The sequence below is a fragment of the Canis lupus genome, chromosome 27, assembly GCF_003254725.2.
Source record: "Canis lupus dingo isolate Sandy chromosome 27, ASM325472v2, whole genome shotgun sequence".
In the NCBI taxonomy this organism is placed as follows: Eukaryota; Metazoa; Chordata; class Mammalia; order Carnivora; family Canidae; genus Canis; species Canis lupus.
In genome coordinates, this window is record NC_064269.1 from 26,323,370 (window position 1) to 26,466,029 (window position 142,660).

Sequence of the window (142,660 nt, forward strand, 5' to 3'; positions counted from 1 at the left end):
GTCAAATTCATAGAGACAAAGTAGAATGGTGGATGCCAGGGGCTTCAGGGAGGCAAAAAATGGGGAACAACTGTTTAATGGGTACAGAGTTTCAGCTGAGGAAGATGAACAATTTCTGGAGATGGATGATGGTGATGGTCGCACAACAGAGTGAAGATGAGGCTGGGTTGGTTGGCCCATTTTAAAATCTTGACACCCAGGGATCCCTGGGTGGCGCAGCGGTTTGGCGCCTGCCTTTGGCCCAGGGCGCGATCCTGGAGACCCGGGATCAAATCCCACGTCGGGCTCCCGGTGCTTGGAGCCTGCTTCTCCCTCTGCCTATGTCTCTGCCTCTCTCTCTCTCTCTGTGACTATCATAAATAATAAATAAAAGAAAAATAAAATAAAAATAAAATCTTGACACCCATTCTGAGCACATCCTAACCTTTTCTTGATTTCCATTTCTCTGCATCACTGACTGAAAATCCAACACAATATGTATTCTTTTTTAAAAAAACATTTTATTTATTTATTCATAGAGACACAGAGAGAGAGAGGTAGAGACACAGGCAGAGGGAGAAGCAGGCTCCACGCAGGGAGCCTGCCGCGGGACTCGATCCCAGGTCTTTTTTCTATCTTTGGGTATGAGACTCAGCCACAGTGTTCATGACTTCCAGGACAAAAGACAATGGTGGGGCAGGCTGGGAAAGCAAGAGAGCCGGCAATGTTGTGGGTGGATTGTTAGACTTGACAGATACTCTTCTAGGCAACATAAGAAGGAACTTCTGTTTTAGAGTTTGGAAGGATCTCAGAAACAGAGAAATACAGGGAAGAAGGCGGGGGGTACCAGAGCCATTATGGAATTCATACAAACTGGCTTTATGTTCCCTAGGCCCTGTCTACATTTCTTCTTCTTTTTTTTAATTTTTCTTTTTCTTTTTTTAATAAATTTATTTTTTATTGGTGTTCAATTTACCAACATATAGAATAACACCCAGTGCTCATCCCGTCAAGTGCCCACCTCAGTGCCCATCACCCAGTCACCCCCACCCCCCGCCCACCACCCCTTCCACCTGTCTACATTTCTTTAAGCACATCCCCTGAGCAAGCACCTGCTTTGGGAGATACTGTTTCCTAATTAAACAGATTCACAGACCCAGGGCCCTTATTAGGAAATGTCTTCAGGAAATGCTCTTGAAATACATGATGGTACATATTCTAATCTCATATTTATACCTCTGTTTGGCCCTTTTCTCAAACAACCCTTCTTCTGGAATCTCAAGATATAGTAGTCAATCAATACATCTATATATTCATTTTCTCTGTCCTGAATTCCTTTTTTTGGTTGTTTGGTACAATTATGAGCAGATCTTGTCTCGTGTAGTGAGTTTTGGAGATGGGAGTGTGGAATCCAGAATTAGGAAGTGTACAGATCCTGGCCCAGCCCTCTGGAAGATTTTAAACTATAAAGGAATTTAAGTAAGACACCCAGGATATGAGCTGACAGACAGGGAAAATTGGTTTCAGCTGACCATCAGGATGGGATGTAAGTGCTGGTAGTAAGTAGAAGAAGGTTGGAGATGGGGATCAGTCAGAAAGGCTTTGGAAAAGCTTCCTGGTATGAGGAGGAATGTTGTAGAATAAGGTTGAGAAGAACTAGAGGACCAAGTGTGGACAGAAAGGAGTGAGGAGGGCATCCTTGGCAGGGCAGGTATTACCCAGACCAAAGGCTCATCCCTGAAAGTGAAGTCAGTATGTGAGGAGCTGAGTTAGAAAGAAGGTGCTGGGCCTGAGGGTAGGGGGAGAATTAGGGCTGAGATCTGACAGCTGCGTCAGAGGGTCTGGAATAATCACAGAATATTGCACAAGAAAGGACATTTCTGAACATGGCATTTGAGGACGAGATTTCTCTGTGTTGTTAGGAGCTAGATTTTTGGTAGACTCTTTCAGGATTCCCAATCATGTATTTGCTTCTATTCTGCAAATTTACTTATTCATTTGATTGTTCTGAGTGCTTCTGTTGGAGTCATAAAATATGATTATTTCATTCCCAGATATTTTGTTCTTTAGGTTGCTTCTCTGGTATCTTCATACTTTCTGTAGGTCCACTTTCCCTCATCTTCAGTAAAAGTGGGAATAGTGCACAGACCACCCTGCACAACACAGTTGAGGGAAACAAATTATCAAAATTACCGCTCTCCGACTTTTCCATTCAGATGGCCCTCCTCTGGGATTCCTGCTCAGGGTCCATGGATGGACTTCAGAATGTATGACATTTCTTAAAGGTGAATAATGGCAGAGGAGTTTGTGATTTAAAAGATGTGAAGAAAAAAAAAAAGATGTGAAGAACCACTGTTGAGTTTTTGTTGGGAGGAAGGTGGCTGGGGATGGTTCCCCAAAGAAAGAAACATGGTACAAGCATCAGTAGTGTCAACTACAGGAGCCTTCAAGGACACTGGAAGGAGCTGAAGGAGAAAGAGGAATTAGGAAAAGGGAAGTGGGTTCAGAGGAAACTAGTAGGAGGGGTGCCCCATCTTCCCTTGTTCTTCACTCTCTTTCTGGTGGGTATTCCTTTGTATTCTCCATACCCGTGACAATTACAGGATTCTGACTCCACTTTCAATTTAGATATACTGAGTGCCTGCCACTTATCAGGCTCTATGCCAGGTCTTCTCACAACATCATCTCCTGCAATTCCTGTGTGGAGCCTGCAGTGCACAGAGTGGAGTCAGTCTCTCTCTCTATTGTGGCATGTTTGCATCATCACTTCCTGTCAGGCCCCTTTCAGTGCATTTTATTTCCTCCCTTCATCCTTATTTCTAGTGTCATTTCCCCTCCTCACTGGAGGCACTTGCTTTAGTGTATTTAACAAATGCTCTTCAAGTTCATGCTCTACATGTGTATTTAGATACATTCATCCACTCAACAAATACAGTGCTGACTCTCTCAGGCACAGATGTAGGTGCAGGAGTAGAGCCAGGAGCAAAACAATTTAAAAAGTCCCGCTTTCATGGAGCTTACATTCTTATGGAGTAAGGACAAACCATAATCAAATAAATAACTGAAACATGAAGTACAGTAAATAGTGACAAGTGCTATGGGAGAAAGAAAAGCAGGGCATTCAAGTCTGTGGTTAGGAGTAAGTTGCAGTTGTATATGGGATGAATCAGGAAGGCTGTGTTACAAATGTGCTGTTTCACCAAATGCAGCGAAGGGAGCAACCAGGTGGATATGTGGGCTAGAAGTGGTGCAGTCATAGGGCATAGCCTGTGCAAAGGTCCTGAGGGTCTGGCCTGATATGTCGGAAGACCAGAATGTTTAGGAGGCCAGTTGCTAGAGAGAAATGAGTGAGAAGGGATAGAAACAGAAGGTGAGAGGTAGCTGGTTCAATGACAAATGCTTTAGGACTCTGTAGGTCAGTGTAAATGAAGACTTTGGTTTTAATCTAAATGAAAAGGGAAACCAGTAGAAGTTTGTGAGCAGAGGAATGTCTGACATTTTTAATATATATATATGTGTATCCTTGACAAATATACAATAGTTTTTGGCTGTTTTTTAAAAGGTACATAAGTACCATTGTGCTGACACATCATCCTGCTTTTTCTTTTGATATAACATTGTTTCTGAGAGCTACCCAACTTGTTGTCTATAAACCTACTTTATTATCTCTGACTGCTTTGTTATATTTCACTGCGCACACACACAGTTTACTTGTATATTCCTCTAGGAACAGACACTGGCACAGCCCCCACTTCCTGCCACCACAAACAGTCCTGTGATGAATGTGCTCACATGGGCTCCTTATGAACTCAGGAGACAGCTTCCTAGGAATGTGCACATTGGAGAGAGATTTTGGGATGTGAGGCTGTGTGTATTCTTTTTTAAAAAATATTATTTATTTATTTATTTATGTATTTATTTATTTATGAGAGAGAGAGAGAGAGAGAGAGGAAGAGACACAGGCAGAGGGAGAAGCAGGCTCCATGCAGGGAACCCAATGTGGGACTCGATCCTGGGTCTCCAGGATCAGGCGCTGGGCTGAAGGCGGCACTAAACCTCTGAGCCACCCGGGCTGCCCAGCTGTGTGCATTCTTAATTCTACTGGAATTGAGCTTCAGGGTGATGATCCCTGTGACACTCCACCAGTGGTACATGATGGTTTGGATCTTCTCACTGAATTCTCATGCTGATCCAGTGATGGAGATCAGGTGAGGTCCCTTGTGGACGAGAAGACTGAGGTTTAGAGAGAGTGAGCAAATTACCCAAATTCATGTGGTCACTCAGAAGCACCATGGCTCATATCCAGCATTTCTGACATAATGGTCTTTGCTCTTACCGCCACAGTACCCAGCACTGCCTCTTCCAGAAATAAGATGAGGCATTCCCACAGAAAGATATTATTGTTACTGTTATTATTATTATTATTATATCTGAGCCTTGCATTTCTTGATGGCCCGTATAACTCAGTGAGCATAGGACCCCAAAGTTTTAGCACCATCATGTATGAGAGTGTCTAGTTAGAGCCCCTAGAGTTTAAAGGTGAATTATGTGGAATAAAACTATTTTCATTGTCTCATGAGGGCTAGGTAGCAGGCTTGAGTTGCAGGGGATGATTTCAAGGCTTGTCATTTGTAAAGACTAAGTCATTTTTAATGGACTTTGGATCAGATTTCAGGATTAAATATTAGGTAGATGATATTAAGTCCATACTGTTTGCTAGGTTCTGAGCTACATACTTTCTAGGCATCATTTCACTTACTCCTCACAGGCTACAATAGGAAGGATTTGCTTTTACTCTCACTTGGCTGTTGAGGAAACTAAATCCCAGAAAGGAACTAATTTGTCCAGAGGCACTGGGTGTGAGGTTGAGTTGTGATTTTTTTAATAATAAATTTATTTTTATTGGTGTTCAATTTGCCAACATACAGAATAACACCCAGTCTTGAGTTGTGATTTGAACCTGAACAATCTCCCTGCAGAGCCTCACTCCTAACTACTCAGCTGTGCTGCCTTCTTTTGAAGGAAGCTTTCAGAATTTCTTTCCCTAGAACTTGAAGACAATGTCTTGTCAGTTGGGATGGTTTAGAGCAGTCATGGGAAGTACAGGGCTAGTGGACAAGAATCTCCAGAAGGAGAAGATGTGAAGTTTGAAAATATTCCCCAGGTGTCTTCATTAGGCCTCCCTCTGTCCTCCAAAGTGAGAACCTCTGCCTTAGGACATCCCATATAGATTACAGGTCCTGAGCATGATGCCTTCAAAAAAAGTAGGAATTCTCTAACTGGTCGTGGGTGGGTTGTTGCCTATTAACTCCAGGCAGCCTGATATAATTTTAAAACAAGTTTACTCCAAGACAAACAATCCTTTATCACCTCATGTGGCTCATACCTGCCATGAATGATGGGCAGCTAAGGTTTTTTCCCTCCACGTTTTTCATTTTGCTTGCCTTCTGCAAGGAAGGTAATACCATTTATATCTTTACCTGATCTGGGTTTATAAAGGTTGCCTGCCTAAAAGTATGTATCTCAAAGTTAATTAGATAGGAATTCTGTATTATGTGTTCTTTCAGGTCTGTCTTCTCAGTGTGTCATTTGTTCAACAAATATTTATTGAGCATCTACCTCATAGTCTGATGGAGGACACAGGCAGCTGACCTGGAATTTGGATACATTAGGATCAATGGCACATGAGGGAAGCCTGGCTGCTATGAGAGCACATAGGAAGGACAGCGTAAGGATCAGGGAGGCTTCCTGGGGAAGCACCTTCTGATCTGGGAATGGAAAGAGAAGTGGGGATTAGCTAAGTGAAGGGGCCAAGAGGCCATTAGAGGGAAGGGAACAGGATGAATGTGGAATTTCACAGCTGGGGAAGGAACTGGGCAGAGAATGAAGCTTAAGGAATCAGTATAGGTCAGATTATGAAGGAAGGAAGTATATTAAGGAAGCGTAGTGGGAACCATGGAAGGGTTTGAAGCCTGGGGGTGTGTGGGGCACTCCTCAGTCACAATTTATAGTGTAGAAAGATTCCATGACCCTCCTTATATATCTTGGGTGCTTGTTAGTAAGCTATAACATTGGAACTGGTGAGTGGCAAATAAGAAGTCTAGATGAATTTGTAGACAGAAGGTCTGGCATATAACCCAAAGGTTCCTTTTAATCATCTATAGAGAAGACATTTCAATTTTCACATAATCTAGGTGCTGCATAACTTTGTTTTTTTTTTTCTGTTGATTAGCACTCATTTCTAGGGTATTGCTGTGAATTGTTTTAACCAAAGGTATGCTCTCCCTCAGTAGGGGTCCATTTGAATAGCAGTAGGGTAGGAAGAAGGAGGAACCCCAGGCAAGATTCCTTCATTAAGAAAAATATTGGACCATGATTTGAGAGAGTTAAAAATAACTTCTTATAAAAAATTAATTGGGAGTCACAAGTGAGTGGCATTTTAAAAGATTTATTTATTAACTTGAGAAGGAGAGCAACTGTGCATGGGTGGGGGCATAAGAGGCAGAGGGAGAGACAGAATCTCAAGCAGACTCCCCACAGAGCTCAGAGCCAGACCCAGGGCTGAATCTCAAGGCCCTGAGATTATGACCTGAGCCAAAATCAAGAGTGAGATATTTACTCTACTGAGCCATCCAGGCACACTACAGGTGAATGTTTTAATATAAGCTCACAGAGCAGGGCAGATTCTCCAGGCTCCTGGCAGCTGACACTACAGATGATGCAGTGTGTGTAGAGAGCACAGTGTGGCCAGTGAGGAGACTGCAGAAATGAGCTCATCTCATCTCCTGGAGCCCAAAGACAAAGGACACAGAAAGTTGTGAGCTACTGAGCTACTGAGCTACTGAGCTACTGAGCTAGTTCACTTATTTCTTTTCTCCCTACCCATAATACTGCCATAACTGTGGATATGAAAACTGGTGAATTTTGCCTGGTTGTTTTGGGTGAGGTAGATTAAATGTCAGAATTCACAAAACACCTTCCTGGCTCCTCTCCCTTCTCAGCCCTGGACCCTGGGTCAGCTGCTGCCCCCATTTCTCCAGGGTTTCCTTCCCAGGGAGCCTTGTCCTCTCCTTCTTGCTGGTAGTTATGAAGGTCCTGCCACTTTCTCCCTCCTCCTCTCTGTTCACATCACCCCTGTGGGCCTAGGTGGGTAAAGGAAAGGAATGGACTGTACATTCTTGGCCATCAGTACAACTGGATGGATAATGCAGAATGAGGAGAAAGGGGGCCAAAGTGCCATCTGACCTTGGCTAGCTGATGTAGGGGCTAAGAGTTTAAGATTGAGGTAGCCAATATGTATATTATAGCCTAAGATAATATTTTTAAAATAGGTCTGTAATTGTAAAGAGACCTACTGGTCCATGAGTTAATGTGTCATAACTCATGCTCAAGCACCATGCATGTACCCCACATGTGAATTATTGCACAATACATTCATGCCCTGCTGTGTCTTTCAGTTTAATTAGTACATGATACTACATGAGTTAGATGAACCCAAGTAGGATTATGTCATGTGGTATGTAAAAAAGGAGAATGTTGTATTTGGCCCTTTTTTCTAGAGGAAAAGCCAGTTGATTTTTTCTATGATGTCTTTTGGTGTCAGCTTCTGTGACATTTGTGCTGCAACAGGTGACATGGGACATCTGGGCTTTGGTTGGTTGTTTGAACACCATTGTGCAGTAAATATTTCTTGTTTACTTAGGTATGTTGGAGGAACAGCATATAGCAGAAGAAATATGAAGCAGCAACTCTGAATCCTGAGCAACAGACCTCAGCAAGCCCCAAAGGAACTCGGTTTAATTCAGCCTCACCAAACCAGATCCAAAACTCTTGTCTTCCTGGAGTTGCTACAGCTCTCTGATTCTAGAATTTTCTTTAATTCCAGCTGGAATGCTGTATGAGGCACTTTGCAGATTTGGTCGAAAACTGGTACACAAACGTCCACTGGATCAAGAAATATATGAGTTCCAATTTGGCAAATGTATGAGCACTCTGGATTTAGTGGCCCTGGGTGTCGGCCGCACAGTGGGTGCAGGTATATATATCCTGGCTGGCGATGTCGCTAGAGATAAAGCAGGACCAGCCACTGTGATCTGCTTTTTAGTGGCTGGTGTAACTTCTGTGTTGGCTGGGCTCTGCTATGCAGAGTTTGGTGCCCGGGTTCCCCACTCTGGCTCTGCATATCTCTACACCTATATCACTATAGGAGAAGTCTGGGCTTTCATCACTGGCTGGAACCTCATCCTCTCCCTTGTTGCTGATGCAGTCATTGTTATCCAGACCTGGACGTTAATTTTTGACAACCTGTATAGGAACTGGATCTCTCAAACCCTGCATGAGAGCATCTCACAGCATGTTCCTCAGGTTTTTGCAGATAATGTAGGCTTCTTGGCTGTGATCCTTGTATTTTTGCTCATAGAATTTAACAATATGATGATTCGTCCATTCTTCATAGTTTTCAAAGTGTTCACTTTGGTGAAAGTTTTGGTTCTCAGTTTTGTCATCATCTCTGGCTTCATGAAGGGGGACCTGCACAACTGGAAGCTCACAGAAGAGGACCACATAAAGCCTGGACTCAATGATACCTCTAGCTTGGGCCTTCTGGGCTCTGGAGGATTCGTGCCATTTGGCTTCCAGGGGATTCTCCATGGATCAGCTACATGCTTCTATTTACTTATAGGTTTCAGCATTATTGTTACCAGAGTCAAAGAGACACAGAATCACAAGCGTTCCATCCCCATGGGCATTGTGATTTCACTGCTCATCTGCTTTTTGTTGTATTTTGGTGTCTCTGTGGCACTTACGCTTATGGTGCCTTACTATAAGCTCCGACCTGGGAGCACCTTGCCTGAGGTATTTCTCCATATTGGCTGGGCCCCTGCCTACTATGCTGTAACTATTGCATTTATCTGTAGTATTTCTGTCATCTTCTGGGGTATTATGTACTTCATCCATCAGGTGATACACATGATGGCAAACGATGGCCTCCTGTACCCTGTCCTTGCCAGGATCCATACCGGCACATATGCCCCCATCATAGCCAATGTGATCTTTGGCATTATTGCAGCAATCATGCTATTTTTTAGACTCACTGATCTTGTTAACCTCAGGTCAGTTGGGGCCCTGCTAGCTTACTCCCTGGTAGCTTTTTCTGTTCTCATCCTCAGATATCAGCCTGAGAAGAAGAATGGGGGAAATGAAGCACAGGTGCAAGAGGAGGACAGACCTGCAGCAGAGAAGCTGGCTCTACAAACACTATTTTTTCCAGGCAGCCCCACCCCCACTCCACTCTCTGGCCATATTGCCTCTGTTTGCTCCTCACTGCTTGCTCTCCTGCTGACTCTTCTCTGTCTAGTGCTGGCCCGGTGGCCAAGTCTGCTTTCTGGAGACCCAGTGTGGATCACAGTGGTTGTGCTGCTCCTGGTGCTTATCATTGGGATCACCGGAATAATCTGGAGACAGCCACAGAGCCCCCCTCCCCTTCACTTTCAGGTACCTGCTCTGCCTCTCCTCCCACTCCTGAGCATCTTTCTGAATGTTTACCTTATGATGCAGATGATAGCTGGCACCTGGTCTCTATTTGGTGTCTGGATGCTGATTGGGTTTGCTATCTACTTCAGCTATGGGATCCAGCACAGCCTGACTCCTTAACCCCACTTCACTTAGGGCCAAGACTGTAGATCTTGAACTCAGCAGTGCCAGTACATATTTGGTCTGACATAATCATACATGAATGCAGTGTGATCCCCTGCACAATAATGTGGAATACTCTTGAGCACATGAAAAGCTAAGTCCCTATGGGATGTTGAGGTAGGAACACCAATAGAGCTCCATATTTATTGTGGAGTGAAGCCTGAGTCTTTGCTCTTTCTCCTTTTTTTTTTTCAGTCTACTTTTCAATTGTGTCTATAGCTGCTCACCAGCTTTAAAAAAAAATGAGCACTGGGTGTTATACATGTGTTGGCAAATCGAACTTCAATAAAAAATGAAAAAAATAAAAATTATTAAAAGAAATTTGAAAAATCGTTTTCCTTTTCTCTAGTCAAATATCCACTAGTAGAGGGGGTCCTGGCTAGCTCTGTCAGTAAAGCATGCAACTCTCCTTCTCAGGGTGATGAGTTTGAGCCCTGTGTTGGCTGTAGAAATTACTTAAGAAAATATCCAGTAGCAGAATTCAGAATTACTGAGTCATATGGTAGCTCTTTTTTAAAGTTTTTGAGGAACATCCATACTATTTTCCATAGTGGCTATATCAATTTACATACCCACTAACAATGCACAAAGGTTCTTTTTTTCCCCACATCTTTGACAAAACTTGTTTTTCTAGTCTTTTTTATTTTAGCTAACCTGACAGGTATAAAGTGATATCTGATTACAGTTTCAATTTGTATTTCCCTGATGATTGTGATGCTGAGCATCTTTTCATTAGCCTATTGGGCATCTGTATGTCTTCTGTGGAAAATGTCTATTCAGGTCCCCTGCCCATTTTTTAATTGGATTATTTGGGGTTTTCTGTTATGTGTGTGTGTGTGTATGTGTGTGTGTGTGTGTGTGTGTGTGTGTTGAGTTGTGTAAGTTCTTTTTTTAAAAGATTTTATTTACTTATTCGTGAGAGACACAAAGAGAGAGGCAGAGACATAGGCAGAGGGAAAAGCAGGTTCCCTATAGGGAGCCTAATGTGGGACTCAATCCCAGGACCCAGGATCACACCCTGAACCAAAGGCAGATGCTCAACCACTGAGCCACCCAGGCATCCCTGAGTTGTATAAGTTCTTTATGTGTTTTGGGTATTAACCCCTTATTGGATATAGAATATGCAAATAACTTCTCCCAGTCAGTAAGTTGCCTTTTTGTTTTGTTGATGGTTTCCTTTATTATGCATAGCTTTTTAGTTACATCAATTTGAAAAAAAAATATGTACCCCATGTTCATTGCAGCATTATTTACAATAGCCAGGATATGGAAGCAACACAAGTGTCCATCAGTAGATGAATAGATAAAGAAAATGTGGTTTATGTATATACAATGAACTATTAGTAATAAGGAACAATGGAATCTTGTCATTTGTAACAACATGGATGGACTGGGTGGCTTTAGTGCTATTTGAAACATGTCAGTCTGAAAAAGATAAAATCTCATATGCTTTTAGTCTTATATGGAATTTAAGAAATAAAACAAATGAAAAAAAAAGGAAAAAAGAGACAAACACAACCCTCCTTCCAAAATACAGAGAAAAAGAGGTGCTGCCAAAGGAGAATTGGGTAGAGGGATGGGTATTTAGAAAAAGGGAATTAAGAATACACTTTCTTGATGAGCATTGAGATATGTGTGGAATTATTGAATCATTATGTTGTATACTTGAGAGTAATATAACAACACTGTATGTTAATTATGACTCATTAAAAAAATGAAAGAAACTAGAAAAAGTCAAAAAGAGAGAGAGAAAGATGAAATATGGCGCCCATCCTTAAAGAGCTTATATATTCTAATCCAATGGGTAAAGCATAGCTATAACACCAAGTAGAAAGTGTTGTCATAAGTAATATACAAATAAAGCCTCTTGGAAATTCAAAGTAGAGGATGTACATTTGTGGCTCACACAGGGATGAGGGTTGAATAGTGAAATCAGAGAAGACTTTGTAGAGGAATGGCATTGGAGTTGGCTCTCTCTAGGGAAAGATAGGGTTTTGACACATGTAGGCAGCAGGGAGAGACTGTAGGCAGAGAGAACAAGACTAGGAAAACACGGAAAATGAAGCAGGTGTCAGAGCACACTGGGCAGGCTGTGTAGCCTGAGCCATTGCTGTGTGAGAGGGCAACAGAGCATGCACAGGTGGATTGGAGTAGAGCTTTCCTTTGTGAGCACAGAGCACTTTGGCTTTGAACCCACTGCCCATGCTGAAAATCCCTGGGGCTGGTTCTTCTAATTGGCAACATCTGTATTCTTGGACTTAGTTTCTCTGCTGAGGTCTGCTTTGATCCACCTGCTCAGAAAGTGTACAACTGAGAGCCAGATGTCCTGGGTACTGGTCTGGTTTCTACCACTAACCAGCAATGTAACCTTGGGCAAACCCCTCAGTGCCTTTCATGCTCTGCTTATTTATCTGTAACAGGAGAGGTCACAACCAATCATTTGTAAAGTTCTGTGTAGTTAACAAATTCTCGAATTACCTCTGGTTCTTCTGTCCTATTCTCTCAACTAGGTCTCTCTACTGCCCATGATCTGTACCTGTGTCCTGCCCACTTCTCACTACAATCTATTGTTAGAGCCATAGAGGTAGAATAAATAATACCCCACGTCCCCCTCCTATGTTTGAAACCAGTTGATAATCAAGATATAAAGACATGATTAAACCATTAACTGTAGATCTGCAGCCTAATTGGTTTGCTAATCCCACATCGCTAAATTAGACAGACTTACTCCTCATCACAAGTAGTGCTGAGCACCCCACGACTCTCCACCACAGGAAAGAGCCTTTTGTTAGATTTTCTCCTATGTAAGTAGGTTGGAATGCATGTGTCTTTGTGGTCAGGGTGGTTCTGGATACAAAAAGAAAACCAACAAAAAATTGCAAGGGGTTGAGCTGGGCATGCTCACTGCTGTCTCTTCAACTCAGTAATCAATGTCACAGTGAGAGAGGGGGATTGAGGGAGGCCACGAATAGTACTCTGCTCAGTGATGCTCAAACTTCAGCAGTTGTCACCTCACCTGAAGGGCTTCTGAAAATAGATTGCCCCTCTCTCCAGGGTTTGGAACTCAGTAGGTCTGGGTGGGGCCCAGAACTTCTACTTCTCACATGGTATAAGGAGATGCTGATACTGCTGGTTCAGGGACCACACTTTGAAAACCAAACCTCCAGCTGAAGCCTTTTCACATGTAAAGATGAAGCAAGAGAAACATAGATGCTAGATAGTAATAGCTACGATTTGCTGAGTACTATACCCTATACTTTGTTCAAACACTTTACATAATCACTTATTTAAGACAAAAGTTGTATGAGATGAGTACTTTTTAAAGATTTTTATTTATTTATTCATGAGATATTGAGAGAGGCAGAGACATAGGCAGAGGGAGAAGCAGGCTCCCTGCAGGGGGCCCAATACAGGACTTGATCCCAGGATCCCAGAATCATGACCTGAGCCAAAGGCAGACGCTCAACCACTGAGCCACCCAGGTGTCTGAGATGAGTATTTTTATGCTTAATTTACAAAAGTTGAAAGTAAGGCTCAGAGAGGTTAAGTCATTTGTGTAAAGTAAGTAGTGAAGCTCAGATTTGTACCAAGATTGAGCAAAGTTGATGCCTCTAACCCCTGAGCTATACTCTGCAAGGAATAGCCAGTCAGTAAGGAATAGATGGTGATTGAAACTTGATGGCATACAGGTAACTGAAGAGCAGCGGATAATATCATATGGTGAATAATGAAAAACAATTTCTATGTGTTTCGTAGCTATAATCAGAGACACACTTAGTGACACATGCAGCTCATACTCAGACACTGTCTCCTTCACTCTCACTGTGCCCTGCTCTGCAGTCAGGAGCTTGGAATGGGGGTGTGGCTGGGTGCATAGGTTGATAAAGCACCTCATTGAAAGTCATGTGTGTGTGTCTACTATATGGACATATGTGTTTGAATTTGAGTGGAAATATGCACCAAGGAGTGGGTTATGATTATCTTGGTAGGTCTGTAAACATGGGCATATTTGTTATGCTCCCCTTTGGGTGGATGGTGTGTGTGTGTGTGTGTGTGTGTGTGTGTGTGTGTGTACAAATCCTGAAGGAGTTCAACCAGCTATAAGGAACCAGCTGCCTTCCAGCCCCGGCCCTGTTTGGTGTGTTTGTAGCAAACCTTGATATTTTTTTCACCTCTTCCCAAGGGAACCTCAATGAGTTTTCTTTATGGGAGGTTCATGGCCAACGTGCTAGACTGCTGTGGAGCCCTTATGAATCTGCTACAATAAAACAGGTTTGCAGTGGCCACAAGGTAATTGGCTCCTGACTTTTACATTCTAGTCTAATACACAGCCAGCCTTGTGTGCATTCTACCCAGGTAACCACCTCTATTATCCTAGAATCTCCTCATGGAAGGTCTAGGAGAAGCCATTTTATTTGTTTCTTTGCTTTCATGTGTGACTCTCTATTTGAGCCATCCCAGAAAGAGAAGAACTGAAAATTACACCAGTGAAGCAATCTAGAATTTAGACTGTGAGAAACTGGTCATTTGTGGAACTAACTTATTAAAAATGTGATGAGCTCTAACAGAAGCAAGGATGATAAGAGGAGTTGAATGTCTCTGTTACTTCTTTAGAAAACAGGAAGCAAAGCTCCTAGAAGCAGGAGGCAGGAGGACCTGCAGGTGGTTTGAAGGCAGACACAGGGCAGGAATCCTCTGCTCCACCTTCCAACGCCAGTGGGAAGGCTGTTTTATGAGTGATTTTTACGACAAACTTTAATTCACATGTGACATTTCACAGCATCTCTTACCCAAAGAAGGAGGAAATATGAATATTTGTGGACATATAATGTCAGAAATTAGAGGAAAATTGAGTATGGAGATGGAAGGAGGAGAGGTTTCTCCCTTTTCCCAGGTATGCAAATTACCTAACTTTATTTGCGTAATATGTGCTTCTCTGTGCTTTGTGCTCTTCTCAAAATCCTTTCATTGTTAATAAAAAAACTCAATGCGGGGAGAGAGGAGATGAGAGACATATAGATGGAAGCATAATGGGTACCCTCTTCCATTTGAAACATACATCCCTCCAATAAGATCAGGTGTAAGAGCAGTGGGGATAAATAGACCCTGAGCTGGGACCTAGGTCCTGGCTCCTGTCTTCTGTATTCAAAGCCTCCAGCTTCTGCAGTTGTAACTTGAATTTCACTGGTCCCTCACTCTCTCATAATGAACAGAAGTTCAATATCAAATGATGCCCAAAGTCAAGAAATCCTTCCAGTGGTCATGCCTATATTTGGAATTCCACAAATTAATCTCTATTAAAGAGATTTGCCCAGTCAGTTAAGTGTTCAACTCTTGATTCCAGCTCAGGTCATGATCTTAGGGTCCTAGTATTGAGCCTCACAGTGGGCTCTGTGCTCAGACTTGTCCCTCTCCTTCACACGCTTGTGCTCTTAAATAAATAAATAAATAAATAAATAAATAAATAAATAAATAAAATCTTTAAAATAAAATCCTACACAATCATCACAGTCCAGTTTAAAAGTTAACTTCCACTCACGCCTTCCTGGATAATCTCCATCAGAAGCAATTTATCTCCTCTGACCTTCTCTAGTCCTTTTTGCCAGTCTCACCATAGCTGTCACTCCTGCACACGGTGTTCAGGTATAGTTACCCTGTATCTTACCTCTCTATCTCACTCAACTATACACTCTGGAATGGACAGACTGTGCCTTGTATATTTTATATTCCCTCCACAGTACTTAACACAGAGCTAAAGATTTGTTTAAAAAACTTTCATGCATGGTATACAGTTGGGGCAATTAATTAATTAAGATATAGAACTAGATGAATTATGAACACTGATGAAAGATATTCTTGTTAATGTAAGTGTGGACATGATACTTTCAGGTATAGATCATATTATTAGGGAATGTTTATCCCTAACTAATAGATTTACTTCCATATAATGTATTTATTCATCATTCATTTTTTTCTTTATTCAAATATAGAGTTTTTTAGTGGGAAACAGACAATAAGGCAAGAAAACAAATGTTCAAATAATTAGAGAATGTTGAGGAACACCAGGAGGAAATAAACAGGATCTTATGGTAAAGAATAATGGGAAATTTTCTTTAGATAGGTGTGTTTGGAAAGGCCTTTTTGGTCACTGTAACATACTTATCCTATTATGATTATGAGTTAATTGCATTGCTAAACTGAAGTGCAATAATAATAAACTCCGTAGAAGAATGAGAATAACAGCCTTCTCACCAGGGAGCAGGTTTATCAACCCAACCTTAGGATTTGGTTCCTTTTTTGGTCCATGGTCCCCAACTACCCTCTGCCTTGGGGAGAGGGGAAGTCAGGGCCCACTCTTTGCCTCAGGATGGACCCCGCCCTTTCTTCTCCAGCTTAGGAATTGGCAAACAAAACCAGCGTTAAGAACTTTGATCTTGCTAGAGACTTGGTGACAGATCAAGGCAGAGGGCTCTGAAGTCATGCCCCAGGATGGGAGGAGATGGAGACAGAATTTCCCAAAGAGAGAGGCTAATTGCTGTCAGAGACTCCCTCTCACCTCCCACTTCAGTCTTAGCAGGATCTGGATTCTGTACTCCTTGGGGGAGCTGCTCAGGATTTGCAGCTTTTGTAGGGGGTAGATATCCCCTGAGTGACTTTAGAAACAATGCCACCACCACCAACCCTCATGATTCCTGGATCCCTGTTCCAAGGCTGAAGACAACCCACGCTGTGAGGATCAGGCAGTCTGCCACTATCCCAGCAGCCTCAGCCAGCTCTGTCATTACCAGGGTCTTTCTTTGTCTACTTTCCTGCTCCCTCCTCCTGGCACAGTTTGATAGCATAAGCTTCTGTCTTTTGCAGAGCAGTGGTCCCATAAGGAAAGGCTTGGGGGTGGGTAAGAGGAATCTGAGACTAGGACCTGGAGTTTTTACACCCATAACCCTTACCCCAGCTCGCTTCCTATTGGGCTAACACATTCGGGTTGCTAGCTCAAGAGTAATGGTTCCCCCTCTCACAAAGGCCCTGCCCTTCTTGGTCACACTGAGAGATACCTCAGATTGTTGACAAGGGCTTATGTAGGACACCATAAGTTCCTCTAACTGATGTTGTAGCCCTCACTGTCTTCAGCTTTCCCTCGCCCCACTGAGACCAGCTTCTCTGCAAGTGATGACCTGCACATGGATACAGGCTGTACTTCTGCTTCAGGAGGAACCCTACCTCTCTGCTCCATAGTCCAGAATGGTGCTGTCTAGAGGGCTCACTCTGCTTTATTTAGAGAGACACCTGTTGGAAAAGGAAGAACTTTCTTCTTGCTGCTCAGGGCACACACAAGACATACTTCTTATCCTCAGAGATGGACAGGCACTTTGGAGGAGTGGTATCTACAGAGCCCTTGTGGTCAGACAGCCAGGTTCTTGTCCCAGCTGGTCCACTTGCTGTCCTGAAGTAGGAAGTATATCTTCTAACATCTGCCCTAGTGACAGCACCTGGGATGAGGTGAAATGGGATTTAGATCTGACCAGGGACTGCATATTCTGGGTGCAGGGAAGTGAAGTGGAAAAAAAGGAACACTGCTTGTCAGAGGAAAAGGAAGAGTGAGGCCAGAAGACATATGGAGGCAGGGCAGTGGTGAAGCCGACTCCTGAATCCAGGGAGCCCAGATTTATATCCAAGGCAGAGTTCATAATCTGTAAGCTGCACTAATACACTAGTTCCTAGCTGAAGGCCCTTTCTGGAGTCTCTCCCTCAGTGGACAGGAGCAACTGGCTCCCTTCTGAGGCAGAAAGGATAGGGTATGTGGATCAGGACAGGCCAAGGCAGGTTTGGTGTCAGAGATGATATGGATGTGGGTGAATATGGGCAGATTTTCCCAAGGAGCTTTGTTCGAAAGATGGAGGAGAGAGGATGGGACATAGAGGAAGGAAGATGGTACAATTATCTCTCTGGGTTCACTGGATTAAGGGTGAGAGAGAAGGGGAACTTTAGTCAGAATCATGGTTTCCATTAACTGCCTTGCTTCCCTACTTTATTCCCTTTCAACCACAATTTAAGAGATTGAAAACAGAAAGTAGATTGCTAATGACTTCCCTGATCCTCCATTCCACATCACATGAGTTTATTCTGTCCTGTCTCCCCGGAGCAGACACTCCTGTGACTCATCTGTTTCAGGGAAATGGTTTTCAGTCTCCAGTCCCTTCCAGAACAGGCTCTGCCACAGCAGAGCAGCGTGTGTTCTGGGGATTTCTCCCTCACACGTGAACTCCTGTTGTTTACCTACAGAAAACCTGTCTGCCTCCCTCCCCATTCCTCTCCCTTCGTCCTCTTTTCCCTCCTCACCAGGCCAATTTCTTCTATAACTCCCCACCTAAGTTGGGGATAATGTTCTGTAGGTTTCACTCCTTCTACTCTTGATTCTTCAGTCTTTTGATTCTCCCCCTGCAACCTCTCCCTCCCTACCTCCTTCCCATCCTTGTCACTTCTCTCCACTCCCTGCCTGCTCGGTTCTTCCTGCCTTCTTTCTGGGTCAGTTCAGTTCCTTTTTCCTCTCAACCTTCTTCATCTATGACTCTGATTTTGAAGAGATTGGAAGATGAGGTTTAAGGGCAGCGTCTGTGAGGGAGTGGACTTTGGACTCAGAAAGGAACATGATGGTCAGACATCAGGAAGAACCTGATAGGCACTGACAAAGTGGCCTAAGTGCCTCTTGAATCATCTTCCCTAAGAGATGGAGCTGAGGTGCAAGTTACAGAGACTTAAATAAAAAGGGTTAGATTAAATGGACTAGAAGATCTCTTTACCTGATATCTAGACTTAAAAATATCCTAATTATAAGGATCACGGGCAAATGGGAGAAGACTCATCTGGGGATATGGGCATCCCCAAGTGCATCCTGTATACAATCATGAGGAAAGTGGGGCCACCCACTCTTCTACAAGTCCACAGGTAACCCCATGGAGTGGGATGCACTCAGGCTTTTAAGGAGCAATTTTGTATCTTAGCCACAGAACAGTTCAAAGTGATAGTTGAATTAAATAATTGTTGGGGAGTCCATTCTATTGTTCCATTGTTCAAGTAATCATATATCTATGGGGTCCTGTTATTATCCCCACAGCGTGTCAAGCATGAAAATTGTTAATACATGAGCTATTGCGTCAATTTGTCTGGTTGCAATTGTGTAGCTAGGCAAAAGCAAACATTACAGACAATCAGAATTAGGATTTAACATCCACAAAGGTGTGTTACTGAAACATAATTTTTCTTTCTGAAATCGTCATTATTTCCAAAGACATTCAATCAAGACTAATTCATTGAAAAAGCGAGTGCCATTTCAACAAAGTTGGCCTAAATATTTACATAAGCTCAGCAAGAATAGTGATTGACTTTACAGAGGTCTTTCTTTTTTTAATTTTTATTTTTTTATTGGAGTTCAAATTGCCAACATATAGCATAACACCCAGTGCTCATCCTGCCAAGTGCCCCCCTCAGTGCCCATCATCCAGTCACCCCAATCCCCTGCCCACCTTCCTTTCCACTACCCCTTGTTCTTTTCCCAGAGCTCTCATGTTTTGTCACCTTCACTGATATTTTCACTCATCTTCTCTCCTTTACCCTTTATTCCCTTTCACAAATTTTTATATACCCCAAATGAATGAGACCATATGATGTTTGTCCTTCTCCGATTGACTTATTTCACTCAGCGTAATACCCTCCAGTTCCATCCACTTTGAAGCAAGTGGTGGGTATTTGTCTTTTCTAATGGCTGAGTAATATTCCATTGTATACATGGACCACATCTTCTTTATACATTCATCCTTTGATGGAACCGAAGCTTCCATAGTGTCCACATTGTTCCACAATGGACACTGCTGCTATAAACATTGGGGTGCAGGTGTCCCAGCGTTTCACTGCATCTGTATCTTTGGGGTAAATCCCCAGCAGTGCAATTGCTGGGTCGTAGGGCAGATCTATTTTTAGCTCTTTGAGGAACCTCCACACAGTTTTCCAGAGTGGCTGCACCAGTTCACATTCCCACCAACAATGCAAGAGGGTCCCCCTTTCTCCACATCCTCTCCAACATTTGTTGTTTCCTGTCTTGTTAATTTTCCCCATTCTCACTGGTGTGATGTGGTCTCTCACTGTGGTTTTATTTTTATTTCTCTGATGGCCAGTCATGCAGAGCATTTTCTCATGTGCTTGTTGGCCATGTCTGTCTTGCTCTGTGAAATTTCTGTTCATGTCCTTTGCCCATTTCATGACTGGATTGTTTGTTTCTTTCCTGTTGAGTTTAATAAGTTCCTTATAGATCTTGGATACTAGTCCTTTATCTGATACGTCATTTGCAAATATCTTCTCCCATTCTGTAGGTTGTCTATTAGTTTTGTTGACTGTTTCTTCTGCTGTGCAGAAGCTTTTAATCTGGATGAAGTCCCAATAATTCATTTTTTCTTTTGTTTCCCTTGCCTTTATGGATATATCTTGCAAGAAGTTACTGTGGCCAAGTTCAAAAAGGGTATTGCCTGTGTTATCCTCTAGGATTTGGATGGATTCTTGTCTCACATTTAGATCTTTCATCCATTTTGAGTTTATCTTTCTGTATGATGTAAAAGAATGGTCCAGTTTCATTCTTCTGCATGTGGCTATCCAATTTTCCCAGCACCATTTATTGAAGAGACTCTTTTTTCCAGTGGATAGTTTTTCCTGCTTTGTCAAATATTAGTTGATCATAGAGTTGAGGGTCCACTTCTGGATTCTGTTCCATTGATCTATGTGTCTGTTTTTGTGCCAGTACCACACTGTCTTGATGACCACAGCTTTGTAGTACAACCTGAAATCTGGCATTGTGATGCCCCCAGCTATGATTTTCTTTTTAAAAATTCTCCTGGCTAATCGAGGTCTTTTCTGATTCCACACAAATCTTAAGATGTTTTGTTCCAACTTGCTGAAGAAAGTCCATGGTATTTTGATAGGGATTGCATTAAACGTGTAAATTGCCCTGGGTAGCATTGACATTTTCACAATATTAATTCTTCCAATCCATGAGCATGGAATATTTTTCCATCTCTTTGTGTCTTCCTCAATTTCATTCAGAAGTGTTCTGTAGTTTTTAGGACATAGATTATTTACCTCTTTGCTTAGATTTATTCCTAGGTGTCTTGTGCTTTTGGGTGCAATTGTAAATGGGATTGACTCCTTCATTTCTCTTTCTTCAGTCTAATTGTTAGTGTATAGAAATGCCACTGACTTCTGGGCATTGATTTTGTATCCTGCCACACTGCCAAATTGCTGTATGAGTTCTAGCATCTTGGGGTGGAGGCTTTTGGGTTTTCTATGTACAGCATCATGTCATCTGCAAAGAGGGAGAGTTTGACTTCTTCTTTGGCAATTCGAATGCATTTTATTTCTTTTTGTTGCCTGATTGCTGAGGCTAGGACTTCCAGTACTATGTTGAATAGCAGTGGTGAGAGTGGACATCCCTGTCTTGTTCCTGATCTTAGGGGGAAGGCTGCCAGTGTTTCCCTATTAAGAATGATATTTGCTGTAGGCTTTTCATAGATGGCTTTTAAGATGCTGAGGAATGTTCCCTCTATCCCTACACTCTGAAGAGTTTTGATTAGAAATGGATGCTGTATTTTGTCAAATACTTTCTCTGCATCTATTGAGAGGATCACATGGTTCTTGTTTTTTCTCTTGTTGACATGGTCTATCACATTGATTGCTTTACAAGTGTTGAACCAGCCTTGCATCCCGGGAATGAATCCCACTTGGTCATGGTGAATAATCTTCTTAATGTATTGTTGGATCCTATTGGCTAGTATCTTATTGAGAATGTTTGCATCTGTGTTCATCAGGGATATAGGTCTGTAATTCTCCTTTTCGGTGGGGTCTTTGTCTGGTTTTGGAATTAAGGTGATGCTGGCTTCATAGAACAAATTTGGAAGTATTCCATCTCTTTCTATCTTTCCAAACAGCTTTAGGAGAATAGGTATGGTTTCTTCTTTAAATGTTTGATAAAATTCCCCTAGGAAGCCATCTTGCCCTGGACTCTTGTGTCTTGGGAGGTTGTTGATGACTGCTTCAATTTCCTCCCTGGTTATTGGCCTGTTCAGGTTTTCTATTTCTTCCTGTTCCAGTTTTGGTAGTTTGTGGTTTTCCAGAAATGCGTCCATTTCTTCTAGATTGCCTAATTTATTGGCATATAGCTGCTCATAATAAGTTTTTAAAATCGTTTTTATTTCCTTGGTATTTGTGGTGATCTCTCCTTTCTCATTCATGATTTTATTAATTTGAGTCTTCGGGATCCCTGGGTGGCGCAGCGGTTTGGCGCCTGCCTTTGGCCCAGGGCGCGATCCTGGAGACCCAGGATCGAATCCCACGTCGGGCTCCCGGTGCATGAAGCCTGCTTCTCCCTCTGCCTGTGTCTCTGCCTCTCTCTCTCACTGTGTGCCTATCATAAATAAATAAAATTAAAAAAAAATATTAAAAAAAAAAAAAATTTGAGTCTTCTCTCTCTTCTTTTTAATAAGGCTGGCTAATGGTTTATCTATCTTATTAATTCTTTCAAAGAACCAACTCCTGGTTTTGTTGATCTGTTCCACAGTTCTTCTGGTCTAGATTTCGTTGAGTTCTCCTCGAATCTTTATTAACTCTCTCCTTCTGCTGGGTGTAGGATCTATTTGCTGTTTTTTTCTCCAGCTCCTTTAGGTACAAGGTTAGTTTTTGTATTTGAGTTCTTTTCAATTTTTTGATGGATCCTTGTATTGCAATATATTTCCCCCTCAGGACTGCTTTTGCTGTATATCCCAAAGATTTTGAACGGTTGTATCTTCATTCTCATTAGTTTCCATGAATCTTTTTAATTCTTCTCTATTTTCCTGGTTGACTCTTTCATCTTTTAGCAGGATGGTGTTTAAATTTCCACATTTTTGAATTGCTTCCAAACTTCTTGTGATTTCATTCTATTTTCAAGGTATTATGGTCTGAAAATATGCAGGGGACAATCCCAATCTTTTGGTATCAGTTAAGACCTGATTTTTGACCCACTATGTGGTCTATTCTGGAGAAAGTTTCATGTACACTTGAAAGAATGTGTATTCAGTTGCATTTGGATGTAAAGTTCTGTAAATGTCTGTGAAATCCATCTGGTCCCATGTATCATTTAAAGCTCTCATTTCTTTGGAGATGTTGTGCTTAGAATATCTGTCGATTACAGAAAGCGCTGTGTTCAAGTCTCCCAGTATAAGTGTATTATTATCTAAGTATGTCTTAACTTTGTTTATTAATTGATTGATATACTTGGCAGCTCTCACATTCGGGGCATAAATATTGATGATTGTTAGGTCCTCTTGTTGGATAGATCCTTTAAATATGATATAGTGTCCCTCTTCATCTCTTACTACAGTCTTTGGGATAAACTTTAATTTATCTGATATGAGGATGGCTACCCCTGCTTTCTTTTCAGGACCATTTGAATGGTACATGGTTCTCTAGCCTTTTATTTTCAGGCTGTAGGTGTCCTTAGGTCTAAGACGAGTCTCTTGTAGACAGCAAATAGATGGGTCTTGCTTTTTTATCCAGTCTGAAACCCTGCACCTTTTGATGGGATCGTTAAGCCCATTCATGTTCAGAGTTACTATTGAAAGATATTAATTTAGTGTCATCATGATACCTATGCAGTCCCTGTTTTTGTGGATTGTTTCCTTGGACCTTCTCTTTCTTTTACAGAGTCCCCCTCAATATTTCTTGCAGAGCTGGTTTGGCGGTCACATATTCTTTCATTTTCTGCCTATCTTGGAAGCTCTTTATCTCACCTTCTATTCTGAATGAGAGCCTTGCTGGATAGAGTATTCTCGGCTGTAGGTTCTTCTCATTTATGACCCTGACTATATCCTGCCAGCCCTTTCTGGCCTGCCAGGTCTCTGTGGAGAGGTTTGCTGTTAACCTAATACTTCTCCCCATAAAGGTTAGGTATCTCTTGTCTCTTGCTGCTTTAAGGATCTTCTCTTTATCTTTGGAATTTGCAAGTTTCACTATTAAATGTCTGGGTGTTGAACAGTTTTTATTGATTTTAGGGGGGGATCTCTGTATCTCCTGGATATGAATGCCTGTTTCCCTCCCCAAGTTAGGGAAGTTCTCAGGTATGATTTGTTCAAATACACTTTCTGGTCCTCTGTCTCTTTCAGCGCCCTCTGGAACCCCAATTAAATGTAGATTTTTTTCCTTCTGAGGCTGTCATTTATTTCCCTTAACTTTTCCTCATGATATTTTAATTGTTATTCTCTTTTTTCCTCAGCTTCCTTCCTTGCCATCAACTTGTCTTCTATGTCACTCATTTGTTCTTCTACCTCATTAACCCTCGTCGTTAGGGCCTTCAGTTTGGATTGCATCTAATTTATTTTTTTTTAATGTCGGCCTGATTAGGTCTAAATTCTGCAGTCATGAAGTGTCTTGATTCCTTTATGCTTTTTTCTAGAGCCACCAGTAGCTTTATAATTGTGCTTCTGAACTGGCTTTCTGACATCAAATTGTAATCCAAATTCTGTAACTCTGTGGGAGACAGTACTATTTCTGATTCTTTCTTTTGTGGTGAGTTTTTCCTTCTAGTCATTTTACTCAGTGCAGAGTGGTTTAAAACAAGTTATACTGGAAAAAGGAAGGAAAAGGGTGGGGGGAGGGGGAAACAAACAAACAAAAACCAACCAACCAAAGAAAAAAAAAAAAAAAAACAAGGAGGGGGACACTCTGATTCTCTATACTATAAGTCCCTGGACATCCCATGGAGCTTTCCAGCGCTGCTTTGTCTAGCACTCGCTCTTCCCCCGTCCTTCCAGCTTGTCTTCTTGGGGAGGGGCCTGCTGTGCTGATTCTCAGGTGTGTGTACCTGTGGGAGCTGCCCCGCCCCCTGCCAGGTGCACGGCTCAGTGGGAGCTGTTTATCCTGTGAGGCCCCTGCTCCCTGGCGGCCTCGCTCCATCCCAGGCACAAGGTGACACAAGGAGGAACAATAACAGTAGCGGTGGCCAGCTCTCCAACCCTGGAGTCAGCTCCTGCAGCAACTACCACAGTCTCCCAGTCCGCAGGGGCCTGGATGCTCCAGGGAGGTGGGCGCACATCTGCACAGCTCGGGGCCGCCAGTGGCAGGAGGATCCTAGCTGTCCTGGGCCCTCCCCGCCTCCGCCTGTCCTAAGGGGAGTGCCGGATCCTGGGCTGTGTCCCCGGGCATCTTGGGCTCCAGGGCCTGCCCCGCAGGAATCGTGCTCCTGGGCCCGCGCAGCCCCATCCGCACGGAGCCACTGCCCAAGCTGCCGCCCAAGCTGCTCCCAGGCCCCGCCAGCTTGGGCTCCAGCCCTTTAAGGACCTCCGCCCACCGTGTGTGGCACGCTCTCCCCTGGGTGCACCACCTGTTAGTGACCCCAGGAACTTGGGGCCCCACTGCCCCCCCCCCGGGATCCTACTCGAGCTCCCTGCATTGGCCTTTCCCTCGGGGAAGGTTGGTGAAGCTCCTGCTTCTCTGGACCTGGGCTTTCCTGTCCTGGGGGCACTCGCCGCCCCCCTTAGCCTGGCCGCTCATGGGGGCCCCCTCTCCCTTGGATGCTTTTTTATTTATTTTTTGTCTGTCTTCCTACCTTGATAGAAGCCCGAACTCTTCTCACTGTAGCATTCCAGCTGTTCTCTCTTTAAATCCCAGGCCGAATTTGTAGGTTTTTGTGGTGATTTGAAAGTGATCTAGGTAAGTAGGTGGGGACAGGTGACTCGGGGACCCTACTCTTCCACCATCTTGCCCCCTCCCCTCTACAGAGTCTTTCAAACATGCTTCCCTGGAACTTTTCATAAGGAATCTCTAGATTGAACTTTTAATAATTCTTTGAGGCCAAAAGCCAAGCCAAATACCTACCATCAGACTTGCCTGCAATACTTGTAGATTTGGGTGAATTCCTCTTCTTGAGGTCCCACAAATATCTGGAGTTTCCTGCACCTGCCAGGAAGTGACATTGTTTATTCGTCTAGTAAGGCTGTTGGGAAATCTGTAAGCAAAGAATCTGGCCAATATTTCTAAGGGGCTTTATTGGCTCCATAAAGTTAATCTTTATTCTTTAAAGCTGGATGGTCATATCTGAGTCAATACATGTCTCTCTAAAATGTAACATTCATCAAAGCCTTGATAAAGTAATCAATGTTTCCAGTTGTGTCCTCTTACAAGGAGAGTGGATTCTTAATAAACTACATAAATGACTGTAATTGCCATGAAAGAAAGAAATATCAACAAAAGTATCTGAACTCTGGAAAGTTCAGGTGGAGAGAAAATTAGTGTTTCAATTTGTTCACAGAGGAATATTTTATCATGTTTCTGTAACTTATGTATATCTTAAGAGAACACTTCCTTAAATCTGGAAGAGCCAACATCAGAGAACCAGTAATGTTTCAAATAAGAATCACAAAAACCACAACCATCTTCCTCAATTCATTCAGCCCCATGTTACTATTTCTTGGTCTGTTTGAAAGCAGCTTTCCCATTAGTGCCAGAAATTCTTACCCAGTTTAGTTTTATGATTTTGAAGATATCAAAAACCCTGCATTTGTCAAAAGTCATTTCCATGAATCTTCTTGAAGAGGAAACACATTTTGCAATGTGAGCATTAACTGTAAATGACAAAAGACTCAAAAATGGTCATGATTCAAGATCTGATGAGAGTTCACTAGCAGTGAACAAGAAAATCTGGTTATTTCTGTGACACACAGCATTCCAATAATAGAATATCAAGCGACGACCATATACCAGAATATGTTAAAACTTCAGGAACTCCATGTATTTTCTAGGACAGTTATGGCATAGCACTCATACAGTACAACTTAAGGTTTACCATCATAGTGTTTGATAATGCTTCCAATGTGATATACCAAAAAAAGTCTAATTAGTCAAAAAGATTTCATTTAGAATTCAAAACTTAGAAAGTTCATTAAAATGCTCAGAAAGTTCTAAAGTATACACATAAATAGGATTAGAGATCATTACCAAACTTAATATTTAATTATCTATTTAACCAAGCTGGCAGTAAGAGATTCTACAGAAGGTTATAGTGGTTAGCAAAATTTAGTTCCTTTAAGATTGAAGTTTTAGTTCTCTTAAGTAATCAAAGACCTGGTAAAGACAAAACAGAAACTTTCGTTTTCTTAGAAAACAAGGAAAAGAAAAAAAACCAGCTTTCTTTATAATTTCTTATCTAAAGCAGATCAACAATCCCAAAAAACTGTTTTCTAACAAAGGAGATGCAGAATTTCAATATATTTTTTAAAGATTTTATTTATTTATTCATAAGACAGACAGAGAGAGGGAGAGAGAGAGAGAGAGGCAAAGACATAGACAGAGGGAGAAGCAGGCTTCCTGCAAGGAGCCCGATGCGGGACTTGATCCCAGATTCCAGGATCAGGACCTGAACAGAAGGCAGATGCTCAAACGCTGAGCCATCCAGGAGTCCCCAGAATTTCAATCTTATACAAATCTGCAGCTCACCTTGGTAAGTGGGGCTTCCCCTGGTGGGACGGGAGTACCTGGCAGGTTTCTGTTCCTCACTGCTTTTCTCTAAGCACATCTACCCATCACTTTACTGATGGGGAGATGTCCCTTCAGCTCTCCTTAACACTTGACTGGGTAAGCCCAGATGAAGAGAGGAGGAACAGCAGGCAGAGAACATGAGGGGGGAGAAGGGGGAGAAAATGTCCTTCCTTTTACCGGGCTCTGAGCCCTGCCCTACTCCTAGATTCTGAAGGGTGGGAGAGCAAATGTGGAAATGACTAGAAATGGGGCAAATGGTAGGATGCAGCAAGGTAGAGAGATGGAGGTAATGGGAAAGTAGAAGCCAATAGCAGGTGGGGATGTCTGGGGAGGTGAGCCAGGAGAGGAGGGAGGCAGGCTGGGGAGGGTGAGAGGTTGTCCAGGTGGGAAGGGACAAGGTGGGAGGTGGGCAGGGGGAGGGGTCAGAAGGATGGAGGTGGGCAAGGGGGGAGGGGAGGCACCAGAATGGGGAAGTGCCAGATGGAAACTCAAAGATGGTCAGGATGGCCAGCTGTCTAGAAGGAGCACTGGAGGAGGATCCCACTGGGAGGAGGGGAGACAGACAGCAGTAGAGAAGCAGTGAGACCTTGAGAGGATGTGGTGAGTAAAGACTGTGGCAGAGAAAGCAAAGGTGTTTGTGGGTCCTTGGAGGGTCCCAGGAAGGTGAGGGTAGGACCTCAGAGCCACTCCCACTCAGGCTGAGGCCTGACTCTGGAGGGGAGCTGGGGAGGCCACCTGAGCAGCAGGGGTAGGGGTGCAATTCTTATTTCCCCGTAGTCAAGTCACCTGCAGGGGGTTGCCATCAGGGTAGGGGCAGAGTGGGCCACTTCCCAGATCTGAGTGCAGAATCTAGTGGGGTTTCCTCTGAGCAGTTATTGAGTATTCGTAGGGTGATACAATCTCTCCCACATCTGCTTACCAAGTCCTGTCTTATAATTGTCTCCTGCACTGTCGGTCCATAAAGAATATTTTGGAATTGTAATAATTCAGAGAAGCTAAGCAAAACTTTCCTAGAGACAGCTGCCTGGGGGATGATTAACCCTTCCTGTCCATCTCATGTGCAGACGCAGCCCCGCACTGAGAACACCTGGGCCTTGGTCAGCAGCATTAAAGTTTATTATGGAATGAGACTAGAAGTTTAAAGCTCAATACTTCTCACTCAGTTCTAATATTGAATGTCTGCCTTGTGAAACGATGTTTACACTGTTTAGAGTGTTATAGAGATATTTAAGTATTTATAATAGAAGATTTACCAGTGTCTGATAACTGCAAACAGGTACACACACAGCAATGCTGTATACTGACTACGGAAACAATATGCAATCAAAGAGGAAGTTCAACTGGATCCATAATGCTATAACTTCTTTAAAAAAAAACTAGATCCAATAAAATGGTCACATTTACAATTTCTGAGTATATGGGTGTTACATTATTCTCTTCTCTTTTTTCAATTTACATAAAGAGTAAGTAAATCGCTATGATGTAAAAAATAAAATAAATGTATTATGGGAATGCAAACTACAAATGAGCAAGGGGCCTGATGGAGCTGGAGGAGCTGGGAAGTCTATTGGAGCTGGCCAAGTCTGAGATCCTGTTTCCCCAGGTGGGGGCACCTGCGGGTCTGAGCCTTAAGGAGATGGGGTTTCTGTTTCAGGGACAGCAGGACTGGAAAGGTGTCAGGGAGATGCTCAACACAGGGGCTGGTAAATGAAATGAGGAGGCTTTCATGGGTGGCATTTTGTTGATGGAAGCTTTACCTTTCTTAATTTTCATGCAATTATTAGGTAAGTTTTACTAATCCCACCTTAGAAGTGATGAAACTTAGGGTCAGAGAAGCTATGTCAAGAACCCAAAGTAACATAACAAATAAAGAGGCAATGGTAGGATTTGAACTCAGGTCCTGATTCCAGAGCCTTTGATTTTTCCACAAACCACTGGGAGAAGGTCCTACTCTTTTATGTGTTTCCCTCAGCTGCAGGCTTAGGGGTGGGGGTGAAGTGGGGGGTGGCAGGTATGTGCTCAAACATATGTGTTGCATGAAGAAATGAGTTATCTGTGCAGGCTGCACTTCTGTGGTGTGGGCCACAGTCCCAGAGACTCTGGTGGCAGGAAGGGGAGAGAGCAGAGGAGCTCCAGTGTGGGCCTAGAAACTGGAAATAGGTGTTCTGTGGGTTTCCCTGCTTTCCCCTGGACATTCTAGCGCTCTAGACTCTAGACAACTGGGCTCTGGGTCCTTGGAAGGAATAGAGTGATGTGTATGTGTGCACAGGTATGTTTGGTGTATGAGAGTGTAAGTCTGGTGTGCAGGTCTGTCTGTAAATGGAGGAGTTGGTGAGGATGCGTCTTTGTGTTGCATACATGTGAGAATGTTTGTGGCATATGGGTGTGTATATGTGTGTATCTGAGTGTATGTGTCTCTGTGCATGTATGAGTGTGAGCATCTGTATGGTACATGTGTGCGTATATGTGTGTGCTGTCCCAGGGGAGCCTGAACACTCAGACCTGAAGATGTCTTTGATTTGATTTGTGGAAATTTCCAGCAGATTTCAGGCTGTGCTATGGGGTGGGGGTAGGAGGAGGCCAGAGAGGGAGGCTGTCAGTCCTGGGGGTGGGGGATGGGAGCCTGAGCAGGGGGTGCCTCTGCCCTGCCAGGCACAGGGGGAGGGCATCAGGGTCCCGGGTCTGAGGCTGGGTGCAGACTGGGGCCTGAGGCCTGCACTCAGGGCTGCATGGGAAGGGCTCAGAGGCCCTGCTCTGACCAGGTTGGGCCATGAAGAGGGGGGGCTAGGGTGGGAAGGAGGCCAGAGAGTGGGGGTCCAGGCCTGCTCTCTCCCTGCCCCTACAGCCAGGATCTGGGGATGAGGGCACCGGGCTGCAAGTCCTAACTCTAGGGTCCCCTCATTTAGCCTGAGGGCCTCAGGGTCCCCAGAAGGCCTCATGTGCCACCTTCTGAGGCTGCGATGACCTGAATCACAGTGAAGATTTCTGTCTCTAGTCAGAACTTCCCAGACAGGTCCAGAGCAAGTCCTTATTTCCGGAAGCTTCCGTCAAGCCATGTATGCATCCTAACTGAATTTCACACAAGCTGAGGCTGTCAGACCTCTTATGCTGGAAAGTTCTTATTGAGTCCAACTCATATCCTCTTTTTGCACATTATTCCCTATAAGTCCAGGCTGAGTTTGTGAAATTGGAGCCCAGCTCCCCCACCTCCCAAGCACTGGAGTAGTTTCTTCTGGATAGGGAAGTGGGTCAGAGTGTAGGGACTCTGACAGGATGTGGGGTAAAGCCTGGTGGATCACAGGTGGGTCAGACCTTTCCTGGGCAGGAGGGTGGTGATCAGCAGGGCAGATCCAGAGCAGGGAGCTCAGAGACCACCAGCTTTCCCTCTGTTTCCCGTGTCTCCACAGCCAGTGCCAGGGAACAACACAGAGGCTGTGGTGGGAGGGACCGGATTAGAGCAGGGAAAGTGCTTCCCTGTGTGCAGCTTCCAGGAGCCCCTGGACACACAGGGCACAGAGCAAATGAGGGATGGAGAGAAGCTCCTCTGGCAGCTCAGGAGGGAGGAGCAGAGGGCAGGGCTGGGGGAGTCTGAGGAGCAGAGGGTGTGGGTGCCGAGGCCGGGTGTGCACAGCAGGCGTGTGCGGCCCGCGGGTCTGTGCTGCGGGGTTCACAGTCCTTGTGCCCAGTTCTGTGTGTGAGCAGGTATCACCCGGGGCAGGGGTGGCTGTGACATCAGGTTATCGAAGCCCAGGGCTGCGAGCTGCCTTCCCACCGGGCCTACAGGGTGTGCTTTGCTTTTAGGAGCAGCTGTGGGCGCCCAGGGAAGACCCCTGGGTTGGGAATGGAGCACGCGCGGGCTCCAGGGCTGGCTCTAGTGACCAGCGGGGCCCCTGGAGGCATCACCTCTGGGAGCTGCGCTGCCACCTGCTGTCCAAGCATAAAGGAAAAGCCAGGTGGCCCTTGTGTGCCAGCAGCCCCAGGGCTGGGGCCAGGAAGGGAAGGGGCTGCCGCGGGGGTCAGGGACGCCGGTGGGGAGGGCGGCAGGAGGGCTTCCCTGAACTCGGAACTGCCTGGGTTCTCGCTGGAGCCCCGACTCCCCAGGCTGGGCGGCCCCCCCTCTCTCAGCGCCCAGGGCCCAGGGCGGGCTGTGCGGGGAGCGCCCTTCTCTGCCGCCCTCTGCTGGCCGCGGAGCGCGTCGCAGGCCGCTGCGGAGAAGGTGCCCCTCAAGTCCCCAGGGCTGGGTCCCTCCCCCCTGGTGGAAATTGCATATACCAGGAGAAGCAATTTTGTTTGTCCAACTGCATCATTCCTCCCGCCCCTCCCCCATCTCCCTGGTTTCAGGAGGCACTCAGGACCTCCTTAAGTCTGGAAAAGTCTTCTTGAGATTTCACCCCCTTTGCCATTGCCTAAAGTGTTAAGTTGTGGTTTGGGGAATGTGCTGTAGAGACAAGGGGCTGAAAACAGGATATTGGGCTGAGAGAGCAATTTCTTTTCCTACTTGGGTTCTGTCTACAACCTCAGCTTCCCAGGGTCGTCGGGAGTTTTCAAAGAAAGGCAGCAGGTGTAGTGACATTCCTGGAGAACATGGGTCTAATACCCACCAGGCATCATGAGTCTAGGCTTCTGTGCATTTGCCCCTGGGCTCAGCCCATCAGCCTCAGCAGGAAGATGGATAGGCAGGAACCAGGAGGCAGGAGACAGACAGACAGATGCTGACAGGAACCCCTTATCTCTAGCTCTGGAAGCCCCTCCCTCACCAGGCTGCCCTGGGCCTCCCCTTCTAGTGCTCAGGGCTCATTAGGAACTGCCTGTCTTTGGGGAGACACCCAGGGGGCCAGGGGGCATTGGGTGGACAGGGGGAGTGGAGATGGGAGGGACCCCAGATAAATGGGGGAGGAGGAGGGATTGGATGCCTGGGATTTGAGCTGGGGTCCCCTGATCACTGAGGTGCTGGGCAGTCTTGGCAGGAACACTATCCTGGGGGTAGATACTGAGGTGGTGGGGTAAGAGAGTGGGGGTGGGGTGGGAAGGGATACTGAAAGGGATTGAGTTCCACTGATTTAGGTGCTTGTCTTGGGAGACCTGGTGAAATAGGAGCCAATGACTTTACTGAGAGCTTCCTGTGTGCAAGGAAGGGTTACAGGTGCCATAAGGGGATAAAAGAGGGACATACATTTTTTGTTCCCCTTAACTGTGTTTGAAGATGCGGACACCTATTCTCTGGACTCATTGCACCATGTGTGCCTGTCTGAGGGTTGCAAGGACTCACTGGGCAATACTTGCCCAGGATCCAGAGGCTATGATCCCAGGCTTTCTGTTCTGCACACCCCTCCATCCTTTGGCATAGCACCTCCAGTGTGCCTCCTACTTTTCCTCCCTCCTCTTCTCACAGAATGTTCCAGACACATAGATACCTGTGAAAGGGAACAACAAATACCCTCTTAGAATTTCCAGTGGACCTCAGTTAACAGACCGAATGGGGCCAAGCCTGAGGGCCTGACTGGCCAGCATAGCAAGCAGGAAGGACCTGTATATGGAGACCTGAACAGTATTTGGTGAGGATCAGAGGCTGCAGTCCCAGCCTATGGGGCGTTCTAATGGGACAACATTTTGGATGGGAGAGCACAGAAACATCCACACAAAGGGCTGCTTGCCTGCTCTGCTTTGTGCCCTCCATGCCTGACCACACACCGAACCACAGGGCAGTGCTGGGAGGCAGAGAAGGGAAGAGACAGACACAGTGATAGGGACGGAAAGACCCAGTAAATTCGACCCCAGATCAACAGAGTGGAGCAAGAAGACAGAGCCAGTACATTCTGAGCACCCTGGAGAGTCTATGAGATGCAGACAAAGTCACCAGAGACAAACATCAGGCAGTGGAAAAGAGAGACAGAGAGACAGAGACAGAAGAGAGGAAAAGAGGAGCCTACAGAGGGCAGAGCAAGAGATCCAAGACAGACACAGAGACACACCCAGAGGCCAGAGATAGCAGAGACACAGACTCAGAGACACAGTTGGACTCAGGCTCAGGTGGTGACCTGCCACTTGCTTCCCAGTGGCGGTGTCACCTGTCCCTGCAGGAGCCTGGCTCCTGAGGCCTCCTCTGTGGGGATGGCCCTCACAGCCTGCCTGCAGGGCCGCCCTGAGCGTCCTCACCAGGGGCCCTGTGTGTCCTTCAGGGCGGATCTCCTGCCCTTGGGGAGCTTGCAGTCCCCTCCCTGCCTACTGATATGCAGTCACCTGGTGACACTCACCCAGCACAGACCACAAGTGCAAACGGCTAGGGCGAATTCAGAATCAGGGCCAGTTAGTTCATCAAGGAAGCCTGCCTGGAGGAGGGGAGTCATGAGTGAGAGGAGAAGGAGGAACCCAGCAGGGCAGAGAATGGAGGAGAAGAGGAGGAGAACCTCTCTCTGTGCTTCTGAAGCAGGAAGAGCAAACCCTCACCAGGCAGGAGACAGCTGGGCTGGCCTGGGGTAAACAGCTGGATTGGGGACCTGGCATGAAGGGGACAGGGGGGTGGGGGGCAGATGTTCACAGCCAGGCTGGGTGTCCCGAGGTTGCTAGGATTGGGAGTGAGGCCCACAGAGGGAGCCCTGGGATGTGCCGGGCTGTGATGCGCACGTGCACAGGTGTCTGCAGAGGTGTGTGCCCCAATTAGTGTGTCTTCTGAGCATTTGTGTACGGGGAGGGAGGGGGAGAGGTCACATTCAGGTGACTTTGTGTCAAGTGACTCTGTGCCCCAGGCTCCTGCCTTCCATCCGTGTGGGTGATGGCACGTTGGACTGTCTGAGCACCTTTGTTCATTTGTGTGTCTCCATGTGGTCATGTGTGAACAGTGTCTTGGTCTTCGGGTATTTTATTTGGCTGCATGTGGTGGAGGGCTGCGTGCATCTGTGGGCCATAGACACACACCTAGTCCTGCAGGCACAGGCTGCTCCTAGGAGCAGGTTCATTTACACACACACACACACACACACACACACACACTCACACACACTACGGCACCCACAGGCCTGCCCCACACAGAAGGACACACATTCACTGGCTCATGACTTCCGTCATCCCCCCGCTTCCGAGCCCTGGGGCCCTGCCTTCCATCAGCTCCAAAAGCTGCCAGCGTTTGGGATGATGTGTTGGGGCACACACCCTGACCTCAGAGCCAATCACCAAATAATAGCTCCTTTTGCGTTGGCAGGTGTGTGCGTGTGTGTATGTGTGTGTGTCCCCTCCTTCAATCCTTCTCCAGTCCTGCCACCTCACCCCCTTCTCTCATTCCTCGTGGCTGCTCTCACACTCCCCCTCTGAACACTGCCCCTACCCCTGGGTCCCTCCATGTGCCTCAGTCCCTCATCTCCTCCACGGTTGCTCCCTCCCTCCTGCTTCCATCCTTTCCCCTGGAATTTATCTTTCCTCCCCCTTCCCCCTCTAGGCTCCTGTCCTGACGCCCTAGACTCTGAAGCCTGGTTCCTCCCCATTACTGCCCTTCTGTTCTACCCACACACACCTTGGCCTCCCCCTGCAGGTCTTCCTGCCCTCCTGTGCTCTCTGCTGTTCCTACTGTGCCTGCTGCCACCCAGTCTCCCCCCAAGCCTTCCCTGTATTTCTGCTCCTCTTCTTGCTCATATCCTTCCTTTATCCACTGGGGTGCAGGTGTGCACCCTGGGCTTTGCCCCACCCCTTACATGGGGACTCTCCTGCCCCCCCAGAGCTCCAATGTCACCTGTGTCTCCCTGCCCTCCCTGTCCTGAAGCTGCAGGCATGGCCTCTGGCTCACAGATCTGCCCAGACTTCCCTGGTGGGGATGGAGGTGGGGAAGCAGGAGGCCTGGGGCTGAGTTTGATCCCTGCCCTGTTCTTCCTGGTGTAGCCTCCTCACCTGGACTCACTCACCTGGAATAGGTGGGGAAAACCTGTCAAGGCTGCAGGAAATCCTTCCAGGGGCTGTAGGGGCTGTAGTGAGCATCAGCCCTGTGGTGGGCATGCCACAGGCTAGCACACAGTGTGAGCTCAGTAAACGTGAGCTCTTAGTATCTGCCCTTCCTCACTCTGCTCCCCTGACCCTTAGCCTGGTGTCAAAAAAATGTTTAGAAGAGAGAAGAGTGAGAATAACAGACTGTATGAGCAAAAAGCAACTGTCAGGAATTCAGCCTAGGGAAGGCTGTAAGCTCTGAACACAGGAAATGCCTGCAAGTGTAGAGAAGGGAGGAAGAGGACTGAACCACAGGACACAGGAAACCATGTGAATGAGCAGGTCACACACAGGGAGGAAGGAGGCATGCCCACGGTCCACCCTGCATCCATCCTGTGATCATCACACTGGCCCCCTGTCCCTGCGCTCATGGGCCTGTGTGTGCTGGGAGCTGCCCTGGTCTGGGGTCCAGCTCCCCCAGCCCTCTCCCTTCCACACAGGACCTGGACTCCTGTAGCCTCAGACCCACATCCTCCCTCCCCTCGCTGCGTGGCAGGTGCAAACACACACACACACACACACACACACACACACCAGAGGTGTCCTGGGATTTCTAAGATTTCTAAAGGAAAGCACTACCCCCTGGAGATGGATTCTCTCCAGATGCTGCTGCCCTGATAGTGATCCTCACAGGGCAGGGGAGGCTCAGAATCCTGCCCCTGATTGGCTTTGTCTCTCACTTCCCTCCTTTCTCCTGGGAACAGAAGCAGTGAGTCCCACACTCTACCCTCTCTATGTGCTGGGCACCCAGGGGACACCCAGAGGGAGGATCAGGGGCCCTGCCCTGGGGGAGCTTCCTGCCAGCTGGGAAGAGGAAGCTGACAGCCAGGGCAGAGAGACACAGGGCTCAGCAAGTGTGTGTGAGAAGAGTGGGTCAAGGGCAAGTAGACCAGGACCCATGACTCAGATGATGGGAGCCTGGCAATGAGCAAAGGAGGGAAGATGGAGGAAGATAGCGAAGTCTAGAAAGTGTCCAAGGAGACAAGGAGGATGATGCTCAGTTAGTAGCAAGGGGCAGGAACATGGAGAAGAGAGGGTCAGAGAAGTCAGAGCTCTCGGGAAGTGCATGGCCTTGGGGGAGGGAGTATGCGAGTGTGTGTGTGTGTGTGTGTGTGTGTGTATTGAAGGGTCAGGTATTCCCCACCGGTTCCAGGTGAGTGAGTTCAGGTGAGATGTGTGTGAGGGAGGCAGAGGGACAGAGGAAGGTCTGCTGGATGCAGGGCCACAGTGGAACCTGTGCCAGGGCTATAGCTCCATGGTGACCGGGGGCTGGGCAGGCAGGTCTCGGGAAGGGAGTCTGACTTCTGGCCTTGATCTGTCCTCCTGGGGTGTGAGGATGGTGAGCCTGGACCCCACAGGCTGGGGAGCCATGGTTGGGGGGACACAGTGGCTGGGGTTTGGACAGGTGGGGAAGAGGCCCTTGAGGTCAGGAGACAGAAAAATGGAGAGGGAGCTAGGGGTGGGGTGGGGAGGGGTCATGGGAAGCCTGAAGGCTCTGAGAACCTTCTCCTGGCTCTCCCCTCCACCCACCCCTTCTGTGGATGGAGTTCTGTGTTTGAAGTTCAAAGACCTTCCATAAATGATGTGGTTCAGCCTCTCCTGTGCAGAGGGTAAGATATTCCTGCCCCACTTCCCAGCTGAGGCCTCAACCTGCAAAGCTCTCCTGGGCAGCACATGCTGAGAAGGGCCCCAGGAGGCAGGTCTTTTGCCCTCTAGGGACTCCCTTGCCCCTTCTACACCTGGCCCCAAACCTGGCTGCTTCCCAGGGCAGAGCCTGCCGGAGGAGGCCCCACATGCAGTCTTATGATTCTCTGCTCTGTCCTCACCTGCTCTATGACTTGAGGTGAGTTAATTAACCTCTCTGTGACTCAGTTTTATTATCTATAAAATAGCATAGTACTAGTGCATGCTTCTATAGCCTGTTGTTAAGGATAAAATGAAATTTATGCAAAACAACTGTAAGTTTTTAAAGATTTTAGGTTCTGGTTCAGTGTGTTTCCTAAAGATATGTGTCCAAGGCAGACTGGGAGGGTAAAGGGTTCAACTTGTAGAAGAAATGTATTTACCCAGCTCCTGACTTTAATTTCATGCAAGCCCTGGACATTCTGAATTTTACTATACTTATAAGTGCCCATGGAGGTGGGGTAGACCTGGAGAGCTTTGCTCCCTGGTCTTTCTCTGCAGGACTTCTCTGGAAGGTTCCCTCTGCACCCTCCCTCCTGCTGCTACAGAGACTCCCTGGGCTCCAACTATAACCACACAGCTGGCCTCTGGGACCTTCACATGTGGCTGACAGAGCCGGGGGTGAGGAGAACAATTCTCCTTTAGGTTGCTTGGGTTAATGTTCTCAGGGTCTCCCCTGGCCCTGAGAGGAGCTGAGGGAGCTGGTCTCTGCAGAGCCCCGAGAAAGCCTAGGTAAGAGGCAAGGGCCAGCTTGCCGTGCTGTCTTAGATCTTCACACACTTGGCTGGTGGCTTCATCCCTGGTCCCTTGAAACCTAGATTCAAACCTGGCCTGTACACTGACCTCAAGGTCTCTATTTTCTGCCTCGGTTTCTCCTTAAGTGGGTTTCATATGTGTAGTTGTGGGAGCCCTTAGCGAGGAGCTGCTTGAAGGCATTGATCCTGACTGCTCAGAATGAGTCCATACTGCTGACCCCAAATTAACGAACAGTCACTGCCATGTCATTTTGCTCACACAGTTCATGGTGCTTCCTTAGCTCTCAATGCAGACACGGTCCCAGGCCTTCATCTCCCCCCTCTCCTCCATGGGATTCCTAACCAGGCTGTCCCAGCACCTTCTCTAGAAGTGGTCAGCATCACTTGCCTGCCTGCCTCAATTTCTCCTAGCCCTCTCAGCTATCTGGGCCCATCCAGCAACAGCAGGTCCTGAGAGGGGCCCGAGCTCAGCAGGAGCCAGGTGAGAGGGCAGAGGCTCCTGGAGCCACTCTGCAGCCCCCTCCCTGGCCTGGCTCCCCCTCCTGCTGCACACCTGCCTCCTTCTCTCTCCCTGTCTGCTCCCCAATGTCCTCCCTGCAGCCCTGGCTTCTTCCTTCCATCTTGGCCTCTTTCACCTTCAGCATTGTCTGGCAGTTTTGTCTGTCTATTGGTCTAAACATGTTGTGGTCTGAGGTTTCCCAGGACTGGGTCTGCCCTCAGCTTCTCCCTCTGGCTGTCCCCCTGCCTGTGTCCCTCCCTCAGGGTCAGAGGGTCTCCCTTCCTCTCACATCTGTGTGAGTCTCACCCTGGGAGCCTGTCAGTGTCTCCCCCTGCATGTCCTGCTGTCTCCTGTGCTGTCTCCCCACCCCTCGTCCCTCTGTGCCCTCCTCTCCAGCACTCTCTGCTTCTCTCACCTCTGTCTCTCTCAGCCTCTTCCCCTGTCTCTGGCTCACAGCCCCACCTCCTCCCTCCTTTCCTCCTCCCACCCTCCAAGATTCAGATACTTTAGGAGAAATCATCAAGATGGGCCATAATACACTGAGAGGGATACTTGACGGGATGAGCACTGGATGTTATTCTGTATGTTGGTAAATTGAACACCAATAAAAATTATTTTATTAAAAAAAAAGATGGGCCATAATCAACAGGTTCCCCCATGTTGTACCTCCTGAGGGACTTATGGCCCCACTTTTGCATCTTCTGTATTAGCCCCCGCCCTGGGCCAATTATTTACCTTGTAACTATCTAAGGCCCTGGCCTGTCCCCCAGCCTCCCACCCTCTTCACAGCAGGCAGTGAGTAGCATGGGGAAAAAGCAGAAAGGATTGCTCTATGGACCAGATGCAAGATACACAGACCTTCCCCTGCACCTGCCCTTCTTTCCCTCAAGCAGAGTCACATCTGGGACTATCCAGCTTGAGGCAGGGAAGACAGCCTAAGACCCTGGGAACAGGCACAGATCACACACCCAGCTGCCCCTCCCCTACTGTCCTGTCATCACAGCCCTCCTGCCAACCCTGCCAGGCTCCTTCGCCTCTGGGAATCCTGGCTCTGTGGTCTGGGCTGGGTCACTGACCCCCTCCCCAGCACAGTGACCACCCGGAACACAGAAGGTGCTCAGTCAGTGCCTCTGGCCCCTGCCTCCTGGAGATGTGTTAGGGTGGGGGCAGTGGGATCTGTAGGTTTCCTCAGGTGGAGGTTCTTCCTGAGATCTGAGATCTGGGGAACTTCTTTCTGCTCCAAGTTCAATGCTATCTCTTTGTATAGTTAGTATCGATTCTGTATCTTTAGGGATCTGCTGCTACTCTTCTCTCCCCGCCCTCTACCTCCACTTCCACCCCAGATTTATGGCACTTAATTAGGGTCTAATGGAATCTCAGCACTATCAAGTAGAGGCAGTGGTGCCCCCTTTCCTTAAGACACAAGGCTTCTTAAGTCCATCACTTGCACACTCAGCCCTGGGTCTCTAAGTAGGTCCCACCTTCTCTATCTCTGAGGAGTCTTTTCTCTGTTTGCAGATTAACATTCTGGGAAGGAGGAGGCACCTTTCTTTGGTCACTCTTTCAGCATCTTGGAAGACATACACTTTAAATGTTTAGAGCAGGAAGCTCTGTAGTCAGGGATTATAACTTTACTTCCTCCACACAATGCTCAACACACAATCAATTAGAATATGCTATGAACACTGAGTGGAACCTGTGTGACTGTCTCAGGACATCCCTCATGGTGAAGCCTAAGACAGTTTCCTTTTTGTTTTATTCCTAGAATGATAAGAAAAAATGGTGACGGTGCTGGGTTACATGTAAGTGGTAGAGAAACCATAGGAGATTCTGGGAGAGGCAGCAAGAGGATGTTGTGCTCTCTCCTTGTTTAAAGAACTCTTGAGGGGCACCTAGGTGACTTAGTCAGTTAAATGTCAGACTCATGATTTTTGCTCAGGTCATGATCTCAGGGTTATAAAATTGAGCCCCTTATTGGGCTCTGTGCTGAGGATGGGGCCTGCTTGAGATTCTCTCTCTCCCCCTCTCCCCTTCTCCCGGCTCACACTTTTCCCTTGAGGGAAAGAAGGAAAGAAAGAAGAAAGAGAGAGAGAAAGAGAGAAAGGAAAGAAAAGAAAGAAAGAAAGAAAGAAAGAAAGGAAGGAAGAAAGAAAGAAAGAAAGAAAGAAAGAAAGAAAGAAAGAAAGAAAGAAAGAAAGAGGAGGGAGGGAGGGAGGGAGGGAGGAAGGAAAAGGAAAAAGGAAGGGAGGGAGGGAGGGAAAAAGGAAGGAAGAAAGAAACTCTTGACCGGGCTCTTCAGGAGATCTGGGACTGACCTCCAAATAATCACAGGCTGGGCTCCACCTGGCCCCCCACAATCTCCTCTAGCCAACCAGGACCTCTTCCAAACCCAGGACCCTGGAGAGCTTGTTTACTTATAAATTCACATCTTGCTGCCAACAAAGTCTCCAACAAAGTCCCATTTAAGCTCTCAGTCAACCGCCTCACCTACACAAGGCCCCGCTAGTCTTCCATTGCCCACCTCTAGCCTTCCTTCAGGATTTTGGCTAAGCCACCTCCTTCACACTTTCCCACTGTTCCCAAAGCCTTGGCCTCCCTTGAAGCCACGCCTCCCAGAGGCTCCACCTCCCCGAGTGCCCCTCCTGCTGCTGCCTTCTGCTAAGCTCCTCTCAAGTCCTGACAGCTTGGCCAAGTCTTTCCCTGTCCCCGGGTTTGGCTGGCACTTTATTCTCAGGTCTCTCTCCTCTGAGGCAAAAATGAAGCCCATCGGTAAGTAATTTCTTCTGTTTATAGAGTTGGAAAAAAAACTGAGACAGAGCCAGAGAGGAAGAAGGCTGGGCTTGGAGTGTCACTGGCTTAATTAATGAATTAATTAATTAATTAATGAAGCCAATGTCTTGTGGGGGATTGAACAGAGGGTATCTCATGGCACCAGAGCTATACTTTGGATCAGGGGGTGTAGACGAGACGCCTTGTGAGTTTAGGAAGGGAGGTAGGTTTGCTAGAATCTGAAGGATTGGGAGGCTTACACTCTGTTCTTCTCCAGACCAAAAAGGGTCTCAGCTCTGATGAGCAAAATCTGAGTTAGGGAAGATTATTCCTTGGCGCTTCCCCACCATCTTCCCACCTGTTTGCCCTGCCTTCCTTCCCAGCTTTTCCTTTCTGACCTGGTGCACAGCTTGCTTTCTTCGTCTCTGTCTCTCCCACAGGGCCCAGCACACCATGTGCTTACACATGTTCTTTGAATGAATGAAGAGTCTTCCACCTGGCTCTGCTGCATCCTTCATGTTTTGCCCCACTTTCTCACTGAAGAGTCTGAAAATCTCTGTATCATATTTTCTTAGGGAGGACATTGGTGTGGACTTTGATGAACAGCGGTCAAGTGTAATAAGGTAGGCCCCTATCACCAGGCAGGATTTAAGGGGCTTCTCCCTCTAGGCTCAAGGAGACAGATATCTATTTTTACAGCTGCTGAAAGTATCTCCTTACCTTTCTTATCTAATTGAAAAAAGTTGTGGTGGGGATGGATTATGGGCCAAGTCAAGCTGTAGGAGGAAAGATTACCAAATTCCCCTGGGGTGTGGCTGCCTAGTGGTCTTTAAAATACTAGGTCTTCAAGAGGGAGTTTGCTGTTATCAGAAAACTTGTTTACAACTCTAATTTTAAAGGCTTTTAGAGGGATGCCTAAGTGGCTCAGTGGTTGAGCTCCTGCCTCAGGCTCAGTGTGTGATCCTAGTCCTAGGATTGAGTCCCACATCGGGCTCCCTGCATGGCGCCTGCATCTCCCTCTGCCTGTGTCTCTGCCTCTCTCTCTGTGTGTCTCTCACTCTCTCACAAATAAATAGACAAAATATTTTAAAAATAATAATAAAGGCCTTTATAATCTTAAACTGTTCTCCTCCCTTCCCACCACCGTGTACACTGTGGGCAGTACTCCAACACCAGAAGCCCAGACAACACTTATCCACATACGACACCTTTTTTATTGAATATATGTGGCAAATGTTCATCTCTAGGTTATCTTTCTCTTGCCCTGTAGTGGTCTTTGGCCAACTTCTCTCCATTATCAATTGATATGTGCTTCCAAAAGGCAAGTTCACTTTTAACCTTAGTTTATGTGAAATCACGTGGACAGGCCAATTTCTGTCACCACATATATCCAAAATTGAGAACTATGGTTTTTGGATTATATTCTTTTGGTTTATTCTCATTCTTTTTTTTTCTTTTATCATCACAGAAATTACAAAGCAGAGTGGGGAGTAGAAAGAACAAATCTAAAAGCAGCAGCAGCTTAGGCTTTTCTCATTTGCCAGGCTATCTGGTTTTGGTGTGAAAGAAATGTTAAAAATTTCCAGAAGTGAATTCTGATTGAAACTAAACATGTCAACCTGTCAAATCATGAATGAGGAACACTTCATTTATCTTTGTCTTCTCTGCAGTTATCCCAGAGGGACTAAGAATAGCCACCTTGTTCACAACCACTTGAGTATGATACTAGATAATATAGAGTCTATACAGCCTCTAGAGAAAGTCTGATTGTTTGCCCAAATAATAGTGTAATGATACTAGTGTAGTGTTTGCATGTTCCATATGTATTGTGGGGAGGGAGCAAAATGTTTTCTTCTACGTCTACATAGATTTTTGCCTGCGTTTGGATGGATGGATTTGGTCTACATACAGTTGATCTGGTCTATGTTTGTCTGCATCTAAATGCATTTTAGTGACTTGAAATTCAACCTCTGCCAGATTGGGATGGGACTTGAGAGGTGTAGTACTGGGGGTGATAGGGTAGGTAGATGAGTTGGAGGAGGTGGCTGTGTTCTCCCTTTCTAATGAGATGACAGTTTGGGGGCTACCATGCCTTCAAGTCCAAGTCTTGGTTGCACTTCATAAAAAGACTTACAATTGCTAGATTCTCATGGATCTTTCCCCAATCTAATATTCTACCCTAACCTGTCTTTGGGTCCTTAATTTCACTAAGTTCCAGAAATATGCCCTTTATCTCCATGGCAGCTCTTGATTATCCAGAGTAATGGAGGGAATAACCAAGATAGTGAACAATACTAAAGTGACTTTCTTTTGAATTTTAAGTGATCTAGCCCTGCCTAGAGGTAATCTAGAAATAAATCTAAACAGCTGCAGTGAAAGCAGTCTGTCATGTCACTCCCCCATGGAGGCTGTATGCCATCTCTTCTTTGGCATCTAAAGAGGGAGGTAAATGCAAGAATGAAGCTTGTTCAGCCCTTAGTGTGTTGTTAGACACACCAGGCATCTACTGAGAGCTCTGCAAAACTTGTCTCCATGCCTTGTTTTCAAACTCTGGAGGAGGTCTCTATTTAGTGTGAGAACTCAATATGTTGTTCACAGAACATGAAATTTAGTAGGCAACATGTGAAACTCTCAGTATTTCTAAGGTTTCTAACACATCCAGAGTAACAGCCAAAGTCCTCACAGTGACTCTTAGACCCTACATGAAGGATCTGGCTTCCTGCTTTCTCTCTGACCTCTTCCTTTGAACTTCCCCCTCACTCACTGTGTCCTGGCCCCACAGGTCTCCAAGTTATTCCTCAAAAATAGCCAAATACTGTTTCACACCCAGTAGGATGGCTGCAATTGAAAAACAGAGGATAATGAATGTTGGTGAGGATGTGGAGAAATTGGGACAATTGCACATTGATGGTGGGAATGTAAAACAAGGCAGCCACTGTGGAAAACTATATGGTGATATCTTAAAAAATTATATATAGCTACCATATGATCCAGCAATCCCACTTCTGGGTATATATTCCAAGGCATTAAAAGCAGGGTCTACAAAAGATATTTGTATATCCATGTTCATAACAGCATTAGTCACAACAGCTAATAGGTGAAACAACCAGCATGGTCATCAGTGTATGGATGGATCAACAAGATATGGGATATATACACAATGGAATATTATTCAGCCTTGAAGAGGAAAGACATTCTAACACATCCTACAACTTGATGAACCTTGAAGACATTATACTAAGTGAAATAAGCTGGTCACAAAAGGAAACTATTATGATTCCACTTACATGAGGTACTTAAGTAGTCAAATTCATAGGGACAGGAAGTAGAATGGGGTTGCCAGGGGCTGCAAGGAGGGAAAAATGAGGAGCTACTATTTAATGGGTATAGTTTCAGCTGAGGAAGATGAACAAGTTCTGGAGATGGATGCTGGTGATGGCTGCAATAACAATGTGAAGGTGAGGCCTTCTTGGACCACCCATTTTATTTTACTTTTATTTTATTTTATCTTATTTTATTATTTTAAAGATTTTGTTTATTCTTGAGAGACACAGAGAGGAAGGCAGAGACATAGGTAGAAGGAGGCTCCTTGTAAGGAACCTGATGTGGGACTTGATCCCCAGACCCCAGGATCACGGCCTGAGTGGAAGGCAGATGCTCAACCACAGCCACCCAGGCATCCCGTGGACCACCCATTTTAAAATCACAACACCTGCTCAGCACATCCTCACCTTTTTTGCTTTCCTTTTCTCTGCAGCATTGATTCCAAATCCAATATAATGTAGATTTTCGTTAAATATTTGTTAGTTTTTGCTTCCCACTGTAGGAATGTAAGCAACTTGAGTGGAGGGATGGATATTTGTTTTCCTTTGCTTTACCCATAATGCTTAATATTTGGAGACCAAATGAAGAATGCTGGAGGGGAGGTGGGTGAGAGGATGGGGTAACTGGGTGAATGGCATTAAGAAGGACATGGGATATAATGAGCACTGGGTGTTATAAGCAACTGATGAATAATTGAACTCTACATCTGAAACTAATGATACACTACATGTTAATTAATTGAATTAAAAAATATTTTGGGGAGCAGTATATTTCTTGAATGAATAAATGAATGACCATGATTGAAAACAGCTTCTAGAGAAGGAACAAAGAGAAAGAGAAATTGGGAAGATTCCATTCTTCATTTGGTTTTGTTAACTAATTTCTTCTATCCTTGGATATGAGATTCGACCCAGTATTCAGGTGGCCTTTGCTCCGTTTACCTTTTCATACGTATTCTGACCTGTTTCCACTTTGGAAGTGTTGGTGTACACATGCACCACACTTACTATTATTTTAAGCTGTTGCCCTGAACACAAAACCCCTACTGTTGTACTCCCGACCGCCCCCAACCAGAGTTGCAGGGCTGATTGAATTAGGACTTCAGAAGTTCTGAAGAAGCAAAACTTAACTAAAAGCTTTATACTTTTATGCTTGGGAGCCACTAGTTTGATTGGGTCTAGAGTTTTCATTGTCTGGAAATTTTAAGAAGGACAAAAGAATTTATATAATTTGAAATCATGAAAGAGCTGTGTGTGGATACAAAGGGATTGCTGTAATCTCTAGAGATGTTGCATTTAAGGTTCACCTTGAGAACTTAAAATAGCTTTTAACAGCTTCATTAGCCTTTCTTTCATATCTATAGCAAACTGCTAGCAAAGCAACTAGCATCCAAACTATCTTTGAAACAATTCAGGAGGAGCAATAAGGCCGACTTCCTGATTGGCAGGAGTGTTAACACCCAACTACAGGAACCAATGGAACTTATTGCCTTGGAAAAATATTTTGAAAAGAAAAGGTCCAAAATGAGGGTACCCTTCTCAAGATAGAGGAATGAACACAATGACCACCAGTGCCAAGGAGAGTAGGTTGAGCTGGCTGGGAAAGCAAGACTATCTGCAATTTAGTGGGTGGATTTTTGGATTTGACAGAAGATCTTCTGGTAGACTTGGTTTGGAACTTTGTTTTAGAGTTTGGAAGGATCTCAGGGAAACAGAGGCAAGAGAGGGAGAAAAGTGGTGCCACAAGCATCAGGGAATTCATACAAGCTGGCTACATGTCCCCAGGCCCCCTCTGTATTTCTTTTAGCACCTCGCCTAAGTAGCACCTCCTTTGGAAGAGACTGTTTCCTAATTAACCTGATATTCATAGACCTAGGGTCCACACTGGGAAATGTTTTAAGGAAACAGTCTTAAAATAAATGATGGGGCATGTTCTAATCTCCTGTTTTTATCTGGGATTGGCCCTTTCTTTCTTCCAGAGGAAAAAAAAAACTAGGAATCTCAAGATATAGAAGTCATTCAATACATCTATATATTCATTTTCTCTGTCCTAAATGCCACTTATGGTTGCTTGGTACAATTATGAGCCTATCTCTGTCCTGAGTAGTGAGGGTTAGTGTGGAAGTATGGAAATCAGAAGGAGGGGGTACATGAAGTCTGGTCCTGCTCTCTGGAAGCTTTTAGATTATGAAAGAATTTAAATGATAAACACAGGACACCAGCAGACAGAAAGGGAAAATTATTTTAGCTCAACACCAGGAAGGCTTATAAGTCCAGAAAGGTAGGGGAAGAAGGTTAGAGACAGGGATCAGTCAGAAAGGCTTAGGAAAGTCTTCCTAGATCATGTGAAAAGGTTGTAGAATAGGATTGAGAAAAAGCTAGAGGGTCAAGACTGGACAGAAAGGAGTAAGGAGAGCGTCCCTGGCAGGGCAGGTAACTTATCCAGGCCACAGACTCATCCCAGGAAGGGTGAATCAGGATGTGAGAAGCTGAGTTAGGAAGGAGGTGATGGGCCTGAAGGCAGGGGGAGTTTTGGGGGCAGGGCTCTGATAGCTGGGTCAGAGATCTGGACTGAAGGGAAACCGTTGGAAGAATCACATATTACTGCACAGAAAGAGGGCATTTCTGAACATGGTGTTTGAGGATGATGTTTCTCTGTATGGTTACAAGCTGATTTTGGGATAGCCTCTGTCAGGATTCCCAATTATGTATTAGGTCTCTCTTCTTTAAGTTTGCTTGTTCATTGTTTGTTCTGCTTGCTTCTGTTGGAGTCATAAAATATGATTATTTAATCCAAAGATATTTTGTTCTTTAAGTTGCTTCTCTGGTATCTTCACACTTTGTGGGCTCATTGTCCCACATCTTCAGTAAAAGTGGGAAAAGCTCAGGACCACCCTGAAAGCAACAGAGGAAATAGAAATTATCAAGCATTACCCATCTCTGACCCTGCCATTCATATGGTCCTCCTCTGAGATTCCTGCTTGGGGTCCATGGATAGAGTTCAGAAGAGTGAATGACATTTTCTTTGGTTGGTCACCTCAGAGGGGCCTGTGATTCAATAAATGTGAAGAACCACTGGTGTGTCTTTGTTGGGAGGTAGGTGGCTGTGGACAGTTTCCCAAAGAGAGAAACATGGTACAAGCATCCTTAGTGCCAACATTAGGAGACTCCAAGGACAGTTGAAGGAGCTGGAGGAGAAAGAGGAATTGGGAAAAGGGAAATGGGTTCAGAGGGATCTAGTAGGGGGATGCCCCGTCTTCCCTGTAATTCACCCTCTTTCTAGCACATATTCTTTCTTTGTATTCTCCATGTTCTGGTGGTCACAGGATTCCGGTTCCCCTTCTATTTAAATCTACTGAATGTCTGCCATTTATCAGGCCCTTTACCAGGTCCTCTCACAACATTATCTCCTGCAATTCCTGTGTGGAACCTGCCATGCACAGAGTGGGGTCAGTCCCTCTCCCAGTCATGGTGTGTTAGCATCATCACTTCCTGTCAGACCCATTTCAATGCATTTTATTTTCCCCTTTCATCCTTTTTTTTTTTTTTAAGATTTTCTTTATTTATTCATGAGAGACAGAAAGAAGGCAGAGACATAGGCTGAGAGAGAAGCAGCTCCCCACAGGGAGCCCGATGTGAGACTCAATCCTGGAACCCCAGGATCACACCCTGAACCGAAGGCAGACACTCAACCACTGAGCCACCCAGGCGTCCCTCATCCTTATTTTTATTCTCATTTCCCCTCCTCCCTGGAGGTGCTTGCTTTAGTGTATTTAACAAATGCTCCTCCAGTCCATGCTCTACATATGTATTTAGATAAATTAATCAACAAATACAGTGCTGACTCCGTCAGGTACAGATGTAAGTGCAGAGAATACAACCGGGAGAAAAACAGTTTTAAAAATCTGGCTTTTGGGGATCCCTGGGTGGCGCAGCGGTTTAGCGCCTGCCTTTGGCCCAGGGCGCGATCCTGGAGACCCGGGATCGAATCCCATGTCGGGCTCCCGGTGCATGGGGCCTGCTTCTCCCTCTGCCTGTCTCTCTCTCTCTCTCGCTCTATCATAAATAAATAAATAAAAATTAAAAAAAATCTGGCTTTCACGGAGCTTACATTCTATTGGAGTGAGACAAAGTGAGCAAATAAGTAAAACATGTAGTGATCAGTACTACAGAAAAGAGGTCTGTTGTGGATGCTTAGGAGGGGACTGCAGTTGTATGTGGGGTAATTTAGGAAGGCTGTGCTACAAACGTGCTATTTCACCAAAGGTAGTGAAGGAAGCTGCCATGTGGATATCTGGGCTAGAATTAGTGCTGTTACAGGGGACAGCCAGTACCAAGGCCCTGAGGTAGGATCTGGACTGGTATATTAGAAGGTCTAAAAGCTTAGAAAACCAGTGGCTACAGAGAGATGAGTGGGAAGAGAAAGAAAAGGTTGAGAGGTAGCTGAGTCAGTGACTAATACTGTAGAACTCTGTAAGCTATTGCAAATGAAAACTTTGGCTTCTACTCTGACTAAAAAAGGAAACTAGAGGAAGGTTTCCATGAGAGAAATGATGTGACCTTTTTAACAGATGCATGTGGATGCTTGACAAATACATAGCATTTTTTGGATATTTTTAAATTGTATATAAATGGCATTTTATGTATACCTCACCTGCTTTTACTTTTGCTCCCTAATGTTGTTTCTGAGATATACCCAAGTTGGTATCTGTAAATCTGTTGTATTATTTCTGACTGCTGTGTCATATTTTATTGTGCACACAGCACATTTTACTTATGTATTTCTCTAGGAACAGACATTGGCACAATCCCCACTTCCTGTCACAAACAGTCCTGTGATGAACGTGTTCACATGGGCTCCTTATGGACTCAGAAAATTGTTTCCTAGGGGTGTACACCTGGCACCCTGTGGGGTGGGAAGGTATGTGCATTCTTAATTCCAATGGGATTGTGCTTCAAGATGGTGACCCAGCGATACTCCCCCCAGCAGTACATGATGGTTTGTATCTTCTCACTGAATTCTCATGCTGACCCAGTGAGGGAGGTCAGGTGAGGGCCCTTGTGGCTAAGGAGACTGAGGCTTAGAGAGAGTGAGGAAATTCCCCAAGTTCATGTGGTCACACAGAAGAGCCAGGGCTCACATGCAGCATTTCTGACATAGTATTCACTGTTCTTAACACTGTAGTACCCAGCACTGCTTTTCCCAGAAATAAGATGAGGCATCCATAGGCCAATTTATCATCATCATCATCATCATCATCATTATCATTGAACTTGACCTTATATTTTTCAGTTTTTGGTCTAATTCAGTGAGCCTAGGACCTCCCACATGTTTAGCACCAGCATGGATGAGGATGTCTAATTAGAGACTTAGAATCCTTAGAGTTTCAAGACAAATTATACAGAAAATGAGGGCTAGCACACAGGCTGTAGTTTTAGTGAATGATTTTGTAACTAAACACTTATAGACTAATTGTTTTTCAATTTGGGGATTTGGATATTAAGTCCATATTGTTTGCTAAGCACTGAGTTAAGTAATTTCCAGGCAGGCATAATTTCACTTAATCGTCACAACTACAGTAGGAGGAATTTACTTTTATTCCCATTTGACTATTGTGGAAACTAAAGCCCCAAGAAGTGAACTAATTTCTACAGAGTCAACAGCTGTGAGGTTTAATTGTTATTTGAACCTGAACCATCTACCTGCAGAACCTTACTCTTTACTAATAAATTGTGCTGCCCTTCTGTGAATTTTACAATTTCTTCTCTTTGAACTTCAGGACAGTTTCTACTCAGGTGAGATGATTTAGAGCAGTCATGGGAAGTCCAGGGCTAGTGGACAAGAATATCCAGGGGAAGAGGATCTGAAGTTTGAGTATGTCCCCAGGTGTCTTCACTAGGCCTCCTTTTGTCCCTGAAGTGAGAACCTCTTCTTAAGACATCCTACCTGGATTATGGCACTTGAGCATGATGCCTTCAAAATAGTAGGAATTCTCTAACTGAATGGTTGGTTGCCTATAACCCCAGGAAGCCTCATATTTTTAAACAAGCTTCTTCAAAGGTAAACAATTCTTTATCATCCTATGTGGCTCATAACTGACACACAGTTATGGATAATGTGTGAATAATGGGCAGTCAAGGTTTTATTGCAATTGGTTTTCCCTCCACACTTTTCTTTTGCTTGCCCTCTACAAGGAAGGTGATAGCATTTATATCTTTACTTGATCCAGGTATATAAAGCTTGTCTGGCTAAAAGTATGTATCTCAAAGTCAGGTAGATAGGATTATGTGCTCTCTCAGGTTACTCTTCACAGTGTGGTCATTTGGTTAACAACTACTTACTTACAGTCTGAAGGAGGAGACAGGCAAGATGGCTGGGATTTGGATACATTAGGATAAATGGCACATGGGGGAAGCCCAGGTGCTATGAGAGCACATAGGAAGGGCAGCATAATGGTCTGGGGAGGCTTCCTGAGGAAGCACTCTTGAGCTGGGAACTGAAAGAGAAGTGGAGATTAGCTAAGTGAAGGGGTCAAGAAGGCATTAGAGGCAAGGGAACAGAATGAGTGTAGAATTTAGCAGCTGGAGCAGGAACTGGGCAGGGGATGAGGCTGGAGGAATGAGCACAGTTCACATGATGAAGGAAGGAAAGACTATGAGGGAAGGGCAGTGGGAACCACAGAAGGGTCTGAAGCCTGGGGTAGGGGGAGGGAGCACCTCAGTCACATATATAGTGTAGAAGGTTTCCATGAGCTAAGAACTGTGCCTTCTTATATATCTTGGGTGTTTGTTGGTAAATCATAACATTGGAACTGGTGAGTGGCAAATAAGGAGTCTAGATGGATTTGTAGACATCTTATGGGGCTGACCCATAAACCAATAGTTCCTTTTAAGGAGACAGAACATGAAAGACTCCTAACTCTGGGAAACGAACTAGGGGTGGTGGAAGGGGAGGTGGGCGGGGAGTGGGAATGAATGGGTGATGGGCACTGAGGGGGGCACTTGACGGGATGAGCACTGGGTGTTATTCTGTATGTTGGCAAATTGAACACCAATAAAAAATAAATTTATTATAAAAAAATAAAAATTAAAAAAGAGTCCCTTTTAATTATCTATGGAGAAGACCTCTCAATTTCAACTTGATCTTTCAGTCTTTTAAAACCTTAGATAACGGGATCCCTGGGTGGCGCAGCAGTTTAGCGCCTGCCTTTGGCCCAGGGCGCGATCCTGGAGACCCGGGATCGAATCCCACATCGGGCTCTCGGTGCATGGAGCCTGCTTCTCCCTCTGCCTATGTCTCTGCCTCTCTCTCTCTCTGTGACTATCATAAATAAATGAAAATTTAAAAAAAATAAATAAAACCTCAGATAACATTCTTGTGATTCTCTCAAAACCAAAGCCTAAGCACAGAGGAGAGTTGGGGTTCTCTGTTCTCCATTTCTGGGGCTTTGCAGTGAATTATTCATCCAAAGCCTTTCTCAAATGGAGGGGACAATTTGAATAGCAGCAGGTGGGGGAGGGAGTAGGAAGAAAAACATGCAGGGTCTCCAGGCCCCTGGCAGCTGGCATCACAGATGGCGCAGGGTGTGTAGAGAGCACAGTGTGGCCAGTGAGGAGACTGTTTGCAGAAGTGAGCTCACCTTTTCTCCTGGAACTCAGAGAGGGAAGAGACAGAAGGAAGAATTGTTTAGGTTGTGAGCTACTGAATGAGGTGACTCATTTATTTTCTCTCTACACATCACACTCTTATAACTGTGTACATAAAAACTATAACAAACTTTGCCTGGTTGCTTAGGGTGAGATGTATTGAATGCCAGAATTCACAAAACTGTCTTCCTGGCTTCTTTCCCTTCTCAGTCCCGGATCCTGGGGTGGCTGATGCTCCCATTTCTGCAGTATTTCCTTCCCAGGCAGCCTGGTCCTCTCCTTCTTGCAGGTGGTTATGAAGGCCCTGCCCCTTTAGCCCTTCTCCTTTCTGTTCACATCAGAGCCTAGGTGGATAAAGGGAAGGGGTGGACTATACACTCTTGACCATCAGTAGAGCTGAATGCATGAGGCAGAATGAGGAGAAAGGGGGGGAAAGTGCCATTTGACCTTGGATAGCTGATATAGAGGCTAAGGGTTTTTCAGTTTATTTTTTTAAGATTTTATTTATTTGTTCATGAGAGACAGAGAGAGTGAGGCAGAGACACAGGCAGAGGGAGAAGCAGACTCTCTGCAGAAGCCCAAAGTGGGACTCAATCCTGGACCCCAGGATCACGCCCTGAGTCAAAGGCAGACACTCAAACTCTGAGCCACCCAGGCATCCCGAGGCTAAGAGTTTTAAGATTGAAGGATCAACATTTGTATGTTAAAGCTAGATGATATTTTAAAATGAATTCATAATTGCAAAGAGGCATCCAGCTGATTAATTAATGTGTCATAACTCACACTCAAGCACCATGCATATTCCTGTATGTGAACTCCTGCACTATACATTCATTTCATGTTAAGTCTTAAAGTTTAATTAGTACATGAAGCTACAGGAATTAGATGAATGCAATGGGATGATACACGTGTGGTGTGTAAAAATGGTAAATGTTGGAAAGTATTTGGACCTTTTTTCTGGGGGAAAAGCAGTGTTGATATTTCAATGAAGTCTTTGGTGTCCTCTTATATGCTATTTGGGTTGCAACAGGTGACATGGCACTTCTGAGTTTGGTTGGTGAGCCGAATAATGGGCTCAGTAAATATTGATTTGCTACCATGTCTTAGGCATTATGGAGAGGCAGCATAAGAAAAATATGAAGCAGCAGCTTTAAAGCCTGAACAACAGAACTCACCATCCTCAACCCAACTGAGCTTAACTCAGCCTCACTGAACCCGATCTGAGTCTCTCCAAACCCTGCACTTGCTACAACTCTGATCCTACAATCCTCTTCAATTCCAGCTAGGATGCCGTGTCAGACACTTCGCAGATTGGGTCAAAAGCTGGTACAGAAACGTAAACTGGAGAAGCCAGAGGCTACAAATAAGCAATCCAGAAGCCTGAACACTGTGGAATTAATGGTCCTAGGTTTGGACTACATACTGGATATAAGTGTGTATTTCCTGGCTGGTGAGGTAGCTAGAGATATAGCAGGACCATCTACTGTGATCTGCTTTTTGGTGGCCGGCCTAGCTTCAGTGTTGGCTGGACTGTGCTATGCAGAGATTAGTGCCCGGGTTCCACACTCTGGCTTTTCATATCTCTACACTTATGTCACTGTAGGCGAACTTGGGGCTTTTGTCACTGGCTGGAACCTCATCCTCTCCTTTGTTGCCTATACAGCCCTCGTGATCCAGGCCTGGACTTTGGCTTTGGACAATCTGTTTGGGAACCAAATCTCTCAGGCCCTGACTGAGAGCATTTCATTGCATGTTTCCCGTGTTTTTGCAAAAATTCTAGGCTTCTTTGCCATGGGCCTGGTGTTGTTGCTAATAGAATTGCTGACTCTGAACATTAGGCAGCTTTTTTTGGTTTCTAAAGTGGTCACAGTGGTGAACCTTTTGGTTGTCAGTTTTTTCATCATCTCTGGCTTCATGAAGGGGGACCTGCACAACTGGAAGCTCACAGAAGAGGACTACATAAAGGCTGGACTCAATGAGACATCTAGCCTGGGTTCTCTGGGCTCCGGAGGATTCATGCCTTTTGGCTTCCGGGGGATTCTCCGTGGATCAGCTACCTGCTTCTATGTATTTATAGGTTTTGGATATATTGTTGACATAGTAAAAAGAACCCAGAATCCCAAGCGTTCCATCTCCATGGGTATTGTGATTTCATTGCTCATCTGTTTTTTGGTGTATTTTGGTGTCTCTGTGGCACTGACTCTTATGGTGCCTTACTACCAGCTCCGACCTGGAAGCACCTTGCCTCAGGTATTTGCTCATATAGGATGGGCCCCTGCTTACTATGCTGTAGCTTTTGGATTCCTCTGTAGTCTTTCTGCAAGCTTCTTGGGCTATATGTTCCCCATAAGTCAGGCTATATATGTGATGGCACAGGATGGCCTCCTCTTTCCTGTCCTTGCCAGAATCAGGACTGGCACATGTGCCCCCATCATGGGTACCATGATCTTTGGCATTACTGTAGCAATCATGACATTCTTCTTTGGACTCACTGATCTTGTGGACCTCATGTCACTTGGGGCCCTGCTAGATTACTCCCTGGTGGCTTTTTATGTTCTCATCCTCAGATATCAGCCTGAGATGGAGAGTGGAGGAAATGAAGCACAGGTACAGGAGGAGAATGGATCTGCAACAGAGAAGCTCACTCTACACCGAATAATTTTTCCAGACAGCTCCACCCCCACTCCACTCTCTGGCCAGGTTGTCTCTGTTTGCTCCTCACTGCTTGCTCTACTGCTGACTCTGCTCTGCCTGGTCCTGGTGCAGACCCAGTGGCCAGGTCTGCTTTCTGGAGACCCATGGTGGATCACAGTGGTTGTGCTGCTCCTGGTGCTCATCACTGGGATCACTGGGGTCATCTGGAGACAGCCACAAAGCTCCTCTCCCCTCCACTTTAAGGTACCTGGTCTGCCTCTCCTCCCACTCCTGAGCATCTTTGTGAATGTTTGTCTTATGATGCAGATGACAGCTGTCACCTGGGCCCTACTTGGTGTTTGGATGCTGATTGGGTTTGCTCTCTACATTGCCTACGGGATCCAGTATAGCCTGGTCTCTAACCATACTTAAGTTAGGGCCAAAATTGTAGACCTGAACTCAGCAGTACCAGTACATATTTGGTTGGACATTATCATACCTGAATGCAATCTGATTCCCCTGCAAAACAATGGGGAGAACTCTTGAGCTGATGGAATGTGGGGCTTCCCATGGATAATTGGTAGGAAAATACTAATACAGCTCTGCTTGTGTTGTGGAGTGAAGGATTTTTTTTTTTTTGGTTGCTTTTCTTTTTTTACTAGTCTGCTTTTCAATTGTGTCTGTAGCTTCTTGCTGCCTTTAAAACAATTATTATTAAAAGAAACTAGACAAAGTGTTTTTGTTTTCCTTGGGTAAATACACAAGAGGGGAAATACTGGGTCATATAGTTATTCTATTTTGAATTTGTTAAGGAACAAGCATACTCCTTTCCATAGTTGGTACACAAATTTACATTTCTATCAACAGTAATATTCCATTGTGTGTGTGTGTGTGTGTGTGTATATATATATATATATATATATATATATATATATATGTATATCTTCTTTATCTATTCATCTTTCGATGGACACTGAAATGATGAATACCCACCAATTGCTTCAATGTGGATAGAACTGGGGGGCATTATGCTGAGTGAAATAAGTCAATTGGAGAAGGACAAACATTATATGGTTTCATTCATACAGGGACTATAAAACATAGTGAAAGGGATTATAGGGGAAAGAAGAGCAAATGAGTGGGAAATATCAGAGAGGATGACAGAACATGAGAGACTCCTAACTCTGGGAAACGAACAAGGGGTAGTGGAAGGCGAGGTGGGCAGGGGGATGGGGTGACTGGGTGATAGGCACTGAGGGGGACGTTTGACAGGATGAGCACTGGGTGTTATACTATATGTTGGCAAATCGAACTCCAGTAAAAAATATACAAAAAAAAAAGGAAAGTTTATCATTGTGACATTGTTCAAATTAGGACATCAAGGAAGAGTCTTTCATGATATTCTTATTAAAAATATGATCTTGATTGTAAAAAAAGTTTTCACTAACAGTGCATCAGCATTCCTTTTTCTTCAGGTGTTCACCAACACTCATTCTTTCTTGTCTTTAATTCAATCATTCTAATTGATGTAAAATGATATCTCATCATGGTTTTAATTTGCATTTCCCTGATGTTTAGGAATGCTGACCATCTTTTCATGTGTCTGTTGGCCAGCTGTATGTCTTCTTAGGAACAATATTTATTCAGGTCCTGTGCTCATTTTTAATTGGATTATTTGGGGGTTTTGGTGTTGAGTTGTATAAGTTCTTTATGTATTTTAGATATTAACCCCTTTATCAGACATATCATTTGCAAGTATTTTATATCATTCAGTAGGTTGCCTTTTTGTTTTGTTGGTTTCCTTTTCTGTGCAAAACCTTTAGTCACATGAGTTAGAAAAGATGTGTCAACTCCTATGTTTATTGCAGCATTATTCACAATAGCCAGGAAATGGAAGCAGCCCAAGTGTTCATCAATAGATTAATTGAAAAAAATAGATGAATGGATAAAAAAGATGTGATACACATACAAACACAACCCTTCCCACACACACACTGGAATATTACTGAGACATAAATAAGAATGACATTTTGCTATTTGTAATGAAAAGATTGGACCAAGAAGTTATAATACTAATTTTAAAAAGTCAATCTAAGAAAGGCAAATATCCTATGTTTTCACTCATATATGAGACTTAGGAAATTTTTTAAAATGAGCAAACAAGAAAAAAAAAAGAGACCATGAAAACCACCTCTGACTCCCAAATATAGGGAATAAATGAGTGACTGTGAAAGATGAGGTGGGTGTGAGGATGAGTGAAATAGAGAAAGGAAATAAAGAGTGCACTTATCATGATTAGCACCGAGAAATGTGTGAAATCGTTGAGTCATTATATTTTACTGCTGAGAATAATTGTATGTTAATTATACTGCAATAAAAAAATGAAAGAAATTAGAAAAAGGCAAAAAAAAAAAAGATGAAATATGAGCCCTGCCTTTAAGAAGCTTATATTCTAACACAATGGGTAAAGCATAGCTGTAACACAAAGTGGACAGTGTTTTCATAAGTAATATACAAATAAAGTGTCTTGGGAATTCAGAGTGGAGGATGATTATTTATGGCTGGCACAGTGGTGAGGGTTGATTGGTGAAATCAGAGAAGATTTTGTAGAGGATTGGCATTTGAGTTGGCTCTCTCCAGGGACAGATAGGATTTTCCACATATAGGTGGCAGGAAGCAACTGTAAGCAGTGAGAATACCAGGAGGAAAAGCACAGGAAAACGAAGCAGTATTCAGAGCACACTGAGCAGGCTGTGTAGTTTGAACCTTGGCTATGTGAAGGGGCAATAGCATGCACAGGTGTCTTGCAGCCAGAGCTTTCCTCTGAGCACAAAGCACTCTGGCTTTGAACCTACAGCCCATGCTGAAAATCCCTAAGGCTGGTTCTTCGACTTGGCGACATCAGCATTCTTGGATTTTCAAGTTTCTCTACTGTTGTTGTCTGCTTTGGTCCACCTGCTCAGAAAGTGCACATCTGAGAGCCATGTGTTATGGATCCTGATCTTGTTTCCACCGTTAAGCAGCAATGTGAGCTTGGACAAGCCACTCAGTGCCTTCCATGATCTTCTTTTTTATCTATAACATGTGAAGTTAGAACCAAGCATTTGTAAAATTCTGTGTACTTAAAAAAAATCCTATGATTTCCTCTGGCTCTTCTGACCTGTTATTCTCTCAACTGTGTCCCTTTACTGCATGTGATCTGAACCTGCATCCTGCCCATTTATCACTAGAACTCATTGTTGGAGCTTTAGAGGTACAATAAATAAGATCCTATTTTTCCCTTCTATGTTTGGAATAAACTGATAATCAAGGACATAGAGACAGATAATCAAACTATCAGCTTTAGATCTGCAGCTTAAATTGGCTTGCTAACCCTACATCACTCAGACAGACTGACTTACTCCTCATAACAACTGACTTACTCCTCATAACAAGTAGTACTGAGCAACCTCTGCCTCCCAATACAGGAGCCTACTTTTATGAGAATTTCTCCTGTATGATCAAGTTGGAATGCATGTGTCTTTTGGGCAGGTTGGCTCTGGATAAAAAACAAAAAACTGGAAAAGGCTAAGCTGGGTATGCTCAGTTCTATTTATACAACTCACTAATCAAAGTTACAGTGAAGAGGGATGGAGAAAGGCCAGGATTAGTACTCTGCTCAGTGATGCTCAAACTTCAGCAGGGGTCACCTCACCTGAAGGGCTTGTGAAAACAGATTGCTGGGACTCCATCACCAACATTCAGAATTCAGTAGGTCTGGGTGGAGCCCAGAACTTGTACTTCTAACAAGTTCACAGGTGATGCTGATGCTGCTGGTCCAGGGGCCACACTTTAAAGACTCAAAGCTCCATCTGAAGGCCTTGATGATGTAAAAATGAAGTGAGGGAAACAAAGGTGCACTTTCATTGTCTGGAAATTTTAAGGAGGAGGAGAGTATTTATACACTTTGGGATCAGGATGGAGCTGTGCTTTGATACAAAGGGATTGATAAAATTTCTAGGGATGTTACATTTCAAGTCCACTTCTGTGAAATGTTGAGAACTTAAAAATAATCATTAAACAGTCTCATTAGCCTTCCTCTCCAGTATTTATCAGACTTTTAGTGAAGCAACTGGTATCTAAACTATCTTTGAAGCTACTCAGGAGGAGCCGCAAGGCCAACTTCTTTATTGGCAGGAGTGTTAACACCCAACCACAGGAACCAGTGTTAACACCCAACCAGGAACCAAAGCTTAACTGCCTTGGAAAAATGTTTTGAAAGGAAAGGTCCAGAGTGAGGGCACTACCCATCTCAGAGACAGAAAAGTGAACACCATGACCTCCAGGACAAAAGAGAGTGAGTGGAGCTATCTAGGAAAGCAAGACTACCTGCAATTTCATGGGTGGATTGTTGGATTTGACAAGAATTCTTTTTTGGGAACTTGGGATGAAACTTTTGTTTGGAGTTAGGAAGGAGCTCAGAGACTGAGAGAAACACAGGGAGGAGAAGGGAGGGAAGGGGGAACCAGGGCCATTATGGAATCCATACAAACTGGCTTCATGTACCCTGGCCCCTCTCTGCATTTCTTGAAGCACCTCTCCTGGGCCAAGGACATCCTTTGGGAGAAACTATTTCCTACTTAAACTGAGATTCACAGACCCAGGCCTCTCATTAGGAAATATCCTCAGAACACTCTTGAAATAGATGCTGATGTATGTTCTAGTCTCCTGTTTATTACACCTCTATCTGGCCCTTTCACTATTTTTAGAAATAAATAAATAAATGTTCTAAAAAGTCTTCTAGGAATCTCAGGATATAGTGGTCAGTAAATACAGCTCTATTTTAATTGCCTCTGTTCTAAATGTCACCTATGGCTGCTTGGTACAATTACAAGCAGACCCTTGTCCCAAGTAATGAGGGTTGAAACTGTAAATATAGAAGTCAGAAAGAGGAGGGCATACATGGATCCTGATGCTTCCATATGGATGCTCTTAGACTGTAAAGGAACTTAAGGGACACACCCAGGATACCACCAGATTAAATGGGAAAATTAGTTTCAGCTGACCATCAGGATGGGCTATAAGAGCTGGAAGGAAGGGGAGGAAGGTCAGAGATGGAGATCAGTCAGGAATGGATTAAGAAAGGTTCCTCAATGTAGTGGAAAGACTGTAGAATAGAATTGAGAGGAGGTATAGGATCAAGACTGGACAGAAGGAGTAAGGAAGGCCTCCCTGAAACTGTAGACAACTTACCCAAGCCAAAGGCCCATCCCAGAAAAAGTATGTCATCATGTGAAGAGCTGAAGTGAGGAAGGAGGTGATGGACCTGAGGGTAGGTGGAGTATTAAGGTGGAGCTCTGGTAGCTGGATCAGAGTTTCTGGACTGAATAGAAACCATTGAAATAATGCAAGAGTATTGCTCAGAGAAAGGGAATTTATGGACATGGTGTTTGAGGATGATCTTTCTCTTGAGGATGTATGGTTATAAGCTGGATTGGTAGACTCTCTCAGGATTCCCAATCATGGGTTTGCTTTCTCTACTGTAGAGTGGCTTGTTCATTGTTTGTTTTTCCTGCTTCTATTGGAGTCATAAAATGTGATTCTTTAATTCCCAGATATTTTGTTCTTTGGATTGCTTCTCTGAGATCTTCATACTGTGTCTGGGGGCCCACTTTCCCTCGTCATCAGTAAAAGTGGGAAGAGCACAAGGACCACCCTGAACAACATAGCTGGGGGAAACAGAAATTATCAAAAACACTAGCCCTCTCTGACCCTGCCATTCAGATGGTCATCCTTGGGAATCCTGCTCAGGATCCATGAATGGACTTCAGAAGAATGAATGACATTTTTTTGAGGTGACCAACCTGAAAGGTGTCTATGATTCAACAAATGTGAAGAACCACTATTGTGACTTTGTTGAGGGTAGATGGCTGGGGGCAGTCCCCCAAAGAGAGAAACATGGTACGAGCATCCTTAGTGCTAACTACAGAAGCCTCCAAGGGCAGTGGAAAGAGCTGAAGGAGAAAGAATTGGGAAAAGGGAAATGGATTCAGAGGGAGCTAGTAGGAGGGGTGTCTCATCTTCCCTGTTCTCACCCTCTTTCTAGCAGGTCCTCCTTCTTTGTATTCTGAATATCCTGAAGATTACAGGATTCTGATTCCCCTTCAATTTAAATCTATTGAGTGCCTGTAATTTTTTTATAATAAATTTATTTTTTATTGGTGTTCACTTTGCCAACATACAGAACAACACCCAGTGCTCATCCCCTCAAGTGCCCCCCTCAGTGCCCGTCACCCATTCACCCCCACCCCCTGCCCTCCTCCCCTTCCACCACCCCTAGTTCATTTCCCAGAGTTAGGAGTCTCTATGTTCTGTCTCCCTTTCTGATATTTCCCACACATTTCTTCTCCCTTCCCTTCTATTCCCTTTCACTATTATTTATATTCCCAAAATGAATGAGAACATACACTGTTTGTCCTTCTCCTATTGACTTACTTCACTCAGCATAATACCCTCCAGTTCCATCCACGTTGAAGCAAATGGTGGGTATTTGTCGTTTCTAATGGCTGAGTAATATTCCATTGTATACATAAACCACATCTTCTTTATCCATTCATCTTTCGATGGACATCAAGGCTCCTTCCACAGTTGAGTGCCTGTAATTTATTGGGCTCTGTACTAGGTCCTCTTACAACATTATCTCTTGCCATTCCCATGTCTAACCTGCTGTGGAGTCAATCCCTCCCTCAGTAATGACATGTTCAGGCCCCTTTCAATGCATTTTATTTTCCCCATTCATTCTTTTTTTTAAAGATTTTATTTATTTATGCATGAGAGACAGACAGAGAGAGAGAGAGAGAAAGAGAGAGAGAGAGAGAGGCAGAGACACAGGAAGAGGGAGAAGCAGGCTCCATGCAGGGGGCCGGATGTGGGACTCAATCCTAGGTCTCCAGGATCACGCCCTGGGCTGAAGGCGGCGCTAAACCACTGAGCCACCCGGGCTGCCCTTCCCCGTTCATTCTTACCTCTATTCTCATTTCCCCTCTTCACTGGAAGCACTTGCTGTAGTCTATATAACAAATGCTTTCCAACCCATGCTTTACATGTGTATTTAGATATAGTCAATCATTTACTAAATATAGTCCTGCTTGTGTTAGGCACAGATATAGATGTGGGGAATACATCCAGGAGCAAAACAACTTTAAAAATGTCCTGCTTTCATGTAGCTTACACTTTTATGGAGTGAGACAAATTATGAAAAAAATAAATGAGTAAAACATATACTACCTTAAGTAGTGACAAGTACTATGGAAAAATGAAGGGTAGGGAGATGCCATCTGTCTGTGGTTAGGAACAGGCCACGGTTGTATGTGGGGTGATTCAGGAAGGCAGTGTTACAAACTTGCTATTTCACCAAATGCAGTGAATATCCAGGCTAGAAGTGGTGCAGTAATAGTGGACGGCAACAAAGGCCCTGAAGTAGGGTCTTACCTGGTATGTTAGGAGGCCAGTGACTAGAGAAAAATGAGTGGGAAGAGAGAAAAACAGAAGGTGAAAGTAGCTGGGTCAGTGACAAATACTGTAGGACTTTGTAGGTCATTATAAATGCAGACTCTGGATTCTATTCTGAATAAAAAGAGAAACCAGTGGAAGGTTTTGAGCACAAGAATAATATGACATTTGACAATTTTAATAGGTATATTTGTCTTCTTGACAAATATCCAGCAGTTGTTGGTTGTTTTTATGCTGACATAAATGGCTTTGTGCTATAAACATTATCCAGCTTTTACTTTTGCTACCTAATGCTGTTTCTGAGATCTACCCAAGTTGCTGTCTATAAATCTACTTTATTATCTCTGACTTCTGTGTAATATTTCATTGTGCACACATGGCACATTTTACTTACTATATATTCCTCTAGGAACAGACACTGGCACAGGTCCTACTTCCTGCCACAAATAGTCCTGTGATGAACATGCTTAATGGGCTCCTTATGGACTAAGGAGAGTTTCCCAGAGGTGTGCACCTGGGAGAGGGGTTGTGGGATGGGAGGGTATATGTGCATCCTTAATTCCACTAGAATTGTGCTTCAGGATGGTGACCCAGTGATGCTCCGCCAGTGGTGTGTGATGGTTTGCATCTTCTCCCTGAATTATCATGCTGATCCAATGAGGAAGGTCAGGTGAGGTCCCTTGTGGATGAGGAGACTGAGGCTTAGAGAGAGTGAGGAAATTCCCGGAGTCCATGTGATCTATGGAAGGGCCAAGTCTCATAGCCAGCCTTTCCTCCATAATGGTCATTGCTCTTACCTCCATAGTACCCAGCACTACCCCTCCAGAAATAAAATGAGGCATCCACAGGCAAAGAGGCTATTATTACCATTATTATAAATATTGAATTTTTTGATAGTCTGGCCTAACTCAGTAAGCCTAGGACCCCCCAAGTGTTTAGCACCATGGGATGACACGAGAGGGACAAGCACAGGTCAGATGATGAAGGAAGGAAGGAGATGAAGGAAGAGCAGTAGGAACCACAGAAGGGTTTGAAGCCTGGGGGTGGGTGGAGGATATCTCATCAAACTTGTTATGTAGAAAAGGTCCATGAGATAAGAACCGATCCTCCTTATCTATCTCATGTGCTTCTTGGTTAATCATAATACTGGAGCTGGTGAGTGGCAAAAAGGAGTCTAGATGGATTTGTGGACAGAAAATCTGTCCCATAACCCAAAGATGTCTTTTAACAATGTATAGAGAAGAGTTTTCAATTATTTTCTTGTGTTTTTTTTTATTTTTTATTTAAATTCTACTCAGTTAAAATATATGGTAATATTGATTTCAGGAGTCGAATTTAGTGATTGATTATTTACATTTAATACCCACTTGTCATCAAGTACAGTCCTTAATACCCATTACCCTTTTAGCCCATCCCTGTCCATCTCCTTCAATCAAACCTTCAGTGTGTTCTATATTAGACTTTTCAAATTTGACTTGATTTTTTTGCCTTTAGAAACCTCTACAAACATTTCCTAAAATTCTCTCAAAATCGAACTCTGAGTAGGGAAGAGAGTGGGGACTGCATCACTTAGTTTTCTCTGTTCTCCAGAGTCCTTTTTGGGGCATTGCTGTGAATTGTCCATCCAAAGCCTTGATCTCCTTGTGGAGCTGATTATTTAAATAGCAGCAGGGTAGGAGAAGGTAGGAGGAACCACATGGAAGGTATGTTCATTAAAAAAAATAATATATATATATATGTATATATACATATATATATATATATTCAGACAATGGTTTGAATGAATTAAAAATAATTCTTTTTGAAAAATTAGCATGGAGTTATAATTGAGTATTTTGACACAAGCTCACAGAGCAGAGCAGGGTCTCCAGGCCCCTGACAGCTGACATCACAGATGGCACAGAGTGTGTATAGAGCACAGTGTGGCCAGTGAGGAGACTGTCTGCAGAAGCGAGCTCACCTTCTCTCCTGGAGCCCAGAGAGGGAGGAGACTCTCCCTCCCTAGGTTGTGGGCTACTGAGCTAGGTGACTTATTTTTCTCCTTACCCATCACATCCTCATAACTGTGGATATGAAAACTGTGAATTTTGCCTGATTGCTTTGGGTGAGGTGTATTGAATGTCAGAATTCACAAAATCACCTTCCTGGCTCCTCTCCCTCCTCAGTACTGGACTCTGGAGTGGGGCTGCTGCCCCCATTTCTGCAGTATTTCCTTCCCAGGCAGCCTGGTCCTCTCCTCCTTGCAGGTGGTTATGAAGGCCCTGCCCCTTTCTCCCTCCTACTCTCTGTTCACAGCACCCTTGTGGTCCTACGTGGGTAAAGGGAAGGGGTGGTCTGTACATTCTTGGCCATCAGTACAGCTGAATGGATAATGCAAAGTGAGGAGAAAAGGGAGCCAAAGTCCATCTGACCTTGGCTAGCTGATGTAGGGGCTAAGGGTTTATGAATGGGGAACCAAATTTGTATTTTAACCTCAGATGATATTTTTAGAATGGGTCTATAATTGCAACGAGGCCATCCAATCTGTGGATTTTATGTCATAACTCATGCTCAAGCACTGCACATACATCCCATGTGAGAACTACTGTATGATACCTCTATGCCCTGTTGTGTCTCAGAGCTTAATTAGTACATAAGGCTACATGAGTTAGATGAACCTAAGTGGGAATGTATCATGTGATATGTTATAAAGCAGAATGTTGGGAGCCATTGGCCCTTTTTCTGGGGGGAAAGCAGGGTTGCTTTTTCTATGATGTCTTTTGGTGTTCTGTGATATTTGTGCTGCAGTAAGTGACATGGGACTTCTGAGCTTTAGCTGGTTGGTTGAACACCATTGTTCAATAAATATGTATTGTTTACTTAGGCACTATGGAGGGATAGCACATAACAGGAAAAATTTGAAGCCATAGCTTTGAAGCCTGAGCAATGGGCCTTCGCAGCCCCAACCCAACTCAGCTTAACTCAGCCTCATCGAACCTGATCCCAGACTCTTCACTCCTGGACTTGCTCCAGCTCTCTGATCCTAGAATCCTCTTCAATTCCAGCTAGAATGCTGTGTCAGGTACTTCGCAGAATTGGCCAAAAGCTGGTACACAGACGTATACTGGAAGAAGACGTGAATGGGTTGGCCCCTGCCAGAAGACTGAGCACTCTGGATTTAGTGGCACTGGGTGTGGGCTGCACAGTGGGGGTAGGTGTGTATGTCCTGGCTGGTGAAGTGGTTCGAGATCAAACAGGACCATCCATACTGATCTGCATGTTGGTAGCCAGCCTATCTTCTATGTTGGCTGGTCTGTGCTATGCAGAGTTTGGTGTCCGGGTTCCTCATGCTGGCTCTGCATATCTCTACACCTATATCACTGTAGGTGAACTCTGGGCTTTCATCACTGGCTGGAACCTTATTGTGTTCTTTGCTGCTCATACAGTTACTGTGGCCCAGGCCTGGACCTTAGCTTTTGACAATTTGCTCGGAAACCACATTTCTCAGACCCGGCATGAGAGTATTTCACCGAATGTTCCCCAAGTCCTTGGAGAAATTTTAGGCTTCATTGTTGTGGGCCTTGTGTTGTTGCTCATGGAATTGCTGACTCTGAGGAATAGGTGGATTTTCCTACTTTCCAAAGTGGTCACATTAGTGAAACTTTTGGTTCTCAGTTTTGTCATCATCTCTGGCTTCATGAAGGGGGACCTACACAACTGGAAGCTCACAGAAGAGGACTACAAAAAGGCCGGACTCAATGACACCTTGAGCTTGGGCCCTCTGGGCTCCGGAGGATTCGTGCCATTTGGCTTCCAGGGGATTCTCTGTGGATCACCTACCTGTTTCTATGCATTTATAGGTTTCAGCATTATTATTTCCAGAGTTGAAGAAGCCCAGAATCCTGAGCGTTCCATCCCCATGGGCATTGTGATTTCGCTGCTCATCTGCATTTTGGTGTATTTTGGTGTCTCTGCATCACTTACACTTATGGTGCCTTACTACCAGCTCCGACCTGGGAGCACCTTGCCTGAGGCATTTCTCCATATTGGCTGGGCCCCTGCTTACTATGCTGTAACTTTTGCATTCCTCTGTAGTCTTTCTGTCAGCCTCTTTGGCTTTATGCTTCCCATACGTAATCTGATATACATGATGGCACAGGATGGCCTCCTCTTTCCTGTACTTGCCAGCATCCAAACTGGCACATACACCCCCAATGTGGCCACTGTGATCTTTGGCATTATTGCAGCAATCATGGCATTCTTCTTTGAACTCACTGATTTTCTGGACCTCATGTCAGTTGGGGCTCTACTAGCTTACTCCCTGGTGGCTCTTTGTGTTCTTATCCTCAGATATCAGCCTGAGATGAGGTATGAGAGAAATGGAGTGCAGGTGCAGGATGAGAATGAACCTGCAGCAGAGAAGCTGACTCTACGGGGACTGTTTTTTCCAGGCAGCCCCACCCCTACTCCACTGTCTGGCCAGGTTGTCTCTGTTTGCTCCTCACTGCTTGCTCTACTTCTGACTCTGCTCTGCCTGGTGCTGGCCTCGTGGCCAGGTCTGCTTTCTGGAGACCCATGGTGGATCACAGTGGTTGTGCTGCTCCTGGTGTTCATCACTGGGATCACTGGAGTCATCTGGAGACAACCACAGAGCTCCTCTCCCCTTCACTTTAAGGTACCTGGTCTGCCTCTCCTCCCACTCCTGAGCATCTTTCTGAATGTTTGTCTTATGATGCAGGTGACAGCTGTCACCTGGGCCCTACTTGGTATTTGGATGCTGATTGGATTTGCTATCTACTTCAGCTATGGGATCCAGCACAGCCTGGTCCCTTAACCCCACTTCGCTTAGGGCCCAAACTGTAGACCTTGAACTCAGCAGTGCCAGTACATATGTGGTTTGATATTATCATACCTGAATGCTGTCTGGTCCCCCTGCACAGTAATGGAGAGTACTTTTGAGCATATGAAAAGCCAGGCCTCCCATGGGTAGTTGGTAGAAGAACACTAATACAGCTCTGTATTTATTGTGAAATGAAGGATGTGTTTATATTCTTTCTCCTTTTTTTTTTGATATACTTTTCAATTGTGCCTGTACTGCATATTGGATTTTATAAGGTTATTATTAAAAGAAACTTGACAAAATATTTTTGTTTTCTTTGGGTTCATATTCAGTAGTGGAAATACTGCATAATATGGTAGTTTTATTTTTAATTTTCTGAAGAACTTCCAGAATGATCTCCATAATGGCAGCAACAATTTACATTCACGCTGACAGTTCATAAGGGCTCCTTTTTCTCCACATCCTTGCCAACACTTGCTATTTCTTGCCTTTTTAATTTTACCTATTCTGTGTAAAGTGATACCTCAGTATAGTTCTAGTATACATTCCCCAGTGATTAGTGATGCTGAGCATTTTCCATGTGCCTGTTATCCATCTGGTATGTCTTCTTTGGAAAATGTTTATTCAGGCCCTCTGTCCATTTTCTATTGGATTAGTTGTCGTTTTTTGGTGTTGATCTGTATAAGTTCTTGGATGTTAACATGTTATTGGATATATCATGTGTCCTGTGGGTAAGTTGATTCTGGATAAAAAGAGAAACCCAACAAAAAAGTGAACATGGCTGAGCTGGGCACGTTCAGTGCTCTCTTCAATTCACTAATCAAAGTCACAGTAATAGAAGGGGTAGAGAGAAGCCAGGAATAGTACTCTGTTCAGTGATGCCTAAACTTCAGCAAGTGTCACCTTACCTGGAGGGTTTGTGAAAACAAAAGACTGCTGTGACTAATCCCCAGGCTTGGGAATTCAGTAGGTCTGGGAGAGACCTAGAACTTGTCCTAACAAGTTCCCAGGTAATGCTGATGCTCCTGGTCCAGGGACCACATTTTGAAAACCAAAGCTATAGCTGAAGACCTTCCACATGTAAAGATGAAGGGAGGGAAACAATGGTATACTTTGAACATTTACCATCATTTAATTAAACATTTAGATTAAAATATGATTGTTAATCCTTTCACAGTGGGGAAATCAGTGAATCGTTTTACAATGTATATGTATACCAAATCACCACAATGTACTCATAAAATATCTTAAAATTTTATGTCAATTATACCACAATAAAGCTGAAATTTTAAAAATGAAATACCACAGTTATCTATGTATCTTTATTTTCTTTATGATTGTAAATGATAGGTAAAGAAGGTATCTTGTTTACTGCTGAGAGCATCCAGCTGGGGGACAGGCACATAATGAGCATTTAATAAGTTCATCTTAAATTTAATTGAGCCTTACACACTTTGGTACAGAGAAGTCTCCTTCCTTTTAGGCTAGCACTGTGCTATTCCTTTAAAGCTATCTTCTGGGAGACTTCCTTGACAAACAGCATTTCTCTCCATCCAGAACTATATCTGGAAGTGCCCCTAGACTTGTACTAAGCATCTAGAACTGTACCCAGGCATTTCTAATTTTGCCTTTGTGTGGCTGGCCTTGAGTTCTTGTCACTATCCTGTCTGTTCCATCAGAGTGGAACCTTTCTCAAAGCAAGGAATAGGTTCTTGCCTTCCTCTAGATCCAACATTAAGAACAGTGTTGTTCATTCAAAGAGCAACAGGAAAAATATAACCATGGGGCAGGATACCTGACATGACTCCACCTGCTCCTGCTCCATCTGTTCCCATGGAATATGAGGAGGCACTGGAAGCAATGAAATTGATAGAAGCTGTAACCAGCTCTACCTGACTCCAGGGAATCCCTGAAGATGAGACTGGCTCCAGTGTGGGCCAAGAAGCATCTTTCTTCATGCAGAGTTTTATGGTTCACATAGAAGGGCCAGTGTTTTTCTATTGTATTGATATTTGAGGTCTGCCCTGAGAAGGAGGTACTTTCTTACTTGTGGAATTTCTCATGTTCCCAACAGGAAGTAGGTGACTCCAGACCTGCTAGAGGTAGGATTACTTATATATTTACTTGCTTATTTAAGATTCTTCTTTGAGGTACTGGTGCTAAAACTTTGTTAGAGCATCTAAGATATCTCAGTGAGAGAGAATGTACACCCCCAATGCGAAATAAAATGGACTGACACAGGAGGAATTAATAACAGGATAGGGATTGAGTCATCATCACTTTGGAGGGGAAGGTATTAGTAGAAACTGAAAGAGAGGTTTTGGTCAAGAGTTACTTCCTGGAGGAGGATGCTAATGGGGCAATTTGGTAAATAAAAGAGGGATAGATGAGTTGAAAAGGAAATAGGACAGTAATTCTAGGCTACATGGACCTTTAAGAGTAATGAAGGAATGAGAGTCTTGTGAGGGATATGTTTTCACATTTGAAAAGAATTTATAAGCCAGGTTTGTATTGTCTATTGTGCCATGGAGCAAAATTTCTGAATCAGGAAGGGATGAGATATGATTCTCACAGCCACCTAGAGAATAGACAGAAGTATGTGGACAGATAGACTCTTTCTGGGAGACAGTTGTAGCAACTGCTACAGTCATGTAGATCCTGCTCTTCTTTTTTTTTTTTTTTTTAATTTATTTTTTTTTAATTTTTTTTATTTATTTATGATAGTCACAGAGAGAGAGAGAGAGGCAGAGACACAGGCAGAGGGAGAAGCAGGCTCCATGCACTGGGAGCCTGATGTGGGATTCGATCCCGGGTCTCCAGGATCACGCCCTGGGCCAAAGGCAGGCGCCGAACCGCTGCGCCACCCAGGGATCCCAGATCCTGCTCTTCTAATGTGGTCCATGAACCAACAGCATGGGTGTCACCTGGGAGCTTGCTAGAAATGCAGCATCTTAGGCCCCAACCCAGACCTACTGAATCAGAAGCTGCATTTTCAAAAGGCTCCCAAGTGATTTATATGCTCATTTACGTTTGAGAAGCACTGGCCCAAGATGATTGATGATATCTGGGCTCAGATGAGCACTATAGAAGGTCTGACAACTTCAGAATTGGGAGCACAGAGGAGGGTCCTAGGCTGGGGAAATTGAATTTGGGGAAGAGAAAGAAGTGTGGGCCCTGGCTGCCTTCCTGTCTCCAGGCTTCCCACACCAGTCACTATGGCAGGGTTTGGCATTCTGCCCACTTTGGAACAATGCCTGTTGTGCCCTCGCAGGAGTCTATTTGGTCTTCAGGGGCTCTCCTGGGGCAAACATTGCATGAATCGGGACTGCTGCCCATTCTCTTACCCCTTCTTCATATGATGGCCTGAAAGGGACTGGGGAGGTCATTTTAGTCATGCCCACCTCAGGTTTGTGCTGAGGAGACTATGGAGGTTGTAGGGATGAAATAGGAGTTCTTCACTACCTGTCCTGGAAATTAATATACTTTCATCTTTCAAAAGCTTTAAGGAGACATCAGATGACTGCATGAGGAATTATATCCTGGTAGGGACAAAAGTAATGCTTTTTAAGGGATTTTTTTATTATTCTTAGTGAATTAATAATAAGGTACATGAGACCTATAATTCCAGAGACGTAATGAGAGGCAATGGAACAATGTTACCAAGTGGGTATTTGAGAATTTTCCTAGGCTTTTAAGGGCTTGTTTACTTTATCTCTAATCAGAATGCGTGATTAAAGACAGGCCAATATTGAAGGAAAACAGATTGAGATTGAATATAAGGAAGAATATTCTGAGATTAGCAAGGTGAGGGTGCAGGCTATCTGGCCATATGCATGGCTGTCTCACTTGGGTTTGGAATGTTTCAGATGAGCTCCTGCCCAGAAACAGCAAAATGTACAAAATGAACTCTCAAAATACTTTTTTTTTTATCCCAAGAAATCTCCAGTCAACTTGTCAAGTGAAAGAGTGGGGTGGATGTGTGGTATATATAAAGTGGTAAGGAATGGGGATAATGAATGACAAAAGAGAAAGAACATTAGTGCATTGAAATCTGTCAAAAATTGTGATCAGGGGATCCCTGGGTGGCGCAGCGGTTTGGCGCCTGCCTTTGGCCCAGGGCGCGATCCTGGAGACCCAGGATCGAATCCCACGTCGGGCTCCCGGTGCATGGAGCCTGCTTCTCCCTCTGCCTGTGTCTCTGTCTCTCTCTCTCTCTCTGTGACTATCACAAATAAATAAAAATTAAAAAAAAAAATTGTGATCAGGGGATCCCTGGGTGGCGCAGCGGTTTGGCGCCTGCCTTTGGCCCAGGGCGCGATTCTGGAGACCCGGGATCGAATCCCACGTCGGGCTCCTGGTGCATGGAGCCTGCTTCTCCCTCTGCCTATGTCTCTGCCTCTCTCTCTCTCTGTGACTATCATAAATAAATAAAAAATTAAAAAAAATTGTGATCAGGTTTTAGATTTAGGAGAATAAGTTGCATGTTAGGGCTCAAATAAGAGTTTTAGGTTTCCACATTCTTCCTCTCACCATGTATTTGTATTACCTCATTGATGAGATTTTAAAACCTCCTAAGGGAATCAGAACATCTGTTATGTATTACTTCTTTATATCTCCAGAACCCACAGAGTGATGATGATAATAGCTACTATTACTGAGTAGTCTACCCAAGCACTTTGCATAATCACCTATTTGATACAAAATCTGTAGGAGTTGAGTATTACTATGTTCACTTTACAAAAGATGAAACTAAAGCTAAGGAGGTGCAAAGTACAGTGAAGTAATTTGTGCAAAATGAGTAATGAAGCTAGGACTTGTACCAAGCTTGAGCAAAGCTCCTGCTGCTAACCCTTGAGCTATACTGTGCATGGAGTAGTAGCTCAGTAAGGGGTAGGTGATACTGAGACCTGATGGCATAGAGGCAATTAAAATACAGGGGATAATTCCAAATAATGAATAATGAAAAATCAATTTCTATTTGTGGCATGTAGTCAGAGACACTCTTCGTGACACATGCAGCTCATACCCAGATACTCTCTCCTTCACCTTCACTGTGCACCACCCTGCAGTCAGGAACTTGGAAAGGGCAAGAGGCTATCTAGTATATTGATAATTGAAAGTCCTGTGTGTGTGCCAGGTATATGGACATATGTTATTGAATTTGAGCGGGAATAAGCACCAAGGAACGGGGTACATTTTTCTCGGTAGGCCTAGTATGTTTAGCTATAGTATGTGTGCCTCTGTGTGGTGTGCATGTGTGTGTGCACATGTGCACAATTCCTGAAGGAGTTCAACCAGCTATAAGGAACTAGCTGCCTTCCCTCCTGTTGCTTCCAAGTCTGGCTTGGAAGGTTCAGGAACTGAAAGCGCAATGTGCGCAAGGAACGAGAGAAGAGACAGACACAAACTACTGTGGGGATCAGGGGACCAACGCAAAGCCTTCAAAAGTTCCAAGCTCATAGAGGCTGCTGCTTTTATTAGGTGCATTGATGAACACTGCGTGTTGAAAGAGAGATCTCTACATTAGATAAGTCGGGTAATACAAAGAGGCAGGCTGGAAATAACTTCTAACAAACATCCCTCCCACAGAGAGTGCATAAGGAAGTTTCAAGAATGATGAACAGTCCAGTCTGGTGTTCCAGTTGGTTGCATCCTGCGTTCAGGATTTACTTTTCTTTCCTAGGTACAAACCTCTCTTTTTCAGGCCATGGGGTGCATTTCTCGGGATTACATATTAAAAGCCTCTTTTCTTGGATCTATTTATGATACAGTAGGCCTGTTTCCCACACCTTCCCTGGCCCTGGTTTGTGTGTTTGTACCAAATCCTGATAGTAACATTTCATCTACTTTCAAGGGAACCTCAATGAGTTTCCGGGAAGTTTATGGCTAAGATTCTGGGCTGCTTTGGAGCCCCTATACGTCAGCTACTATCTGGAGAGGTTTGCAGAGAAAGAGAAACAGCAGCCACAAGTCAATCCCCTCTTGACTTTTCTTTCTAGCCTAATACACAGTCGTCCTTGAATGTTCACCACGCATGTAACCACTTCTCCTCTCCTAGAACCCCCTCATATAAGGTACTAAGAGAAGTTATTTTATTTACATCTTTGCTTCCAAGTGAGACTATTTCAGCCATCCCAAAAAGAGGAGAATTAAAAATTATATTAATTAAGGAACCTAGAGTTGAGATTGTGAGAAATTGGTCACTTGTGAAACTAAATGCATAGAAAGCAATGAGCTTTGGCAGAAGCAAGGATGGTAAAAGGAGTTGAATGTCTCTGTTACTTCTTTAGAAAACCTGAAGCCAAGCTCCTGGAAGCAGGAGACAGGATGACCTATATACATGGTTTGAAGGCAAATACAGCACAGGAACCACCCCTCCTCCACCTTCCAATGCCAGTGCTGGGGAGACTGTTTTATGAGGGATTTCTATAACAAACTTTACTTTACCTCTGATGTTTCACAGCATTTCTTGTCCAGAGAAAGAGGAAATATAGATATATATTGGTACATTGTCTCTACAGATCGGATAGAGGAAAGTTGACTATGGAGATGGGAGAAGGAGATGTTTCTCCCTTTTACTCTCTCATGATGGACAGTTCAACATCAAATAATGCCCAAAGTCAAGAAGTCCTTCCCAGTTAGCTACATCTTTTCCTTTGGAGTTCCATCCTTTCAATCTCTGACTACTGAAACCTTACACAATCATCATAGTCCAATTTAAATGTTACTTCTTGTATACACCTTTCTGGATAATTCCACATCAGAAGCAATTTATTCCCTTTGATCTTCTTTAGCCCTTTGTGTCAATCTACCATGGCTGTCTCCACACACTGTCTTCAGTTGTAGTCACTCTGTGTCTGTCTTCCCCATGTCCTTTACTCAACTGTAAGCTTTTGGAGTGGGGAGACTGTGCACTGTATATTTTTATATTCTCTCCAAAGGGCTTAACACAGAGCTAAAGAATTGTTAAATAACTTTCATGTGTGGTATATAGTTGTAGGAAAAGAGGCTATGGGTAGAGATGTAGAAATAGAGGCTCATGAATATTAAGGATATTGTTAATATAGGTCTGGACATGATACTTTCAGGTATAGATCAAATTACAAGGAAATTTTTATTCATCCGGTGGATTTATTCCCATATATTTATTCATCATTCTATTATTCAAATATAGAACTTTTCATACTGGGAAATAGACAATAAGAAAAAAAAAAGAGTTCAAATGATTACAGAGTATGATGAGCACCAGAAGGAAATAAACAGAGTCTTGTGATAAAGAATGACAGGGAATTTTCTTTAGATAGGGAGGATAGGAAAGGCTTTTATGGTCACTGTCATATATTTACCCTACTATGATTATGACTTAATTCAATTTCTAATATGAAGAGCAATAATAATAAAATCAGTAACAGAATGAGGAAAACAGCCTTCCCATCAGGGGGCATGTTTGTCAACCCAACCTTAGGTTTGGTTCTATCTTTGGTCCAAGTTCCTAACCTCCCCACTGGCTTGGGAAGAGGATAAATCAGGGCCCTCCCTTGCCCCAGAACAGACCCTGCCCCTTCTTCTCCAGCTTAGGATTCAAGAAACAAAGCAGGAGTTAAAAGCTTTAATCTTGCTAGAGACTTGGAGACAGATCAAGGCAGAGGCCTCTGAAGTAAAGCCCCAGGATATGAGGAGCTGGGGAAGAGATGGAGACAGAAGTTCACAGAGAGACTAACTGCTGTCACAGAGACTCCCTCTCACCTCCCACTTCAGTCTCAGTTGGCTCTGGGCTCTATATTTCCTGGGGGAGCTGCTCAGGGTTTGGGGCTTTTGTAGGGGAGATATCCCCTGAGTGACTTTAGAGCCCCCCACCCGCCATCCGCATCATTCTTGGATCCCTGCTCTAAGGCTGAAGACAACCCAAGCTGTGAGGAGCAGGCAGTCTGCCGGTATCCCAGCTGCCTCAGCCAGCTCTGTCATTACCAGGGCCTTCTTTTGACTACTTTCCTGCCTCCTTCTTCTAGCACAAGTTGGTAGCATTAGTTTTCGTCTCTTGCAGAGCAAGGGTCACATTAGAAAAGGCTTGGGAGAGTGTAACAGGAATCTAAGACTGGTAACTGGAACTATTACACCCATAACCCTTTCCTGAGCCCTGCCTCCTGTTGGTATAACATGTTTTGGTCCATAGTTCAAGGCAAATGGTTCACCTTCTCACAAGGGCCTTGGCCTCGGTGGAGTTGGGACAATGTTCTACACATTCACTCCCTCTACTCTTGCTTCTTCAGTCTTTTGATTCTCTGCCTGCAACCTCCCCCTCTCTCCCTTCCTCCCTCCTTGTCACTCCTCTCCACCTCATGCCTGCTCAGCTCTTCCTGCCTTCTATCTGTGTCATACTGCTTCTCTTTTTCCTCTCAACCTTCTTCATCTATAATTCCAATTTTGAAAAGATGGGGAAATGAGTTTTAAGGGCAGTATCTGTGAGTGTGCCTTGGACACAGCAAGAGGCATGGTGGTCAGACATCAGGAAAAACCTGATAGGCACTAACAAAGTGTCCTAAGTGCCTCCTGACCCATCTTCCCTATTAGATGGGGCTGAGGTGCAAAGCACAGATTTAAATAAAATTGGTTAGGGATCCCTGGGTGGCTCAGCGGTTTGGCGCCTGCCTTTGGCCCAGGGCGCGATCCTGGAGTCCTGGGATCGAGTCCCGCATCGGGCTCCCGGCATGGAGCCTGCTTCTCCCTCTCCCTGTGTCTCTGCCTCTCTCTCTCTCTCTCTGTATGTGTGTGTGTGTGTCTATCATGAATAAATAAATAAATCTTTAAAAAAATAAAAATAAAATAAAATAAAATTGGTTAGGTTAAGGGTCAAGAAGCCCTCTTTGCCTGATGTCTAGCCTTAACAATATCCTAAGTATGAGAAATCACTGGCAAGTGGGAGAAGATCCATCTGGGGACTGGGTGTCCTCAAATTCATCCTCTCTTCAGTCATAAGAAAAGTGGAGCCGTCCACTACTTCCACAAGTTCACAGTTAACCTCATGAGTTAACTTGGCTTTTAAGAAGCAATTTTGTTATATCAGCCACATAGAACTATAGAACTCTTAAAGGTGATAGTTAAATTAATGATTACCTAGGAGTCCAACTAATTTTTATGTTGTTCAAGAAATCATATGTCCCTAGGCTCCCATTATTATCCCAACTGAGTGACAAGCATGAAGATTGTGTACACGTGAGCTATTGTAGCAATTTCTCTGAAATTTACCTCAAGTTGTCCAGCTTAGGCAAACAGCAAATGTTCAAAAACAGTTCATTGGAACTACAATTTAACATCCACGAAGGTGTTACTGAAGCATAATTTTTCTCTCTAAAATCATCCTCATTTCCAAAGAGAGCCAAATTCAGACTACCTCGTTTGAAAAATAGGTCCAGTTTTAACAAAGCTGGCCTAATTATTTACATAAGCTCAGCAAGAATCGTGATTGACCTTATAAATTCTTTCAAACCTGCTTTGCTGGAACCCTTCAGAAGGAATCTCTAGATTGAACCTCTTAAGGCTAGAAGCCAAGCCTGCCATCAGACTTAACTGCAATACTTGTAGATTTGGGTGAATTCCCCTTCCCCAGGTCCCCCCAATATCCTGAGGTTTCCTATACCTGCCAGCAAGTGACATTCTTTCCTCACCTCATAAGACTTCTGGGAACTGTGTAAGCCAACATTTCCAAGGGGCTTTATTGACTCTAAAAAATAACCTTAGCCCCTTAAAGCTATCTGGTCCTATCTGAATCTATGTATGTCTCTCTCAAACATGACATTCCAGTCAAATCCTTGGTAAAGTAACCAGTGTTTCCAATGGTGTCCTTTTACAAGAACAAATTCTTATTGAACTTCTGCAAACAACTGTAATTGTCATAAAAGTAAGAATACTCACAAGAGTTTCTGAACTCTGGAGGGTTCAGGTGGAGAGAAATGTTAAAGGTTTCAATTTGTTCACAAAGGAATATTTTATCATGTTTCTGTACGCCATAGATATCTTAAGAGAAAGTCTCTTTAAATCTGACAGAGCCCGCATAGAAAACTGGCAATGTTTCAGAGTCACAAAAATCATAAGCATCTTCCTCAATTCATTCATCCCCATGTTACTAATTCTTGTTCTGTTTGAATGCAGCTTTTGCATTAGTTGCAGAAAACTTTACCTGGTTTAGTTTTATGATTTTAAAGATATAAAAAATTCTGTATTTGTCAAAAGTCCTTTCCATGAATCTCCTTCAAGAGGAAATTCATTTTGCAAAAGTGTTAGAATAATAAATGTAAGAAACAGAAGACTCAAAAATGGACATGATCCAAGATCTGATGACAGTTCACTATAATGCAGTTGATGAGGAAATCTGGTTATTTCCGTGACATTCAACATTTCATAATTAGAATGTCAAGCGAGGACAGCCCCAGTGGCGCAACAGTTTAGCGCCGCCTGCAGCCTGGGGTGTGATTCTGGAGGCCTCGGGATCGAGTCCCACGTCGGGCTCCCTGCATGGGGCCTGCTTCTCCCTCTGCCTGTGTCTCTGCCTCTCTCTCTCTGTGTGTGTGTCAATGAATAAATAAATAAAATCTTTTAAAAAATAGAATGTCAAGTGATAAACCTATACCAGGACATACCAAAATCCAATTTCAGTTGCCCATTGCTCCAAAGCCAATACTCAAGAGAGAAATTTCGATCGGAAAGGAGTATGAGCTTTATTCAGGAGCCTGGCCACCTGGGAAGAAGGGGGACTCTTGCCCAAAGGCCAACTCTGAGTTTTCTGTCTGACCCTTGGGTTATTAAAGGAGCTGAGGGCAGTTAATCAGTAAAGGGAATACAGTGGTCCATAACATTTATTGATTACATGCACTTGATGGTATCAGCTACAAATATTATCTCAGCACTGGGAGGTTGTACAGGGGGGTCTGGTTCTCAGGTGCATGTGAGGCTGGCAGGTGGGGGTGTTATGCAACTGTCTCTGGGTTCTTTTTCATGAGTGCAAAAGGGCTCTGCTGTTTTCTGGGAGAGGATGTATGATCTACAAGGATACAGAGAAAGGTTAGTTAATCAATCATGGGGGCTCAGGATGCTGGCTAAAGCTTGAAGAATAGGAGGATGATTGTCTCTGACAGGGCTCCACCCGCGGTAGTTAGCACTTCATGTCCTTTTGATGCAAGGGCTCAGTGCTCCATTGTGAACACTTGGGCCGTGGTCAGCTATATTAAACGTTACTATGGAAAACTCAAACTGCAAATAGGTAAGAGACATGATGGACCAGGAAGGGTGGGGGCAGGGTTGAAGCAGAGGATTCATCTGGAGCCAGCCAAGCCAGATTCAAGTTTCCTGAGGTGTGCACAACTGAAGGCCTGAGGCTGAAGGAGGCTGGGTTTCTGTTTCAGCGACAGTAGGACCAGAAGAGTGTTGGGGAGACACTCACCACAGGGGCTGGGTAATGGAATGGAGTAGATTTCCACAGGTGGACATATTGATGATGGAAAGTTTACCTGTCTTCTAACCCCCACGAAATTACTAGGTAAATTTTATTAAGTTCTCCCTACAGCTGAAAGAATTGAGGTTCAGAGATGTTATATCAAGTGCCCAGGGTAACACAGCATAATAAAAGGCAAAGACAGGACTTGAAGTCAGGTCCCTGGCTCCTGAGCTCTTGCTCTTCCCACCTCACCACTGTGCAGAGGTCATTTTTTTGTAATGTGTCTGACTCACTTCAGGCCTGGGGGTGGGGGGTGAGGTGGGGGTGTGGCAGGTAGGTGCTCAAAAGTGTATGTTGTATAAAAAAATGAGTTATCTCTGCAGGTTGTACTTCCATAGCGTGGGCCACAGTCCTAGAGACTCAGGAGGCAGGGAGGGGAGAGAGCAGAGGAGCTCCAGTGTGGGCCTAGAAACATGAAATAGGTGTTCTGTGGGTTTCCCTGCTTTCCCCTGGACTTTCTACCCTCTAGACTCTAGAGGTCTGGGCTCTGGGTCCTCAGAAGGAAGGAATAGAGTGGTATGTGTGCACAGGTGTGTTTGATGAGTGTATGAGAGTACGTAAATCTGGGTGTGCAGGACTGCATGTAAATGTGAGAGTTTGTGAGGGTGTGTCTTTGTGTTGCACACATGTGAGAATGTTTGTGACATATGGGTGTGTATATGTCTGTATTTTGAGGGTATGTGTCTGTGTGTATATATGAGTGTGAGCATCTGTGTGTATCTGCCTGTGTGCATGTATGTGCTGTCACAGGGGAGCCTGAAGATTCAGAACTGAAGATGTCTTTGATTTGATTTGTGCCCATTTCCCCCAGGTTTGAGGCTATGATAGGGTGGGGGGAGGGGGAGCCAGAAGAGGGAGGCTGTGAGTCCTGGGGGTGGGGGATGGGAGCCTGAGCAGGGGGTGCCTCTGCCCTGCCAGGCACAGGGGGAGGGCATCAGGGTCCCAGGTCTGAGGCTGGGTGCAGACTGGGGCCTGAGTCCTGCACTCAGGGCTGCATAGGAAGGGCTCAGAGGCCCAGCTCTGACCAGGGAGGGCCATAAAGAGAGGGGGCCAGGGTGAGAAGGAGGCCAGAAAGTGGGGGTCCAGGCCTGCTCTCTCCCTGCCCCTACAGCCAGGATCTGGGGATGAGGGCACCGGGCTGCAAGTCCTAACTCTAGGCTCCCCTCATTTAGCCTGAGGGCCTCAGGGTCCCCAGAAGGCCTCATGTGCCACCTTCTGAGGCTGCGATGACCTGAATCACAGTGAAGATTTCTGTCTCTAGTCAGAACTTCCCAGACAGGTCCAGAGCAAGTCCTTATTTCCTGAAGCTTCCGTCAAGCCATGTATGCATCCTAACTGAATTTCACACAAGCTGAGGCTGTCAGACCTCTTATGCTGGAAAGTTCTTATTGAGTCTAACTCATATCCTCTTTTTGCACATTATTCCCTATAAGTCCAGGCTGAGTTTGTGAAATTGGAGCCCAGCTCCCCCACCTCCCAAGCACTGGAGTAGTTTCTTCTGGATAGGGAAGTGGGTCAGAGTGTAGGGACTCTGACAGGATGTGGGGTAAAGCCTGGCGGGTCACAGGTGGGTCAGACCTTTCCTGGGCAGGAGGGTGGTGATCAGCAGGGCAGATCCAGAGCAGGGAGCTCAGAGACCTCCAGCTTTCCCTCTGTTTCCCGTGTCTCCACAGCCAGTGCCAGGGAACAACACAGAGGCTGTGGTGGGAGGGACCGGATTAGAGCAGGGAAAGTGCTTCCCTGTGTGCAGCTTCCAGGAGCCCCTGGACACACAGGGCACAGAGCAAATGAGGGATGGAGAGAAGCTCCTCTGGCAGCTCAGGAGGCAGGAGCAGAGGGCAGGGCTGGGGGAGTCTGAGGAGCAGAGGGTGTGGGTGCCGAGGCCGGGTGTGCACAGCAGGCGTGTGCGGCCCGCGGGTCTGTGCTGCGGGGTTCACAGTCCTTGTGCCCAGTTCTGTGTGTGAGCAGGTATCACCCGGGGCAGGGGTGGCTGTGACATCAGGTTATCGAAGCCCAGGGCTGCGAGCTGCCTTCCCACCGGGCCTACAGGGTGTGCTTTGCTTTTTAGGAGCAGCTGTGGGCGCCCAGGGAAGACCCCTGGGTTGGGAATGGAGCCCGCGTGGGCTCCAGGGCTGGCTCTAGTGACCAGCGGGGCCCCTGGAGGCATCACCTCTGGGAGCTGCGCTGCCACCTGCTGTCCAAGCATAAAGGAAAAGCCAGGTGGCCCTTGTGTGCCAGCAGCCCCAGGGCTGGGGCCAGGAAGGGAAGGGGCTGCCGCGGGGGTCAGGGACGCCGGTGGGGAGGGCGGCAGGAGGGCTTCCCTGAACTCGGAACTGCCTGGGTTCTCGCTGGAGCCCCGACTCCCCAGGCTGGGCGGCGCCCCCTCTCTCAGCGCCCAGGGCCCAGGGCGGGCTGTGCGGGGAGCGCCCTTCTCTGCCGCCCTCTGGTGGCCGCGGAGCGCGTCGCAGGCCGCTGCGGAGAAGGTTCCGATCGCGCCCCCAGGGTCTCGTCCCTCGCCCCCTGGTGGAAGTTCCGTGTATGAGAAGAAGCCTTCTGTGATCCTCCAACCTCCTTTCCCCCTGGCTTCTGGAAGCACTCACCACCTCCTTAAGGCTGCGATAGCCTTCCTGAGATTTAATCCTGTTTGCCCTTGCCTGAGGTTTGCTCTTGGGGATGTGTGGTGGAGACAAGGGGCTGAAATAAAGATATTGAGCAGAGAGAGCAATTTGTCTTCCTCCTTGGGTCCCATCTGCAATTTTAGCTTCCAAGAGTCTTTAGGAAGTTTCAAAGAAAGATGGCAGGGCTAGTGACATTCCTGGAGAACATGGGTCTGGAGCCGACCAGGCATGATGAGTCTGGGATTCTGTGCATTTGCCCCTGAGCTCAGCCCATCAGCCTCAGCAAGGAGGTGGATGGGCAGGAGCCAGGAGGCTGGAGACAGGGATACTGGAGGAGATGGCAGATGGACAGATGCTGACAGGACTCCTTATCTCTAGCTCTGGGATCCGCTCTTTGGGGATCACCTTTACAATGTGCAGTGCAGCTATCCACATACTTACCAGAGGCACATTTTTGTCCTTTAGGGTGGATCTAATTTTGGAAAATTGCCAAGGTTTTCCTGAGGCTGCTGAGGACCCAAGAGGGAAGGTGTCCTGCACCCCAGAAGCTCCCTGAGAGCTGGGAAGAGCAGGCTGACAGCCAGAGAAGAGGCACAGGGCTCTAGGTACTCCTTCAGCAACTATGTGTGAGTGGAGGGAGTCAAGGACAACTGGACCAGGAAGACACAGAGGTCTAGAAGGTTTCCAAGGAGACAAGGAGATTGATACTCAGTAGCAAGGAGCAGGAACATGGAGAAAAGAGGATCAGAGAAGTCAGAGCTCTCAGAAAGTGCATGACCTTGGGGGAGGGAATGTGAGCCTTGGAAAGAGATGAGTAGGAAATATGTGTGTGTGTGTGTGTGTGTGTGTGTGTGTGTGTGTGTGTGTGTGTCTCCTTCTAGTATTTACCAACCCTAGCTCTAAGGAAATCCTTTCCAAATCTATCCTAAATTGCTTTTGCTGTAACTAAGCCCATCTCTCTAGTGGAGGTAGTTTCTAAAGTCTGGGATCTAGTTCAGTGTGTCCCATCAGATGTATGTCCATGGGGAAGGTGGTGGGTAAAGGGTAGAACTTAGAGAAGAAATGTGATTACCCAGTTCCTGGCTTTAATTACATGGAAGCACTGGCCATTCAGAACTTTATTATACTTCTAACTGTTCATTGGGTTTTGGATGGATCTGGTGGATTTACTCCCAGGTCTTTCTGCAGGACTTCTCTGGAAGGTTCCCTCTGCACCCTCCCTCCTGCTGCTACAGAGACTCCCTGGGCTCCAGCTGTAACCACACAGCTGGCCTCTGGGACCTTCACATGTGGCTGACAGAGCCGGGGGCGGGGAGAACAGTTCTCCTTTAGGTTGCTTGGGTTAATGTTCTCAGGGTCTCCCCTGGCCCTGAGGGGAGCTGGTCTCTGCAGAGCCCCAAGTAAGCCTGAGGGAAGAGGCGGGGGCCAGCTTGCTGTGCTGTCTTAGGTCTTCACATACTTGTCTGGGTGCTTCATCCCTGGTCCCTTATAACCTAGATTCAAGAGTGTACATTGGCCTCAAGGTCTCTATTCTCTGCCTCAGTTTCTCTTAAGTGGGTTTCATATGTGTATTTGTGGGGGCCCTTTAGTGAGGAGCTCCTTGAAGGCATTGATGGTGATTGCTCAGAGGTTGTCTATATTGCTGACCCCAAAATAATGGATAGTAGTAGGTTATTTTGCTCCCACTGTGTGGGGAGCTTTCTTAGCTCTCAATGCAGACAGTCCCAGGCCTTCCCTCCCCTCCCTTTCCTCCATGGGATCCCTAACCAGGCTGTCCCAGCATCTTCACCAGAGCTGGTCAGCCTCCCTTGCCTGCCTGCCTCAGTTTCTCTCTACTTGTCCCCCACTCTGCAGCACTGGGTGTGCCAGGATGCACGAACTCTGAGACATTAAGGCTGAGCTCAGGCCTCCTTTGATGGCTGCATCATGGTGGGGAGGGCAGGGGAGTCAGTGTCCATATCCTCATAGCGCCCCTGGAACCCCAAGGTGGGCACAGGAGGGAGCCTGAGGCAGCCCTGGCAGCAGCCTGGCCCTGTCAGCTCTCTGGGCCCATCCAGTAGCAGCAGGTCCTGAGAGGGGCCCGGGCTCAGCAGGAGCCAGGAGGGAGGGCAGAGGCTCCTGGAGCCACTCTGCAGCCCCCTCCCTGGCCTGGCTCCCCCTCCTGCTGCACACCTGCCTCCTTCTCTCTCCCTGTCTGCTCCCCACCTCCTCCCTGCAGCCCTGGCTTCTTCCTTCCATCTTGGCCTCCTTCACCTTCACCTCTGTCAGCAGATATGTCTGTCTCAGGGCCTGTCTGTCTGACTCCAGATGTTCTGTGGTCTGAGGTTTCCCAGGACTGGGTCTGCCCTCAGCTCCTCCCTCTGGCTGTCCCCCTGCCTGTGTCCCTCCCTCAGGGTCTGGGGGTCTCTCTTCCCCTCACATCTGTGTGAGTCTCACCCTGGGAGCCTGTCAGTGTCTCCCCCTGCATGTCCTGCTGTCTGTCTCCTGTGCTGCCTCCTTCATTCCTGGTCCCTCTCTGCCTTCCCTTCCATCTCTCTTCCTTGCTTCTCTTATCTCTGTCTCTTTTGGCCTCTTCTCCTGTCTCTGTCCCACACCATTGCCTCCTCTCCTCTTCCTTCCTCCCACTCCTCTAGGTTCAGACATTTCATGTGACATCAGCTAGGGGAGAGGATTCTAACTGCCAGTTTCTGTACTCCTCCAGGAGACCCTTATGCCACAACCTTGCATCCTTTCCATTCCCTCAGCTCAGAACCAGTTGTCTTCCTTACCTGGTGATAGTCTAGGGCCCTGGCCTGTCCCCAGCCTCCCACCCTCTCCCCAGCAGACAGTAAGTAGCACAGGGAGAAGGGGAAGGGATTGCTCTGGGGACCAGATGCAGGACACAGACCCTCCCCTGCACCTGCCCTTCTTTCCCTCAAGCAGAGTCACATCTGGAACAATCCCAGCTTGAGGCAGGGAAGACCGCCTAGGACCCTGGGAACAGGCACAGATCACACACCCAGCTGCCCCTCCCCTACTGTCCTGTCATCACAGCCCTCCTGCCAATCCTGCCAGGCCCCTTTGCCTCTAGGAATCCTGGCTCTGTGGTCTGGGCTGGGCCAATCCTGGCTCTGTGGTCAGGGCCCCTGGTCCCTGCATCCTGGAGATGTGTTAGGGTGGGGGCAGTGGAATCTGTAGGTTTTCCTCAGGTGGAGGTTCTTCCTGAGATCTGAGATCTGGGGAACTTCTTTCTGTTCCAAGATCAATGCTATCTCTTTGTATAGTTAATAAAGATTCTGTCTTTTTAGGGATCTACTGCTACCCTTCTCTCCCCTTCCTCTGCTTCCACCCCAGTCTTAAAGCACACAATTTAGGGTTTAGTAGAATCTCAACCACAGTATCAAGTAGAGGCAGTGGTGCCCCCTTTCCTTGAGACCCATGGCTTCTTGGGCCCATCACATGTGCATTCAGCTCTGGGTGTCTAAGTAGAAACTACCTTCTCCATCTCTGAGAAGTCTTTCCTCTCTTTCAAAATTAATGTTCCAGAAAGGAGCAGGCACCTTCTTTTGGTCACTGTTTCAGGGTCTTGAGAGCCCTACATTTGAATATCTAGAGCAGGATGTTCTCTAGGCAGGGATTATATCTCTTTCATTATTTCCACTAGCACAATGTTCAATGCATATTTAGTTAGGGTATGCTCCGAACGCTGAATGACTGTCTCAGGAAATCCATCCTGGTGAAGTTTAAGATCTCTTTTGGTTTCATTCCTGGAGTGATAGGAAACATGGGTGAGGAGGCTGGGATGGATGGTACTGGTAGAGAAACCTGTCTGAGATTCTCGGAGGGGCAACTGGGGTGAGGAGGATTCTCCTGTCCTTGTTTACAGGACTGCTAAGTGGGCTCTTCAGCTGGATCTGGGACTGGCCTCCCAATCTCCACAGGCTGGGCTCTACCTGGCTCCCTATTTTCTCCTTCTGCCAACGAGGACCTCCTCCATACCCAGGACTCTGGCAAAGCTTGTTTACTCCGAAGATCACATCTTAAATCCAATGTCTCCAGGAAATCCCCATTTAAACCTTCAGTCCACCTCCTCACTCAGCAGGGGCCCACTCGTCTTCCATTCCCACTTCTAGCCTTCCTCCAGGATTCCAACTAAGACACTTCCTTCACCCTTTTCTACCCTTCCCTTGTACCTGCCTCCCAATGTCCCAAACTTCCGAAGATTCTGTCTTGCCAGGGCCCTGCCTTCTAAGGGCCCCGCCTCCCAAAGGGCTCCGCCTCTCAAAGGGCTGGCCTTTGAAGAGCCCCAATTACTTGAGTGCCCAGCTAAGCTTCAGTCCAAGTCCAACACTCTTTGCAAGCTCCCTACCTATCCCTAACTTTCTTCTTAAGTCTTTCTCCTCTGAGACAAGAAAAGCCCATGGGTAAGTCATTTCTTGTGTTTATAGAGTTGGCAAGAACTAAGACAGAGCCGGAGAGGAAAAAGGCTTGGCTGCTACTTGGTGAAGCCCTTGGGGTTTGAGCAGATGGTATTACTTAGAACCAGAGCTAGACTTTAGATTGGGGGGATGCAGAGCAGAAGCCTTGTGAATGAATTTAGGAAGGGCAGATAAACTTATCTGTGGGAGTTAGAGTGATTTGGAGGCCTACACTCCGTTCTCCTCCAGACCAGAAAAGTTCTCAACTCTGCTGGTGAAAATATGATTTAGGGGAGGTTATTCCTTGGTTCTTCTCCTCCAGTATCCTCCCACCTGTTTTCCCTGCCCTCCTTCCTGGCCTTTCCTTTATGACCTGGTGGACAGTTTGCTTTCTTCATCTCTGTCTCTCCCACAGGGCCCAGCACACAGTGTGCTTAGACATGTTCTTTGAAGGAATGAGGGTTCCCCCACCTGGCTCTGCTGCCTCCTTCATGTTTTGCCCCACTGTCTCACTGGAGATTCTGAGTTTCTGTATCATAACTTCTTAGGGAGGACATCGTTGTAGACTTTGCCAAACAGCAGATCCAGTTTAATAAGATGGTCCCCCATCACCAGAAAGGAATTTGAGGTCATCTTCCTCCATGCTTAAGGAGCTAGCTATCTACTTTTACAGCTGCAAAGCTATTGCATATCTTTATTATCTAATTTAAAATACTTGTGTTGGGGATTGATTTTTAGGCCAGGTCAGGCTGTAAGAGGAAGATTACCAAGTTCCCCTAGGGTGTGGCTGCCTAGTGGTCTTTAAAACACTATCTATAAGAAGGCTTCTCAAAAAAAAAAAAAAAAAAAAAAAAAGAAGGCTTCTCTGAGGTTACAAGTATATTATAAATGAGCCAGTGCGATAAATAAATAAATGAAAAAAACCCTTGAGTTTTGATGGCTCTGTTCTTTCTCTTATAATCTATCAATTTTATGTATATAATAGGCATATGTATTGATCTAGAAAGTCTTGGAAGAGAAGCTGGAAATAGGACTGGCTTCCTGGGTCTTCTAGAAGCAGTTTGCTGTTACCACAAAACGTATTTGCAACTCTTTAAATTCAAAGGTCCTTAGGGTCTTAAACTGTTCTTCCCCCAGCCCTTCTTCCCACTGCCATGTACACTATGGGCAGTATCCCAAAACCAGAAGCCCACACAACACTTATCCATATACAACACCTGTTTTGTTGATCAGATGTGGCAAATGTTGATGTCTAGGTTGTCTTTCTCTTGCCCTCTAGCAGTCATTGGGCAACTTCTCTCCACTATCAATTGATACCTGTTATGTACTTCCAGAAGGCAGATTTGTTTTAACCTAGTTTAAACAAAATCTGTAGAAAGGTCAATTTCCTTCAGCAAGTGTATTCCAAATTGATACATATGATTTATGCATTATGTTCTTTTGGTATATCTTCATCCCCTTTTTATTATCACAGAAATTATAAAGGGGATTAGAAAGATCTAGGGAAGAGGGATAAAGCATCTCCCTGAAAAGGTGGTGGCAGAGGTTATAGATTATGTTGCCTGATCTGGGGTGAGGCAGACAGGTTTTGGTGGAGAAGTCAAATGGATCTATATTTGATTAGGAACTCAGGACTTTCTGGATATTTATTTATTCTGTTTAGTTTACATTTTTATTGTGAATATAGTCTTTTACTAATAAATTTCTGTGTATTTCTCAAAAAAAAAAAAGAACTCAGGACTTTAAGGCACAATACAACTTTCATATGACTCAAATGATCTTGTGACTTTTCTATAATAAAACAAAGCAAAATGAATTTACTTTCCAAGGAAGCAGATGGCAGTGTGTAGCAGCTACCTAGGCCTAGGAGAGGACCAAGTACATTGTGATGAGAGAGGACAGAGAGACAGAGATAGCTGAGTCCAGAGGACAGAAGGACACATTTAAAGATATTAAAGAAGATAACCAGAGAGATAGTCAGCCTTTCCTAAGCCACACTGTGTGCAGTGTGTTACTGAGCGTATTCATTGGGAGGAGGTACATGGAAGAAGGAGCCATGGATTCTGACCACTCACAACTGCTAGTCTAAACGAGGAGACAGAGTACATTGATGGATGCGACCACTGGATGGATTTCTAGATTCTGTGCTTACAAGGAAAGGAAGGGTTTTAGAGGGAAAAAAAAAAAACAAAGCTGTTTAAGTAAAAATTCTTAGAGATAGTGGGTATGGATCAGTGCTCATTTTAGATAAAGGCCATCCTACATCATAGTTGTAATTTGGAAAATAAGGTGGGCAGGCAGATGGATTTTCTTCTACTGCTTTATCCTGAGGAGATATATATGTATATATGAGAGAGAGAGAGAGAGAGAGAGAGAGAGAGAGAGAGCCAGGCAAGTGGGGGAGAGGGGAGAGGCTGAGGGAAAAAGAGAGAATCTTAAGTTCCATGACTAGTGTGGAGCCTGACTCAGGGCTCCATCTCATGACCCTGAGATTGTGACATGAGCCAAAACCAAGAGTCAGATGCTTAACTAAGCCATCCAGGCACCCATCTCCTGAGGACTTTTCTTAGGTGTTCTGTAGTGACAGGATTCAGGGTTGGGTAGAGTAGAGAATCATATAGGGAAGTAGAGGAGAAACCACTCTTCAGGGCAGCCTGGGTGGCTCAGCGGTTTAGTGCCGCCTTCAGCCCAGGGCCTGATCCTGGAGACCTGGGATCGAGTCCCACATTGGGCTTCCTGCATGGAGCCTGCTTCTCCCTCTGCCTGTGTCTCTGACTCTCTGTCTCTCTCTCTGTGTCTCTCGTGAATAAACAAATAAAATCTTTAAAAAAAAAAAAACCACTCTTCACTATTGACATCAACGTATCATATCACTTTCTAATTCCTTAACTGCAAACCTTTCCTGGCTTTTTCAAGCTCTCTTTCTGATTCCTGTTTGGAATATCTTATTCTGATTCTTTCTAGTAGTCCGTCTAGTTTCCAAAGACCTCTAAAAGCAGAAGCTCAGGCTTTTCTGATTTGTCAAGTTGATCGTCTTGTTTTGTGTGATAGAAATGTTAAGAATTTCCAAAACTAGAATCTGACTGAAACTAAACCTATTAATGTGTCAAATCATGAACAAGGATCGTTGCATTTAACTCTCTTTCTGCAGTTATCCCAGAGGGACTGAGAAAATCCCGCCTTGTTCACAAATGTCCCAGGATGATACTAGATAGTATGGTGTCTACATAGTCTTTAGAGAAGCTCTGGCTATCTGCTTGGTTACCCAAATAATGGTGCAATTTTACTAGTGTAGTGTGTGCATGTTGCTGGGACTCTATAGATATTGTGGGAAGGAAACAAAATAGTTTTGGTCTCCATCTACATGATTTTAGTCTGTATTTGACTATTTAAATTTGGTCTACATGCCGTTGGTCTGGGGTGTGTTAGTCTGCATTAGGATGAGTTTTATATATTGACATGGAACTCAGCCTCTGCCAGACTAGGATGGGATTTGAGAGGCATAGTGCCAGGGGTGGTAGGGTAGATAGGTGAGTAGAAAGTGGTGGCTGTGTTTCCTCTGGATCTAACGAGCAAACAGTTCGGGGACTGCCATGCCTTAGTTCAAGTCTTAGTTGCACCTAGTAATAGCTACTTACAGAATTAGGGTTTTTAGCTTCATGGAGAAACCACAAAGAAGGTTCTGCCTTAAGGAGTTTTTACTTCAGAAGGGAGACAAAAGTTTGTTCCAAGTCACATGCAAACAGAATACAGTACAAAGTAAGATCATAGGCGGAGGTTGCCTGGTAAGTGATCTATTTGGTGAGGTTGTTCTCAGAAGACTTCTGGGAGATAAGTTCGGATATTTATTTTCTTTAGTATCAGCTGAATTTGGTTACTTCAGCTTTCTTTCCAACCTTTCAGGAAAGCTATCTGATATTTACTTCTCTCTCTCTCCAGGGGAGAGGTTACACATTTATTACTTCTGCAGCAGTTTCTCTTTTTCTTTCCTTCATGGACCAAGACTGAGAATTATTGTTATTATTATTAATATTATATCTTAATATCTAGGTCTGTATCAATATCTCTAGCATACATTTACCTGGATCTGTGTAGCTGGGCAAACTGGATTTATTGGTTCAAGGCGTGGTGGAATTTGTGTTTTTGATAGGGAGCATGGAAGGAAGGCGTAAAAGGGGCCCAAGCTGAAAATGTAGCTTGAACTTATATTTCCTAGGAATAGTTCCAGGATACAATAGTTCCAGGAACAATTCCAGGATAAGGTTGCTCTTTCATGCAACCTTCTCAGGTTAACCCACAGTGCACAGAAGATACTCACTAGTCTCACCAACACTGGAATATGAGGTCCTTAACTACTCTTAACTTCCATTAACTAGGAAGCCATCTGGGATCTTGACATGCCCTTGCAGTTGGCTGTTAATTTCTGATTGAGGAATACCATCCCTGGTTCATAGTTTATGTATCTTTTACTTAGTTTGGCATCTGCAGAGGTGTTCATGAAATGCCCTTAATTCTAAGTTCCACCTAGGATAATTCTCTATTTGCCACCATTCTTTTGCACTGTGTGTAAATGAGTACATGATGATTTTAGGGTAATAGTGGTGATGTTGATAATTTAGGGGAAATTTGAAAGTGTTGCTTTTGGTTGAGTTCTTATGCACAAAGAATCACTACAGTGCCTGAATTTTCTAATTTAGAATTTGCCTTTGTATTCATTTATGCTTAGTTGAAATCTGATTTTTTTTATAGACTGAATCCAGTCTTTCTCACTTAGAAACTTTTATGCATTCTACTTGAGGGACCATCCAATTTCTCACTTCAGATACAACCCAAAGCACACCGAACCCATCTATGTAGGTATCTACAGACAGTAAGAAAAAATGGTAACATTTTTTTTTCCTCTGGGAGCTTATCATATAAGGACATTTCTCTTTTTTTTAAGAGTTTGTTAAAAAAAAGAGTTTGTTTATGAAAGAGAGAGAGAGAGAAAGCATGAGTTGGGAAAGGGGTAGAGGGAGAGGAAGAGAGTCTCAAGCAGACCTCGTGCTGAGTGGGGAGCCAACTTGGGGCTCAATTCCATTATCCCAAGATCTGTAGCCAAAATTAAGAGTCAACTGAGTCACACAGGTGCCCTTATTAAGAACATTTCATGGACACTTCCTCATCTCCTGAAACAAGTGAAATCCTATTCTATCCACCATCAATCAATTGACTATTGTACATTCTTGCCTTCTGTAGGCTAGCCTTAAATGTAGTCATGTTGCCTGATGCCAAAACATGAAGTAACTTATTTTCCAAATAAAGTAAAGCAGTGGAAATAATAAAACTCTGTGTTGTGTGTATGTTCAGTAGTTGCACATCAAGAGGATGACACTGGAACAATCATAAATATCACAGATAATGCGTTTTGTCTAGCTGACTTACTTCCTTTGTACTTCTGCTTTGTTGTGGTGGAAGAGACTTGAACCTCAGTTCTTGTATCAGATCTCTAACCTCACCAAAGAGGGCTGTAGAGTCTGGTGTACTTCCTTGGCTGTGGCCAGTCAACTCTTTCAACCTCAGGCCTTAGCTGGGGTAGGAACAAAGGAAAGGCAAGCTGAAAGCATTGTTAAGCAGAAGCTCTGCTCCTGGGGTCCACCTCACCACCTACTATACCTACCCACTTACCTAAAAGGGCAAAGCTCTAGGCCAATGAGTTATACCACTGGACATTAATGAGGGGAGAGTAGGGAGCAAGGAGAGCATACTGGAGAGATCAGATATCTCTATGTAGGTGTGGCCTTAGATGCTTGGGGAAGGAGAGTCAAACAAACTTAGTTGTTTATTGTTTGCTTCCTATTGCAGGAATTTAAGTAACTGGAGTGGAGGGATGTTTGTGTTTTTCCTTGCTTATCTTCAGTGCTGAATAAATGGGCAACAGTATATTTGTTGAATGAATAAATGAATGACCATGATTGGACACAGACTTTGAGAGAAGGCACAAACAGGAAGAGAAAATGGGAAGAATCTATTTCTCATTTGCTTTTAACTAATTCTTTTCTACTCTTGTGTATGAGACTTGGCCCCATTGTTCATGGTAGTTTCTATTCTGTGTACCTTTTCATATGTAGGCTGACTTGTTTCCACTTTGGAAGTATTGGTGTACACATACTCCACTTACTATACTTAAAGTTCTTGGCTTGAACTCAAAGCCCTATTCTTGTATTCCTGACTGCCCTCTACCGGAGTCCAGGGCTGCTGACTTAGAAGTCCAGAAACTCTGGAGAAGCCCAGCTATCCAAAAACTTCACCCCTGATTGTTTGGGAGGCAATGGTTTGATTGGCTCCAGAGTTTTCACTGTTTAGAAATTTTAGAAGAAAGAGAGAATTTGTATACTCTGGGATCAGGAGGATCTGTGCTTGGATACAAAGGGATTGTTTTAATCTATGGACATGTTATGTTTATAGTCTACTTCTCTGAAACTTTAAGAACTTGAAGATCATTATTGAACAGCCTTATTAGCCTTCTTCTCAAGTCTTTATTAAACTTCTAGCAAAGCAACTGGTATCCAAACTATCTTTGAAGCTCTTCAGGAGGAGCTACAAGGCCAAATTCCTGATGGACGGGAGTGTTAACTCCCTACCATGGAAACTGTGAAATTTACTGCCTTGGAAAAATGCTTTGAAAGCTAAGGTCAAGAGTGAGGGCAGTACTCCTCTGAGACAGAGGAGTGAACACAATGACCTCCAGGACAAAAGAGAGTGGGGCGAGGGCTTGCTGGGAGAACAAGACAGCCTATAATTTGGTGGGTAGAGTGTTGGGTTTGACAGGAGTTTTTCTTGGAGACTAGGGATAGAACTTTTGTTTGGAGTTTGAAAGGACCTCAGAGACTGAGAGAAACATAGGGAAGAGGAAGAAAGGTAGGGGGAGCTGAGAGCATTATGGAATTCATACATGCTGGCTTCATGTTCCCAGGCCCTTCTCTGCATTTCTTGAAGTACATCCCCTGAGGAAGCACCTCCTTTGGGAGAGACTGTTTCCTAATGGAACTGAGATTCACAGGCCCAGGGCCCTCATTAGGAAATGTTCTTGGGAATGCTCTTGAAATACATGATGGTGAATGTTCTCATCTCCTGTTTACATCTGTCTGGTCCTTTCATAAATAAATAAATAAATAAATACATAAATAAATACATAAATAAATAAATAACCAACCAACCAACCAACCGATCCTTCTAGGACTTTCAAGACATATTAGTGTATTAATACATATATATCCATTTTCTCTGTCCTAAATGGGTTGCTTGCTACTGTTATGAGTAGATCCTTGTCCATGGTAGTGAGGCTTGGAGATGGGAGTGTGGAATGCAGAAGGAAGAGGAGGTATATGGATCCTGACCCTGACCTCTGGAAGCTTTTAGACTATAAAGGAATTTAAGTGACACACCCAGGACACCAACAGACAGGGAAAAATTTTCAACTGAGCATCAATTATGTGCTGTAATTGCTAGAGATGCAGAGCAGTCAGGATGCCTTAGGAAAATCTTCCTAGGTACAGGATGGGGAAAGTTTGTAGAAGAGGGCTGAAGAGAGGGTCAGGACTGGACAGAAGGAGTGAGGACGGCATCCCTGGCAGGGCAGGTAACTTACTCAGGACACGGGCTCATCCTAGGAAAGGTAAGTCAGGATGTGAGGAGTTGAGTAAGGAAAGAGGATAATGGGGCTGAAGGTAGGGGGAGATAGGACAGGGCTTTGAGAGCTGGGTCAGAAGGTCTGGACTGATTATACGCCATTGGAATAATTGCAGATTATTGCACAAGAACAGGCATTTCTGAACATGTCATTTGATGATGATGTTTCTCTGTGTTGTTTTAAGCTGGATTTGTGGTAGGCTCTCTGAAGATTTGCAATCATGGGTTTACTTTCTCTTCTATAAGTTTGCTTCGTTTGTTTGTTCTGCTTGCTTTTATTTTATCATAAAATATGGTTATTTAATTCCCAGATGTTTTGTTCTTTGGGTTGTTTCTCTGGGATCTTCATACTGTATCTTTGGCCCACTTTCCCTCATCTTCAGTAAAAGTGAGAAGAGCTCAAGGACCACATTGCACAACACAGTGGTAAACAGAAATTATTAAAAACATTACCAGTCTCTCTGACCTACCATTCAGATTGTCCTCCTTTGGGATCCTGCTCAAGGTCCAAGGATGGACTTCAGAAGAGTGTATGATATTTTTTTTTAGGTAACTAACCTCAGAGGAGTCTGTGGTTCAACAAGTGTGAAGAATCACTGTTCTTTGTTGAAAAGTAGGTTGCTGGGGACAGTTCCCAGAGAAGGAAAGATGGTACAAGCATCCTTAGTGCCATCCACAGGAGCCTCCAAAGAGAGTTGAAGGAGCTGAAGGAGAAAGAGTAATTGGGAAAAGGGAAATGGGTTGAGAGGGAATTAGCAGGAGGGGTGCCCCATCTTCCCTTATTCTTCACCATCTTTCTAGCAGGTGTTCCTTCTTTGCATCCTCCATATCCTGGTGATTACAAGATTCTGGTTCTCCTTCAATTTAAATCTACTGAGTGCTTGTCATTTATCAGACTCTGTACCAGATCCTCTCACAACATTATCTCCTGAAATTCCTGTGTGGAACCTGCCATGCACAGAATGGGGTCAGTCCTTCCCTCAACCATGGCATGTTCACACCATCACTTCCTGTCAGGCCCCTTTTCCATTCATTTTATTTTCCCCTTTCACCCTTATCTCTATTCTCATTTCTCCTCCTCAGTGGGGGCACTTTCTTTAGTGTATGTAACAAGTGCTCTTCTAGTCTATGCTCTGTATGTGTAGTTAGATATATTCAACCATTCATCAAATACAGTGCCAACTCTGTCAGGCACAGTTGTAGATGCAGGGAGTCCAGCCAGAAGCAAAACCATTTTTAAAAGTCCTGCTTTCATGGAGCTTATATTCTAATGGAGTGAGAAAAATCATGAAGAAATAAATAAGTAAAACATTCAGTACCTTAAATAGTGACAAATACTAAGAGAAAAAAAAGAAGGGATAGGTAGGTTGTGGGTGATTAGGAGCAGATTGCAGTTGTCTATGTGGGGATTCAGGAAGGCCATGCCAACAATCCTGCTATTTCACCAAATGCAGTTCCGAGAGCAACACCATGTGGATATCTGGGCTAGAAGGGATGCAGGTATAGGGGACAACAAGTACAAAGGCCTTGAGGTAGGTTCTCGCATGGTATGTTAGGAGGCCTGCCTGGTTAGGAGGCCAGTAGCTAGAGAAACAAGTGGGAAGAGAGAGAAACAGAAGGCTGAGAGGTAGCTGGGTCAGTAGCAAATACTGTAGGACTTTGTAGGTCAATGTAAATGCAGACTTTGGCTTTACTCTGAATAGAAAGGAAAACCAGTGGAAGATTGTGAGCAGAGGAAGGTCGTGACATTTTAAGCAGATATATTTGCATCCTTGACAAATATACAATGTTTTTTGGCTGTCTTTTAAATGAACATAAAAAGCATTATGCTAGGAGTACCTGGGTGTCTCAGTCCATTAAGCATATGCCTTCAAATTAGGTTATGATCCCAGGACCCTGGGATTGAGCCCTAAGTGTCCACTGGGGTCCCTGCTTAGTGGGGAGTCTACTTCTCCCTCTGCCCCTCCCCACTCTCATGCTCTCTTAAATAAATAAATAAATAAATAAATAAATAAATAAATAAAGTCTAAAAAATAAAGGCATTGTGCTGTATACCTCATTCTGCTTTTACTTTTGCCACCTAACATTGTTTTTAAGATCTACCCAAGTTGCTGCCTATAAATCTACTTTATTCTTTCTGACTCTGTGTAATATTTCATTGTTCACACAAAGCACATTTTACCTAAATATTCCTCTAGCAACAGATGCTGGCACAGCTCCCACTTCCTGTCACCACAAATAGTCCTGTGATTAACATGCTCACATGGGCTCCTTATGGACTTTAGGAGAGAGTTTCCTGGGGGGTGCACACCCGGGAGAGAGATTGTGGAGTGGGAAGGGGTGTGTGTTCTTAATTCCACTGGGGTTGTACTTCAGATAATGTTCCTAGTGTTGCTCCCACCAGCAGTGTGTGATGGTTTGTATCTCCTCACTGAATTCTCATGCTGATCCAGTGAGGACCCTTGTGGATGAGGAGACTGAGGCTTAGAGAGAGTGAGCAAATTCCCTGAGTTCATGTGGTCACAGGGAAGGGCCAGGGATGACATCCAGTATTTCTGACATAATGATCATTGCTTTTTCCTCTATAGTACCCAGGACTGCCTCTTCCATAAATAAGATGAGGCGACCAGAGGCAAAAAAACTAATTATTATTATTATTATTATTATTATTATTATTATTATTATATTCCTGGTCTAACCCAGTAAGCCTAGGATCCCCACATGTTTAGCACCAGCATATTATGAGGGTGTGTAGTTAGAGTCCTTGGAGTTTAAGGGCAAATTATATAGAATAAAACTAATTTCATTGTCTCATGAGGGCTAGCTAACAGGCTTGAGGTTTTAGTGGATGATTTTGAAACTAGATGTTTATAAAGACTACGTATCAACGTTTGAGGATTTTATTTTATTTTATTTTATTAAGATTTTATTTATTTAATCATGAGAGACAGAGAGAGAGAGAGAGAGAGAGAGAGAGAGAGAGGCAGAGACACAGGCAGAGGGAGAAGCAGGCTCCATGCAGGGAGCCTGATGTGGGACTTGATCCTGGGACTCCAGGATCATGCCCTGAGCTGAAGGCAGATGCTTAACCGCTGAGCCACCCGGGCATCCCACATGTGGGCATTTTAGATCAGATTTCAATATTAAATATTAGGTAGATTATATTAAGTGCAAAAAAAGAGATGATATTAAGTCCATATTTTTAGGCACTGAGCTACGTACTTACAGGCATCATTTCACTTACTCCTAACAACTACACTAGGAGGGATTTACTTTTACTCCCACTTGACTATTGTGGAATCTAAAGTTCTGAGAGGTTAACTAACTTGTCCAGAGTCACCAGCTATAGGTTGAGTTGAGATTTGAACCTGAATCATCTACCTGCAGAGCAGTAGTTAGTTACTCCTAACTACTCAGCTGTGCTGCCTCTCTGTGAAGGAAGCTTTTAGAAACTCTTTCCTTTGAATTTGAGGACAATGTCTTATCAGCTGGGTGGTTTAGAGCAGCCATGCAAAGTACAAGGTTAATAGACAAGAATCTCCAGAGGGAGAGGATAGGAAGTTTGAAAATGTTCCCCAGGTATCTTTATTATGCCTGACTCTGTTCCCCGAAGTGGGAACCTCTGCATTAGGACATCCTACCTGGATTATAGGGCCTGAGCATGATGCCTTCAAACAGTAGAAATTCTCTAACTGGGCATGAATGATTGATTGCCTATAACCCAAGACATCCTGATATTTTTAAAACAGGTGTCCTCAAAGGCAAACAATTCTTTATCACCTTTGTGTGGCTTATAGCTGCCATGAGTGATGTATGTTCAAGGTTTCATCACAGTTGGTTTTTTCCCTTCACATTTTTCATTTTTCTTGCCTTCTAAAGGAAGGAAATACCATCTATATATTTACCTGATCCAGGTTTATAAAGGTTTCCTGGCTACAAAGTATGTATCTCAAATTCAAGTAGATAGAAATTCTGGATTATGTGCTCTTTCGGGTTTCTCTTCTCAGTTTTGGTCATTTTTCAACAAATATTTTTGAGCACCTAACTCACAGTCTGATGGAGGAGACAGGCAGCTGACCTGCAGTTTGAATACATTAGGATAAATGGCACATGGGGGAAGTGCAGGTGCTATGAGAGCACATAGGAAGGACAGCCTAAGGGTCAGGGGAGGCTTCCTGAGGAAGCACTCTTGAACTGGGAACTGAAAGAGAAGTGGGGACAGGGTAGGTAAGTAAAGTGGTCAAGAGGGCAGTAGAGGCGAGGGAACAGGGTGAGTGCTGAATTTCACAGCTGGAGCAGGAACTGAGCAGAAAGTGAGGCTGGAAGAATGAGCACAGGTCAGATGATGAAGGAAGGAAGGACTATGAAGGAAAAGCAGTGGGAACCACGGAAGGGTCTGAAGCCTGGGGGTCGGTGGGGGACACTTCAATCACATTTATAGTGTAGAAAGATTCCATGAGTTAAGAACTGACCCTCCTTATCTATTTCACGTTTGTTGGTAAATCATAATACGAGAACTGGTGAATGGCAAATAAAGAGTCTAGATGGATTTGGATTTGTAGACAGAAGGGCTGACCCATAACCCAAGTCTTCCTTTTGATCATCTATAGAAAATATTTTTCAGTGTTTTTTTTTTTCAGTTTTGACTTTATTTCTGTCTTTAGAAACCTCTGACAGCATTTCCTAAAATTATCTCAAACCAAAGCCTAAGCAGGGAGGTAAGTGGGGGTTACATGACTTTGTTTTCTCTGTTCTCCACTACTCATTTCTGGGGGATCACTGTGATTTGTTCTTCTAGAGCCTTTCTTCCCTGAGGAGGGAACCATTTCAGTAGTAGCAGGGGAGTAGGGAGAAGGTGGAACCTCATGCCAGTTCCTTCACTAGGAAAACATTTGGCATATTGAAAGCATGGTTTGAACGAGTTAAAAATAACTCCACATGAAAAACTAATAGGGAGTTACAAGTGCATGTTTTAATATAGGCTCACAGAGCAGGGAAGATTCTCCAGGCCTGTGGTAGCTGACATCACAGATGGCACAGGGTGTGTATAGAGCGTAGTGTGGCCAGTAAGGAGACTGTCTGTAGAAGTGAGCTCACCTTCTCTCCTGTAGCCCAGAGAGGGAGGAGACAGAAGGTATTGTTTAGGTTGTGAGCTACTGAGCTAGATCACTTATTTTTTCTCCCTATGGTTCACATACTCATAACTGTAAACATAACTATAGTGAATTTTTGTCTGGGTGCTTTGGGTGAGGTGTTTTGAATGTCAGAATTCAAAAAACCACCTTCTTGGCACCTCTGTCTTTTCATCCATAGACCCTGGGTCAGCAGCTACCCCTATTTCTCCAGGGTTTCCTTCCCAGGCAGCCTGGTCTTCTCCTTCTTGCAGGTGGTTATGAAGACCCTGTCCCCTTTTCCCTCCTCCTCTATGTTCACAGCACCTCCATGGGTCTAGGTGTGTAAAGGGAAGGGGTGGTCTGTACATTCTTGGCCATCAGTACAGCTGAATGGCTGAGGCAAAATGCAGAGAAAGGGGGACAAATTTCCATATGACCTTGGCTAACTGATATTATGGCTAAGAGTTTTAAGACCAAGATACCAATATTTGTATTTTACCCTCAGATGATATTTTTAAAAAGATTCTGCAATTGCAACCATGCCTGTTAGCCCATGAATTAGTGTGTCATTACTCATGCTCAAGCACACCACTGTGCATGTGAATTCTTGCACAATACATTCATGTCCTGTTGTATCTTACAGCTTAATTGGTACATGAAGGTATGTATAGGAGTTGGACGAACTCGGAAGAGTAGGGTCCCCAAATCACCTGTCTCCACCAAATTACCTAGATAACCTTCAAATCATCCTGAAAAATCTACGAATTCGGCCTGAGATTTAAAGAGAGACCAGCTGGAACGCTACAGTGAGAAGAGTTCGCGCTTCTATCAAGGTAGGAAGACGGGAAAAAAGAAATAAAGAAACAAAAGGCCTCCAAGGGGGAGGGGCCCGCGAGGAGCCGGGCTGAGGCCGGGGCGAGTGTCCCCAGGACAGGAGAGCCCCGTCCCGGAGAAGCAGGAGCTGCACCAACCTTCCCGGGCGGAAAGGGGCTCGCAGGGAGTTGGAGCAGGACCCAGGAGGGCGGGGATGCCCTCGGGCTCCCGGGGACACTAACAGACACCTGCGCCCCGGGAGAGTGCGCCGAGCTCCCTAAGGGCTGCAGCGCGCACGGCGGGACCCGGAGCAGCTCGGGGGGCTCGGGGGCGGCTCCGCGGAGGGGGCTGCGGGGCGGGAGCAGCTGGGGGGGGCTCGGGCGGCGGCTCTGCAGAGGGGTCTGCGGGGAGGGAGCGCAAATCCAACAGCGCAGGCCCCGGAGCACAGGGCGCCGGGACACAGCACAGGATCCGGCCTCCCCCGGGACAGGCAGAGGCCGGGAGGGCCCAGGACAGCGAGGACGCTCCTGCCCCAGCTGAGCAGATCAGCGGCCCCGCCCCGGAGCCTCCAGACCCTGCAGACGGAGAGCTCAGGAGTTCCTGTGGGGGCTGACTCCAGGGCTCCAGAGCTGCCGCAGCCACTGGGGTTGTTCCTCCTGGGGCCTCACGGGGTAAACAACCCCCACTGAGCCCAGCACCAGGCAGGGGGCAGAGCAGCTCCCCAAAGTGCTAACACCTGAAAATCAGCACAACAGGCCCCTGCCCCAGAAGACCAGCTAGACGGACAAGTTCCAGGGGAAGTCAAGGGACTTAAAGTATAGAGAATCAGAAGATACTCCCCCGTGGTTTGTTTTGTTTGGTTTTGTTTTTTTGCTTTTTGATTTCTGTTTGCTTCCCCCACCCTTTTTTCCCTTTCATTCTTTTTCTTTCTCTTTTTCTTTTTTCTTTTTTTCTTCCTTTTTTCTTTCTTCTTTTTCTCTTTTCTTTCCTTCTTATTCTTTTTCTCCTTTTCCCAATACAACTTGTTTTTGGCCATTCTGCACTGAGCAAAATGACTAGAAGGAAAACCTCACCTCAAAAGAAAGAATCAGAAACAGTCCTCTCTCCCACAGAGTTACAAAATCTGGATTACAATTCAATGTCAGAAAGCCAATTCAGAAGCACTATTATACAGCTACTGGTGGCTCTAGAAAAAAAGCATAAAGGACTCAAGAGACTTCATGGCTGCAGAATTTAGATCTAATCAGGCTGAAATTAAAAATCAATTGAATGAGATGCAATCCAAACTAGAAGTCCTAAAGACGAGGGTTAACGAGGTGGAAGAACGAGTGAGTGACATAGAAGACAAGTTGATGGCAAAGAGGGAAACTGAGGAAAAAAGAGACAAACAATTAAAAGACTATGAAGATAGATTAAGGGAAATAAACGACAGCCTGAGGAAGAAAAACCTACGTTTAATTGGGGTTCCCGAGGGCGCCGAAAGGGCCAGAGGGCCAGAATATGTATTTGAACAAATCATACCTGAAAACTTTCCTAATCTGGGAAGGGAAACAGGCATTCAGATCCAGGAAATAGAGAGATCCCCCCTAAAATCTATAAAAACCGTTCAACACCTCGACATCTAATAATGAAGCTTGCAAATTCCAAAGATAAAGAGAAGATCCTTAAAACAGCAAGAGACAAGAAATCCCTGACTTTTATGGGGAGGAGTATTAGGGTAACAGCAGACCTCTCCACAGAGACCTGGCAGGCCAGAAAGGGCTGGCAGGATATATTCAGGGTCCTAAATGAGACGAACATGCAACCAAGAATACTTTATCCAGCAAGGCTCTCATTCAAAATGGAAGGAGAGATAAAGAGCTTCCAAGACAGGCAGCAACTAAAAGAATATGTGACCTCCAAACCAGCTCTGCAAGAAATTTTAAGGGGGACTCTTAAAATTCCCCTTTAAGAAGAAGTTCAGTGGAACAATCCACAAAAACAAGGACTGAATAGATATCATGATGACACTAAACTCATATCTCTCAATAGTAACTCTGAATGTGAACGGGCTTAATGACCCCATCAAAAGGCGCAGGGTTTCAGACTGGATAAAAAAGCAGGACCCATCTATTTGCTGTCTACAAGAGACTCATATTAGACATAAGGACACCTACAGCCTGAAAATAAAAGGTTGGAGAACCATTTACCATTCAAATGGTCCTCAAAAGAAAGCAGGGGTAGCCATCCTTATATCAGATAAACTAAAATTTACCCCAAAGACTGTAGTGAGAGATGAAGAGGGACACTATATCATCCTTAAAGGATCTGTCCAACAAGAGGACTTAACAATCTTCAATATATATGCCCTGAATGTGGGAGCTGCCAAATATTTAAACCAATTAATAACCAAAGTGAAGAAATACTTAGATAATAATACACTTATACTTGGTGACTTCAATCTAGCTCTTTCTACCCTCGATAGGTCTTCTAAGCACAACATCTCCAAAGAAACGAGAGCTTTAAATAATACACTGGACCAGATGGATTTCACAGATATCTACAGAACTTTACATCCAAACTCAACTGAATACACATATTTCTCAAGTGCAGAGGGAACTTTCTCCAGAATAGACCACATAGTGGGTCACAAATCAGGTCTGAACTGATACCAAAAGATTGGGATCGTCCCCTGCATATTCTCAGATCATAATGCCTTGAAATTAGAACTCAATCACACCAAGAAGTTTGGAAGGACCTCAAACACGTGGAGGTTAAGGACCATCCTGCTAAAAGATAAAAGGGTCAGCCAGGAAATTAAGGAAGAATTAAAAAAATTCATGGAAACTAATGAGAATGAAGATACAACCGTTCAAAATCTTTGGGATGCAGCAAAAGCAGTCCTAAGGGGGAAATACATCGCAATACAAGCATCCATTCAAAAACTGGAAAGAACTCAAATACAAAAGCTAACCTTACACATAAAGGAGCTAGAGAAAAAACAGCAGATTGACCCCACGCCCAGCAGAAAAAGAGAGTTACTTAAAATTCGAGCAGAACTCAACAAAATTGAGACCAGAAGAACTGTGGAACAGATCAACAGAACCAGGAGTTGGTTCTTTGAAAGAATTAATAAGATAGATAAACCATTAGCCAGCCTTATTAAAAGGAAGAGAGAAGACTCAAATAAATAAAATCATGAATGACGGGATCCCTGGGTGGCGCAGCGGTTTGGCGCCTGCCTTTGGCCCAGGGCGCGATCCTGGAGACCCGGGATCGAATCCCACATCGGGCTCCCGGTGCATGGAGCCTGCTTCTCCCTCTGCCTGTGTATCTGCGCCTCTCTCTCTCTCTCTGTGACTATCATAAATAAATAAAAATTTAAAAAAATAAAAAAATTAAAAAAATAAAATCATGAATGAGAAAGGAGAGATCACTACCAACACCAAGGAAATACAAACGATTTTAAAAACATATTATGAACAGCTATACGCCTATAAATTAGGCAATCTAGAAGAAATGGACACATTCCTGGAAAGCCACAAACTACCAAAACTGGAACAGGAAGAAATAGAAAACCTGAACAGGCCAATAACGAGGGTGGAAATTGAAGCAGTCATCAAAAACCTCCCAGACACAAGAGTCCAAGGCCAGATGGCTTCCCAGGGGAATTCTATCAAACGTTTAAAGAAGAAATCATACCTATTCTACTAAAGCTGTTGGGAAAGATAGAAAGAGATGGAGTACCTCCAAATTCGTTCTATGAGGCCGGCATCACCTTAATTCCAAAACCAGAGAAAAACCCCACCAAAAAGGAGAATTACAGACCAATATCCCTGATGAACATGGATGCAAAAATTCTCAACAAGATACTAGCCAATAGGATCCAACAGTACATTAAGAAAATTATTCACCTTGACCAAGTAGGATTTATCCCCGGGACACAAGGCTGGTTCAACACTCGTAAAACAATCAATGTGATTCATCATATCAGCAAGAGAAAAACCAAGAACCATATGATCCTCTCATTAGATGCAGAGAAAGCATTTGACAAAATACAGCATCCGTTCCTGATCAAAACTCTTCAGAGTGTAGGGATAGAGGGAACTTTCCTGGACATCTTAAAAGCCATCTATGAAAAGCCCACAGCAAATATCATTCTCAATGGGGAAGCACTGGGAGCCTTTCCCCTAAGATCAGGAACAAGACAGGGATGTCCACTCTCACCACTGCTATTCAAAATAGTATTGGAAGTCCTAGCCTCAGCAAACAGGCAACAAAAAGACATTAAAGGCATTCAGATTGGCAAAGAAGTAGTCAAACTCTCCCTCTTCGCTGATGACATGATACTCTATGTAGAAAACCCAAAAGCCTCCACCCCAAGATTGCTAGAACTCATACAGCAATTTGGTAGCGTGCCAGGATACAAAATCAATGCCCAGAAATCAATGGCATTTCTATACACTAACAATGAGACTGAAGAAAGAGAAATTAAGGAGTCAATCCCATTTACAGTTGCACCCAAAAGCATAAGATACCTAGGAATAAACCTCACCAAAGTGGTAAAGGATCTATACCCTAAAAACTATAGAACACTTCTGAAAGAAACTGAGGAAGACACAAAGAGATGGAAAAATATTCCATGCTCATGGATTGGCAGAATTAATATTGTGAAAATGTCAATGTTACCCAGGGCAATTTACACGTTTTATGCAATCCCTATCAAAATACCATGGACTTTCTTCAGAGAGTTAGAACAAATTATTTTAAGATTTGTGTAGAATCAGAAAAGACCCCGAATAGCCAGGGGAATTTTAAAAAAGAAAACCATGGCTGGGGGCATCACAATGCCAGATTTCAGGCTGTACTACAAAGCTGTGGTAATCAAGACAGTGTGGTACTGGCACAAAAACAGACACATAGATCAATTGAACAGAATAGAGAATCCAGAAATGGACCCTGAACTTTATGGTCAACTAATATTTGATAAAGGAGGAAAGACTATCCACTGGAAGAAAGACAGTCTCTTCAATAAATGGTGCTGGGAAAATTGGACATCCACATGCAGAAGAATGAAACTAGACCACTCTCTTTCACCATCCACAAAGATAAACTCAAAATGGATGAAAGATCTAAATGTGAGACAAGATTCCATCCAAATCCTAGAGGAGAACACAGGCAACACCCTTTTTGAACTCAGGCCACAGTAACTTCTTGCAAGATACATCCACGAAGGCAAAAGAAACAAAAGCAAAAATGAACCATTGGGACTTCATCAAGATAAGAAGCTTTTGCACAGCAAAGGATACAGTCAACAAAACTCAAAGACAACCTTCAGAATGGGAGAAGATATTTGCAAATGACCTATCAGATAAAGGGCTAGTTTCCAAGATCTATAAAGAACTTCTTAAACTCAACACCAAAGAAACAAACAATTCAATCATGAAATGGGCAAAAGACATGAAGAGAAATCTGATAGAGGAAGACATAGACATGGCCAACATGCACATGAGAAAATGCTCTGCATCACTTGCCATCAGGGAAATACAAATCAAAACCACAATGAGATACCACCTCACACCAGTGAGAATGGGGAAAATTAACAAGGCAGGAAACCAAAAATGTTGGAGAGGATGCGGAGAAAGGAGAGCCCTCTGACACTGTTGGCGGGAATGTGAACTGGTGCAGCCACTCTGGAAAACTGTGTGGAGGTTCCTCAAACAGTTAAAAATAGACCTGCCCTACGACCCAGCAATTGCACTGCTGGGGATTTACCCCAAAGATACAGATGCAATGAAACGGCGGGACACCTGCACCCCAATGTTTCTAGCAGCAATGTCCACAATAGCCAAACTGTGGAAGGAGCCTCGGTGTCCATCGAAAGATGAATGGATAAAGAAGATGTGGTTTATGTATACAATGGAATATTACTCAGCCGTTAGAAATGACAAATACCCACCATTTGCTTCAACGTGGATGGAACTGGAGGGTATTATGCTGAGTGAAGTAAGTCAATTGGAGAAGGACAAACAGTGTATGTTCTCATTCATTGGGGAATATAAATAATAGTGAAAGGGAATATAAGGGAAGGGAGAAGAAATGTGTGGAAATATCAGAAAGGGAGACAGAACATGAAGACTCCTGATTCTGGGAAATGAACTAGGGGTGGTGGGAGGGGAAGAGGGCGGGGGGTGGGGCACTGAGGGGGACACTTGACAGGATGAGCACTGGGTGTTATTCTGTATGTTGGTAAATTGAACATCAATAAAAAATTAATTTATTTAAAAAAAGCAGTTGGACGAACTCAAATAGGATTATGTCATGTAGCATGCAAAACAGGAGAATGTAGGAAAGCATCTGACACTTTTCTGGGGGAAAGCCAGTTAATTTCTCTATGATGTCTCTTGGTGTCAGTTTCTGTGATATTTGGGCTGCAACATATGGCTTGTGACTTCTGAGCATTGGTTGAACACAACTGTTCAGTAAATATTTATTGTTTACTTAGGCATTATGGAGAGACAGCACGGGCCAGATGGAATATGAAGCAGCAGATGTGAAGCCTGAGCAGTGGAACTCAGCAACCCCAACCCAACTCCGCTTAACTCAGCCTCACTGAACCTGATCTGAGACTCTCCACTCCTGCACTTGCTACAGCTCCCTGACCCTGGAATCCTCTTCAATTCTAGCTAGAATGCTGTGTCAGGCCCTTCGCAGATTTGGTCAAAAACTAGTACGCAGACTTACACTGAAGAAAGAGAGGGCTGAGACTGCCCCCGCTGGAAGACTGACCACACTGGATTTAGTGGCCCTTGGTGTGTGCTGCACAATCGGTGTAGTTGTGTATGTCATAGCTAGTGAGGTGGCTCGAGATCAAGCAGGACCATCCATTGTGATCTGCTTTTTGGTGGCCGGCCTATCTTCTATGTTGACTGGGCTGTGCTATGCAGAGTTTGGTGTCCGGGTTCCTCATGCTGGCTCTGCATATCTCTACACCTATATCACTATAGGTGAACTCTGGGCTTTCATCATTGGCTGGATCTTCATCTTCTCCAATGTTGCTGGTACAGCTACTGTGTTCTTTGCCTGGCTCTTAACTTTTGACAACCTCTTTGGGAACCAGATCTCTCAGACCCTGCGTGAAAGCATCTTACTGCATATTCCTCAGGTGCTTGCAGAGATTCTAGGCTTCTTTGTTGTGGGTCTTTTGTTTTTACTTGTCAGATTGCTGACCTTGAGGGCTAGGGAGTTGGTAATATTTACCAACATGGTCACATTGGTGAACCTTTTGGTTCTCGGTTTTTTCATCCTCTCTGGTTTCATTAAGGGGGACCTGCACAACTGGAAGCTCACAGAAGAGGACTACATAAAAGCTGGACTCAATGACACCTCTAGCTTGGGCCCTCTGGGCTCTGGAGGATTCGTGCCTTTTGGCTTCCAGGGGATTCTCCTTGGATCAGCTAACTGTTTCTATGCTTTTATAGGTTTTGACAACATTGTTACCAGAGTTAAAGAAGCACAGAATCCCCAGCGTTCTATCCCCATGGGCATTGTGATTTCATTGCTCATCTGCATTTTGGTATATTTTGGTGTCTCTGCATCACTTACACTTATGGTGCCTTACTACCAGCTCCGACCTGGGAGCACCTTGCCTGAGGCATTTTTCCATATTGGCTGGGGCCTGGCCTACTATGCTGTAGCTTTTGGATTCCTATGTAATCTTTCTGCCAGTCTCTTGGGCTATATGTTTCCCATAAGCCAGCTGATATACACGATGGCACAGGATGGCCTCCTCTTCCCTGTCCTTTCCAGAATCCAAACTGGCACATATGTTCCCATCATGGCCACTGTGATCTTTGGCATTATTGCAGCGATCATGGCATTCTTTTTGGGACTCACTGATCTTCTACACCTCAAGTCAATTGGGACCCTGCTAGCTTACTCCCTAGTGGCTTTTTGTGTTCTTATAGTCAGGTATCAGCCTGAGAGGAAGAATGGGGGAAGTGAAGATCAGATGAAGGAAGAGCATGATGGAAATGGAGCAGAGATGCAAGAGGAGAATGGACCTACAGCAGAGAAGCTGACTCTACACCAATTATTTTTTCCAGGCAGCTCCACCCCCACTGCACTCTCTGGATGGGTTGTCTCTGTTTGCTCCTCACTGCTTGCTCTACTGCTGACTCTGCTCTGCCTGGTGCTGACCCAGTGGCCAGGTCTGCTTTCTCAAGACCCAGTGTGGATCACAGTGGTTGTGCTGCTCCTGGTGCTCATCACTGGGATCACTGGGGTCATCTGGAGACAACCACAGAGCTCCTCTCCCCTTCACTTTAAGGTACCTGGTCTGCCTCTCCTCCCACTCCTGAGCATCTTTCTGAATGTTTACCTTATGATACAGATGAGAGCTAGCACCTGGGCCCTACTTGGTGTCTGGATGCTGATTGGATTTGTTATCTACTTCACATATGGGATCCATCACAGCCTGGTTGCATAGCCCCGCTGAGATTAGGGCCCAAACTGTAGACCTTGAACTCAGCAGTGTTGGGACATCTTTGGTTTGACATCATTACTCCTGAAGCACTCTGGTCCCCCTGCACATTAATGGAAAGTACTCTTCAGCAAATGGAAAGCTAAGGCTCTCATGGCATGTTGATGCAGGAACACTAATAGAGCTCTGTATTTATTGTGGAGTGAAGGATGTATTTTAATTTCTTTTTTTTTTTCTGTCTGCTTTCAATTCTGTCTGTAGCTGCTTACTGGCTTTAAAACATTATTCAAATAAATTAGAAAAATTAATTTTGTTTTCTTTGGATAAATATCTAGTAGTGAAAATACTGGATCATATGGTAATCTTATTTTTAATATTTTGAGAAAACTTGATACTCTTTTCACAGTGGCTGTACCAATTTACATTCCCAACAATTGTACACACACAAGGGTTCCTTTTTTATCTTTTTAATTTTAGACATTCTGTCAGGTAATAAGTGATATCTCATTATAGTTTTAATTTACATTTTCCTGAAATTTAGTGATGCTGAGCATCTTTTCATGTATCTGTCGGCCATCTATTTGTCTTTGGAAAAATGTCTATTTAGGTCTTCTGCCTATTTTTAAATTGGATTTTTCTCAAGTGTTGTGTAAGTTCTTTATATCTTTTGGATATTTACCCCTTATTGGATATATTATTTGCCAATATCTTCTCCCATTCTATAGGTTCCCTTTGTGTTTTGTTGATGGTTTCCTTTGCTGTGCTAAAGTACTTACACAAATTCAAAAACATATATGCACTTTATATTTATTGTAGAATTATTTACAATTAGAGATAGAAGCAACCCAAGTGTCTATTGACAGATGAATGGATAAAGAAGAACACAAACATACATACACACATGCATACAAGGGAATACTACCTAACCATAAAAAGAAAGAAATCTTACCATTTATAACACAGAGAGACATAGACAGTATATGTGAAGTGAAATAGATCATACTGAGAAAGACAAATGACATATGATTTCACTCTTATATAAAAAATAAACATAGAAAAGAGACAAACAAACAAAAAAACCACACCAGACTCCTAAACACAAGGAACAAACTGGTGGTTGCCAAAGTGGAGGTGGGTAAGGGGATGGGTGAAACAGATTAAGAAAGTAAGAGTAAACTTATCCCAATGAACTCTGAGAAACACGTGGAATTGTTGAATCATCATATTGTACACATCATATTGTACACATTAACACTATGTTAATTATATCTCAATGAAAAATAAAGACAAAAAAGAGAAAAAGAAAAAAAAAGATGAAATATGGCCTCTATCATTAAGGAGTTTATATTCTAATGCAATGGGTAAAGCATAGAGTAGCAGAAAGTAGAAAGTGCTTTCATAAGTAATATACAGGGATCCCTGGGTGGCGCAGCGGTTTGGGGTCTGCCTTTGGCCCAGGGCGATCCTGGAGATCCGGGATCGAATCCCACGTCAGGCTCCCGGTGCATGGAGCCTGCTTCTCTCTCTCTCTCTCTCTGTGTGTGTGTGTGTGTGTGTGTGTGACTATCATAAATAAATAAAAAAATTTTAAAAAGTAATATACAAATAAAGTGTCTTGGGAATTCAAAGTGGAGGATGATCATTTGCTGCTGGCACAGTGGTAAGAGTTGGCTGGTGAAATCAGAGAAGACTTTGTAAAGGAACAGCATTTGAGTTGGCAATCTCCATAGATAGATAGGATTTTGCCACATGTGGGCAGGAGGGAGAGATTATAGGCAGAGAGAAAATCACTACAAAAAGCACAGGAAAAAGAAGCAGTGTTCAGAACATACCTAGCAGGCTGTGTAGACTGAGAAATGGCTGTGTGAGGGGACAACAGAACATGCACATGTAGATTGGAGCAGAACTTTCCTTTGGACACAAAGCACTTTGGCCTTGAATCCACTACCAGTGCTGAAAACCTAGGGTTGTTTCTCCTTCTTAGCCATATTTGCATTTTTGGATTTTCAAGTTTCTCTGTTGTTGTCTACTTTGGTCCACCTGCTCAGAAAGTGCACAGCTGAGAGTCAGGTTCTGGTCTGGTTTCCACTGTTAACTAGGATTGTGAACTTGAGCAAGCCCCTCAGTTCCTTCCATACTTTGCTTACTTACCTGTAACATGAGAAGTCAGAATTGATTTCTAAAGTTCCATTTACTTGAAAAATTCTGGGAATTCCTCTGGTTCTTCTGTCCTGTTATTCTCTCAACTAGGTCTCTCTACTGTAAGTGATCTGAACCTACATTGTGTCCATTTTTCCCTACAACCCATTGTCAGAGCTGTAGAGGTACAGTAAATAGCACCCATTTCTCCCTCCTATGTTTGGAACAAATTGATATAACCCAGACGTTGAGACAGATGACTAAACCATCAGCTTTAGATATGCAGCCTAATTGGCTTGTTAATCCCACATCACTAAATGAGACACTTAATCCTCATCACAAGTAGTGCTGACCACCCCTGCCCCCCATCACAGGAGAGTCTGCTTTTATTAGATTTTCTCATAAAATTAGATTTAAAAAGGAATCCAACAAAAAACTAGAAGGGGCTGAGCTGGGCATGTCTCTTCAATTCACTAATCAAAGTCACAGTAAGGGGTGGGTGGAAAGAGGCCAGGAATAGTACTCTATCCAGTGGTGCTCAAACTTTAGCAAGTGCCACGTCACCTGGAGGACTTGTGAGACCACAGATTGCTGGTCCTCAGCATTTGGAATTCAGTAGGTCTGGGTGGGGCCCAGAACTTGTCCTTCTAACAAGTTGCCAGGTGATGCTAATACCTGGTCATGCTCCCTAAGAGTCCAGGGATCCCACTTTGAAAACCAAAGCTCTAGCTAAAGCCCCTCCACATGTAAAGATGAAGTGAGGGAAACAAAAGGTACCTTTTGTACACTTACTTTCATTTAATGAAACATTTAGATAAAGATATCATCGTTAATCCTTTTACAGTGGGGAAATCATAATGAATCATTTCACAATGTATATGTATGTCAAATCACCACAATGTACACTTCAAATACCTTAAAATTTTATATGTCAAGTGTACCTCAATAAAGCTGAAATTTAAAAAATAAAATACCACAGTTACCTCTGCATCTTTGTTTTCTTTATTTTGTTCCCTGATTGTAGACATTAGGTAAGGAATGTATCTTGTTCACTCTCCCAGAGCATCCAGCTGGGAGCCAGGTACATAATGAACATTTAATAAATTCATATTTAGTTGAATTGAGCCTTACACATTTTTTTTGGTACAGAGAATTCTCCTTCTAGCACAGTGCTACTCTTTTAAAATTACCTTTTGGGAGACTTTCTTGACAAACAGCATTTCTCTCCACCCAGAACACAGAGTACTGGGTCCTGTCCCCAGGTTCTAGAATTCATCAGGTCTGGTTGGGGCCCAGAGCTTGTACTTCTAACAAATTCCCAGGTGATGCCAATACTGCTGGTATCTAGAACTATATCTAAGTCTGTACCCAGCATCTAGCACTATACCCAAGCACTTCTAGTTTTACCTTTGTGTGGCTACACCTGAATTCTGGTGTGTTCCCAGACAAGAATCTTGCTCAGGGCAAAGAGTACATTCTCCTCATCCTCTAGACTCCACAGTAAGAACAGCATTGTTATTCAATGAGCAACAGGGAAAATACAGCCCTGGGGCAGGAGAATGCCTGAAATGACCTCCCCTGGTTCAGCTCCATCTATTCCTATGGGATTTGGGGAGGGGCCAGAAGTATTGAAATTGATAGAAGGCCCAGCCTGTTCTGATTCCAGGGAATCCTTGAATATGAGACTGACTCCAGTGTGGGCAAAGCAGGCATTCTTCTTCTTCTTGTTCTTTTTTTTTTTTTTTTAATTTCTCTCTTTAAGACTTTATTTATATATTTATATGAGAGAGAGAGTGCACACTCCTGTGCCCAGAAGCTGGTGGGGGAGGGTCAGAGGGGGAATGAGGGAGGAAGAATCCCAAGCAGACTCCAAAAAAATTCTGGTAATTCCTCTGGTTCCCAGTGAGGAGCCCAATACAGGGCTAAATCTTATGACCCTGAGATCACGACCTGAGCCCAAAACCAAGAGTCAGATGATTAATGAACTGAGCCACCAAGGCACCTTAACCAGCATTTTTCTTGATACACTCAGAGTCTTATGCTTTGGTATAGAGCTGCCAGTGTTTTTCTATTTTGTTTATGTAGTCCCCTCTAGGGCAGGCCCCTAGAAGGAAAAGGATAGGAAGCTACTTTTTTACTTTTGGAATTTCTCATCTTCTCAACAGGGAGTGTGTGACTCCAGGGAAGCCTGCTAGAGGTAAGATTACCCATAATGTTCTGACTCCCTTAGACACTCTTTGAGTGACTGGGGCAAAAATTTTGTGAAAGCATCTAAGATTATTTAGGGAGAGAGAATTTATACCCCAAATAGGGAGGAAAATGGATGGACATAGTAGTAATTAATAACTGGATATAGACAGAGGCATTATTTCTTTGGAAGGGAAGATAGGAGTAGAAAGTGAGAAAGAGGTATGGGTTGAGAGACACTTCCTGGAGGATGCCTATGGAGCAATTTGGGAAATACAAGAGGGACAGGTGAGTTGGAAATTAAATGAGACAGTAATTTTAGGTTACAGGGACGTTTAAGAGTCATGAAAGACAAGACTCTTGTGAGGGATATGTTTTCACATTTGAAGGGAATTTATAATCCAGGTTTGTATTGTGTATTGTGCCATGAAGTAAGATTCCTAAATCAGGAATATGATTCTCACAGCCATCTGAAGGATAGACAGAAGGATGTGGACAGATAGACTGTTTCTGGGAGACACTTGTAGCAACTGTTACAGTTATGTAGATCCTGCTCTTCAAAGTGTGGTCCATGGATCAGCAGTGTGAGTATCACTTTGGGAGCTTGTTGGAAATGCAGCATCTCATGCTCCAACTTAGACCTGTTGATATAGAATCTGCATTTTTAACAGTCTCCCAAATGATTTGTTTGGTCTTTCAAGTTTAAGAAGCACCAGCCTTAGGTGATCCATGATAGGTGTCTGACCTCAGATAAGCACTATGAAAGGTCTGACAACTTTGGAATTTGGAGCACAAGAGGGGGAGCCCAGGCTGGAAATCTAAATTTGGGAAGAGGGAAAAGTGTGGGCTATGGTTGCCCTCTTGTCTCCAAGCTTCTCATGCCAGTCACTATGCCAGGGTTTGACATCAGCCCACTTTGGGAAAATGCCTGTTGTGCTCACACTGGAGTCTGATTTATCCCCAGGGGCTCTCTTGCTACAAGTATTGCATGGATCATGACTGCTGCCCATTCTCTTACCCCTTCTTCATATGATTGCTTGAAAGGAACTGGGGAGGTCATGTTAGTCATGTTCCACCTCAGGGTTGTACTGTCCCTTAATCAAATGAATGATAATACTAATTGAGGAGACTATAGAAGTTGGGGGGATTGAAATAGGAGTACTTAACTATCTGTCCTGGAAATTAGGATACTTTCATCTTTCAAAAGCTTTAAGGAGAGACCAGATAAGTGCATAAGGGGTTATACTCTAGTAGGAACTAAATTAATGCTCTTAAGGGCTCTTTTGATGATTTTCAATGGGTTAATAACTAAATATATGAATCCTGTAATTCCACAGATCTAGAGTGATAAGCAATGAAATAATATTACCAGGTGAGAATTTTGAAATTTTTGAGAATTTTCTTAAGGTTTTGAGGGTTTGGGTACTTCATTCCCAATCAAAATGACTGATGAAGAGAGGCAATACTGAAAGAAAACATATAGACATTAAACATAAGGAGGAATTTTCTGAGATTAGAGGGTGACAAGGGAGATGGGAGCGTGTGGGATCTCTGGCTATGTGCATGGCTGTCTCACTTGCGTTTGGAATGCCTCAGATGGGCTGCTGCCCAGAAACAAGGTAATATACAAAATGAACTCTCAAAAAAATATTTTCTATTCCAATAATTCTCCAGTCAACTCCTGAAAGGAAAGATTGGGGTGGATGTGTGGTGGATATAAGGTGGTAAGGCATGGGGATGGTGAATGATAGAAGAAAAACACCAATCTTCTTAGAGCATTGAAATCTGCTAATACTTTTAAAACAGGGCTTGGATTTAGGAGAATAAGTTATATGTTTGCACTCAAATAAGAGTTTTATGTTTCCATGTCTTTCCTCTCTCCATATATTTATCTTGTCTCTTTGATAAGATTTTAAAAAATTTTTTATAAACCCTTATAAGGGAAAGAACATCTCTTTTATGTATTATTTCTTTTATCTACAATGTCCCTAAAATGATGATGATAATTTTAGCTATTTGTTGAGTACTATGCCATATACTTTGTTCCACTTTACAGAATCACCTATTTAATACAAAATTTCTATAAAGTGAGTATTATTATGCTTACATTACAAAAGTTGAAACTAAGGCTCAGAGAGGTTACCTCATTTGTACGAAGTAAGTGGTGAAGCTAGGATTTGTACCAAGTTTGAGTAAAGTCTATACTCTGCTGGAGTAATTGCTTGGTAAGGGATAGATGACCACTGGAACTTGATGGCATAGAGGTAACCAAAAGACAGTGGATAATTACAAATAGTAAGTAATGAAAAAAGAATCTCTATTTGTTTGTGCATGTAGTCAGAGACACACTTAGTGACACGTGCAGCTCATACTCAGACACTCATTCCTTCACCTTCACTGTGCCCCAGTCCTCAGTCAGGAGTTTGGAAAGGGGCAAGTTGGCCAAAAGCATCACATTCAAAGTCATGCATGTGTACCTACCATATGGAAATGTGTTAGAATTTGAGTGAAAATATGCACAGAGGAGTTGGGTATGTTTATCTCGGTAGGTCTATAAACATGAGCATATTTGTTTTATGAGAATGATGTGTGTGTGTGTGTGTGTGTGTGTGTGTGTGTGTGTGTGTGTACACAAATCCTGAAGTAGTTCAATCAATAACAAGGAACTAGCTGCCTTCCACCCTCGCCCTGGTTGGTGTGTTTATACCAAACCATGATATTTATGTTTCATTCCCTCTCAAAGGACCATCAATGAGTTTCTTTCTGGGAAATTTATGGCTAAGATGCTGGGCTATAACCACCTCCCTTTCCCCTAGAGCCCCCCCCTCATGGAAGGTACTACGAGAAGCCATTTTTTCACTTCTTTGCTCCCAAGTGGGACTTTACTCGAGCTACCCCAGAAAGAAGAGAATTAAAAATTAGAGTAATTAAGGAATCTGGAGTTGAGATTGTGAAATACTAGTCATTTGTGGAACTAATTTCATAAAAAAAGCAAAGAGCTTTGCAAAAAGCAAGATTGGTAAGAAGAGTTGAATGTTTCAGTTTTATTCTTTATTGTTTACTTCTTTAGAAAATCTGAAGCAAAACTTCTGGAAGCAAGAGGCAGGATGACCTGCACAGGGTTTGATGGCAGACGCAGCACAGGAACCACCTCCTTCACCTTCCAATGCCAGTACATGGAAAACCATTTTATGAGGGATTTTATGTTAAACCTTACATCTGACATTTCATAGTATCTCTTGTACAGAGAAGGAGGAAATATACATATTTATTAACATATAGTGTCAGAAGATCTAGGAAAATTGAAAATGGAGATGGATGGAGGAGGGGTTTCTCCCTTTCCCCAGGCAAGCAAATCACCTAATTCAATTAGTATAGTATATGCTTTTCTGTACTTTGTACTGTTCGCAGTAATGGGGTTAAGAAATATATATATTTTTAAAGATTTTTTTTATCTATTCATGAGAGAGAGAGGCAGAGACACAGGCAGAGGGAGAAGCAGGCTCCATGCAGGGAGCCTGATGTGGGACTCAATCCCGGGTCTCCAGGATCACGCCCTGGTTGAAGGTGGTGCTAAACCACTGAGCCACCGGGCTGCCCAAGAAATCTTTTCATTGATAAAAAGAACTCAGTGGAGGGAGAGAGGAGATGAGAGACATACAAAGAGAGGCATGAAAGGGTACTCTGCCCCATTTGAACTATATGCCCTTCAATCAGATCAGGTGCAAACGAAGTGGAGATAAGTGGACCCTGAGCTAGGACCCAGATTCTGGTTCCTGTCTTCTGTATTCAAAGCCTTCAGTTTCTGCTGTTTTATCTTGACTTTCACTGCTCCTTGCATTTCACTCTTTCATGATGAACAGAAGTCCAATGTAAAATGATGCCCAAAGTCAAGAAATCCTTCCCATTAGCCATGCCTATCCTTGGACTTCCATCCTCTCAGTGTCTGACTACTGAAATGGTATACAATCATCACAGTCCAGTATAAATATTACCTCCTGTCCATACCTTCCTGGATAATCCACATTAGAAGCAATTTATTTCCTTTGATCTCCTCTACTCCTTTGTATCAGTATCACCAGAGCTGTCTCTCTGAACACTGTCTTTAGGTGTGGTTACCCTGTGTCTTCCCTTTCTCCCTCAATCACCTGTATGCTTCTAGAGTGGGGAATCTGTGCCCAGTATATTTTTATATTCTCTCCATAGTGCTTAACACAGAGCTAGAGAATTGTTAAATAATTTTCATGCATGGTATATAATTGTAGAGGAAGAGGCCATGAGTAGAGATGTAGAATAGGGGCATTATGAACATCCAGTAAGGATATTATTGTTAGCATAGGTCTGGGCGTGATACGTTCAGGTATAGTTCATATTAGTAGGAAATTTTTATCCTACCAGTATATTTATTCCTATTTGATATATTTATTCATCATCCATTCTTTCTCTTATTCAAATATAGAGCTTTTCCTCCTGGGAAATAGACAATAAGCATAAAAACAAATGTTCAAATAATTATAGTGTGTGATAAACACCCAAAGGAAATAAACATGGTCTTGTGATAAAGAATAACACGGAATTTTCTTTAGATCAGGAGATTATGAAAGGCCTTTATGGTTGCTGTCATATATTTACCTGACTATGATTATAAGTTAATTCAATTTCTAAACTGTCTTTGCAACCTGAGCTGTGAGCTCAAGAATAATGGTTCCCCTTCTCACAAAGGCCCTGATGCCGAGGGACACCCACTGTTGCAAAGGTCTACACAGGAGACCATAAGTTCCTCTAATTGAAGTTGTAGCTCTCACTCTCTTCAGCCTCCCTCCGCCCCACTGAGACTAGCTTCTCAGCAAGTGGTGACCTGCACATGGATACAGGCTGTACTTCTGCATCAGGTGGAACCCTACCCTTCTGCTCTGTAGTCCAGATTGGTGCCCAGAGGACTCACTGCTTTGCTTTGAGAAATACTGGCTGTAGAAGGAAGAGCTATACTTCCTTCTAGCTGCTCAGGGCATACACAAGACATATATCTGATCCTCAGAGATGGGCAGGCACTTTGGAGTAGTGGCATCTACATATCCCTTGAAGTCAAACAACCAAGTTCTCTTTTTTCCCCCCTAGGTATTTATTTAAATTCCAGTTAGTTAATATACAGTATAGTATTATTTTTCAAATGTACAATATAGTGACTAAACACTTCCAAATATTAACCCAGTGCTCATCATAACAAGTACATTCCTTAATCCCCATCATTATTTAACCTATCCCCCAAGTCACCTCCCTTTTGGTAACAATCAGTTCATATAGTTAAGAATCTGTTTCTAAGTTTGCCTCTTCATTTTTCTCTTTGGTCATTTGTTTTGTTTCTTAGGTTTTATATATGAGTGAAATTATATGGTATTTGTCTTTCTTTGAGTGATTTATTTTGCTTAGTGTAATAATCTGTAGCTCCATCTATGTTGTTGCAAACAGCAATATTTCATTCTTTTTAATGGCTGAATAATATGCAGTTATATAAATATACACACACATTTTCTTTATCCGTTGATGGAGACTTGAGCTGTTTCCATAATTTTGTTATTGTAGATAATGCTGCTATAAATATAGGGGTTCATGTATTCTTTTGAATTAGTGTTTTTTTATTCTTTGGGTAAATACCTAGTAGTTCAATTCCTGGATCATAGGGTAGTTCTATTTTTAACTCTTTAAGGAACCTCCATACTGTTTTCCATAGTGGCTGCACAGTTTCCATTCTTACCAACAGTGCACCGAGGGTTCCCCTTCTCCATATCCTTGACAACACCTGTTATTTCTTGTGTTGTTGATTTCAGCCATTCTGATAGGTATGATGTAATATCTCATTGTAGTTTTGATTTGCATTTCCCTGATGATAAGTGATGTTGAGCATCTCTTCCTGTGTCTGTTGGCCATTCATATGTCTTCTTTGGAAAAATGTCCAATCATTCCTTCTGCCCATTTTTTAGTTGTATTATTCACTTTTGAGTATTGTGTTTTATAAGTTCTTTATATATATTTTGAATACTAACCTTTTGTTGGATAAGTAATTTACAAGCATCATCTCACATTCCATAGGTTGCCTTTTAGTTTTGTTGACTCTGCTTTGCAGAAGCTTTTTATTTTGATGTACCTGCAATAGTTTATTTTTGCTTTTGTTTCCCTTGCATCAGGAGATATCTTTCTAGATAGAAAGAAGTTGCTATGGCTGATGCCAAAGAAATTACTGCCTGTGTTCCCTTTTAGGATTTTTATGGTTTTAGGTCTCACGTTTAGGTCTTTAAACCATTTTGAAATTTTTTTAAAGCTTTTATGTATTTATTCATGAGAGACACAGAGAGAGGCAGAGACATAGGCAGAGGGAGAGCAGACTCCTCACAGGGACTCACTCCCCAAACTGGGATCATGCCCTGAACCAAAGGCAGACGCTCAACCACTGAGCCACCCAAGCATTCCAGAATTTGTTTTTGTACATAGCGTAAGAAAGTATATATGGTGTAAGAAAGTGGTCCAATTTCATTCTTTTGTGTGTTGCTGTCCAGTTTTCATGCTTTCCAATTGGATGTTCTTTCCTTCTTTGTCAAACATGAACTGATCATATCATTGTGGATTCATTTCTGGGTTCTATATTCTGTTCTATTGATCTATGTGTCTATTTTTTGTGCCAGGACCATGCTGTTTTGATTACCACAGCTTTGTAATATAACTTGAAGTCCAGAATTGTGACGTGTCCAGCTTTCCTTTTCTTTTTCAAGGATACTTTGGCTATTTGGGGTCATTTGGGGTTTTATACAATTTTAGCATCCTTTGTTCTAGCTCTGTGAAAAATGGTGTTGATATTTTGATAGGGATTACATTAAATGTGTAGATTGCTTCGGGTAGTATAGACATTTTAACAACATTTATTCTTCTAATTCATGAGCATAGAATATCTTTCCATTTCTTTGTGTTACTTCCAATTTCTTCCATCAGTATTTCTTAGTTTTCAAAGTTCATTCTTTTACCCGTTGGTTAGATTTATTCCAAGGTATCTGATTGTCTTTGGTGCAGGCAAACAGAATTGATTCCTTAATTTCTCTTCCTGCTGCTTCATTATTGACATATGAAAATGCAACAGATTTCTGCACATTGATTTTTATATCTTACAACTTTACTGAATTCATTTATCACTTCTCACAGTTTTTTGATGCTTTCAGATTTTCTATATAGAGTATCATGTTATCTACAAATAGAGGTTTAACTTTTTCCATGCTGATTTGGATGCTTTTTATTTCTTTTTGTTGTCTGATTGCTGAGTCTATATTGCTAAGTACTATGTTGAATAAAAGTGGTGAGTGAACATCCCTGTCTTGTTCCTGATTGTAGAGGAAAAGCTCTCAGTTTTTCCCCATTGAGGATGATATTAGCCGTGAGTTTTTCATCTATGGACTTTACTATGTTGAGGTATGTTCCTTCCAGACTTATTTTGTTGAGGGTTTTTATCATGAATGGATGTTGACTTTGTCAAATGCTTTTTCTTCATCTATTGACATGATTGTATGGTTATCCTTTCTTTTATTAATGTGATGTACCATGTTGATTGATTTGTGAATTTTGAACCACCCTGACACCTCAAAGTAAATACCACTTGATCGTGGTGAATGATTCTTTTAATGTATTGTTGTATTTTGTTTGCTTGTATTTTGTTGATTTTTGCACCTATCTTTGTTCATCAAAGATATTGACCTGTAGTCTTCTTGTTTTTGTCGTGTCTTATCTGTTTTTGGTATCAAGGTAATGCTAGCTTCCTTTTCTATTTTTTGGAATAGTTTGAGAAGATAGCTACCACTGTTCTTTAAATGTTTGGTAGAATTCGCCTGTGAAGCCATCTGGTTCTAGACTTTTGTTGGTTGGCAGTATTTTGATTACTAATTCAATTTCTTTGCTGATCTGTTCAAATTTTCTGGGTTTTTTTCTATTTCAGTTTTGGTAACTTATATGTTTCTAATAATTTATCCATTACCTCTAGGTTATCCAATTTTTTGGCATATAGTTTTCAACAATGTTCTCTTAGAAATTTTTTTTTGTATTTCTGTAGCATTGGACATTTTTCCTCTCTCACTTACGATTTTATTTATTTGAGTTCTTTCTGTTTTCTTTTTGATAAATCTGGCTAGAAGTTTATCGATTTTATTAATTGTTTCAAAAAGCCAGCTCCTGGTTTCATTGATCTGTTTTATTGTTTTTTAGTTTCTATATCACTTATTTCTGCTCTGATCTTTATTATTTCCTTCTTTCTGCTAGCTTTAGGTTTTGACAAATAGCCAAACTCCTGACCATGCTGCCGCACTTGCTGTGCCTGAAGCAGGAGGTATGTCATTTAACATCTACACTAGGGGCCAGTACCTGAGATGAGCTGAAGTGAATTTCAGATCTGGCAAGGGCCTTCATGGTATGGGTGCAGGGAAGTGATTTGGAAAATAATGAACACTGCCTGGAAGAGGAAAAGTAAGGGTGAAGCCAGAACATATATGGAGGCAGGGGAATGAATAAATTGACTCTTGAATGCAGGAAGCCCAGATTTATATCCAGAGCAGAGTTCATAATCTGTAAGCTGTACTAATACTGTAGTTCTAGCTGAAGGTTGTTTCTGGAGTCTCTCAGTGGGCAGCATTACTGTGTCCTTTCTGAGGCAGACAGGATGGGGGCATGCAGCTCAGGGCAGACCAGAGCACATTCTGGTGCCAGAGCTGACATGAATGTGGGTGAATATGGGCAGATTTTCCCAAGGAGCTTCATTCAAAAGATGGAAGGGAGAGGATGGGAGACACAGGAAGAGGGTCCAGTTATCACTCTGGGTTCACTGGATTAGGGGATGAGAGAAATGGGGAGGCTTCAGTCAGAATCATGGTCTTCATTAACTGCTTTGCTTTCATACTTTATCCCTTGTCAACCACAATCTAAGTGATTAAAAAATAAAAGTAGACTTCCCTGGTCCTCCATTCCACATCATATGAGTTTATCCTGTCCTGTCTCCCTGGAGCAGCCACTCCTGTGACCTATCTCTTTCAGGGGAATGCCTTTTAGCGTCAAGTCCCTTCCAGAATAGGCTCTGCCACAGCAAAGCAGCGTGTGTTCTGGGGATTTCTCACTCACACCTGAACTCCTGTTGCTTTCTTACAGAAAAGCTGTCTGTCTCCCTCCCCATTCCTCTCCTGTCTTCCTCTTTTCCCTCCTCACCAGACCTGTTTCTTTCTATAACCATTTAGTGGAATTGAGGATAATGTTTTATACATTTCACTCTCTCTACTCTAGCTTCTTCAGTCTTTTGATTCTCCCTCTGTGAACTCTCCCTTCCTCCCTCCCATCCTTGTTACTCCTCTCCAAACACAGCCTAGTGAGTTCTTGCTTTCTTTGTGCATCATTTCACTTCTCTTTTTTCTCTCAACCTTCTTCATTTATGATTCCAACTTTGAAGAGATGGGAAGAGGGATTTTAAGAGAAGCATCTGGGAGAGAGTGGGCTTTGGACCCAGCAAGAGGCATGGTAGTCAGACATCAGAAAGAACCTGAAAGCACTGATCAAGTGGCCAAAGTGCCACTTGACCTATCTTCCCTAATAGATAGGGCTGAGATGCAAGTGACAGAGACTTCAATAAAATTGGTTAGTTCAAGGGGTAAAGGAAAAGGGAACTCTTTGGTCCTACAGAACATTCTTTTTCCCATTCTTCTCAATTTCTTTTTTTTTAAAGATTTTATTTATTTATTCATGAGACACACGAGAGAGAGAGAGAGAGAGAGTGAGAGAGAGAGAGAGAGAGAGAGGCAGAGACACAGGCAGAGGGAGAAGCAGGCTCCATGCAGGGAGCCTGACGTGGGACTGGATCCCTGGTCTCCAGGATCAGGCTTTGGGCTGAAGGCAACGCTAAACCGCTGAGCCACCAGGCTGCCCTCTTCTCAATTTCTTAATTCAGACTTTGTTTGATGGCTTATAATCCTTAGGGATTATAAGGAAGATAGTATGGACCATGGTTTATAATCCTTAGGGATCCTTAGGAAGATAGTATGAACCAAGGGTATGGCCTCAATACCCAGCTTTTATCCCAGCTTCAGTAAAGGTTACCTTTTTGTTTCATATTGTTCCTTAGGTAGTCTCATCCTCTGTCTTCACTTCCTGGGTAATCAGCTCATGTTTGGAGGTTGGGTGGCCATACATACAAGTGTTTGTTTTTGGTGAGTAGCTCCCTGTTTTGATTTTTGCATTTGCGTAATTCTGAGTAGACCAGAATCATCATAATAGTGATGATGATGATAATAATGGCAGCAGCTATTTTTGAGCACTTAAGACTGTGCACATATCATTGCACAATATATGCAACATCAAATAAATATATACAGATATTGAAAAAAATCTCTCCCTTATCTCATTCTACAAGAATTCTGTGGCACAGGTGATAATTATTTTCATTTTATAGATAAGAAATGGAAGCTTAGAGGCATGAACTCTTTGCTCAAGAAATTGTCTACCTGACTCTGAAGCCTTGCTTTTTCCCCACACTGCACAATACTATACAACTATCTTTTGGAGATCTAACACTATCCTTAGTATTGCTAATTGGTCTAAAAGCAGCATCAGGAAAGTTCGAAATGTATTTTCTGACTCTTGGGATTAGAAAACTGGAAGATTCTGAAGGAGACTGTGGTATATGTTTTCCTCAGTAATGATAGGAAGATACATAAGACGCTTTTGGCCAAATACAAGGATTCTCTTGGCTGTCCTGAGAACAATATATGGGTTCTGATAGGAACTGTAGTCTAGTGAAGAGAATGTCCTTAGTCAATTTAGAAATGGGGATACCGGGACACCTGGCTGGCTAAAGGCAAACAACTCTCCCTAAATCAGTAAAAGGTAGACAGAAAGAAGGAAGAGGACCTTTAGGGTGGAAAAAAGGGAGCAAGGAACCCAGAAGAGAAGAAAACAAAGTATGTGGCAGGGTGATGTGGAAGTGCTAGGATAAGTGATGGAGAGGGGTAAGGTAGGGATTATAAGAGAGATTCTTTGAATGGAAATGAATTTAAATTGCACTGTAAAGTATTATCTTTAGTCAAAAGAAAAACCTTAAACATGGAAGTAGGAAGGCCCATGTGAAATGTGTCAAGTTACCCTCTCTGCAGGACATCAAAGGAAAAAGCATAAGCCATCTTTTTGGAAGGGCTGGGTTGCGAATATGGCTTGTATAAGTGAAACAATTTATATATAAGCACCTATTAATGGCACATAGTAGGAATATAATAAGTATCACCCTCTTTCTTTCTTAGAAGTGAGGGATGGAGGAAAGGACAGTTTTAGAGGTCCACGTTGACCTGAGCATTTGTGAAAAAACTCTGTGCCTATGGATGATTTTGCCTCTTACTATCTTCCTATCTGCACAGTCAACAAATAATTTCTGATATCAAAGTTCACCTCATTCTACTGAAATTAAAAAATTTGATTAGTTATTCAATGCTTTATTCCTTAGTGTTTACTGAGCACCAGCTATGTGCCAGACTCAGGAGCACCATCTATTTATGATACAGGGTTTAACTATTATGCACAGAGAGTGGAATAGAAATTCAATAGGGAGTGCTGGTCTCAAATGAGGACAGATATATGAGAGTGTTTTGAAAATTGTGAAGTATGTCATAGCTGTAAGGGCTATTGATAAACAGATTTCAGGACTTGAGATCCTGTATTCCACTAGGGAGAAAAAGGGGTCCTGGAGGGTGGAACCTATTCAAAGCAGGCCATTCCTATTGGGAACAGTGCTCTATTCCAGGGAGCTATGCAGGCCATAGGATTATAGTGGGGACTGGTAGAAGATTGAGATGGGAGCAGCACATCTACCCCTACCCTACCCCACAGCCTCAGGCCTATCTGCTATGCATCTCTTCTATCTGTTTGCTTTCTACTTTCTCTCAAACAGAAGATTTGCTCTTTAGCAAGCCATCTGTCCTATCCTCCAAAGCATTCCTAAGGTTCTTTCATTTCAGGATGTCTTCCAGAATTAGGGGAGAACTGGTGATTTTCTTGGGCTCACTAAGGCAGAATTAGACTCCTGCCTCCAGCCTCATACTACATCCCTCCCCCACTCCATTTTTCAGACTCTGCCCTCCTCTCTCATTTTGCACACATTTTGGCCTCTATTCTCAGTTACACTTCTGATTTCTGTGAGATATTATTTAATATTTCAGTCTTCTGATCTTCCCTTTTTGATTCATTGGGGTCATCTTCCCTTCATTTATTATATCATTGTGACCATATTATGAGACCTTAACATGCAGTAAGACCATCTGTGTAATTTCTTTTTGTATAACTTAGCCCAGAAGTATGTGTAGATAGATGATGAAGAAAAGCTTAATTACTATTCTCTTGTGTCAGGTGACTTCTTAGATCTCAATATCCCATATCCCACCTCCATGATCTTCTACCCATTACTGCTTCTCCCTCCCCAGGTTTCCTACTCTGTTTTTTATAACTGTAGCTTCAACTCTTTTTATGCTTCATTCTGAACATAAAACTCAAAATTTTTTAAGGGGGAGGAGGCATATCAGAATTCTGAGAAAGGAGGAATTGTGATAGGGAAAGCTTCAGGGAATTGGTAGGATTTTAAGGAAAATTTTAAGGGTAGACAAAATATTCTACATAAATGGAATGGCACAAAGTCATGGGAGCAGGAAAGCAAAAAAATATATTCTAGGGATACTAAACAGCTTTCTCTTCGCTTCTTAAGCTCAAGGGTGATATATATTCACATTTGCTTTCTCAACATGACAAAAATACAGTAGCTAGATGTTAAATTCATATCTGTCAAATAAACAAATGAGTGAATGATCTATTTATCTGGCACAGAACATTCATGTGCAGATCTTTTAAGAGCTATGAGTAGTACTGTAGGCTGTAGTGGAGGAGATGAAGTGAAATGCAAAGAGGTTTAAATGAGATTATTCTTGAGGCAGTAGGAAGTAAATTTTGAGAATAGACAGAGGCTGGTAGACCAGTTAGGATACTTAATGTGGAAGATGAGATGAGAGGGGATCCCTGTGTGGCTCAGTGGTTTAGCGCCTGCCTTCGGCCCAGGGCGTGATCCTGGAGTCCCAGGATCGAGTCCCACATCGGGCTCCCCTGGGGGAGCTTGCTTCTCCCTCTGCCTGTGTCTCTGCCTCTCTCTCTCTCTCTCTGTGTGTGTGTGTGTGTGTGTGTCTCATGAATAAATGAATGAAATTAAAAAAAAAAAGATGGCAAGAGGAGAGATACCACAAGACTAAGACAATGGAATGGGAATAGACACGAAAGGGTGGAGGTCCATCATTGTGAAAGCATGATGAACAGACCCCAGTCACCAAGGGATTTTGATGGGCTAGTGGTGGTGGTGGGGTGGGTAAGACGGGAAAGGAGGGAAAAAGAAAGAAGAGTCAAAGAAGAAGCTGGAAATTCTCATATCTTGTGATTAGTAGAATAGTGGTGCCTCCGAAAGAAAAAGAACAAGTTAGAAGAGGCTGATTTTGGAGGGAATATGAACTACATTTTAGATTAAATTGGTGGTAGAGCCTCCCACCCTCAGGAAAATTCATCATATATTAAAGTGGAAGAGTAGAGAAAATGTGGTCATGTCTGGAAGGACAGATGCAGAATTCACCCATATATAAATAATCACTGAAGCTATGAAAATGGATGACATAATTAAGAAATAAGGAATCCACAGGAAAAACTAGAAGGTTGGAAGTCTCTTTGAAAGGAGAGAGTACATTATAGGGCTACTTCTAATGTATTCTGGTGTTGTCTGTTTTTTTTTTTGTTTTGTTTTGTTTTTGTTTTTTTTGTGGTTTAGATTTTATTTCATCATCATAAACTGAACTCTGCAATCCAGCTAGACCTGGGGAAAGGAACCACGGAGCCCGCAGAACTGCAGTGAGAGTGTGGAGACTGGGCTATTTCAAGCAGGTGGGGGTGGAAGGGCACTCTCCTGAGCTAAAGGAACGGTCTGGAAGTTCAGATAAAACAGGAGTTAGATTCATCAGATCTGTCCACAGTCGGCGATGGTGATCTTCTTGCTGGTCTTGCCATTCCTGGATCCGAAGCGCTCCATGGCTTCAATGTATACTTGTCTTGTTCTTGAGAGATGAGGTTAAGTAACTCTCCAGAAACAGAAGATCCTATGCTTTCCCTAAGAGATTTTTTTCTCCACTGAATTTTGGATCTTGACCAGGATAGCAATAAGCTGGATGTTCCCAGGACATTTTTATCCCACCTGGCTAAAACAGAGTCTATCCTAAATACATGTGTCTGTTTTCTTAATTTTCAACTCCCTAGAGAAGTAAATCCTTGGGCAATTCTGTTCAGGCTAGCTTGAAGTGCTTATGCTTTAATGCAAAACTCTTTTACATCCATTTATTAAAAGACTAAGCAACTTAGACTGGGAAGTGGGTGGGTGAAGTAGACAGAGATTTGCTCCTGAGCCCCAGATGCTTCAGCTGAGTTTTTCACAATACCCCACTTTTTTTTGTTTTGTTTTGATCCAGAGATCTCAAAGCTCTAAACAAGCCTTGATCCTCTCTGACCCCGTGAGTCATTTTCTACTTCCATTTTCCTCAATGGGGGTAGGGATGGTGGGATGCCATGTTTGGAGATGGGTGCTTGGTGGGTGAGTGGGGGAGGTGTGGGAACAGTAGTGCCAATCGAGGTGCCCCTTCTCAAACACACCATGGGGCTAGGGGCAGGCTTCAAGGTGGTTTTATGTAGTTTAGTTTCAGTTTATCCTTCAGAGGTTGCTTTATGACTGAAGAGATTCATATAAAAAATCTGAGCTGGAGAAACTGAGAACAAATGAAGCCATAAAAGATGTCGATAAAAATCCCTGACAACTCAGAATAGTCTTTGGAGACTCTCTGAAGAATCTCAGGGCAATCTAGAAGGCTAACTAAGTCTCATAGCCCCCAGTGGGGAGCAGGGCTGGACAAAGGCAGCACCAAAATTAGAAGGGAGCACCGAGAGAATTCCCTTCTCTCCTTCTCTCAAGGGGTTCTGGTGATCAAACATCCAGGTTGAAGACTGAATGAAGACTGAGAGGGAAAAGGGGAATGGATAATGGGAAATATTGATATTTTGTAAGTGCCCTTTTCATTAGGGAGTGTTTGAGAACCTGGGGGCAGGATAAGTGATAAGGAATCATAATTGGAGAACATGAAGAATGGAAGCTCAGGAACATGAAAATAGGGGCTACTACTCATAAGGGTGGTATGAAGAATGGGTCTAGATAGGGGTGAAGGCACCTGGCCTCAGAGGACGGCCACCAGATGGTGAGCAGATCTGCACTGGGGGCTTACAAAGCTAAGGATCTGTATTTGGAAGCAGAACAGGAGTTCTGGATGGGGGAACTGTGTGGGAATAGGGAAAAGGGATCAGAGGGGTAGTGAGGTTGGATGGTGATATGGGACAGTACCTCAACTGAGGCAAGTGGTTAGAAAGCCCCTCCCCACCCCAAACCAGCAATTCTTCTGTTGCTTTGTTCCAAATGAATTGGTGTATTGGCCATAAAGAAATCTTATGAGCTGATGTGACTTAAAGGTCAAAGGGAGGGAAGTGATGAGGGGAATGTGAGGGGAAGCTAGAAAGACAGCCGGTTTCCATAGTGATGGCCCAAATCTTCATTTCTGTTCTCCTGATTTCTGCAGCAGGTCAGGAGTAGCTGTAAGGGAGAACTGCTACCTTTTCATCTCCTTAAAAGAATCAAGATCTGGGTTGGGCCAGAGAGGTTGGTGAGAGCCTCCCATCAGGGGTCTTGGGTCGGAGTAGAGTCTCTAGTTCTATGATTAGGTTATCTCTTCTGATATCTCTAATTACATTTAAGAAGTATGTGGATGGAAAGATGCCGCAGAAGCAAGAGACTGTTCTTACCAGTGGAGTGGTCTGGGGTTTCAGGGAGTCCTTCAAGAAGTGCCTTCCTGATCTGCATAAAGCCTGATGGGCCTCTCCTCTGACACTAGCAACTAAGTTTGGGTAGCTACCGTCCAATGTTCCTTCCTGAAATTGCCCTTACAGCAGTAGAGACCTATTTCTGAGTCTCTCCAGCTCTTCAGGGAGCCTCACAACAGTCTGGCTGCTGTTGGGCCCTGGGCATTTAATCATGGGAAAAGAAGTTGATGACAGTAGGTGGGTGGGAAAGGCCACCGAAGAAGCTGTTGCTTCTATGGCTCAAGTTTCATATGTGTAACACCTGGATATTGTAAAACTCCTGGCTGCACAACATTGCTCACTTTCCCTTGGAGATAATGAGATAACTTGAGTGACTTACTGAAAGACACTTAGCATGTCAAGGATTCAAACTTGCCTTCTTTACCAGAATACCTTGACTTTTGTTCCCATCATACCCCCTTTATAATCAGCTCTGAGTTGAAGTGGGTGCCCAAGTCCCCAGTATAATGAGATCATGTCTTAGGCACAGAAGCTTCCGTGTGCTCCCCATCCTTCCACTTGCCTGACTTGTTTAGGGACTTCAGAGTAAGGCAGCTGTCAAAGCTGGCTCCTTCATCCTCAGGAATTTGGATTTCAAACATTGTTCAGATGTTTGCTAAAAAAACATCTGTCTCCTGCTTGTCCGTCCTGTACTCAGTTTTTCTTAGTCACCATATCCTTAGCACCTAACTTAGCTCCTGACTTACAGGATCCCTGAGAAGGTACCTCCTTCAGTAGTAGCACCAACTGTGAGGCAATAAGGCAATGCCTCTTGTGCAGAAATTTCCTCATACCTTCTCTACTCCCTACGACCCTGCCTCCATTCTGGTTCTACTGGTATCCTGGTGGCCCAGAGTTCTCTCTCTCTCCTATGTCCCCCAATGCCTGTTTCTTCTCTGCTGGTATACTGTAGCGCCTGCACCTTTTCCTGTGTCTCCTGTACTGTCTCCCTACAATATCCTCAGCCCTGCTTAGGCTCCTTTTCTCTCTCCACCCCTCTTCCATCATCAAATATTGATGGAGTACCTATTATGTACCATGTCTTCTGGTTGGTTCTAAGGGCACAAAGGCTCTAAGTGATTTGAGGAAGCAGGAAGTACTCCAGCAATTTTGATATAGTGTAACAAGTGAAGCCCCTAGGCTTTCTTCCAGCGTCCTCTTTTGTCAGTTACAAGTTGGATTGACTCACATCCCTTAGTAGTACATTCCAATGCTTCACAATTCCTACAGATGGTAAATTCTTCCCAATGCCCAGCCTCAGTTATTCTGTAGGTAAGATCATTCCCTGGGCTTCCAATTACTCACTTATACGTTTTTTTTTAATGAGCATCATAATACCAATGCCTACTTTTCCCATCCCCATACAGATCTTTATAAAGACTGGTTGAAATAAGGGCAGTATAAGTTCTCTAGATAAGTTTTGTGAATGTTAGTGATTCCCTCTTAACTTCTCAGTAGAAAGATAGCCTTTTCTCCCTACAAATAGTACAACTCAAAGATAATTTTAAATAATTATGAGGTGTATCTTTTCTATTTACTCACTTGCAAATGGCAATTCTTTGACCTTTGTTGCCAGTGAGACCCATGTCTCTTTAAAAAATTTCCTTGAAGAAATCAAATTCTTTTCAATGTAATAATAGGCATTGAAGGCAGACTTTAAAAAGGAAGTCCACTATCATTACCTTGATCTGAGGACATATATAATAGAAGAAATCCTCCCCAGTCACAACGGAATTCCTTGCATTTCATTGGAGACCAGGGTATTGCTATGATGGCTGGGGAAGAGCCCAAGGAATACATGGGTGCTATAAAACTTGATCCCAGATGATGGACTTCCAAAAAGAAATTAAGAGCCAGTCTAGGCTGCCCTGAGTCAGAAAATATCATCAAGCTCTGCTCTTATTACTGACTTAAGAGCAGCTGCTGGATTCACCATCACCTACAGAGGGTGGAGGCAGACATCAGGGGCAGAAGCTGATCAGGGGCAGAGAGCTTCCCTGGATCCTAGGATGGGAAGCCAACTTCTTCTCAGCTCATTGGAGCCCTTGCTGTCTGGGCTTATCCTTATGGATAGGTTGCAATGGGGTATCACTCTGGTGCTTTCCCATTGGATGGATCGGTGTAACCTGTTTCAGGCAACTGCCTGACTTCTACAAGATTTCCTTTCTCCTCTATCTACCTCCAGACTGACCCAAAGAAATGTTTTTGATTTTCCAATATCCGTTCTCAGCACTCCCTCTCCCCCAACACACACCCCATAATCCTGTCAGGAATTTCTTCCATTTGACTAGCTTGAGGCTCATCCTTTATTTACAGGCAAGTCTACTTCATAGCCTACGCCTGGTAAAAATGTTTGCACATTGCACCGGTGTTTTGTTGTGTAGCCCCTTCTCTTAGCCAAAGCTATATGCTTCGCCCCCCACCCCCCACCCCGCCCCAACACACACACTTTTGGTCTGTGTCTTCCATGCCTCTGACTTTAGGCAGAGTCGTTTCTTTGCTTCTCTGGCCTCTTTTAATAGCCACCACAATTTTCTTCTTGGGAATGTTTCCAATTTTAATGGCTGGTAGGTTCTTTTCACAGTTGTTTTCATTCTCTACTAGTTCAGCTCATCCCTTTTCTCCCCCCCATCCCCTTCCCTTGCGGAAACAAACAAACAAAAAGCACCCATGTATCCCGTAGGACTCTGAGCCTGGGCATTTTTAGGGCTCTCCTTTCCTCATCGTTGGCCTGGTTCTTTCATGCTAGCTGCAGAGCAAGGGGATCCACATATGGCACCCACAGAGTGGACCCTGGTGAGTCAAGCCGAGTGCTTGAGCTCAAAGGCACAACAGAAATCCATCTGTAATGCGGCTGTTTTTCTTTCAAATCCTTAAGAACATAGTGACCTATGTGGTATGGTAGAAAAGTGAAATGTGGGGTAGAGGGTTGGGGCTGAGAGGTGGTTCCAAATTTTATTTCTTACTTCGGGAGGCCCATTTTTTCAGCATTTCCTCAGCCTAGAGTGGGCTTGGATCTTAGTCATATTTAGATAGTAGCACCAGCTTGCTTGTTATGGCCTCTGCCTCCACTGTGATTTTTTGTTGTGGTGGTGGAATATACATGACCATGCTAACCATTTTTAGATATCCAGTTCACTGGCATGGAGTACATTCACACTGTTGTGCAACTGTCCTCACCATCCATCTCCAGAATGTTCTTATCTTCCTAAATTCAAACTCTGTCCCTCTAAAACAGTAACTCCCCATTCCTCCGTTGCCCCCAGCCCTGGCATACTATCACTATAATTTTACTTTGTTTCTTAAAGCACCTTTCTGACAGAGGCTCCATTTCTTCCATGAAATACCAGCAACTCAGACTGAATTTTAAGACCCTTCTCTACTGGCACTGACAGACTTACTCCAACGAGCTCCTATCATTTCTTGTCCCAGAATCCTGCTCTGAGAGGTGAATCTGGGCTTATGCCCTTTTGTGGATATCCTTCTTTCCCACCTGATCCTCCACATGTGTTGACCGTCTTTCCCTCAGTTCAGTGGGCCCTTACCTTCATATTGTTCATAATGCCCTTGTTTTAAGACAACTGCCTGGATGTCCTAAGATGGCTCAGGCTCCATGATAGGACTCCTCTTTGCAATCTCCATAGTTTTCTGCCTGGTTGCTTTTACCGTGTCTTGGTTCCTTCTGAGACTGGAGGCCACCTCAAGGCAGGAGGTGAAATCCATTCTGGGTTCATATACTCTGTTCTAGGTCTTCAACACTCACAACGTGGTCTGGGTTCTAGGGCATCAGCCTCACTCCAGAGCTTGCTAAAAATGCAGAATCTCAGGTTCCATCCCAGACCTACTGAGTCAGAATCCTCATTTTTAACAAGATCCAAAGATTGCTGACATGCACATAAAGTGAGAGAAGCACTACTGGAGGAGGGGTGATGAATAATTTATATTGTAGCAGCTGGAGGTGAAGCTGCAAGGGCGGGCTCAGCTGCTGGCTTGTGACCACTAACTGCGGGTACTGCCCTGCTGGCTGGACACCCAGCGGGCCTGCTGCCTGCAGCTCTGGGAGCACAGGACTCCCCACACCTGCTGGGAGGAGCAGCTAGCGCTGCCGCTGCCGCTGGAGGCCCTGCGGGAGCTGAGCCAGGAGGCAGAGCCAGCCCCCAAGGCTGAAGGGTCTCCACGCAGCTGGAGATCCAGCAGCATAGGCTCCTGGCCTTCTTGGAGTACCTGCTCACCGGCCACCTGCCTCTCACCTACCACGTGCTGGTCACCCACCACGACTCCTTCCGGCAGCAGCGGCAGCTCACGCTGGCCATGCATACCTTTATGCTCCACTGGACTCACAAGGTGAGCGGCGACCCTGGGAGGGGGGGAGTGTCAGCAGGAGTCCAGTCTCCCCAACATCTGCTGGCAGAGGCACAGGAGGTCTAAGTAGCACTTGGATGTGAACCCTTGTCTTTCTGCTTGTGACTGTGTTAACGGTTGTCTTAGGCTCGTCAAGTGTAAATCACAGGTAGCCCTTCCTCCCAGGCCTTCATCCCTGTTGCCCTGCTTCAGGTCAACAGGTTCCAGGGCCAAGTGTCATTATGGCATCTCTCACTGCATCAACTTCCAGCATTTTTTTTTAAGATTTTATTTATTTATTCATGAGAGACACAGAGAGGCAGAGACACAGGCAGAGGGAGAAGCAGGCTCCATGCAGGGAGCCCAATGTAGGACTCGATCCCTGGTCTCCTGGATCGCGTCCTGGGCTGAAGGCAGCGCTAAACCACTGAGCCACCGGGGCTGCCCTCAACTTCCAGAGTTGACTGGATAGGAGTCCCTACCTCCCTCTCCCTTTCATGTCTGTCCCACTTATAGCAGATTATTGGAGAAAACAAAAATCGGGAAGTATTTTTCTTTGGTTAAAAATGCTTTCTTTGGTTAGACAGGAGCAGTCTTCCCTGCCAAGCCTCCAAACAACCTCCCTTGTTTTTGTTTCTTTGTTTTGCTTTTTAAAATTAATTAATTTACTTTAGAGAACAAGTGAGGGAGTAGGCAGAAAGGCAGACAATCAATCCCAGACTCGACTTGAATCCAAACCTTAAGACTACATTTTACAATAGGACATTCTAAATGAGCTTGTTTTTAATAGCTGTTTAATTCTTGAAATCTTAAAATCAAAGTATGTTAAGCAGAGTAAGCATGTTAGATAAAGCGAAGACAAAAAGACTATCACAACCATTAAGAAGGATAGGACCCACATGGTTGGGCGGATACGTAAATCAAAAATTCTTAAGATTGACAGAATGGTAGAAAAGTAGAAGTGTGTGTATGTGTGTGTGCGTGTGTTTTAATATTTATTTATTTATTCATGAGAGACACACAGAGAGAAGCAGAGACACAGGCAGAGGGAGAAGCAGGCTTCCCCAGAGGAGCCTGATGTAGGACTCGATCCCAGGACCCGGGATCATGACCTGAGCCAAAGGCAGACACTCAACCACTGAGCCAGCCACCCAGGGGTCCCAATGTAGAAGATATATTTAGAGTATAAAGCATTGCCAGATAATTTTATATATATTGTTTTTGCATATTTTAAATTTTTCAAGTAATCATGCAATCTCAAAATTTCTCATACTACAGGTTGAGATAACATGAAAGTGGGCTGTATTTTGTATTGAGGCTTTGGAGATATATCCAGAATAATTTCAGTGGTGGTGATGGAAAATGTGAGACAACAGAAGCTTTACTAGATGGTGTCATACTGTCAAAATATAAGCAAGTAAGCCACATACCTTTTTACACCTTGTCATTTAAATATAAGCACAATATGAAACTCTATGAAATTACTTTGAGTACTTGCTTAGTAAGTAAATACACTTGGTAGAGTATCAAGTACAAACCTGTAAAAGTAAATGTCAGTATATGAACCCTCAGAATCTGCCTAAATTCAAGAAGAGAGATTCTCTCTCTCCCTGATAATCCTCCAAAATTATTTTTATTAGAGTTTTTTATTTAAGTAAAACAAATATATTGAGATGGTTTATTTTAATTGAAGAATAACTGACATACAATATTGTATTGGTTTCAGTATTGGTTTCAATATTGTATTGGTTACTGTATTGTACAACAGTAAATCAGTATTTATATACATCACCATAATAAGCCAAGTGACCCTCTATCACTCTACAGATCTGTTACAATATGATGGCTCTAATCCCTCTACTGCATATTACATCCCCCAATCATCTTTATTTTATAACTGGATGATTGTATTTCTAATCCCCTTCAGCTATTTCATCCATCCCCCTTTTTTTGAAAGTTTTGATATAAATTGACAGTGAGTCCAAGCCTTTTCTCTCTTGGCACTGACATACAGCTATGCTTTACTAATTTGGGAAGATATGGCAGGCATTTTGAGAGCTGAGCTCAGTAACAGGTACCATGTCACCAGCTCATGTGTTGATGAAATAGTTGAAATCAGGGTCATGTTTCTCCTTAAGAAATAAATTTAAGGGGATCCCTGGGTGGCTCAGCAGTTTGGCGCCTGCCTTTGGCCCGGGCACAATCCTGGGGTCCCGTGATTGAGTCCTGCGTCGGGCTCCCGGCGTGGAGCCTGCTTCTCCCTCTGCCTGTGTCTCTGTCTCTCTCTCTGTCTATCATGAATAGATAAATAAAATCTTCATTAAAAAAAGAAATAAATTTAAGGGCACCTGGATGGCTTATTTGGTTAAGTGTCTGCCTTTGGCTCAGGTCATGATCCCAGGGTCCTGTGATCGAGGTCCGGGTTGGGCTTCCCGCTCAATGGGGAGTCTGCCTCTTTCCTACTCCCTGCTCAAGGTCTCTTTCTCTTTCTCTCTCAAATAAAATCTTAAAAAAAAATTTCCATCTGTTTAGGGTGGTTTTAGTTAGACCAATAGGTCCCTGATGGCTTTTCAGTATTAGTCATCTTTATACTCTTACTGCCCATCCTAAAAAGAACTAAAAAATTTTGAACTGATAAGCAATTATTGGACAGTGACAGAAATTGTAATTTCTTTTTTATAGTTGGTACAACAATCTAGGTAAAGAAATAAGAAAATGAAGATTTCCTTTGATATCGAATAGACTCCAAAGAAGCATATTTTGGGGTTTTGAGTCAAACTGATGCTGTAAAATACAAGAAAATGCTTTGGTATCAGGAATATTTTCTTAATAGTTGAAAAATATTGAGTCTCAAAGTGAATCTCAGACAACTTCTAAAAGCAATGTCTATTAGGTACATAGGGAAAAAATTGTATGTGGTAGGCAGAAGAATAGTCCCCCCAAAGCTGTCTATATCCAAATTCCTAGAAACTGTAAGTTACCTTCCATGGCAAAAGAGAATTACGACTGCAAATGGAATTAAGGTTTCTAATCAGCTGACCTTAAAATCAGGATATAACCCGGGTTGTTTGGGTGGGTCCAGTTTATATAAGGGTCCTTAAATGTGGAAGGAAGCAGGAGAGGTCAGAATGATACTTCTTGGCTTTGAGGATGGAGGAAAGGGGAAGATGAGACAAGGAATTCAGGCAGTCTCTAGAAACTGGAAAGGACAAGGAAACAGATCTCCCCTTGAGCCTCCAGAAGAAATCCATCCCTGCTGATACCTATTTTAAGCCAGGGAGACCCATGTCAGATTTCTGACCTATAGAAATTTAAGATAATAAATTTGTGTTGTGTTAAACCACTAAGCTTGTGGTGATGTTATGACAGCAATAGAAAATTAATCTGCAACTCTGTTTTTTGAAATAGGGATTCTTAAAACTTATTAGGTCATTTAATGATTTGTATCTCTAAATGTGTTTACAGTTATCACTGCATATTGATCGCTCAACATTTTGATGATGTATGGAATTCAGAAGCATGCGACAGAATGCTTGATAATTATAAAGACTTTTGTGAGTTTACTTTTCTTCTAATTGAAGTATAATTGACACATATTATATTAGTTTCAGGTATACAACATAGTGATTCCATAAGTCTGTTCACTGTGGTGTGCCCACTATAGGTGTAGCTACCATCTATCACCATGTAGTGCTGTTACAGTACTGTTGACTATATATCCCTGTGCTGTGCCTTTCATCCCCGTTACTTTATTCCATAACTTTTTTCCTGTATTCCCACTCTGCTTCATCATTTTACCCTTCCCCCATCACTCTCCCTTCTGGCAAATATCAGTTTGTTTTCTGTATTTATGGGTCAGTTTCTGCTTTCTCTTTGTTTATTCCTTTGTTTTTTTTTTTTTTTAGGTTCTACATACATGTGAAATCCTATGGTGTTTGTCTTTAACTTATTTCACTTAGCATAATACCTTCTAGACCCATTCATATTGTTGTAAATGGCAAGATCTGTTTTCTTTATGGCTAACATTCCATTGTGTATATACCACATCTTCTGTATCTATTCATCTATCAGTGGACACTTGGGTTGCTTCCATATCTTGGCTATAAACATAGGGTTGCATACATCTTTTCAAATTAGTGTTTTTTATTTCTTTAGGTTAATACCCCATTGCAGAATTACTGGATCATATGGTAATTAGATTTTTAATTTTTTGAGGAACATTCATACTGTTTTCCAAAGTTGGCTGTACTAATTACATTCCTACCAATGCTGCATAAAGGTTCCCTTTTCTATCCATTCTCATCAACACTTGTTGTTTCTTGTCTTTTTGATTTTATCTTTCTAACAGGTGTGAAATGATATCTCATTGTGGTTTTCATTTGCATTTCCCGATGTTTAGTGATGGTAAGCATCTTTTCATGCATCTGTTGGGTATTTGTTTGTCTTCTTTGGAAAAATGTCTACTTAGGTACTTTGACCATTTTTTAACTGGATTATTTGGATTTTTTTTGTGTGTGTGTGTGTGTCGAGTTATATAAGTTCTTTATATATTTTGATACTAACCCTGTATTGGATATGTGATTTGCAAATATCTTCTCCCATTCAGTAGGTTATCTTTTAGTTTTGTTGATGATTTTCTTCACTGTGCAAAAGCTTTTTATTTTGGTGTGATCCTAATAATTTATTTTTGCTTTTGTTTCTCTTGTGTTAGGAGACATATTGAAAAAAATGTTGCTATGGACAATGTCAAAGAAATTACTGTCTATGTTCTTTTCTGGCATTGTGTGGTTTCAGGTCTCACCTTTAGGCCTTTAATCCATTCAGAGTTTGGGCTTGTGCGTGGTGTAAGAAAGTGGTCTAGTTTCATTCTTTTGCATGTAGCTGCCCAGTCTTCCAGTACCATTTATTGAAGAGACTTCTTTATTACATTTTCTTGCATTGTTTGTCATAGATTACTTGACCATATATGTGTGTGGGTTTATTTCTGGGCCCTCTATTCTGTTCCACTGATCTGTGTCTATTTTGTGCCAGTAATATAGTGTTTTATTACACTAGCACATCTTGAAATCTGGGATTTGGGATTTCAAATCCAACTTTGTTCTTTCTCACAATTTCTTTGGCTCTTTGAGGTCTTTTCTGGTTCCACAAAAATGTTAGGATTATTTGCCCTAGAACATTCTATGAAAAATGTTGTTGGTATTTTGATAGATATTACATTGTATCTGTAGATTGCTTTGTGTAGTAGGCATTTTACCAGTATTCTTCCAATCCATGAGCATTGACTATCTTTCCATTTTCTTGTGTAATCTTCAATTTCTTTCATCAGAGTTTTACAGTTTTCAGAGCATAGGTTCTTTTGTCTCCTTGGTTAAGTTTATTCCTGGGTATTTTGTTATGTTTGGCAAAACTGTAAATGAAATTGTTTTTAATTTATTTTTCTGCTACTTCATTATTAGTGTATAGAAACATAGCTGACTTTTGTGTATTAACTTTGTATCCTATAATTTTACTGACTTCATTTATTCTAATACTTTTTGGTGGAGTCTTTAGGGTTTTCTTTGTATAGTATCATATCACCTACCAATACTGGCATTTTAACTTCTTCCTTAGCAATATGGGTTTCTTTTATTTCTTTTTCTTGTCTGATTGCTGCGGCTAAGACTTACAGTACTATGTTGAATAAAAGTGGATGACAGTGGATATGCTTATCTTGCTCCTGATTCAAGAGCAAAAGCTCCCAGGTTTTCACCACTGGGTATAAGCTGTGAATTCTTCAGGTATGGCCTTTATTATGTTGAGGTATGTTCCCTCTAAACTCTTTGGTTTTTATCATGAACAGATATTGAATTTTGTCAAATGCTTTTTCTGAATCTATTGAGATCATATGGTTTTTACCCTCCCTATTATAAACGTGTGAGTGATTTGCAAATATTGAACTATTCACGTATCTGCAGAATCAATTCCACTTGATTGTGGTGAATAATCCTTTTAATGTATTGTTGAAAGTGATTTGCTAATATTTTGTTGAGGATTTTTGCATCTACGTGCATCAGGGATATTGGCTTGTAGTTTTCTTTTTGTCTGGTTTTGCTCTCAGGGTAAGTCTGGCTTCATGGAATGTATTTGGAAGCCTTACTTCCTTTTCCGTTTTTTTTTTTTTTTTTTTTTTTTTTTTGCTAAAGTTTGAGGAGAATAGGTATTAACTCTTTTTTGAGTGTTTGGTAGCATGTGCCTATGAATCCATCTGGTCTCGGACCTTTGTTTATTGGTAGTTTTTGATTATCACTTTCGTTTTGATACTAGCAATTGGTCTATTCAGACTTCTTTTTCTCCCTTAATCAGTTTTGGAAAATTATGTTTCTAGGAATTTGTCCATTCTAGGTTGTCCAGTTTGTTGGCATATGATTTTTCATTAATACTCTTAAAATCCTTTGTATTTCTGTGATGCCAGTTGTTACTTCTTTTTAATTTCTGATTTTATTTGGTTCCTCTCTCATTTTTTTCTTGGTGAGTCTGGGTAAAGGTTTATCAATTTCATTCATCTTTTCAAAGATCCAGTTCTTGGTTTCCTTGATCATCTTTTTTCTTTAGTCTCTATTTTATTTACTCCAGATTTGGTCTTCATTATATCCTTCTTCCTACATTGGGTTTTGTTCTTTTTCTAGTTTCTTTGGGTATAAGGTTAGATTGTTTGAGATTTTTCTTGTTGCTTGAGGTAGGTTTATATTGCCATAAATTTACCTGTTATAGAACTGCTTCTACTGTGTCCCAAGGATTTTGGACCATTGTGTTTTCATTTTCATTTGTCTCCATATATATATATTTTTTCTTTGTTGACCCATTGGTTTTATAGTAGCATGTTGTTTAGCCTCCATGTATTTGTGTTTTTTCCAGTTTTTTTCTTGTGATTGATTTCTAGTTTCATATTGTTGTGGTTGGAAAAGGTACATAATATGATCAGTCTTAAATTTATTGAGACTTCTTTTGTCTCTTAATGTGATCTCTTCTAGAGAATGCTCCATGTGTGCTTGAAAAGAATGTAGATTCTGCTACTTTTGGATGGAATATTCTGTATATCTGTGTTGATGTCCATTTTGTCAAATGTGTCATTCAGTTTCCTTTATGACTTTCTGCCTGGTTCATGTATCCACTGATGTAAGTAAGGTATTAAAGTTCCCTATCATTATTGTATTGCCATCAATTTCTCCCTTTATCTGGTTATGTTTACTTTATATATTTTTTCCTTAGCATTTTTAAAAGTTTTTATTTAAGTAATCTCAGCACCCAATGTGGTGCTCAAATTCATGACCCTGAGATCAAGACTCACATATTCTTCCTACTGAGCCAGTCCGGCACCTCTGCTTTATGTATTTAGGTGCTCCTGTGTTGGGTGCATAGATGTTCACAATTGTTATATCCTGTTATTGGATTGGTACTTTTATCATTGTTCTTCTTTTATTCTTGTTACAGTCTTTGTTTTAAAGTTTTTTTTGTTTTGTTTTGATGTATGTACTGTTACATACATCCAGTTTTCTTTTTGCTTCCATTTGTTTTTCTATCCATTCACTTTCAGTCTGTAATGTGTCTTTAGGCCTGAAGTAAGTCTCTTACTGGCAGCATATACATGGTCTTGTTTTTTAAATCCATTCTACAACCCCTATGTCTTTTGAGTGGAACATTTTAGACCATTTACATTTAAAGTAAATATTGACAGCTACATACTTACTGCCATGTTGTTAACTGTTTTCTGGTTGTTTTTATAGTTCTTCACCATTCCTTCCCTTGCTCTTTTTCCATCTGCTGAAAAATCAGCTGATATAGCCTTATGGAGTTTCTCTCGTACAGAACTTTTTGCTTCATTTTCGCTGTTTTTACAATTATTCTTTTTCAGCCTTTGACATTTTTAATTATATGTTGTGGTGTGGACCTTCTTGAGTTCATCTTATTAAGGAGTTGGGCTCTATATGCTTCATGAATCTGAATGTCTATCTCCTTCTGTATGTTAAGGAAGTTTCCAGCTGTAATTCTTCAAATAAATTTTCTGCCACCTTCTCTCTTTATTCTTCTGGGAGCCCTATCATATGAATGTTTGTTCATTTGATGTTGTCCAACCGATCCCTTATCTTCATTTTTTTTTAAGATTTTATTTATTTATTCATGAGAGACACAGAGGCAGAGATGCACAGGCAAAGGGAGAAGCAGGCTCCCTGCAGGGAGCCCAATGTGGGACTCGATCCCAGGACCCTGGGATCATGCCCTGAGCCGAAGGCAGATGTTCAACTGCTGAGCCACCCAGTTGTCCCCGATCTTCATTTTTTTTTTTTTAATTCTTTTATTTTTGGGTGGCGCCTGGCTGGCTCAGTTGATGGAGCATGTAACTCTTGATCTCAGGGTTATGAGTTCAAGCCTCATGTTGGGCACAACATGGGACTTTAAGAAAAATAAAAATTTAAGAAAAATAAATAAAAATTGAAATAAAATAATCTTTATTTTTACTGTTCAGCTTGGGTCCTTTCCATTACCCCATCTTTCAGATCATTCTTCTGTATCCATTAATCTTGTGATTTCAGCTGTATTCTTCAACTCTGGTTCTTTATATTTTCCAGGTCTTTGTGAAGTTCTTACTGAGTTCTACTCTTCTCTCCAGCCCATTGCCCATCTTTACAATCATTCAAAATTTTTCATTTAAAGAATGAAGAAAAGAAATGCCTTCATTTAAAGGCAAGTTGCATATCTCCATTTCATTAATTTCTTTTTATGTAGTTTTGTCTTGTTCTTTTCTTTGGGGCACATTCCTGTCTCCCCATTTTGCTTAACACTGTATTTCTATGAATTAGGCAGTTCAGCTACTTCTCCTAAACTTGAAGGAATGGTCTTGGTGTGTGGTTGTCCCCTATGTAAACTGTATATACCTGGTAACTTTTACTAGCTGGGTGGAGTTATGGCTGGCATGGGTTGGGGATTGTAGGGTACCCCATGCTGGGGCTGCCCTGGTGAAATGGTTGGAGATTAGGTGGGTATGGGGCCAGGGGTGGGTCCTGAGGTTTTTTGCAGAGGGTGCCTTGGCAGGAGAGCTGGAGGTTAACTGTGTTCAAGCTGGGGGCTCTCCACACAGGGGATGCTCTGGCTGGTGGGACAGCTAATGCTGAACTGCGTGCCAGCTAGTGTGATTCCTGGGCTCTATGCATAGTGGGTACCCTGAAGCTGAAGTAGATGCAAGCAGTGGGTGGTCCCAGGATTCTCTGCAGAGGGTACCCTTGCAGGATGGCTGGAATTCAAGTGAATATAAGCTGGGGTATTCAGGAATGTGTGGAAGGAAGGTACCCTGGTGGGGGCAGCCATAGCCAAGGTGGGTTGTTGGCTGGGTGGGTCCCTGGGTACTTTGTGTTGGGCACAATTGGGAAGAACAGTTATAGCTGAAATGGGCATGGGCTGGGATTGCCCCAGGGCTCTCTGCATAGATGGTGCCCTCAAAGGACAGCTAGAGTGGGTATAAGCCAGGGTTTCCTGGTAGGGCAGCTGGAGCTGAGAAAAGGCGTCAGCTGGGGGTGCCCTAGAAAGCCATCTGAAGCCAAAGCGGTGCAGGTTTGGAGTGTTCTGAGAGGCTTTGTGCCTGCCTCAGTGTGGTGAGAGAGCTGAAGCTGCAGTGAGCACTGACCACGAGCTGTCCTCATGTGCCCCAGGGTGGGGCTACCCTGGTGGGACAGTGAGAGCTGGTGTGGTTTGGGGGCCTACAGGGATCGTCGCGTTGGTAGGCTGGTTAGGGCGCGGACCCACTCTTCTCTATGCTGTCAAGGTGGTGGGGGAACATAAACTGTGGCACTCACTGGGCCCTCCGACCCAGAGCTTGTTGCAGCAGCTCCCCTGCCAATTAGCAGGGTTCAAGAGCTATTTCCTTTATATTTTGGTTGTTCTTTTAAGCCATAGCTTTTATTTTCTGTGGCCCAGGGTAGACGAATCTGCTCTGGGTACCTCATTACTATCCTCCCCCTGCAGTTTGCAGCATCAGGGGTGGGGGCACCCTTTGTTACCATGGCTCAGTCTCTCCTGCTATTTTCTGTGTGATCTATCTTGTACAGAAGCTGTTCAGTCAGCCCTCAGTATCTCTTCAGGAGGAACTGCCTGTAAATAGGTGTAGATTTGGTGTGCCCAGAGGGGAGGTCAGGATCTTCCTGTGTCACCATCTTGGACTCGAACACTCCCTAGTTGTTTATATTTTTAGTATATGTGCTGCCGAAGCGAGCACTCCCTAGTTGTTTATAAATCTTTATAGGCTAATATATACACAGCTAGGACTACACGGGGCAATATTAGATCCCAAAGTGGATTTAACAAGCTGTGAAGAGCATTTTCTAGATTGAAAATTAACTCAAAGTTTTAAAATAAGGTAAGTAAAAGTGATATGTATATGCATCTATTTTATATTGCTATCCTAAGGGCATGTTAGGGAAGGGGTTTAAATTCCTCTGAATGGAAATGCTATTTATTTATATAAGAAAAGGCTAATTTAGAATACTTCATAGTCACTGATAGGGAAGAGAAATTTAATGCAAAAGATTATAGTCATTTTTGAACCATATAATGGGTAACTACTCATAAGACAGTAATTTAGCAGTGTTTTGGTGCTGCATTTT

General features: G+C 43.6%; 4 protein-coding genes across 7 annotated transcripts in view; all 4 read left to right on the forward strand.

The window, feature by feature from the left end:
• Positions 1–9,947, forward strand: part of LOC112665489 (cationic amino acid transporter 3-like) — a 23,774-nt gene extending 13,827 nt beyond the window's left edge. Inside the window, exon 2 of the mRNA XM_035707335.2 lies at positions 7,682–9,947. Within this exon, the coding sequence (XP_035563228.2) occupies positions 7,870–9,630 (1,761 nt within the window). The 5' untranslated portion in view covers positions 7,682–7,869 and the 3' untranslated portion in view covers positions 9,631–9,947. The remainder of the gene's footprint in view (positions 1–7,681) is intronic.
• A 30,860-nt stretch (positions 9,948–40,807) lies between these two features.
• On the forward strand, positions 40,808–68,113 carry LOC112665487 (cationic amino acid transporter 3-like). 3 transcript variants are annotated; one of them, XM_035707339.2, is made up of 3 exons: positions 40,808–40,899; positions 41,475–41,522; positions 64,858–68,113. In XM_035707339.2, the coding sequence occupies exon 3, from the start codon at positions 65,044–65,046 to the stop codon at positions 66,805–66,807; it is 1,764 nt and encodes a 587-aa protein (XP_035563232.2). In that variant the 5' UTR covers positions 40,808–40,899; positions 41,475–41,522; positions 64,858–65,043; the 3' UTR covers positions 66,808–68,113. The 3 variants fall into 3 exon arrangements, with proteins under 3 accessions (XP_035563232.2, XP_035563233.2, XP_035563231.2); XM_035707340.2 differs by lacking the exon at positions 41,475–41,522 and having other exon boundaries at positions 40,809–40,899; XM_035707338.2 differs by lacking the exon at positions 40,808–40,899 and having other exon boundaries at positions 41,394–41,522.
• Positions 40,809–110,499, forward strand: LOC112665480 (cationic amino acid transporter 3-like). 2 transcript variants are annotated; one of them, XM_035707336.2, is made up of 4 exons: positions 40,809–40,899; positions 41,475–41,522; positions 98,748–98,937; positions 105,402–110,499. In XM_035707336.2, exon 4 carries the CDS (start codon positions 105,588–105,590, stop codon positions 107,382–107,384), a length of 1,797 nt encoding a protein of 598 aa, XP_035563229.2. In that variant the 5' UTR covers positions 40,809–40,899; positions 41,475–41,522; positions 98,748–98,937; positions 105,402–105,587; the 3' UTR covers positions 107,385–110,499. The 2 variants fall into 2 exon arrangements, with proteins under 2 accessions (XP_035563229.2, XP_048958349.1); XM_049102392.1 differs by lacking the exons at positions 40,809–40,899; positions 41,475–41,522 and adding an exon at positions 85,209–85,325.
• LOC112665486 (cationic amino acid transporter 3-like) lies at positions 40,810–55,374 on the forward strand. Its single transcript, XM_035707342.2, has 4 exons — positions 40,810–40,899; positions 41,475–41,522; positions 53,152–54,119; positions 54,437–55,374. The coding sequence occupies exons 3-4, from the start codon at positions 53,157–53,159 to the stop codon at positions 54,446–54,448; spliced, it is 975 nt and encodes a 324-aa protein (XP_035563235.1). The 5' UTR covers positions 40,810–40,899; positions 41,475–41,522; positions 53,152–53,156; the 3' UTR covers positions 54,449–55,374.
• Positions 110,500–142,660: the final 32,161 nt, after the last annotated feature.

Excerpts from the sequence above, each read along its gene's own strand:
- LOC112665486 (XM_035707342.2), top strand. The coding sequence starts at position 53,157 with ATGCCGTGTCAGACACTTCGCAGATTGGGTCAAAAGCTGGTACAGAAA.
- LOC112665487 (XM_035707339.2), top strand. The coding sequence starts at position 65,044 with ATGCTGTGTCAGGTACTTCGCAGAATTGGCCAAAAGCTGGTACACAGA.
- LOC112665480 (XM_035707336.2), top strand. The coding sequence starts at position 105,588 with ATGCTGTGTCAGGCCCTTCGCAGATTTGGTCAAAAACTAGTACGCAGA.